The following is a 120,768-nucleotide window of genomic DNA, read 5'->3' as shown; positions in this document are numbered from 1 at the left end:
ATGGTCGCTGTGGGGTAAATTGATCACAGGGTTAGTGTTGCTTCTCTCAGTTGAAATATATAAGAGATGGAGTTTGTGGCTCTAATAGGTGGGTTTTGGTTGAGTAGACATTTTAGTAAGCTAACCTAATTGTCAAAATATAGCTACAAAAGTTGTCATCAAATCCTAGAGAGAGTCTGGGAGAAGAGAGTCTGGGAAGGAGGTAGCCTGAGTTGCCTCGCTGGGTCACTGCAAACATATTTTAAAGGTCCAATGAAATAAACCTATACTCGGTCACCTTTGCATCTAACCAGTAAACTTGTTTTGCAGATGTTGTAAGTGCCCAGCAAATGCTCTTCTAATTGTAGTTTTCTATTTGCTGGTTTAGATCCTATAAACTGAACAAGAAGACAGCTGAATTCCCTCATTTCTATGCTTCCTCTTTTACACACACACGCACCAAATGTTCTACAGTGCATGTAATGATTTTAACAATGAGAGGAAAAAACACCATCCTAGGTTTATAGGGAAAAGCTGTCTGGCACGTAGTAGACACTCAACAAATTTGGTTGAATTAAAATAAAATACATTTAAAAACAAACTGTAGAAGATCAAGCCTTGTTCCTTAACTTTAAAAAATCCTAGATAAAAAGACATGTACAAATATGTCTTGCAGAGTTATAGCAATGAAAACTTGAAGCAATTGAAATATGCAATATGAAATACATGATATATCCATGAGAAAATATTATGTAACCACTTAAATTTTATTTCTAACAAGTTTTAAGGCTATGGGGAAATGATTATGACATGTTACATTTATAAAATAAAGAATATACTACATGGTATTTCAGTATAAGTTCAGCCCCATAAGGACACATTGCTCAGCAAGAACAGGAACGGAATATACCAAAATGTTAATCACCTTTCAGGATAGTGAGACTATTAATTTTTTCCTTCTTTTCCATATTGCAGAATTTGTCTCAAATAATAAAGATTGTTTTTATAATTAGAAAAAAATTAAAAACTAGAAAAACATTTCTATGAAAATAATTTATTCATATAGCAGCTGAAAAATCAGTGAAATGTTTATGCATTTATGACCTAAACTAAACCCATCAGGTGCTTTTAAATATAATCTTATGAGAATCACATAATGGAGTTTCCATAAGCCCTACAGATAATTTATTCCAAAGTATAACAATAAAAAATGTCAAGTTTACCTTCAATTCTTTGATTTCAATTTGAATCCATTATGAATTAGTGACTTTGGAGGAATATATGTCCATTTATGTCATATTCTAACATCTCTTTTACTAAGCAACCCATTTCTTTCATCTTTTCCTCCTTGTGTTTTCTTATTTTCTTGTCTCTTGTTTGTTTTGTTTACTCTCTATTATCTCAAGTTCTTGCGGTGCTAATTCTCCCATTTATCGTGTCCTGGCCCTCGTGGTGTCTTGTTTCCTCATGAAGCCTATTTTTAATTGTGAGCACATCTTTAGCAAGGGGCCTGGAGTCATGAAAGTGTTGCTCAGAGAGATTTTGTGTTTGCTTCTGTCACAGCTCTCAGGGGTTCCTTCTATTCAAAACCTATTTTTATCTTAATATTTGGGTTCGGTATTCTCATGCCATGTGGGACAGGACAAATTCAGACCTTATACCTTTTTTTTTTAAACTTTTACAACCTTTTATAAACCTTTTTTTATCCATTCAGAAATAACCATTATTAGAATAATTTAATTTCTTGTCCTGCAAAAATGTATCTCTATACCTTATGCCTTTTATTATTAAATCCATATAATTTCTTTCCAAGTTAATTTGAAAACCTTTACGAGTCTTTGTTTTTAACTTATCTTCATTGTTGAAAGTATTAGAGATGTCCCCTTTCCCTCCCTCCCATTGAACCCTTTCTACCACTCCCCGCCCCCCCTTATCTCCCCTGAGACCTTGACCACATTATTGTCTGTGTCCATGCATACAAGTTCTTTGCAGGGGGTTTTCATTTCTCAAAGGAAATATACATCTTATGCACAAAGCGCCCAAGGCACAAACTTCCTTTAGGCCAAGGATGTGGTGTATCTGACGCTCTGGTCACAGAGGGCCAGTATTTCCAGGATTTTGTTCTTAAGCAGAGGTCTTGATTCAGCTACTTATCTGGTGTGAGCCCTCTGTCAAGGCCTTCGTCCTTGTACCATACGAAAATGCCAGCCCACAGTCACTCAGCACTTCTTTGACATCATCTCATACACATATTGCTCTAGTCTTGAGTTCCATCTTCTATTTTGGCACCTAGGTAGTATTTCCTGTCGGGGGCTGGAGGAGTTTTCCAGAAATCCTACTGTTTGGAGTGGGAACAGTTCTGCAGAACCCTTAGAGCTCTGAGGTGGGAAGAGTGGCCTCAGCTGGACTTTGAATCTTCAAAAGTTTTCTAGACAAGAGTGCCTCAGACTGTATTATTAGCTCACCTGGTGTGGTGCCATCTATGTTGAGGAGAGTCACAGAGATTAGTCATTAACAATAATTAGAGCATGAAAGGTTTTCATTTTTTCACCTTTGAAAATAAATCCAAGGCTCTCCCTATTCGATAACATGATCAAACTTCCTTCAATTCTTTACTGGTAGAACTGCTCTAAGAACAGCATTTCATGTGTGTCGAGGTGGGCAAAAGAGCTAGGAAGTTACTCTGGGCTGTATTCACCACCCTCCACACCAAACCATTATGTGAGTCTTAAAAAGTAAGCACCACGCTTTATAACGACAAACAGGAAACTAGATTTACTTTCTGTATCTTTTCCAAGATTTTTCTTCTGATTAATTCTTAAGTGCAGCTTCAGCCCAATAAGACATAATTTGTGAAGTATGTGCTGTGGTTGCCTAGTTACCCTAAGAGGGAAATGAATTAAGCTTCTTCCCTCACAAAAAGTCCAGTCCTGAACCTATGCAAAGAGCCCACGAAGGAAAACTGAAACCTACCTTAATGGGGCACCCTCACCTGTGCCTCTTCTCCATGCCAGTGGCCACGCCTGTGCCTGAGACCTCTGGCATTTGCACCCACATTCTCCCATTGGTGATGGAAACTGAAGTTAGAGAGGGGCTGGGTACAGATAAGCACAACCCACCGACTGATTGTTAGGTTCTGATTTTTATCTTCATCCCTAAAATGAGTTTTCCTCAATTATATGACACCTCAACAAGGAGCAATGATAAGAATCATCTTTTTAAACAACACACACACACACACACTTTGTTTCTTGCTGTGTAGGACATCACCAAGATTTTTGTAAGTTCTTTTTTAAAAATACATTTTTATTGATTTTTAGAGAGAGAGAAAGGGAGAGAGATGGAGAGGTAGAAACATCCATGAGAGAGGAAGTAACTGATTGGCTGCCTCCTGCACGGCCCCCACCTGGGATGGAGCCTGCAACCCAGGCATATGCCCTGACTGGGAATTGAACCAGCAGCCTCTTGGTTCCTGGGTCAACCGCTCAACCGCTGAGCCACACCAGCCAGAAAATAAGCTCTTTTTGTCACTTGTCACCTCAGTGCTTTCAGAGGGTCCCCTAAGGAAAGGAGAAGGAGTTATTATTCCTTTCACAACAGAAGCTGCCCAGTGCCAAAGGCCCTCAGGTGTCCATTGGCAAACCTTGGCATCCAGGCTAGCAGTGATCTGAAACCTTCAGTGATTCAAGCTCTCCCTTTGCAGCCAGAATCTTGATCCAGTGGTTCTCTTTAAAACTTCCTTCTCTTAGCTCAATAGGTGGGTCTAACCCTGTTATTCCAATTCCTCCCTGTCTCAACTCCACAGCTACTGAAATTCCCACAAGTATCACTGCCTTGTGATCATAAATCTTCCCTGTTATTTCAGAAATGAGTCTACATGTGCTATCACTTACGTTTATATTGACCATTGGCCAGAATCTTCTAAACTATAACAGATGAACCAGTGTGATTCATGCAGGAATGATAGGAATGAAATGGGAAAATATTCGAACATATAAAAGGCATCTGAATTTATTAGGTTGGTGTAGTTATAATGTAACTACTGATATATGGGGCTTTCCTCACAGACTGATATCAGCTTTATTGCATGTTAGCCCTTGTCATTTATTGCTTCCTATGACTATAAAAACTAAAAAAAAAGTGTCTTATGGCTTGACTGGATGACTTGAATTTGTGGCTTATTTGATCAGAAATATGTCCTCTAATGATGGCACTTCAATTTATGGTCACAGTTAGTTTGACAGTAAATTAAAAAAACATAATTAGAGCTCGGCTGGTGTGACTCAGTTGGTTGAGTATTCTCCAGTTCATGCACCAGGAAATCTCCAGTTCGATTCCCGGTCAGGGCACATGCCCAGGCTGTGGGCTTGATCCTCAGAGGGGACACGCAGGAGGCAGCCGATAGATGTTTCTCTCTCTCCCTCTCCCTTCCTTTCTCTGAAATCAATAACAAAAAATATATATTAAAAATATATCATTAGACACTGGCACTCTCCCAGAACCAAACTGGAAATACAACTGAAATACAGAAAACCACCCTGAGAAATCAACTGAAGACTAGCTGGAGAGAACCCTGATAACCAAGCATGGAAAATGGAGAACGCATAGAGGCTGTGTATTAAATCCCCAGGACTTATTCACATTATAATAGGAAGTTTATACCCTTTGACCTATATCTCCCCATGTACTCAGACCCTGACCGCCATCAATCTGTGTCTTTAAGAGCTGTGTTTTATGACACGTCTAATCCAGTACTACGGAGTAGTTCAGGGGATATATAACATGATGAAAAGATAAAGACTGTGCAGGAACCCCAGAGAGGAAGAGTTCCAAGAATCCCTTCTGTTTCCTTCCTTTAACAGCGGTTCTCAACCTGTGGGTCGCGACCCCTTTGGCGGTCAAACGACCCTTTCGCAGGGGTCGCCTAAGACCATCCTGCATATCAGATATTTATATCACGATTCATAACAGTAGCAACATTACAGTTATGAAGTAGCAACGAAAATAATTTTATGGTTGGGTCACAACATGAGGAACTGTATTTAAAGGGCCAGAAGGTTGAGAACCACAGGTTTAGAACAACACCAACCTCCTGCAAAAACATACCTAGGACAAGGGCCTTTCTTCTCTTTGGGCTGGTGTCAATGACAACTTTTATGAAGGATACTTCCTGCCCAACTTGTCATGCTCTCTTCTTTAGATTCCCAGGTGTCTGGCCAGCAGAAACACCTATAGAAATCCATATAGCACCTCTGAGGAGCACTCTGGTGGCCTGTGGAGGGTGGGGTAGAAACGAAAAGTGAGAAGACTCCTTAAACCTTCCCACTCAAGATGACATTTTTCAAAATGCATATGTAGCTTTCTTATCCCCACACTCCTGGTAGATTATTTACTGGCCAACTTCTTTTTCTTGTCTTTTCTTTTTTTCTAGGGTTTTGGGGAGTGGGCTCAGCGATCCTGCTTGTTATTCAATCTTACCCCCAAAGATAGATATCATTGTTTCATGTGTAATTTTGTCTTTTTAGTTAATGATAGCCACTTTCTGTCAGTAAATGTTTTTGCTTTTCTATTACTATTTTGAAAAGATATCTTTACCAGAACTTCTTTCCCCTTCAGTGAATAGCTTTCACTGAGCTCTTCTTCCCAGTCAAGGAAAAGGGTTAAGGAAACTTCTGGGTTACTTGTGGCCTTATGATTCTAACCACCAGCCTAAAGTTCACATCCATAGCCACATCACAAAATGCTATTTGTTGACTTACATTTTTGACAAATAGTGGAAACCTTTTCACATAACTCAGCGAACATTTTATATAGGAACACTTCGCTAGGTCCTTGTGAAATAAGTAGGCGAATAAGAAACAGTCCTGGCTATCCAAGGAAGATAAGACATGACACAGATAACTCACATGGACAAGTTCAGACGTCTCCTCTGACTCACCACTGGCAATGGACCAGGGCTTAGACAACGAAAAACTAAACCCAAGATTTAAATTATAAAAGTTCTTTCACCTTCCTGGACAATCAAAACTATGAGCTTCTCAGATTTTAGCTAACAATACAAAGGATCCTTACTGATTGTAAATGTGCTCCTCTAGCAGCATAATATTTTTTCTGTGTTTGTAATTACAGTGCTGTTTCTGTGACTGCGTTTTATTCTTGGGCACAGATGTGGAATTCTGCTTGTGTTCAATTGTAGAAGATAAGTGTATAACTTTCCCTCTTCCCGTTGGGGAAAAAAAAAATCAGGAAGGAACTTAAATACAAGTCTTTCCTCCAATTTTATATTCAAAAATGTCTCACAGGAAATGAACAAATAGTGAGTCTCAAATATGACATTGTGCTCCTATGTGCTGTTCCGGAAGTTGAGATTTTAAGGACAAATGTGAAACTTGGATTTTCACTTCCTGCAGAATATAAATGCCAAATTCTTTAGCCTAACATTCATGATCTCCAAAATCTCATCCCAACTCACTGCTGGCCTTATCTGTGTCCATCTTTATTCCATGTACCCAGTAAATAACCTACTTATAAATAACTGGAAAGGAGCAAAGGAAAGGCCAAATATTATAGTCATTTGTGCAGTTTTGCCTGGAGGCTGCAGTGTAACACTCCCTAGGTGGCCACCAATCTATTCCTTCGGGATCTCTGGGGGAAGGGACTGGACGAGGAAGAATAGAAACATTGCCCAGTAAAGTCAAGGTGACATAGGGAAGGTGACTTGTCTGTCAGTCACACCTGGGAACAGGTTATTGGCCAGAGTAGGCATGGCTACTGCAAGCTCAGGAAGACCTGAGATATTTAATCTCCTAAACAAAGAAGTTCGCACTCGTGCTTTCAGGACTCTTGGGGCTTTTGTTGCAGGAGGCCTGCTCTCTTGCGCCTCTGCATTCGCCCACATCGCTCATGGCCATGTGGATGCCACACAATGGACTGATGGGCTGCGACTAGCTTGATGCTGTACCGATCCGTTTCCAACATGGAACGAAAACTCTGGACACTGGCTTTTCTTTTAGCTCTGCTGAATCCCCAGCTGTACATCTTTCAGGGCCGGACTAAGGGAAATGGGGCATTAGAGACACAGGGATATAATTCGACGAAAATAAAGCGTTCTACTATATCTTATCCCAGTGGTTCTCAACCTTCCTAATGCCGTGACCCTTTAATACAGTTCCTCATGTTGTGGTGACCCCCAACCATAAAATTATTTTCGTTGCTACTTCATAACTGTAATTTTGCTACTGTTATGAATTGTAATGTAAATATCTGATATGCAGGATGTATTTTCATTGTTACAAATTGAACATAATTAAAGCATAGTGATTAATCACAAAAACAATATGTAATTATATATGTGTTTTCCGATGGTCTTAGGCGACCCCTGTGAAAGGGTCGTTCGACCCCCAAAGGGGTCGCGACCCCCAGGTTGAGAACCGCTGTCTTATTCCCGGAGGGTGCCTCCGGAAAAGCTTCTTCCAGTGGTACCCCAAGGACCCCACTCCCACCAGCAACGGAGAAAGACCATCCACGCTTTTCTCTGATAACACTGTGAACCATGTTGAATATTTTTATTTCCACACCACCGCTTCCCACCTTTGGAATGCCCAGCTATCTTCCCTCCCCACCTCCACCCCCACCCCCACCACCACCCCCAGTTCCACTGTCAGAAGTTTTTCAAGGCATCCATAAAGCAGCTGGCTCACCATTCCCCAAATTGGAATTTCCCCTTCTTTCTTGGGCTTTTATAATTTTCTCTGACTAAGGGTTAGTGCTTATATTTAGAACTAAAAACTAAACATTACTTAATACAATATCAAATAAAACTTGAACCTAGTTTGTTGAAAAAGGCAAGAAATTCCTCATAACCAAAGAAGTACACTCCTACCTTTAAATGCTTTCACTAACAAGAAAAAATAGATATAAATTCCAGCCAACATATAAAATTGTAAGAAGGATTTTTCTATGTATCTCTGCCTTGATATCCTGCTTCTCATTATGCCTATTAATGCCAATTTGGAGGGGTAGGAGTGGGGACTAATCAAAGAGGTTTCTGTAGACAAATGATAAAAGATGTCTCTGGCTATAGATAACTAGATATAATACTATTTTGGATAACTCTAGGATCTAGAATCTTAACCTCAAGAATAGAAAGTAAAAGGAAAATGTGTGATGAAGGATTGATTGTTCATATTTTCTGGGTTTGGGAGGCTTGTCGAAAACCTCAATTCAATTGTTAGTTATGAAATACTCGTGGGGATGTAAAGTATAGCATAGGGAATATAGTCAATAATACTGTAATAACTAGGTATGGTGCCAGGTAGGTACTGAAAATAGTGTAAAATATGATTGTCTAACCACTATGCTGATGGTGCAGTCACATGGCTTCTGAGGCAGGGGTCACGTGATGACTTCCTCACTCACAGATTAGACACTTGGACAAGGGTGGCTAGAACAGCTGGGTGCTGGCTGGGCCTGTTTCTCCACAGGACTGCTCCACGGGGCTAGCTTGGTGGCCTCACAGCATGGTGGCTCAGGGCTTCGAGAGTGAACCTTCTAAGAGACAAAAAGTAGAAGTGGCCAGCCTATGAAGACCTAGGCACTGAAACTGCTCCTGCCATGTATTCTGTTGATCAGGGCAGTCAGGGAACCTGCCCAGGCTGAAGGGAAGGGACACAGACTCTGCCTCTTGAATGACAAAGAATGAGGAGCCATCTTACATCTGCCCAGCTCAGCAGCTCCTCTGAGGCAGGGCTGGAGACCTCCAAGAGGCATAGAGCAGGGGCTGATATCTACAGATTTAAGAATAACCACCACTCTAGCAGAAGAGAACATCAATGAAATATTATCTGAATGAAGTCCATGTAGGCTCATAGATATAGTCCTTTATTAGCTTACTATTTCTTCAGTGCATTAAACAAAATAAGAAATTAAAAAATTGCTTTTCTCCACTGCCACTCCGCCCACCCTCCAAGCAGGAAATGTCTTTCTGTTGACATCTCCTGCTTCCAATTACTGACATCAGAGTTGGGTGTGTCCTTCCACCTTGGCTATGTAGGAATGTCAACTAAAGGTGATTGACCAAAATAGTAAAACACATCTTGCTGATGGCTCTAGAAAGAACTTTAACATATCATAATCTCTGATTTCTTCTTGGAAAGTTCTTTTGTATGTGTACTGTTGTCCTGTGGTATTACTTCCAACTCTTTCTGAAAAATTACTAGTTTCCCTTTTTTGTTTATTTTTAAGTGACAGATGGTTAGGAAATATCTTCTTCATTCTTATAATTATTTCCCTAGTTTTTCTCCATTAAAGAACAATTATCCTCATGCAAAATCTTTCTAAGTAGTTATTTTCTAGCTCCTGAAGAAAATAATCACAAGGAAGGCACTCATATACTTCACGGCTTTTCTTAGCATGAAACTCCTATTGAATGTAATTTGTTCCACAGTAACTAACATAGCCACTTACGTAAGTGCTTGGTAGTTAATTTTCTTCTTAAGTGGACCAAGTTTTCAGATAAAACATTCATCTGTTTTACAAAGGGTAGTTTTCCTGGATCCTATCCAATTGTACTTTAAAAGTAATTAGTTATGTGACCACTGTGCTTGAAGTATTTTCCAAGGCAAAACATTTTTTCCTCTGGCCTGGCTGGTGTGGCTCAGTGGTTGAGTGTCAACCCATGAACCAGGAGGTCACAGTTCAATTCCCAGTCAGGGGTACATACCCAGGGTGAGGGCTCAATCCTTAGTAGAAGGCGTGCAGGAGGCAGCTGATCAATGATTCTCATCATTAATATTTCTATCTCTCCCTCTCCCTCCCTCTCTCTCTGAAAGCAATGAAAAAATATATATATTAAAAAAATTTTTTCCTTTGGCTTAAATTCCCTCACATTTATACTGTGTTTAGTACTTTAAAAAATATGCAAATTATCTACTTTATGGAGAAGTAAAACCCCTTCTGGATTTATTTCTGGTTGCTAGCAATATTGAAAATCAATTTAATTTATACAAAAAAGCTTTAGATAGATTAAATAATTAAACATATAAATTAAGTCATAGCAAAGCAGCAGAAAACAGAAACAAGCAGTTATGACATCTTCAGAGGAATTATAATTTATTTAAACTTGGAAGCAGTAAATGAAATAACAAAGGACAAAATCAAGGGATTTGATGGTTTATAAATTGTAATATGAAAGGTGATTTTAACAAGCAACATTATTTACTGAAGGCCATTCATGATTAATTTAGAAGAAATTCTTGGCCTTTGGCATTGAATAATTTCCACATTTCACAAATAATCCCCAAAGCCAATGATATACAGAATTATGTTACTCTGTTGAGTCAAAATTTGAATTGTGCCCAGAGTGTGGTGGGCCTCACAGTCCCTCCCTGGAAAGTACCCCGTCTGACCCCAGCACCTGAATTTCAGGGTAGCCTTGTCCTTTCATCCCTTATGACGCACTCTGCAGAAGTCACGTGTCAATGGCATTTATACAAAGCAAGCATTCACTACCACTGTTTTTCTCAACTGTGGAGATGAAAAAGGTTTCACCCAGGATGCATTTCTGGAGAATGATATCATTGCTGGGAAATTTCATGGAATGGAGATAAAAGAAAGACAAATAAAAAGTTACTGAATTTCAAGAGATAGTCCCTGAATCGGTACTTTCTCTAATTGGCTTTAAGAGAATTGCAACTTTGAATATGAATGATAGTATTCAAGGGAATCAATGCTGCTGTTCAAAGAGAAGAAGAAAAGAAAAAATAAATAAAAGAAAGAGAGGGAGGGGAGGCGGAGGGAGCAGAGAACCCCGTCCCAGAGTTCTACAGGGTAACAGTCACAAGCAGTCAATGTGATTCCTGACAGGGAGTCCTCTTGAATCAAATGATCTCTGTGGGCAATATTAACCACATGCCAAGCTGGAAAATGCCCAGGATTCCAGGGGAACAGTGTCCACAGTTATATGCTCAGGAACAAAGAACCACGCCTGAATTCCCAGGCGCCGTCACACCTCCTTCCTGTTTCTCTGAGCTCCTCACACCCTCATCTACCCAGGTCTGGACCATGAAAGGTCCTCCCGACCTCCAGTCGTTCCACCACCAATCCTCGAAATCCCTTCCCCAGAGGCTGCTGTCTGAAATGCAGGTGTGGCCATGTCCCTCCCAGCTTTAAAATGCCCGCTGCTTTCAACTTTTTAAAAAAAACTGTGGCCAAGTCTGGCCGATGTTGGCTCAGTGGTTGAGCACTGACCTATAACAAGGAGGTCATGGTTCGATTCCTGGTCAGGGCACATGCCCGGGTTGTGAGCTCCATCGCCACTATGGGCATGCAGGAGGCAGCCCATCAATGATTCTCTCTCATCACGGATGTTTCTATCTCTCTCTACCTTCCTCTCTGAAATCAATTTTAAAAAATTGTTTTTTTAAAAGATTAGACCCAAGAGCTTATTTAATATTCAAACTCCGATGCCGAGCAGGCAGACTGTCACATAATCTGTATTGCTAACTATTTGCTGAGGGAGGGGAGGAGGACGAAAGTCTGGTGGGCAGGTGAGCAAGCAGGCACAAAGGAAAAGCATCTGACCAGGTTTCTCCTGTGCCCGGCTTGGCTCCCTGTGCCGCCGGTTCTCTGCATGGTCTAGAGAACCCTGAAGACCTGGCCACACGTGCTGCTGCACCAAGGTCCCACCTGAACCCCTGTCTCAAGTCTCAAAGCTGAAGTGGCTCAGTCCTCACAAAAGTCACCCCTACTTCCCGCTGCAGGGTTCAGAATGGGGGTCTAGACCCAGGGACTGCAAACCGGTGGTCCAGCACAACCCAGCAACATACCGAGCGGGTGTTGGATTACTGAGAAAACGCTCACTTATGAAACAGAACTCCATGCCGGCCAACATGGGACGGCCTTCCGATTTGTTAGCACGTTTCAACCCCTTTCAGATCCCCACTTTTCAAATGAGGAAAATGAGCCCCAGCCAAGATGCTAAACAAGTTTTTGTTGTTGTTGTTGTTCTCACCGAGGATATGTTTATTAATTTTAGAGAGAGAGAGAGAGGAAGGGAGGGAGAGGGAGTGAGAGGGAGAGCGAGAGAAACATCAATGTGCAAAAGATCAATCGGTTGCCTCCCCTATGCACTCCAACTGGGGATTGAACCCACAACCCAGGTCTGTGCTTTTCAGAAAGTTTGTTCTTATTTAAATTAACAGCATCAGTAAATGAGAATGTTCATCTCACAATATCCTCACCAACTTTAAATATTAGCTCTTAAAATTTTTTTAAAAATATATTTTATTGATTTTTTACAGAGAAGAAGGGAGAGAGATAGTCAGAAACATCGATGAGAGAGAAACATCGATCAGCTGCCTCCTGCACATCTCCTACTGGGGGTGTGCCCGCAACCCAGGTACATGCCCTTGACCGGAATCCAACCTGGGACCCCTCAGTCCGCAGGCCGACGCTCTATCCACTGAGCCAAACCGGTTTCGGCAGCTCTTAAAATTTTTGTTAATTTTATAGTGGAAAATTGTTTTGAGTATGGATTTATAAAAGATTGATTGTTGTGAAAATTATTGCTTATAATTTTTATTTTATGAAGCCAATTAGATTAAATATATAATATTAAGAGCTCTGTATAACTAAACTCTATATCATGCCTACATAGACTATTTTAAACCCAAGTAACAATGGCTTAAAAACAGTTTTGCCAAACTGCATTACATTAAATGGAATGGAAAGAATAAGAAAGTACCAGGTAAGGTCCAAGCGCCTCAAGTGAGACTTCTGTGGAAGAGACGAAGGCAGCATTTCTCTGAAATCTATTTGTTTCTTTCTTCCCTGCCCTGTTCCAAAATGGGAAGACAACATCGATATATCGGCACAATGCAAACGGTCCGACCCCACTCAGAACTTCTTCAGTATTCTACCTGGGTATATTTGAAAGCCACCACTGATTTGGAGAAATAGACAGCAAAGTCACAATTCACAGAACACTGGAGTTAGAAACCTACACACCTTCAGAGAAAGTTCACTTTCTAGTCCAGTTCCCTTCCTAAGACCCCCCATGCTGTTGTATATGCCCTTCCTGTCTCTTTGTACCTGAATATTTCTAAACAGATATTCATGCCTGTTAAATCTCTGGTCGGAATCGCAGGCCTAATATGGTGACCACACAGCCTGCTGAAGGAGAAGGGGATCACATCTGTGGAATGTGCAGGGTTTGGTGTGGGCATTCAGAGTTCACAGCCCTGGGAGGGTCCTCTGTCCCTCCCGAGAGGAGGCACCGCGGGCTGTGGAGTCAGTGTGTAAGGCTACCCCTGGCATCTCCAGATAACCACGTGAGAGAAGCCGGGGAGAAGGAGGAAGACTGCAGTGGGAATGTGAAGACTGCATTTCCCAAATATCAAGACACATGGGAACAAACGCAAAATTTTGGAATCTATTACAGCCTGTAAGTGCAATACGATGAGGTCATTATTGTTGCTCTCAGAAAATGAAACCCCTTCCTACTGAATGTCTTGTCTGTTACTTGTCAGGGATTAATGCTGTCATTGTTCGGGGCCCTGTGTTCAGAATGCATGACCATCGTGATAGCGGAGGCATGGAGTTCACTTTCTCCTGACAATCAAGGCCTTACACAACGGTGACGTTTCAAGCTTGCTCTCTCCCCGATGCAAAGCTTAGTTCCAGGAAAACTGGGTACTCAACATTCCCTCCCCACCTCCATGCCTTGCTAGTGCCCTCACGCCAGCTGAATGCCTCTCTTACCAACCTGTCTGGCAGTTCTGTCAATCGAGGATCACCTCAAACGCCACCTCTTCCATAACATTTCTCTCCTGTGAACTTTTTTTCTCTGCTCTGGCAAAGGTTCTTTGAAGGTAGAAGCTACACACCTTATACAATGTGGACAGAGACCTCAAGCGTGTTCCCTCCCTTCCCGAGTGTAAAGTTGTTGCAGGAAAGTGCAGCCCTGACAGGGACTACATTGGCCAACATGTCATACATCCAAGTTACATGTGCCCACGTGACTTGTTCTTAGCAGCTGAATGTAAGTGGAAGTGATGGGTGTCAACTCTGGTCTGGGTGTTTAAGAAGCATGCACTGCCTTCTTTACTCTTCCACTTCTTGAGGAAGAAGGATCTGCCAAGCAAAAGAGCATGGCAGGAACTCAAGCTGGAAGGAGCCCGCCCTGCCGTGTAGCTCAGAGGCTGAGCTTCAAACTATGAACCAGGAGGTCACGGTTTGATTTTCAGTCAGGGAACATGTCTGCGCTGCCGGCTCAATCCCCAGTGTGGGGCATGCAGGAGGCAGCCGATCAATGATTCTCTCTCATCACTGCTGTTTCTATCTCTCTCTCCCTCTTCCTTCCTTCTGAAATCAATATATATATGGAAGGAGCCCTATTCCTGGATCTCCAGATACAACAATGTTGCCTGCTGACCTAGAACAGCATCATTGAGCTGGTAAGTAGGCGTAAACTTAACTTCCACTGGGTTAAGCCACCGAAATCTAACTCTTCCAGAGTTAGAGCTATTTCCGCTTGGTATCCGTTAGTGTTTGGCTCATTCCATTTCACGTAGCAGGAGTTCAAAAGGTATTTGTTAAATTACATTGAAAATTCAGGGACAGACACAAAGAAATATAAATTAGGTTATACTTGAGAACATAGTTTGAGATATCTGATGACACCAAAATGCTCTTCCAACCCCATTTTCTTAAAAAAATGCCACCCTCAAGTCATTTGTTTTACTTAAGTACTTACACTTTGTAATCAGTTGTTACTTTGTGTTTGGCAAAGAGAAAATAAGATGTTTTGAGAACTGCTGGCCATTCTGGCTGAATGTGGGTGCCAAGTTTTCTTCTGGTAAAATGAGTCAGATGGCAAAACTGTGAGGAAAAAAAAATGACAAGATGAAAGATATTCATCTTTGATTGTCAGATATTTGGGTCAGATTTTCAAATAAGACATAAGCAGTGGATAGAGGCCCTTAGCCAATAGCACTTTTTATTCACATTCCAATTAGACTTTCATTGTAAAATGCTGGTATTATTTCTTAGGTTGAGCTGAGAGATATTTAGCTCCTCCCAAAATGTCATCAAGACAAAATAAGATTGGGTCATCATCCCTCCAAATCAAACTTCAGTCTGATTGGGTATTGCATTAGAACACCAGAATGAAGCTTAAGTATGAGAGGAAGGTGATAAGGTCACCAGAAAATTGGCCCACAGCTTTTCTTGAAATTACTGTCTCCGCTCCTCTCAGTGTGCTTCTTTTTCCTCCTCCTTCACCCATTTTATTTCTCCTGCATCTCAATAAGCAAGCATCCCCATGGAGCCCCATTCCTGACTCTGTTCAGCGATATTTTCTTATTATTTATCTTTATGTCTACATTGTTTGACTTACTTGCTTGGCCTACACTGTACCATCCGATTGTTCCCCATAAAGATGCTAATGAACGTATATACATTGTTTTTGATAAATTTTCCAAATATTTTTTGTTTTTTTCCTAAAACAAAAAGTTGAACCCATACTCTCTCATAGCAAATGGACTATGATTTAGACCCACTTTTGGGGGACCATTGGTGGCACATAAAAATAAGTTTATTGAGTCACAACCAACATTTCCAAAAAGTAAATAGAATAAATAAAGGTATATTAGAGGGCACTGCATTCAGTTTACTGATTACAGGGGTGGGCAAACTTTCTGACTCGAGGGCCACAATGGGTTCTTAAACTGGACCGGAGGGCCGGAACAAAAGCATGGATGGAGTGTTTGTGTGAACTAATATAAATTCAAAGTAAACATCATTACATAAAAGGGTACGGTCTTTTTTTTTTTTTTTTTTTTTAGTTTTATTCATTTCAAACGGGCTGGATCCCACGGGCCATAGTTTGCCCACGGCCTGATTAGCAGCTTTAAGTGCCCTCTATGCACCTCACAGAAAGTGCTGGTCTATACGCCAGCTGGTCAGTGGTGGAGGAAGTCTGCCTCCCTAAAACTGGAAACAACACACCTGCTCAGACAGGAGACAGCCCACTGTCCTAGCTCGAAAGTGGGGGAGTCCGGAGGAAAAATCACTGCAAGAAGGAACGTTAGAACTGCCAGCTGTGTATCTCTCTTTAAATCTTACTCTTTAAAATGTCTTAAATTTAAAACTTCTATTGCAGAAAGTCTGTGTTCTATTTGATCATTTCCAAGTCTATAAGGCAACCAAATGGGTTTACCTCTAATGAAAGTGGATACAGTTTCAGGTCCTTCCATAATTCGACTGCATCAGAAGTACCTGTAGCATCATTCGCAAATTTTTTAAAAATTACAGGTCACTCTAGTGTTCCAGAAATTTACATATACAGCAAAACGCACATTCACGCCTGCTGAAAACAAACAAACAAACAAACCTGTTTTAGCAGAAAGTTTCTCCATTCGGCTCTTTCTATTCAGGTTTTCTTTCTGCTTATTCAGTTCTGTAAATACAGGTTTATATTAGCCCCTCTGACTCTCCATATGCCCTTCTAAAAACATTTCCTATTAAGGAGCTTTCAATAGTTGATCTCTTGGACTACAAAGTGATACGACCCTGTGCAGGTGTGGGTTAATTTGCCTGCCAGTGGCATCACGACTAGATCAGGAATCAAGAAGGCCCCCTCGGATAAAGTGCAGGCGAACGATGTTTTGCTGTCATTGATTTTCTATCTTCCTCTCCCTTCCTCTCTCAATAAACACATACTAAAAAATAGAAGCGTGGTCTTCCTTGGCCACCTCACTGACCTCAGGCTGCTCCTGCTCTCAGAGAAGTCTGCACAAAAAAGGAGCCACAACCCTGGCCAGGGTGGTGCAGTTGGTTGGGTGTCATCTACTGCACCGGGAGGTTGCTGATTCAATTCCTGGTCAAGGTCATATGCCCAGGATGTTGGCTTGATCCCTGGTGGGGGGCATGCAGGAGGCAGCCGATCAATGTTGCGCTCTCACATTGGTTCTCTCTCTCTCTCTCAAGTCAATAAACTATTCTTTCAAAAGCGGGGAGGGGTGCACATACTAAACCTGATAAGCTCAGGGGAGGGGAGAATGGTGGGCCTTACAAACTCAGAGACCGAAGGTAACCATAAAGGATGGTCTGACCATAAAAAGTCCTAAGTAAAAGCAATTCATTGTGGGTAGTTACATCCGAGGCCTGTAGCTTCCTAGACAAAGGTCAAATTTTTTCCCCCTACAAAGGTCAATCTTTACCATAAGTGAGCCTGTCTACTGCCTTTTTGCATCTAAGATCTATACCTTTGAAATGTCAGTTTCTCCTTTCCAAGACCCTTCCGGGCAGGTGAGCTGTGCCAGAAAAGAACACAGACCCCCCTCATTGCTATCTTACTTCCTCCATACCATCTCGCTGTGCTATAAATGTCCATTATTAACTATCCCATACCCACCAATGTAAAAGAAGTGTCTCTCCATTTTACTTTTTTTATTGTTAATATATTTTATTGATTTTCTACAGACAGGAAGGGTGAGGGACAGAGAGTTAGAAACATCGATGAGAGAGCAACACCGATCAGCTGCCTCCTGCACACCCCTACCGGGGTCGTGCCTGTAACCAAGGTACATGCCCCTGACCGGAATCGAACCGGGACCCTTCAGTCCACAGGCCGATGCTCTATCCACTGAGCCAAGCTGGCCAGGGCTCCATTTTACTCTTTAAAAAATATGTATTTTTTGATTTCAGAGGGGGAGGGAGAGGGAGAGAGATAGAAATATCAATGATGAGAGAGAATCATTGATCGACTGCCTCCTGCATGCTCCCTCCCGGGGATTGAGCCTGCAACCTGGCATGTGCCCTGCCTGGCAATCGAATCCTGACCTCCTGGTTCATAGGTTGGTGCTAACCATTGAGAAACACTGGCCGGGCTCTCCGTTTTGCTCGTGTTCCAGTCCCAGAGATTCCCTGTTTCGCTTTCTTCTGCCTCCATTGTGGGCATTTGGACCCACTCTCCCCAGTTATTTCAAAATTTCAAGGAAAGCCGGATACCTTGATTTTTACCTGACATCTTCTACTCTTTAAAAGTTGACAATAAAACCAGCCAAACAAAACACAATTAGGGCCAAGTTGGTGTGGAACAAACAAAATATATCTTTAGGCCAAGGCTGTCAGAAGGCTGTCTGCCTGGCCCCTCGGTGCTGCGTCCTCCCTGGTATCACCTGCATAGGCATCCACTCCCATCATCTCGTCAGGAAAAGCCGGACTCCAAATGCCCTGTGTCATCTGAGGAGGGGCCCTGCTGTACGTACATGAGTTATTTTAGAACTAAAAGCTAGCATTTTTAATTGATAATTTACTGCTCTCTTTTTGATGATACCTTTCGGTCTGACTTAACACGAAACACACTTTTCTAGTTACACACAAATTAACATGCAGAGCGTGAAAAGGCAAATGGCTCTGAGACAGCGAAAGGCTTGGCCTCTGCGTCTTGGTCAAGCCTGCTTTGCTCCCATGGCCTTCAGCCTCACGGCTTCTGCTCAGTCTTGCATATAGGCAGGCTAATCATTAGAGGAATTCTGCTCATAGCGCGAGGAGATGCAGGAAGTATGTACTGGTTAGCAAAGATGTACAGGAACTTGCTCTGACTCACATCAGTTAGAACAATCTTCCTCAGACCCAGGGGCACCCAGATGTCTGCTATGGTCAGTCACCTCTTACCACTCCCATTTCTCTTTCCCATGACATAAAAGAAGCCTGAACTCTGTACTTTAAGATGAATTTGAGGTACCACTAGGGCTCCCATCTTCTTGGTAGGCACCTTGAGAATCAATAACCCTTTCCTTACTCCAAACCTTTGACATTTTGGGTTTTGGCCTTTTGAAGCATCGGGCACATGGACTTTGAACAGGTAACAACTCCATCCCTTTTCCTGGCAGCATCAAAAGATGAATAGTCAATAGCTTCTTGCCCAAATGGATAGCACACTTGTGGATTTTACTGACCCCCACCTTAATGAAACATGTACAAAAAATGAAAGTGACCACTAATTCTTCAGCATCGTTGACTCAAAGGCATCTACTATGTGGAATTTGAACTTAAAAATTCTTACAGTGCGGTGGGTGATAATTTGGTGTGATGGTACTGAATCTCAGCATTTGGGGAGGAGGAACAAACGTTCCTCTACCCTCAAGGCTCTTCTGGACGATAATTAAATGAGATGAGACAGATCGGCAAGAGAAAATAACCAAGTTTTAACACATACATATGTATGGGAAACCCACATACATGAGAGTCAGACACCCCACATGCAGAGACAGAAAGGGAACATGCGCATATAAGACAACCTGAGCTAGGGATGATGGAAGGTGCCTTGGGGGTTTCAAAGGGTCATTGTAGGAAGAGCAGAGGCTAAATAAACAGAACTTTGTCCTGCCCTATGGAGAGGTCGAAAGAAGTTATCTCTGCTCATCTCTTATTATAGGCAAAGCACCAAAGTTCTTCTAGGTGGTTAAAGAAAGGGAGGGGCAGAAGTTTATCGAACATTTGAAGTGAAAATTGCCCTTAGTGCCAAGTAATCTGTATTACCACTGAGGCCTATCTTGGAGTGACTGGTTCTGAACCCCCACACATTCATCAACAAATATTTATTCAGCACTTCTCTGAAGAGCACAGCTGTGACTGCAAACCCCACCAGAACCCAAGCCTGGAAACTTCTGTTGTGCTGCTGAGCGAGAGCACGGGCAGCAGCTGCCACGCAGCTGTGAGAGCCTGATGGCACCGGCAAAACAGTAAGTCCGAATGCGGCTGTTTATGCCGCACGGTCCCTCCGTGCAGTACTGGGCGGCTCTGTCCTTCCCTCCAGGTAGTGAGGTCTTATGAGAACTTAGACATTGAGAAGCTAGAGAACTTAAAGAAATGGTGAATAGTTATGCCAGGATGCGATATATGGTTACCCTTCTGTGGCACCCACTGAGCGTTATTCCTTAAGCTTCTTGAGTATCCTGAGGACAGTAACTCTTTGGCTGCACATTAGTGTCGGCAAGGGCAGTCGGCCTCACCCCTGGGGTTCCCTGGACTCACTCAGAAGACTTGGTAGTGATAATGCAGAAATGGGTACTTCAACAGTTCCAGTCCTGGGTTTGATTCCGCTTGCTCAAGGGTGCTGTCTGGATGGGTTCTCTCTTCTGCCTGCAAGCTTTTGCATTTTCTATTCCCTTGTTTGGATGGCCTTCCCCTCTCCGCCCTACTCTAACTCTAACCCTTCTGTGGCACCCACTAAGCGTTATTCCTTAAGCTTCTTGAGTATCCTGAGGACAGTAACTCTTTGGGTTTAAATCTCTAATCTTTCCAATGCCTCTCCCTTAGAGCCCTCTCCTTCCACTGCACTCAGAGGACCTGCCCTTGCCTGTTAGTGAGGCCAGGCCAGGCTACATGTGACAGTGAACAAACTCCAATCTCAGTGGCTGACCCCAGTGAAGGGTTATTTCTTGCTCCTGTCACAATCCAGTGACTCGGGGACCTGGGGCCTCCAGCTTGTGCACCTCTCGGGGAGGAGGGCCTTCAGGCAGGGGCATTATGGCCGCCATCCTCCTGGCCAGAACACAGGCCTGGGGCCTCCCCCAAATCTCCCCTTACAGAGATTGTTTCAACGGCTGCTCACAGCAAGCCCCTGAGGTAAATTCCAAGAGCCTGCGCATCCTACAGATGGGACACTGTGGCTGAGTGAGGTTAAGTAACCCCCCAGGGCACCAGCCTCCACGAGCCCAATCAGAACACAAACTCTGTGTTGTCCACTTGCTCATTTACCACCGCCACCTCCCAACTGTCCAATGACATGGGCATTACTCTTGTTTTTACAAAAGGCAAGAAAGTGATCTTTGCAGGATGTAAACTCATGTGCTATATGATTCAGTGGACCATGCTCCCAACCACTATCCTACACTGGTTTCCACTTTAAAATGGTTCATTAAGAAAATCCATAGTGTTTGTGTGTGTGTTTTTTTTTAAATATATTTTATTGATTCTTTACAGAGAGGAAGGGAGAGAGACAGAGAGCCAGAAACATCGATGAGAGAGAAACATCGATCAGCTGCCTCCTGCACATCTCCCACTGGGGATATGCCCGCAACCCAGGTACATGCCCCTGACCGGAATCGAACCTGGGACCCTTCAGTCCGCAGGCCGACGCTCTATCCACTGAGCCAAACCGGTTTCGGCATGTGTGTTTTTTTTAAAAAAAAGGTATTTTCATTAAAATGTTGCCCCTCATTTATTTTTCCTTTCTGTTTTGGTTGCTGACTGCTGTGGGCTGAATTATGTCCCCTGACACAGTACGTTGCACCATGAATGCAACCTCACTTAAAAATTGGGTCTTTGCGGATGGAATGAAGTAGAGAAAGAGTCATACTGGAGTAGGAGGGACCCTGAATCCACTGACTAGTGTCCTAATAAAGAGCGGGAGGTTGGAGATGCAGACACGCAGGTAGGAGACTGCCAGTGAGGATGGAGGCCGAGCTTGGGTTACAAGCTTGGCCATAAGCCAAGTCCAAGGACAGCCAGAGCTGGAAGAGGCGAGGAGGGATTCTTCCCTCGAATCTTTGCAGGCAGGATGGCCTTGCCTATGCCCTGACTTCAGACTCCTGGCTTCCACAACTGTGAGAATAGGTTTGTGTTTTATGGGCCACTCGGTTTGTGGTACTTTGCTGTGGCAGCCCCAGGCCACACATGCACTGACCTCATGGGCTGAGCAGCGATCAAGTCCTTCACAGCATCCTCTGACCAGAGGCAGGCCCCACAGCAAGCAGCCTGGGCTGTGGAGGAGTCAAGGAGAAGGCTGAGTAGAGGGACAATAGGGGCTCTTCCAGGGGGCGGGGGGATGACTACCAAGGCCGGTCCCTTAAAGACACTTTGGTCACCACAGACACCTGAGCAGTGAGTGAACAGATTGAAAAATATGGGTCCTGAGCCCTGGATGGGTGGCTCCATTTGTGGAGCAGTGTCCCGTGCACAAAAAAAGGTGGCAGGTTCGATTCCCAGTCAGGGCATATACTTAGGCTGCGAGTTTGATTCCCCGGTTGGGGCACGCATGGAAGGCAACTGACCATGTTTCTTTCTTTCTTTCTCTCTCTCTCTCTCTCTCTCTCTCTCTCTCTCTCTCTCTCTCTTCCTTCCCCTCTCTCTAAAAATCAATAACAACATATCCTCGGATGAGGATTAAAAGAAATAATTTTTAAAAAGAAAAATATGGGCACTGAAAGGCAGGGAGGTTACAAATTTTGTTGACAAGGAAAAAGCTAGAGCTGCAGACAACAATGAGGAATTAAGCAACAGCAAATATTTAGTAAATGCTTCCTGTACGCCTAGCACTGGTCTTAGCACCGAGCGGGTCACAGCCACCCTCCTGCTGACTTTGAGCCGGGCAGGGCCATGTGTGGATAAAGGAGGGGCCACCTACCAAACCTGACACGCTCAGGGGAGGCCTGCAGGGCAGCCCTACAAACCCAGAGCCCGAAGGTAAGCACAAGTGATGGTCTGAACATAAAGATTCCTCATAAACACGAGGCATGGCCGGGAGCCACGTCCCAGGCCCGGAGCCTCCTTGATGAAGGTCCATCTTCACCTTCAGTGCGCCTGCCTGTTGCCTTTTTGCATCTAAGATAACATCACGGCTGAAATGTCAGAGGAATCTCCTTTTCCAGACCCCTCAGAGCACAACTCACTGAACCAGAGCCTAAGACAGCCGTGGGCAAACTACAGCCCGCGGGCCGGATCCGGCCTGTTTGAAATGAATAAAACTAAAAAAAAAAAGACTGTACCCTTTTATGTAATGATGTTTACTTTGAATTTATATTAGTTCACACAAACACTCCATCCATGCTTTTGTTCCGGCCCTCCGGTCCAGTTTAAGAACCCATTGTGGCCCTCGAGTCAAAAAGTTTGCCCACGCCTGGCCTAAGATCACACAGAACCCCTCACTGTTATCTTGTCCCCTGAATACCGCCTGTCTGTGCTGTAAATGAACTATCCTGTACCCATCATTTTACTCTCTACCCAGTCCCAGATTCCCCGTTTTGCGTTCTCCTTCCTCTCTTAATCTACCACCAATGGATTTCATGTATCCCTTCTCCTTTTATTCTAATGTATAAAACAAACTGCCATTCTCTGGAGTGTTTTCTCAATCCATTGAGATTTTGCTTCCTGGCAACTGTCGTCAGTTCGGCTCAAATAAATTCATAAAACATCCTCTGCAGGTCTGAACACTTCATACGTTGACAGTGGTAAGATCCCTGTTTTGCAGATGACGAAAGCGAGGCACAGAATTCACTAGTTGCGGTCATACAGGCAGGAAAGGATGTAGACAGGGTGGGATCAGTCCTTTGACTCCCATTTACAGATAAGGAAACAGACAAAGTGAAGGAGTTGTAGTGACTTGCCCAGGGTTTTGTGATGAGGGACTAGCAGAAGTGGGGCTGAGGGTCAAGTTGTATAATCTCAAAGTCCCCATTCTTCCACTGCACCCCTGTGGCTGCTCAGAAGAGCACTGGGCTTGTGTGGAAGTGATAGTTTTTTGTTTCTTTAGTCCTCACCAGAGGACATACTTACTGCGTTTAGAGGGGAAGAGAGAGAAACATTGATGTGAGAGAAACATTGATCAATTGCCTTCCCATAGGTGTGGGATCAAACCTACAACTTAGGGATGTGCCCTGACTGGGAATCAAACCTACAAGCTGTCAGTGTATGGGATGACGCTCCAACCAACTGAGCCACACCAGCCACAGTGGAAATGGTACTTTTGAACATGCTGAAGCTGAAGTTGCAGGAAAGCTGGTAAGCAGGCAAGAGTGCAGGAAGAATAGGCCAGCTTTCTGAGGAGCTGCAGTAACCAGGGGAGCCGAGAGGCAGAGTGGAGGCGATGGAGAGGGGCGAGACCAGAGGCCGGTGCCCCAACACCCAGCACAAAAGCCCCCTCACTAAAGGGCCTCTTTAAGTCCAATGCCTCCGCGATGCCTATTATCTGGGACTCAGGCGTTGGCCAGAAGTAGCTGTGAGATATTATCTCAGTAGGGCCAGAGAGCAGCAGGAGTTGACATGAAGACTGTTTTGAGCTAAAGGCGCATTAGCCACAGGCTCAAGAAACTTCTCTCTTAAGTACTGAGTAGAACTTAAATTAGGAGTCGTGACTAATCTACACGGCACGAAAACATCTATGTACTAAGCATCTGTTCTTCTCATCATCCTGCAAGGATCCTTTGAGCACCCAACCTCATCCCTAACTCGAGGTGTCTCATACACCTCAGTCCCACTTTCTATCTCTGAACCTCTTGTGCATGTGGGGCCTCTGACTCTCTTGTGTGTGTAAGGTTCCCATACATATGTATTAAACTTGGTTATTTTCTCTTGCTGCTCTGTCTCATGTCTATGTGCTTATTAGACCAGCCAGGAGACCCTTGAGGGTAGGAAGGTTGTTCCTCTCTCACAAACCCAAAGGCAGTAAGCATGCACCACTCTTAAAACCCTGAATTTTGAGATAACACGGGACTCTTGGAGTTGTCTGGCAAAAAGAAGTCATTGAAGAACAGGTTGGGGACAAGCCTCTTCGGGACTGGGGAGGGGGCAGAACTCCCAGGCTGGGTGTGTGGAGGTGCTGGGGGGACGAGAAGGGGCTGCTTCTTCATTCTAGAACGAACAGGAAAGGTGCAGCCAGAGATCACGCTTCAATTTCACCAACTCAAGTCATCTGCTGTGTTAACTCAGGTTATCTGCTGACAGGGAGTATAGAGAGGAGACATTTGTCTTTCAAACACAGACCTGTCTCTTAGGATCAAAGTTGCTGTTTGGCAAATAGGATAGAAAGTTAGCCATCACCAAATTACATACAAGGACCTAACAGAATATTTGTATTCGTCTACATTACTTCCTAAAGACAAACAACAGAAAACACACTGGCCGTTAGAATTCACAGGCACTCAAGCCAGCTTAAGCAAGAAAGGGAAATGTATGATCAGGTTACACTGGTGTCCCTTAGGTCCTGGGAGCCCAGGGACAGGAGAGCCACCTGGAGCCTGGCCCCTCTGCCCCCGGCTGCTCTGTCCCATACTCAGCAGCACACGGAGGGACTCACACACAGTGCGACTTCCCACCCCCTGTGTTCAGAGACCAGTCCAGACGGAAGGAATCAGAATTGTCTTTCTTCTGCAGGGGACAAAAAAAGCAGCCCAAGCTGGCTTAAGCTAATTAGGGAATTTAATGGTTCAAATAACTAAAAATTCCCAGCCAGCTGGGTCCAGGTGGTTACAGGGCACGTAGGAGGCCGCTCCCCCCTCCACTAGCATCTGTGCCGGCTCCATTCGCTGCTGGTTCAGCCCTCTGGGGACAAGATGACCTACAGGAACGCTGGCTTCTCTCCTTCCCGGACACTCAGGGTGGATGGCGGGTAAGCCCCGCTTTGGTCACATTGCCCACTTCTGAGCCACCCAGGGCCAGATGCAAGGAAATGCTCCTTGGCCAGACCTGCGACATGTTACCTGGTCCTGGAGCCAGGGCTGAGGGCAGCCCCACCCAAACACATACAGGAAGAGCTAAGGCTGCATGAAGGTTACTGTTTGCTGGGCACCTTCGTAAGCACTGTAGATAAATTAACTCATCTTAAACCTCAGTTTACTATCTGCTTACTAATTTAGTCAGCACGTTATCCCCTCTTTATTTATTTAAATATATTTTTTCTGATTTCAGGAGGAAGGGAGAGGGAGAGAAACATCAATGATGAGAATCATTGATCGGCTGCCTCCTGCACGCCCCCTACTGGGGATTGAGCCTGCAACCCAAGCAAGGGTTCTTGATAGGAATTGAACCTGGGACCCTTTAGTCCAGTGGTTCTCAACCTTCTAGCCCTTTAAATACAGTTCCTCATGTTGTGACCCAACCATAAAATTATTTTCGTTGCTACTTCATAACTGTAATGTTGCTACTGTTATGAATCGTCATGTAAATATCTGATACACAGGATGGTCTTAGGCGACCCCTGTGAAAGGGTCATTTGACTGCCAAAGGGGTCGCGACCCACAGGTTGAGAACCACTGCTTTAGTCTGCAAGCTGACACTATCCACTGAGCAAAAACCAGCTTCGGTACATTATCCCCATTTTATAGATGGGGAAATGGAGGCACAGGTGAGTGTGTCTTACCCACAAGGCCTCACAGCTAGTGAGTTGCAGAGCTGGGATGTGACCTAGACTCTGGGGCCCCAGGCTGAGCTTTTGACCGTTAGCCGAAGGGAACTTCTACCAACACAATGAAAATCAATGTTGAACTAATAAAGATCATAACAACAACAGATGTCCAACAGCCACTCTGAATCCTTACTCTGCAGAGAAATTGATTTACCCAACCTGGGTTAGGTGCCCACTCCTGGCCAAGGGTGGGGTCACCTTGTACCAAGGTGGCTGCTTCCACTGTGACCTCAGACATGGACTGGTTCCAGAAGACAGGAGGGAGAGAATATGTGCCTTCTACCATTTTGCTCTGGTGAGGTGTCACGTGATTGGGGAAAGGTCCATTTAGTCTGGGAGATAAAAATAGAAAGCTGTCCACCAAAGGCTCTGGGTGCACTTTTTATATCCTACCCCCACCCTAAATCCTGCTCCCCATGCAGGGCTCCCCAATAGCCCGAGGTGCCCAGGGAAAACACTAGGATGGAGATGCCCATGCCCGTCCCCTTTTCAGGTGTCTGGGTCCAGGTGAGGAGCAGGGAAGAAGCCCCGTGCCCCTGCTAAAGGAAAAAGCACGTAATTTACAGTCTGGTATGTTATGGTTAAACTGTACTTGGCAATTACAGATAACACGAAGAGCGAGCCTACCTATGTTCACATCCCAGCAAGACTGTGAACTGTCTTCCGGCCTTAGAATCACAGTTGGATAAAGGTGGTCAGTAGTCTTGGGCTGATGCTGGCACTGGGGGCCCAGGTGTAGGGCAATCAGGAGTCATGATGAACGAGACCGAGCTCCAAAAATGAGTCTCCTTCACCGAGAAGCTAAACAAAGCCTCCCATCCTGAAAACTTCTACCTGGTTTTTGAAATTTCTTTCACATCTGTGTTCTGCCAGCTCCTGCTGAGTCATCCTGTAGTGGTGACTCCCAAACCTCAATGGTTACCTCGACAAAGGTTTACCTGTCTCTCATGGTTCACATATTTCACAGGTCAGCTCTGCAGCTGGGGGACCCAGGGTCAGGGAACACCCCAATCTCGGACATGCAGCTCTCCAGCACGGGGAGAAGGAGCAATGACTCAGCTTTGCTAGACACCTCATGTCCCTGCTCGGAGGTGAGAGGTGTCATTTCCACCCGCATTCCATTGGCCAAAGAAAGTCATATGGCCAAGCCTAACCTCAACAGGATGGGGAGATAGCCCTCCCTCAGGAGGGGACACCAAGGCCCCTGTAGGAGAAGGCGGACTGGGTGATTCAATAATAAAATCTATCACATACCCAACTTTTTTTGAGGATTAAAATTTTATTTTCAAGTATTCACAGGGAAGCACTGGCTATTCCTGGTTTATCTTGATAAAAACAGAGCTCCACTCAGTGTCTACACTGCTGTACAAGCTGCATATGCTTCTCAACATTCTTTTTGCTGCTTCCGGAGCCAACTGGTACAGGCAGTTAGAACATTTGTAGGACTCAGGACATTCTTGCCTATTATGGTTGAGAAAATGTAAATAACTTTCCAGATAAACTGCAAGTAAATACAATGAGGCAAATGTGCCATGTTTGTAGAATGCTGGAGAGGCTGGGAAGGTTTTGTCTTATAAAGTCCTATGATGATTTCAGTAGAAGCAATGGAGATGAGGAGAAGGATGGAGGAGGGAGGCCAGGGTCCCTGTGCCAGGCTTGGTGGGTGAGGGACCTGGGATCTAGGAAGGGTTTAGTAATTACCCAAAGGCAGCCCAACTAAAGTGTCAGAGGCAATATTAAAATGTGCAGTTTCTCTGGCTCCAAAGCACATACTTTATTCTTGTGCCCCAGGATGGCTCCCCAAAGGAAATGGACAAAATGAGGGGAAAATATGAAAAAGAGAGGTAAAAAAAAAAAAAAAAGTTGAGAGGGATACGCAGCACAGAGAGGTAGAGGAGGTAAGAGAAAGACAATACTAGGAGAGAAAAAGGAAAGAGAGAGAAGATCAACAAAGAAAAAAATGGTACCATTAAAAGCGAAGAAGAAAGTTGGAGGCCTGACACTCCCTGACCCCAGTCTTCATACAGTAATCCAGTGTGGTGTTAGTGAGAGGACAGACAGAAGGGAAGCCACACTGGGCGGGACTGGCTGCAAAATACACACCTGAGAAAGGCCTGTTATCCAATATTTACAAAGGACTCTTACAATTCAGTAATATGCAAACAATCAGACTTTAAAACGGTCCAAACCATTTGGTACGTGAAATGGTGCTTAACAGACACATGAAAAAGGTACCTGAAAAGGTGATCAACATCACTCATCACCAGGGAGATGCAAACCAAAATCACAACGAGCTGTCACCTCATACCTGTTGGAGAGGTTATTATAAAAAAGACAAGTGATCACAGTGTTGGTGACAGAGGGTGTGGAGAAAAGGGAATCTTTGTGCACTATTGGTAGAAATGTAAATTAGTACAACTACTATGGAAACCAGTACGGAGATACCTCAAACGATTAAAAATAATTATTTTTTTAATTGTGCCCCAGCATGGCTCCCAGGTGGCTCAGTTGGTTGGAGCATAACCCTGTATGCCGGTCAGGGCACATACCTAGATTTTGGGTTTGATCCCCAGTCAAGGTAGGTAAGAGAGGCAACTGATCAATGTTTCTCTCTTTCTTCTTCTCTCTCGCCCTTCCTCTCTCTCTCTAAAATCAATAAAAACATATCCTCAGATGAGGATTAAAAAATATTAATAATAGAATTACCGTAAGACCAGCAATCTCACTTCTAGGTATATATGAGAAGGAAATAAAATCACTCTCTCAAAGAGATATCTGCACCCCTATGTTCATTGCAGTATTATTTACAATAGCCAAGATACGGAAACAATCTAAGCTCCATCAACAGATGAATGGATGAAAATGTGGTGTGTGTGATACACACACACACACACACGCACATACACACCACACAGACAGTCAGCCATAAAAAAGGAGATCCGCCATTTATGACAACGTGGATGATCTTGAAGGCATTATGTTAAATGAAGTAAGTTAGACAGAGAATGTCAAATAGTGTGTGATCTCACTAATATGTGGAATCTAAAAAAAAACACACCCCAAAAATAAAAGATAAAACAGAAATAGAGAATAGATTAGTGGTTGCCAGAGGTGGAGGTTGGCAAGAATGAGTATAGGTACAAGCTTCCAGTTATAAGTTCTGGGGATGTAATGTATAGAATGGTGACTCTAGTTAACAATACTGTATTGAAACTTGCTATGAGTAGATTTTAAAAGTTCTCAGCCCAAGGAAAAAATTGTAACTGTGTGAGTGACAGATGTTAACTAAACTTATTATGGTAATAATTTTGCAACATATGCATATTTCAAATCACTATGTTGTACACCTTAAACTAATACAATGTTAGATGTCAATTACATATCAAATACTGGGAAAAATGCTCCATATCATATGTCATTAAGGAATTGCAAAGTAGCCCCAGCCGGTTTGGCTCAGTGGATGGAGCATCGGCCTGTGGACTGAAGGGTCCGGGGTTTGATTCTGGATAAGGGCACATGCCTGGGTTGCCGGCTGGATCCCCAGTAGGGGGCATGCAGGAAGCAGCCAATCAATGATTCTCTCTCATCATTGATGTTTCTATCTCTCTTTCCCTCTCCCTTCCTCTCTGAAATCAATAAAAATATATTAAAAAACAAAACAGGCCGAAACCGGTTTGGCTCAGTGGATAGAGCGTCGGCCTGCGGACTGAAAGGTCCTGGGTTGGATTCCGGTCAAGGGCATGTACCTGGGTTGCGGGCATATCCCCAGTAGGAGATGTGCAGGAGGCAGCTGATCGATGTTTCTCTCTCATCGATGTTTCTAACGCTCTATCTCTCTCCCTTCCTCTCTGTAAAAAATCAATAAAATATAAAAAAAAAAAAAACACAAAAAAAAACAAAACAAAAAAAAACCAGAAACAGCAATGAAATACCACTACAGGCCTAGTAAGGTGGCCAAAATCCCAAACACTGACACCACCAAATGCTGGTGAGGCTAAGGAGCAGTGGGAACTCTCATTCATTGCTGGTGGGAATGCAAAATGGTATGAGCACTTCGGGAAACAGTTTGGCAGTCTCTGAGAAAACTAAAAATACTCTTACTCTACGATCCAGCAATCATGCTCCTTGGTAGCTACCCAAAGGAGTCAAAAAACTTACGTGCACACAAAAACCTGTGCATGGATGTTTATAGCAGCTTTATTCACAATTGCCGAAACTTAGAAGCAACCAATATGCTCTTTATTTGGTAAGTGGATAAACCGTGGTACATCCACACAATGAAATGTCACTGAGCACTAAAAAGAAATGAGCTACTAAACAATGAAAAGGCATAGAAGAACCTTAAATGCATACTACTACATTCACGGGGCCAATCGGAAAAGGCTATGTATTATATGATTACAACTGTATGACATTCTGGAAAAGGCAAAACTATGAAGAGAGTAAAAAGGCCAGTGGTTGCCAGGAGTTATGGAGGAGGGAGAGATTAATAGGCAGAGCACGGAGGGCTTTTAGGGCAGTGAAACTACTGTGCATAACATAATGGTGGGTACATGTCATTACACAGCTGTCCAAATCCATCAAATGTACACCACCACGCAGGAACCCTAATGCCAACTGGTTTCTGCGCGTTAATGTGTCTGTTGGGTCCACCAATTGCAACAAATGTACCTCTCTGGTGGGGATGTTGATCATGGGAGGCTATGCACGTGTGGGGCAGGGGGTGTATGGGAAATCTCTGCACCGTCTCTCCAGTTTTTCTGTGAACTTAAAGCAGCTCTCAAAAAGACATCCCATAAAATATTAAAAATAAATTTAAAAGAACTCAGCAAAGCAAATAAATAAATAAATAAGGACCTTCACTAGAGACCTTCAAAGTTCACTTCAAGCCACCTTTGCGCCCCCAGGCCCAGCCTCCTGCTGGGCGGTTAAGGAAGCCAGGAGAGGCCTGGCGCGCCCCCTGCGGGATGGGAGAGGGGGTGCGTCCGGCCTCGCGGCGGCGCCTGAATCACCCGGAAAGCTCTTCAAAATACCCTTGCGGGGTCCCAGCGCACACCGCACACCGCTCACCGCACGCGGCAGGAGACCTTCCCGAGCTGAGTACCGGGGTGAAAAGCACTCGCGTTCATTCACTAACGTTCAGCGCGGGTGAGACTCCGGGAGAGGGGCGGCGGGTGGAGTGAGGGAACCGGGGGTCAGGGTCAAAGCAGAAAAGTAAAGGTGGAACCTGCCCCTCCCCCCCCCGTGTGGTCACACCCTGGGGTGCTCACTGCAGCCTCGGGTCTGCAGCCTCCGCCCTGTGGCGCCGCCTCCCCGCCCCCTGTTCTACAGCCCAGGCCGGGCGCCCAGGGCCGGCTACGCGTCTGCGCCTTGACCTTCCTCGGTGCCGCGTGCACGAGTGGGTGACCACGACCCTTCGGAGCGAACCTTCACACCTGCCCACGGCCACCTAGACAACTAAGACGAGCCAGCACCCAGATACACAAGAGGACGCGCGCGGAAGCGTGGAGCCAGCACGCGAGCGCAGCCAGGGCCACGCTGGGGGCTCCCTCTCACCGGCCGCCCGAGCGTCCCCAGCCCCGGTGCACCTCGCGCTCCGCCAGCGCTGCCCTCGGCGGGGGAGGCTGACTTGGTAGCCGAACGCCCTGGGGACCCGCTGGGGTGCGGGCCGACCACCCCGCAGGCAGCGCTTCCGGTCCCCCCTCCCGGCCCGCGCAGCGTGCGCGCCGTCCTCGCGCCCCTGCTCTCCCCGCCGGCAACCGCGACCGCGACCGCGGGGCACCTGCCCTGGCGCCTGGGAAACCGGAAACGCGCGTCGGGCCGGGCCGCCCTCCGCCGCCGCCGCCTGCACCGCCCCCTCCCGGCGTCCCCGCCCTCCGCCCGCCGGCCCGGCAGCCGCTGGGGGCGGGAGCGCAGCGCGCGCCGAGAGGGCCGCTCCGGGGGTGAGTAGCGGCCAGGCCCCGCTCGGGGGCGGCCTGACGCGCCTTCCAGGCAGCTCCCGGCACCCCGGGGTGGGTGGGCGTCCCGCTCGGCCGGGGGTCCCCGAGGGCGCTGTGGACCCCTCCGCCGCCTCCCATCTCCACCCCGATCCCGGGAGCTCCGGTGCCCGCGGGAAGGAAGCGCGCGCCTGTGGGCGCTGTAGAGGGGCGGGCGGCGGCGGGTTTGGGGGGCCCTGGGGAGGCCGCCTAGCCGGGACGCCCGAGTCTGTTCAGGACCTAGGGCCGCGCTCTCCCCGCGAGCGACTGGGAAGCCGCCAGGGTCTCACTGCCAGTCTCCGGAGTGGGGAGTGCGTGCACCGTCCGCCAAAAAGTAGGACCGTGGAGCCGTTCGCGGTCCCAGGGCAGGCGCGGTCCGTGGCTGTCACCAGTGAGCGCACCGCCTGGAGGGGTGGAGGCCAGACCAAAACAAAACGGCAGAAACACCCTGCCCACCTCGGCGGGTGCAGCTGCAGTCCACGCGGGCCGGGGCAGTGCAGAGAGCGCTACCTTCCCCCGGGCCCGATGCCGCCTCGCTCGCCCTCAAGCCCCCTCCCGAGTCCTGACAGCGAAGTGTGTAGGGCATCCTGCAGGAGTTGTGCGGTTCTGGGTGCTTTTGCCCAAAGACATCCTTTGGGATGAATTCAGAGCCACATCTCACGTCCCACGAGACTGGAAGAAGAACCATGTAAAAGGAATTCGACAAAAGCTTTCCACATCTCTGTTTATTCTTTTGAATCCATAAAACGACCTTAAAAAAAGCATTCGGGCCACCTAAGAGAGAATGCACTTCTGGCCAGAGCATGCAGGATTCTTTTGCCCAACAGGGGAAAGGAAGCAGAGAGCTGGCACAGCGGAAATGGCCCTGGTGCCCTATGAGGAGACCGCGGAAATGGGGTTGCAGAAATTCCACAAGCCTCTTGCCACCTTCTCCTTCGCCAACCACACCATCCAGATCCGCCAGGACTGGAGGCAACTGGGGGTCGCAGCCGTGGTTTGGGACGCGGTAAGCAAATCCTGGGGACGCGGGGGGGGGGGGGGCTCTGAAAACATCTGCAATTGATTATAAGACTGGTCTTTACTTAAAAAGAAATGAAAGAACAGCTTTGTTGAGATCTAACTCATGTACTGTACATGTCACCTACAGTGCATAATGAACTGGTTTTTTAAAGTAAATTCAGAGTGATGCAACCATCACCATGCTCAATTTTTAAATATTTTCATGACCCCATTCGCTCCAAAAATACTTCTACCCACTAGAATCACTTTCCTGATCATCTTCCCCAAAATAGATTGCATTTTAGGGGCAAGTAAAGGAACGTTAAGTTAAAATACTGCACAAAGGATATTGTAAAATGACAAAGCCCAAACTGAAGATCATGTGTGTTTTTTTAATATTTTTTTATTGCTTTCAGAGAGGAAGGGAGAGGGAGAGATAGAAACATCAATAATGAGAATCACTGATCGGCTGCCTCCTGCACGCCCCCTACTGGGGATCGAGCCCGCAACCCAGACATGTGCCCCTGACCAGAATGGAACCCGGGATCCTTCAGTCCTCAGGCCGATGCTCTCCTCCACTGAGCCAAACTGGCCAGGGCCATGTGTTTTTTTTAAGTTCTGGGTGGTTGTAATGGTCCCCAAATTATACTATAATTGCCTTTTTACTTCCTCTCCGAGCACTGTCCTCAGCTGCATGTGACAGTGACTTGCCCCCAGCATCTAGACAGGGGTGGGCAAACTTTTTGACTCGAGGGCCACAATGGGTTCTTAAACTGGACCGGAGGGCCGGAACAAAAGCATGGATGGAGTGTTTGTGTGAACTAATATAAATTCAAAGTAAACATCATTACATAAAAGGGTACGGTCTTTTTTTTCAATAGTTTTATTCATTTCAGACAGGCCGGATCCGGCCCGCGGGCCGTAGTTTGCCCACGGCTGATTCTAGCACCACACCTCGGACTAGGAGGCAGCTCATTTGATGTTGGATAACTGCGTGATATAGATACAATTTTACAGATTTTGCATTGTATTGAAGTGAGAGGCACATTTAGAAATAAAAATCAATATGTTCTAACCGAGTACTTTAAGGAACCTAGTCGAAGGTAACTGCATGAGAAGTATTCCTAGACCAAGTAGTAAAAATAGACAGTAGTGAGGAATGGGTGAGCCTCCTAAGTGCTCACTAGACCAATAGTAAGTGGCCATGAAAACAAACGATTTTAAAATCATGTTAACAGTGTTCAGTGCTTCTGTAGAATTGTATGCAAATGCTAAACCACACGCCAAGTATCCAGTGTGTCTGAAACTCACCTTTTGATGCCCAGTAATGCATGGTGAGGGCTCCTGCCAGGTGATGCCCAGAGGGAGGCATGCAGCTCCGGGAGCCTGGGTGCTGCTCTGCTTTTCCTTCTGGGAGATGTTGTGGCCTTGCCGACTTGAGCTTGGTTTAGAAACTGGACGTTCCCTTAAGCAGAATCCCAGAGACCATTCATGCCAGAGAGTCTTGGAAGCCTCGAGTGTAGGTAGTGACGCATAAGAATGAATCTTCCCAGATTCAGCAGGACCCTGTCTTGTGTGGGCCGTGTCGAGGACCGCTACCGTCCCCTTCAGGGCCTGGGGCAGCCGCTCTGCGGGACGCTGTGCTGTGCTTGCTCGAGGGGTCACCTCCCAGCAGCACCCGAGTTCCCGTGTGCGCGGATCGCCTGGGAGTTGACCCTTGCTGTGGGCAAGGGGTGCGATGTCTCCTGCCAGCGCAGAGCCTACCTGAAACTCCAGCACTTGCTGACTTCATCATAACCCCCTGTGTTTTGACGCAGGCCGTCGTCCTCTCCACGTACCTGGAGATGGGAGCCGTGGAGCTCAGGGGCCGCTCTGCTGTGGAGCTGGGTGCTGGGACGGGGCTGGTGGGCATCGTGGCTGCCCTGCTGGGTGAGTGTGATGCGCGAGCTTGAGCCCTTGTGAGTGGAGCTCATTGAGAGGTGCGTCTGCTGTTTTATTGATGTAAAACCCACTGTTTGTTTCCCCTGACATGATTCTTTTTCTCCCCGCTGTATTTCTTTATTAGGAGTTATGGGCTATCTGCTGGTGCTCTTACCTCCAATCCAACAAGGCTAAATTCTCTCTCTCTCTCTCTTAAAATATATTTTTTTTGATTTCAGAGAGGAAGGGAGAGAGAAATAGAAATACTAGTGATAAGAGAGAATCATTGATTGGCCACCTCCTGCATGCCCCACACTGGGGATCGAGCCCACAACCGCGGCATGTGCCCTGACCGGAAATTGAACAGTGACCTCTTGGTTCATAAGTTGACACTCAACCACTGAGCCATGCAAGCTGGGCGTCTCTCTCTCTCTCTCTCTCTCTCTCTCTCTCTCTCTCTCTCTCTCTCATCTTGTTATTTGCACTTCAGTCGTTGTACTGTTGATATTTGGCTCTGTTGACTAATTAGTTTGCTGACCACTGCCCAGCTGGTTTGGCTCCGTGGATAGAGTGTCGGCCTGTGGACTGAAGGGTCCCAGGTTCGATTCCGATCAAGGGCACATGCCCAGGTTGCAGGCTCGATCCCCAGTAGAGGGCCTGCAGGAAGCAGCCAATCAATGATTCATCACTGATGTTTCTATCTCTCTCCCTCTCCCTCCCTGTCTGAAATCAATAAAAAAATATATTCAAACAAACAAAAACTTCACTGGCTGGTATAGGGACACAGGGTGGCAAAGCGCCTAGGTTTAGAAGGATACTTGGTTTTGACACGTCTTTTAACTTCCACTAGCCGAGTGACCTTGGGCAAGTTGCTTAACTTCTAAACTGCAATTTCCCTGTAACACAGGGAAACCATCGCACTCATTGCACACTGATGACCAAATGGGATGTGTGTGGGACTCTGTTAGCTCGCTGATTGGCACAAAGTAAATGCTTATCAAGTGCGATTGGCTCTCTGAGTATTTTTGTTTCTGGTCTAGAAATCGGCACCGGTGGGGCGGGAACACCAGGATAAGGCTCCTCAAAGACTATCACCGAGCAAGTCGGGGAGTGCTGACTGGTGGGGGCCGGGTCTGAAGGTGGCTTGTGGAAGGTGTCTGGGGTGGTTTCACCCAGGGGCCAGCCACCAGCGTCCACCTGAATATTGTATTGGCCTCCTCACTGTATTGTGATCAATAATATACTCAGATATTATTTCCTATGCCGTTCTCACATCCCTGTGACTATTCTGTAACTACCAATTTGTGCTTAATCCCGTCACCTCTTTCGCCCAAAGCCTCTTCAAAACAGGACCGACCAGGCCCTGCGTGATCTGCCTCCCTTCCTGTTACTTTCGTGACCTCATCTCCTTCTGCTTTGCTCCTCATTCACTCATCCCAGCCGCTCTGGCCTCCGCCTTCCCTTCCCCTCCGGCCTCTGCCCTTGCTCTGTTGCCTGCCAGGAACATCCTTCCCCTGCGTGCCTGTGCCCGTGCCTTCGGCAGCTCCTTCCTTCAGGCCTTGCCTCAGTCTGCTCAAGGCCTTCCCCTCCCACCCTGCCTAAAATTTCACGCCCGCCTCCCTTACTGCCTGACATTACATGTCTCTTTCCTGATTTATTTTTTTCCTTGGTGCATATCTCTCACTGACATACTGGACGGATATTCTTTTTTTAAAGGCTGTTATTGTCTATTTCCTCACTTGAATGCAGGCTCTGGGAGGGTGAGGGTTTTTGTCTAGTGGCCACTCGAATGTTTGTGGAGTTGATAGATGTTCCAGGGAAATGGTCAGCTGTCATCAGGATCTTATTAAGAATCCTGGAACACCGCGTAGGTCAGTCAGAAGCAGCCTCGGAAATCCCCGAGACAGGCATTAGAGGAGGTCTGCTTCGAAGAACTATTGAAATGAACACCGAGATGATATGCAAATGACTAGATCGCCCCATATTGTGAGCACAGTGATCTGTGACTGTTAAGAAATCCAGAGCCCTAACCGGTTTGGCTCAGTGGATAGAGTGTCAGCCTGCGGACTGAAAGGTCCCGGGTTCCATTCCGATCAAGGGCATGTACCTTGGTTGCGGACACATCCCCAGTAGGAGCTGTGCAGGAGGCAGCCGATCAATGATTCTCTCTCATCATTGATGTTTCTATCTCTCTATCCCTCTACCTTCCTCTTTGAAATCAATCAATCTATATATATATAATCTCCAGAGATAAAGTTCTGAGTTGAACCGGGAAAGGCTGTCTGTGATTTTCAGGAGAGATGAAGGATCACCGACTCCCGCTCCCAGGCAGCACGCTGCCTAGCAATGGATAGACAAAGCGGTAGGTCCATGCTTGTAACATCTAACAACTGGAACATTCTCACAGCCTCACACTCAGGATTGTAAATGTCAGAATGAATTACATACTGTCCTAACCTAGTGTTGCAGCTCAAGATAAGACACCCCTGAAATGGTGCTTACCACAGCAGCTCCGGAATCCGGGGGGATTACCCGTGAAGATAATGAACTGAAGAAGGGGGCCAGTGGGAAATTTAGGAAAGAATGAAACAGAATTTCAAATTTCAGAATTGATAGGGCCAAAATTAAACAAGATTATACATGCTAAGTTGGTATTACAATGTAGACAAACAGGGTCGTTTCGGGGCTGAATTTACTTGGTGCTTCATTTTAAGGGTTCAGCCTCTCACATATATTGGTTCAAAAAATTGGTGGATCTTTTGTTCACAGTAAAAGCCCACAAGAAAGAGATGAGTAAAATATTGCCTCATTAATTTTATACACCGCATGTGGAAACCTAGCACTTAGAGGACATGCGCCCACATTTTAACCTACAGCACTTTAATACAACCTAGGAATTTCTTTTCAAATTGTAAGAGAATGATTACTTAGGAAGTTACAGAGGTAGTAGAAGTGAGCCAGCTGGGCTGTGTGGGCTCAGGAAACAAGTTACAGAGGCAGGAGAAGGGCCCTTGGAGCTTAGGAGAGAGAAAGGCTAAAGTAAAAGGCCTGGGGGTGGGGGTGGGGGGCAGGGAGAGGAGGAAGAGGAAGGCAGGGGTGTGCTTCTGAGAGCCAGAGAGTACACCACAATCTAGTAACTTCTAAGTTTACCGTTTTTCAATAATCACGCTTGCACACACACGCGTGCACACACGTAACAAATACATATAGGTTGGCTGCTTTGTAACAGCATAAGGAGAAGTAGGCTCGGATTTCTTCGTAGCCAATTAATCTCTTCCTTGATTCTTTTTAAAGCTTTAATCCCAGAAAGTAGCCCTTCCCTGTTTCTGGTATCTTGTCTTCTTCGTAATCATCTGCTCCCAGGTTTTTCATTGTTGGATTCCGTTTCACCCTGAAGCCTACTGACTCCAAGATTGAGACCCAATGAATGAAACGTAGAGGCAGGCGCCTCTGGAGGGAGGGCTAGCTCTGCCTGCAGAATTGAGAAGCCCCGCTTGTTGTCACTTGGGGCCCTGCGTTTTATAAGGTTCACTTCTACAGTCGGCCGTGCAGAAGGAGCCACTGGTCATTGTTCTAATCTGCAGCCACCCTGAAGGGCATGGTCTGCACATCAGGTGGAATATCTACAGACACCCACCCTGCCGTTGAACTTGACCCGAGACCTATGAGTTGTACTGACGCGCCCATTACTTTCTCTCTGTCCCACCTTCTAGGTGCTCAGGTGACTATCACGGATCGAAAAGTAGCATTAGAATTTCTTAAATCAAATGTTGAAGCCAACTTACCTCTGCATATTCAACCCAGAGCCGTGGTTAAGGAGCTGACTTGGGGACAGAATTTGGGGAGCTTTTCACCTGGAGAGTTTGACCTGATACTTGGAGCTGATATCATATATTTAGAAGAAACATTCACGGACCTTCTGCAGACTTTGGCGCATCTCTGTGGCAGCCACTCCGTGATTCTTTTAGCTTGCCGAATCCGCTACGAACGGGACAACAACTTCTTAGCCATGCTGGAGAGGCAATTTTCCGTGAGTAAGGTTCACTATGATCCTGAAAAAGATGTACATGTTTACAAAGCCCAGAAGAGAAACCAGAGGGAGGGCTTATAGTTGGCTGTAATTTACAGGAATGTTGTCATTAAATGTGTCAAGTAAGGTGTTAGCAGGGGGAATCTAACCATGTTTAATGAAATGGCTTACTGTACAAAAAGTCTAACCAAAGGTTCTCGAGGAACAAACTGCTGTGATTTTATAGTCATATTTCACTCACTCTGAAACTCAATTAACATTAAGAGGAAGGGTGAGCTTTGGTTCATGTTGTTTCTGTATCCCCTATGCTCCCTCCTGATAAGCAGTTTTCACTGATACCATGAAGGGCTGGCGTATTGGCATCTTCAAAGCAGTGAGCTTGTTTTGCTTTAGTGAGAGGCTAAGTCATGCAAATAACTTTAAACACATTCTGAGATATATGTTTAGCCCATTTTTTTCTAATTTTCTGAATATAAAACAAGTTTAACATACATTCCCTGAGCTGTTAATGCTTTCGAAACCTTTTGTCTGCCAGTTTCGGTCTTAAATAATTTTGGTGGTTTGAGATTGGGGTGCAAGTTTTCTACAGTCTCATAGCATGCTTTTTGGATTAATGTCAGATGTAGGTCTATGAACAAAGGAATCAGTAAAAAATAATGTTTTAGTTACTTTTGAAAGCATGTAAAATCTTGGACCTCCATGTGCTGTGACTAGGTTATCATCTTCATAAAGCAAAAGCCATAGCTTTTCCCTTCACCTTTCCCGTTTCTCAGATGTTTTTGTAGTTCTTTCTTAGGCTTTCCCTGCCTCCTCATAGTGCATAGGATGACAATGAAAGTTTTAAATCTCACCCCTGCATGAGAGTTTAGTCTCCAAGGACAGGTTCCTTACGTAGCGTACTTGTCATTGCTTGTTTGGATTCCCCGGAACACTGTACGCTTCCTGAGGGCCAGGAATGCTCTTTTATTTTGCCTCCCCAGTGTCTAGTAGTAAATTTGTTGAGTGAAAAAGATACATTCCATTTAGACGATATTGATCTTTGGGTTAAATGATTGCAATGTTGTTTCATGATTATCTTTGATAGACTTGATGAAAGAAGTCGCACACCCAGTATTGCCCTAGCTGGTTTGGCTCAGTGGATAGAACCTTGGCCTGTGGGTCCCAGGTTTGATTCCTAGTCAGGCACATGCCCAGAGTGTTGGCTCAATACCCAGTCGGAGGCATGCTGGAGGCAGCCGATCAGTGATTCTCATATTTGATGTTTCTCTCCCTCCCTCCCTTCCTCTTTAAAATCAATAAAAATATTTAAAAATAAAGGTGAATTAAAAGTTCTGAGCATTCTGTGGTGTATCAGTTCAACACAATTCTGATGGATGCCCAAGAAATAGAAATACCCATTGTTTGCCAAATCCATGAAATGCCAGTATTGTACATGAATGTGGTCTTTTACGCCCCCCCCCCCCCCCCCCCCCAGTGCCAGGGAGCACGATCGCGCTCCTCCTCTCGCCCAAAGTGGCGGGAGTGCTATCAAAGCTTTGAAATGGCGTCCAGTTCTAAGTCTGCTTTTATTAGTGATGATGATAAGTATGCCAATGTAGTAAAGGTTTCCTTAAGTTTTTGAATATATAACTTCATTTACTTGCGATTCATTTTTTCCCTAAACTGCTGTAAAATCAGCAAAAATGCCTTGGCCATTTTAGCATAGTTCCTAGGATATTGGTTGGCACTCAAAGGGTTAAAACAAGTAAAATAAGAGCCGTGCAGTGTCAGCACTAACGAAAGGCCAGTCACATTCAGGCATGCTATTAGAAATCATTGTAGTAATTGGAATTCAGCTCCTTTGCTTTAAAATTCCTAAACTTTGGCCTGCCCGGCATGGCTTAGTGATTGAGCATTGACCTATAAACCAGAAGGTGAGGGTTCAATTCCTGGTCGGGGCATATGCCCGGGTTGTGGGCGTGATCCCCAATGTGGGCATGTAGGAGGCAGCTGATCAGTGATTCTCATCACTGATGTTTCTCTCTCTCGCTTTCTGAAATCAGTAATATATACACATATATGTATCTATGTAGACACACACACACACACTTTGAATGATATATGTAAAATGATTTGGGGTGGAGAGCTTCAAGATGCCTAGATGCTCTACCAAGAAAGCATCGATTGGGTTGTTTTACATTTTCATAAAGCATTATAAGCCCTGGCCAGGTAGCTCAGTTCATTCATGTCCGTTGTCCCTGTTAACATCACCCTTTCACTCTCAAAAATGTCTGACTGTATAATAAATTATGTGGTGGCCACTCTTTGTAGAAGAAAAAAAAAAAAGTCAGATAATTCCTTTAATACAGTGGCAGGTGTAACAGGCTTCATAAACACATCGTGACAATTTAGAAGTACTTAGAATAAATGCAACTGCTGTTTTCAGAAATTGAATCAATAAATAGTATGAGTCTTTTATTCATATGCTTTAAGCAAGGAGCAGATTAAACACATTCCCTCCTTTCATATGATCACAGAACTTCAGAATTATAAGGGGACCTGAGAAGTTAGCAATTATTGTTCTTCCAATGCAAACATGCATTTTATGACATCAAAGATAGTTGGTCACACGTCTCCCATTGGTTGTCTCAATAGAGCAGTAACATCTCCGAATCTTCAAATAGGCACTGTTCAATCTTACTGAACAAAGACATCGTGTGGTAAAAATTAGAAAGACAGTAAAATTAACTGAAGATAAGTTCTTGTTGCTTGAATTAGTTTCCTGCTGCTCTGCAACACAAGCTTGTGATATATTCTAACGTAACTTTTGCTCATTTAACAAAAGTAACAAACATAAGTCCAAGAAAATATAGCTTAACACTACTAGCAAAAAACAAGATAGAGACCCCCCATCCCCAAAAAAGAGACTCTGAGTTTTTAAAAGCATGTTTTATGTGACTGCACATAAATGTGTGTAAAAGGGCAATGACAGTTTTTACCACAAAGATTACAGTAAGAAAAAGGACTTTATGACAATATTTCACAAATTCACAAGGATCACTTTAATATACAAAGCAATGCTACCATTCTGAACACAAAGCAGCTATGTACATAGTGTTAATAAAATGCTTTATAATTCAGTACATTTTATTTCTTTACAGATAAAGCACAAAAAGATTTAAGTAAAAAAATTAAAACAGGGATGTTTCTAGAATGTAGGAAATTGTATTAGAAATGTATTTTCCTCATTATAGTTCTTTAGTATTCAACTCCAATAGCAAGATCAGAGTTGAAAATCAATACCCTGTTTTGTGCTGATAATTTTTGGGGGAGGTATTTGTTACCCCAGTCCTCAAAGGAAAACCAAAAAAAGCAAACACTCTCTAGAAACTTCCCTGATTATTGTTTCTAAAAATTTTCAAGTGATACATCCAGGTTAGGATAATTCCTTTTTTGGGTGGGGATGATAACCAACATGTGGACAAATCAGTTAGGGACAACTTTACATTGGAAAACTGCTAACTAGCACTCTTCTTTGCCACCCCTAATCTATACTCACAGAAAAATGTTGACAAGTTATTTCCCACTTTTAATATAAATAATTTTATTACACACACAAATTGGAGTGGCACCTGGATAAAAATACGCCTATAAAGTATTTACCAATTCAGTTTTAAAAACGTAAGAAAATAAAACCTCCCAAACACAATGCTAGATCATTTCACTTGGCCAACTAATGTAAGATCGTATCTGCAGGGATTTTCTCCTGTCCTTACCAATTTTTCAACTACCTCAGATTTACTTTCACATCTCTGAAATGCTTCTCAGACAGAAGCTTGGAAATGCTATACTTCTGTAGGCAAGCATTAAATAATGCCTGTATAAAGTCAGTAACATTCGAATTTTCTACTGCTTGACCCTTTGCAGACATTTTCTGAAGACTGTTCCTTTTCCTTTTCCTTGCTGGTGAGAATTAAAAATGTATCGTTATACCAAGCTAGGACCTGCACCCACAGTACCAGAATGCAGACAGGTCAATATTTTCTCTGTGCTAAACAACTCTGCCTGTTTTATAATATCAATTTTGCTTCACAGGCTTTGTTCTATTACCGCCCCCCCCCCATTTTTATTTTTTTAAAAAATAAATTTCAAGCTAAAACACCTGAAATATAATCCCTCCATTCAAACGTTATCTGGTCCCTCTTGAAGTCTGCCCCTGAGGACACAGACAAAGGCTTTAGCTACATTCACTAATCAGTAAGAACTTACCGTGAGCCTGAGACAGATGGAACTGCAGCACCCTGTTTGATTTATTTTAAATTCTTCCATACTGACTCAGCTTCAGGATATGTTCAACCCCGCAGGGATTAGTGCCTCTCTTAGCCAATGATTCTAGAAAGTCAAGGAAACCAGTTCCTAGTACATACAGTGACTGTGCAGTCAACTTAAAAAAGTCAACACATCAACATTAAAAGTATTCAAGATGTATGAAGTCACTTCAAGTAAGCCACTCACAAGTTCTGGTTGTGCTTTGTACAACGGAGTGAGCAAATTTTATCCCACAGCTCTTCATCTAAAGCAGTGGTTCTCAACCTTCCTAATGCCGCGACCCTTTAATACAGTTCCTCATGTTGTGGTGACCCCCAATTTCATTGTTACAAATTGAACATAATTAAAGCATAGTGATTAATCACAAAAACAATATGTAATTATACATGTGTTTTCCGATGGTCTTAGGCGACCCCTGTGAATGGGTCGTTCGACCCCCAAAGGGGTCGCGACCCACAGGTTGAGAACCGCTGATCTAAAGGCTTACTAAGCACACTTCTTTCTCCCTCCTCATCTGAAAGCAGTCAAATTTAGGCAGCATCTCTTTGATGTTAACCAGGCCAATTTTAAGAGAAATAAATTTACTCAAATGATTACATGTGGTCTCCACTATGACAATAATTGCCTTGAAAATTCTTTTACCATTCTGGACAAATCCATGGATATCTTGACATCCTATAAATAGTATTAATGTTGGGGTGAGGATAAGACACTCATTTAAAATTGGAAATATTTATTCACTTGAGTTGCTTTTCTTTCTACCTTTATCCAAGATGAAACCGAATAAGGGTTCAGGCTGCATCTTCTAATTAATGGGGCTAGATCTAATTTACTGGTATTTTTCTTTTACAACTATAAGGCTAGACTGTAGGTGCTACAATATTTTAATCAATGAAAAGTTTTCATTTAAAAAAAGTCCCATTATTTGAAGAAAGGAGAAACACATAAAAAGTCAGTTGACAATTAATTGATGAGGGAATTTCTCAAGTTGATAATACCCAAACCGGGTAATTTTTAAAAGTGCAAGTTACACCAAACATTTACAAAGAACATAATGTAAATATAATCCAAACAAATATACAACTTTTGTATTAAATCAATGGGAAACAATATACCAACAGTCTTCAGGGCTACAAAGGCAATAAAATAAAGCCTCTTGAAAATAACTAAAAATGTATATAGTCACTTTCTAAAACACACTTTAATGAAAAAAATCTTTAAGATATAAACTTTATTTAATCCTGCAAAATGAAGCAGCCTTTTTTATCTTCAAAATAAAGAGACGAATTTATGCTGACTGTAGCTGATCACAGAATTTAAAACAATAAAAATGAAAAGAAGAAGTCTAGATTGAAGTCACTTCAAGTAAGTAAAAGCATTCTGGTTTAAACAAACTTGTTTCTTCCCAAGCCTTTGTATGATTCCACATGTCACCCAAATGGTCAAAATGATAGTAGGGATTAGGCCTGAGAGCCAGAGATAAACTTCAGCCGGATGACTTCTGATTGGACAGCCTGCCTGGCTGGCATTGTGCTTTCAGATACTAGCACTGCTACTGACCTTCCATCAAAACACACATCCTGACAAATCCCTGCTCAAATGAAAAGACCAAAACTCCTCCCCCAGGATGATTTCTGAAATAGGAGCGGTACCTCCTAGAAGCAATCTTTAAATGTTCTTACCACTGTTGTAGCTGCCAGAGACAAAGAGAAAAACCAAATACTCTGGGGTGGAGGGAGTTTTCAAGTGACTAGTAACATGTTTAAAAGTATCAAGCCAAAGAAAACGAACAATAATAATTAAAAATAAAAACACTTGGAAGAAAATTAGAAGACAAAAATCAATCATGAGTGCTGGAGTAATACAGTCCAAGAAACTACCAAAAGGTATGCAATAGAACACGCAAAAATGTAAAATTTCAATATACTATAATACTCGGCATTCCTGACTTAAGAGCTCTCAGAGCTTCAGATTATATACTGTATGTATATATATATATATATGTACACATATATCATACAAATGCCATTCCCCCCCAAGAATATCTAAAGAACACAGCACCCATGACAGTATTATGGTTGCCAATATGGTACTTGAGTTTGAAAAAAATGAACTTAAAATTACATCTGATATCAATTTTTTAATGTGAACACATTGGATCTAGCCCTTTCTAAACCACTTTTCAGTTAAACACTATCAAAGCTTGAAAATAAGAGTAATATCAAAAATAAACCCATCCACTTCATCTCTATTCATCTGTCCTATAGATAAAAGTGCCACATGGCCCTATGTTTGCAAAGTGATACCAAACTATTTTCTAGGCAAATCAGTAGCATATGTACAAATTCCTATGATAACATTTTCATTCCCTTTTGGCCAATATGAAGAGAAAAAAACAATTATTACTGGTAACATGGCCATTTATGTTCTTGGCTATATTTTTTTTCATTATGTCATTTTCTTAATAAAAATTCTCAAAGTTGCATGCATAAAAACTAACCTTTCCCCCAATTCTTGTTTAAAAAAAAAAAAGGTCTGCACAAAAGATGCCTAATTTCTATAAACTGAAATCTTCAAGTCTCTCCAAGGGTCTAAAACAGATTTAGCAACAGAATACATTTGTTATCTCACCATTTAAGTAACTTAACTTCAAACCAGTGCAATCATCCTCAAGGTATAAAGGACCTGCTCTTTATAACTTAAAAACCCAACCAGTTAATATGGAAGTGATTGCCTTGATTTATCAGGGACTAAGAGGACACCAAATTTCTTATTAAATAGAAAGCCCTAACTTTTGAAAAATGTGTGACTTTCATTTATAACTTGCTAAATACTAGGCAATTTTCATTTATAAAGCTTGACATTCAAGATGTTCACTTTGACTAATTACGAAAGAATTCTAGTTGGTGAACAAATTTGTGATTTTGCTTGGTTTCTGTTAAACCAGTTTTGAAAAATGACATCTCTATACTGGTATACAAATAATTTTTATACTATAACATTCCCCAATAGCTCAGCAGGATAAACATCAATCTTTACAGTTGTTTGAAAGCCTTGTTGAGCATCTGGTATATTGTCCAAATATACTACATCACTCAATTCTTAGAATGATGCTCCTTCATAAACTCTGTTCATCCTTGAAAAAAGGCAGTGGTTTGTTACAAACAGAAATATACCTTTTACAAATATTAATTAAAATTTTTTCTTTAAAAAAAATTGACCCAATAATTAACACCCATCTGCATATTTTAACACATTAACAAAGTAAACTTTAAAAAATAACCCATAACTAAACATAAAATATTAATTTTCTTGACTCTCTTCTAAAAGAAATAACCTTCTCAAATGAGAAATGATATCTAACATTATGTCAGTCTCCAATTTTTAAAATCCACCTTAGTTTTATTTTTCTTTTATTAGTTTTATTTTTCTATTAAAGAATAATTTTTAGATTTATCAGGCTTAGTGATAAAATGAGTAATTAACAAAAAGTATTGGAAACAATGTATGGTACATATAAGCACAGACTGTTCCAGTCAGGAGTTAAAACAGGTATCTCCCTTATTGAATGACGAAGACTATACTAGTATAGCACACTGGAAACTGAAAGCATAATTATCCTTTTTAGAAGAAGAAAAATACTTAGCAAGAATGATAATCTAAATGTTGTAGAGTACAGCAGTCATTCAAACATGTCTGAAGAAAATTACCTCCCTTGTCACATCTGATAGTGTACTTGTCAGAGCTATATTCTTACAACTTCATTAAAAAAATTCAGTAGAGATATTCCGTTAAAGTATGTTAATACGGGAAAGATTTAAAATAAGTATTTTCCTACAACACATTTTATAAACAAACATATCACTTTGCTTTACTTAACATTTTGAAGGCTTTCCTATTGGTGGTATAATGTAAGTGCAAATGGGAACAGTTTAATTAGAAATTGTTTTTAAGTAAATGAGTGACAATATAAATATTTTTGAAGGCGATGACAAAAACATTTATTTAAAAACCTTGCTATATAACTCAGAGGGCTGGTTTGAGTAGAGCATCTTTTTACTAAGAATTTAGTACTAACTAAAACAAAATTTGTACTTACATTTATTTCAATTTAATTTAAAATTAAAATACCATGCCTTTTCATTCAGTTGGTTACTTCTTTTAATGTATTCAAAAATGCTGAACACATACAGAACTAAATTAAGAAGCAACAACTGCCCTACGGAAGAGGTGTAGTTAATACAGAATGTTTTTAAGAATGAAGGACGTTTTCAGTATTGAAGAAATTGTACATAGAAAGCACTCCAAATTCATTCTTACTTTCTTCAACACCATTCTTTAGAGGGTATTTCTTTTAATGATTTTACATAATTCACAATGAAAATGTGGAAACGTCAATTTGGCAATCACTTCTTCATTGCACCTTACTTACTTTATGCATGTGGCCCACACATTACTTCAGCTCAAGAGGCTGGGGTAATTCTGTCCCTAAGGCAATCAAGGCGCTCAGCACAAACCTTGAAATCATTAAAAAAAATTTTCTTTTCCTCATTTCCCCCATCAATTTACAAGTCAATCAATTATTACTTCTTAAGGAGGATGAGGGATGAACTCCAGAAGTCTCTTCATGATTCCTGGTGCTGAAAACTTCTTGAAGGGAGAAGTGGAGGCAGGAGTTGGAACATTCACAGTTTAATGCAAAAGCACAAATGAATGAAATTCTGTAGTTGCTTTCAGGCAGTTTTGCGCATAGAAAAAAAGAAATGTTTAGAAAATAAAATGTTTATTTTGTCTTTCTGGTTGTGGCCAAGCCAGTTCTTTGTCCAATGTAACAGGTGAGATTTAAATCCCAAATTAATCTGATTTGTGGCAGTAAAGGTCCTTAAGTGCTTTTAGCTCCTCAATCAGTGTCTTGTTTTGGTTTTCAAGCACTGCCACTCTGTTTTCTAAACACTTCACATATTCTTTCTTCTTTCTACGACACTCTCGTGCTGCTTCCCTATAAGCAAAAAAGGAAATATTATGTAACATTTCTATATCACTTACTTTGGGTTGGAATACATTTCTTTTTAGAGAGTTAGCTCACATCATTTTAAATTTAGCATTTGAAAGACATACAGAATGAATTGGAAATTGCCTTATACAAACATTTAATTTTAATATACTACAGAAGTTTGATTCAAAAAACCCCAAATGTGAAAACTCCACAACCAAAAGGGCTTAACAATCACTTAAAAATTACCTTTTTAAAATGTTTATTAAAATGTTCTGCATCATACCTATAAAACTTGAAATTCTATCAATATCAGTAACTAAGAAATGATTAAGGCAAATTTTAGTGTGAAAAATCATCCTTTAAATCAGGGGTGGGGAACCTTTTTCTGTCATTCGCAGGCCATACAGAATTATCAACTTACAAATCAGCCTGCTCTATTTGGTCAAATAATTAACTCACCTCTAATGCCTTGGCAGGGCCAGACCAAATGATTTCATTGGCCTTATATGGCCCACAGGCTGGATATTCCCCATCCCTGCTTTGAATAGAAAGATCTCACAAACTCTCTATTTCAAGGCATTTTTAAAAATCTAACACAAGTCTCTTCAACAAATGATGTTGAGAAAACACACAAAAGAAGACAGTTGGACCCTTATCTTATACCATATACAAAATTTAAATAAAAATGGATTAAAGAGCTAAACACCAAGACATAAAACTTCTAGAAGAAAACAGTGGAAAAGCTTTAAGTCAACTGGTTTAGGCAGTGATTTCTTGGCTATGTCACCAAAAGCACAGGCAACAAAGTAAAAGTAAATATGAAAGCAAATATGAAAATGTGACATCAAACTTAAAAACCTCTGCACAGAACACAATGAACAGAGTAAAAGACCTACCTATAGAACAGGGGAATGTTTGCAAGTCATATATTTGATAAGGAGTTAATATTCAGAAAATACAAAGGACACCCACAACTCAACAACAAAATAACCTGATTAAAAAATGGGCAAAAGACTTGAATAAATATGTATCCAAAGATATACAAATGGCCAGCAAAAGCATATAAAAAATGCTCAATATCCATCTAATCATTACAGAAATGCAAATCAAAACTACAATGAGGAATACCCTTCACAGCCATTAGGACTACAAGAAAAAACAAAAACCCCAAAAGCAAATAAGATTTGATGGGGATGTGAAGAAACTTGAAAACTTGTGTACTGTTGGTAAGAAGGTAAGATAATGCTAAGAAGGTAAGATAATGCAGCCAGTATAGAAAACACTATGGCAAATCCTCAAAAAATTAAAAATAGAATTATCATATGGCTCAGCAATCCCACTTTGGGGAATATATCCAAAAGAATTTAGAGAAGAATACTGAAGAGATATTTGCACACCCATGTTCCTAGCAGCATTATTCACCATAGCCAAGAGATAGAAGGAAAACAACCCAAATATTGATTCACAGATGAACACATTTTTAAAATGTGGTGTATATATAAACAACGGAATATTATTCAGCCTTAGAAATGAAGGAAATCCTGTCACACACGACAACATGATGAATCCTGAGGACATTGTGCTAAGTAAAATAAGCAGTCACAGACAAATACTTCATGACTGCACTTCTATGAAGTATCTAGAGTAGTCAAACTCATAAAAACAGAAAGGAGAATGGGGACTGCCAAGGACTAGAGGAGGGGGAAATGAGGGAAGTTGTTTATTGTGAAGTATAACTTTTGCAAGATGAAAAAGTTCTGGAAGTCTGTTGCACAATAATGTGCATATACTTAACACTATTGAGCCTGTATACTTAAAAATGGTTAAGATGGCAAATTTTATATTTTACCACAATTAAAAATAAATTTTTTAAAAAATCTAACAGATTAAAAGTAATAAATATTTTTTAGCAAGCTATAAGTCACTAGCCTGTGAATATGTTATCTGACACGGTAAAGGGGAATTATAGTTGCACAGGATTAAGGTTGTTAATCAGCTGATCTTAAAATAGGGAAATTATCTTGGATTATTATCTGACTGGAGCCAATGTAATCAGAAAAGTCTCTAAAAGTGGGAGAGGCAGAAGATCCTATATAATAAAGAGGTAATATGCAAATTGACCATCACTCCAACACACAAGATGGCCACCCCCATGTGGACACAAGATGGCCAGCAGGGGAGGGCAGTTGGGAGGGACCAGGCCTGCAAGGGGGGGGGGGGGGACAGTTGTGGGCAATCAGGCCAGCAGGGGAGGACAGTTGGGGGCAACCAGGCCTGCAAGGGAGGACAGTTGGGGGGGAGACCAGGCCTTCAGGGGAGGGCAATTGGGAGGGACCAGGCCTGCAGGGGAGGGCAGTTGGGGGTGACCAGCCTGCAGGGGAGCAGTTAGGAGCAATTGGGCCGGCAGGGGAGCAGTTAGAGGTCGATCAGGCTGGCAGGGGAGTGGTTAGGGGGTGATCAGGCAGGCAGGCAGGCAGAAGCGTTTAGGGGCAATCAGGCAGGCAGGTGAGCGGTTGGGAATCAGCAGTCCTGGATTGTGAGAGGGATGTCTGACTGCCCGTTTAGGCCCGATCCCACTGGGTTTGGGCCTAAACGGGCAGTCGGACATCCCTCGAGGGGTCCCAGATTGGAGAGGGTGCAGGCTGGGTTGAGGGACAACCCTCCCCCCCAACCCTGCACAAATTTCATGCACCGGGCCTCTAGTATGACTATAAAAGAAAGACACAGAAAGATGCTACACTGATGACTTTGAAGACGGGGGAATAAGGACACATGTAATACCTTAATCAATAAAGAAAAGTAAAAAAAAAAATTCTATAAAAGAACCAAGTTGGAGGACTCACATTATCAAATTCAAAACTTACTAATAGTAATCCAGACAGCATGATATTGATGAAAGGGGAGACACAAACCAATGAAAAAAGCTAGATAGTCCAGAAATAGACTCACACAAATACAGTCAGTTAATTTTTGGCAAAAGTGCAATGACAACAGAGAAAGGATAGTCTGTAACAAATGGTGCTAGATAAATGGGTGTCCACATACAGAAAATGAAACTTGACACACCTCACACCTCATACAAAAGTTAACTCAAAAGGGATCATAGGCCTAAATGTAAAACAATTTCACACTTGCCCTGACCGGTTTGGCTCAGTGGATAGAGCGTCGGCCTACGGACTGAAAGGTCCCAGGTTCGATTCCAGTCAAGGGCATGTACCTTGGTTGTGGGCACATCCCCAGTGGGAGGTGTGCAGGAGGCAGCTGATCGATGTTTCTCTCTCATTGATGTTTCTAACTATCCCTCTCCCTTCCTCTCTGTAAAAAATCAATAAAATATATTTAAAAACAAAACAAAACAATTTCACACTTGATATAGAGCAACTGGATCTCATACATTGTTGGTGGGAATGCAAAATGGTACGGCCATTCTGGAAAAACAGTTTGGCTGTTTTCTTATAAAGTTAAATATATACTTACTATTCCACTCAGCCAGACCACTCCTAGATATGTACTCAAGTGAGTTGAAAGTTCATATAAAACGTGTACATAAGTATTTATAGTAACTTTATTCATAATCCTCCAAAGCTGGAAACAACTAATATGAACTTCAGGGTAAACCACAGTACATACATACAATGAAATATCAGAGATAAAACCAATTATTGATTCATGCAACACAGTTAATGGATCTTAAATGTATTTTGCTAAGTGAAAAAAGCCAGATCCAAAAGGCTACATACTGTGTGATTCCATTTATGTTAGATTCTGGAATATGCAGCCCTGGGTGGGCTGTGGGTTCCTGTTTTATAACAGAAAACTGAGGTTTAAAAGGTTAATATATCCTTCCAAAATCACAGTAAAAGGGATATAGGACTTGAATCCAGATCTTTGATGTTCAATCTCTGTGTTTCTTTCAATTTATTCACAGTGTTGATGATTCTTGGAGTGAACAGCAGAGGCATATTTTCACCAATTTATAACTTCTTATATCTTTATATACCTCATTTTCATTTTATTAATATTAAAGTCCTAAGGTACATATAAGCAAATAAAAGTATTTTGTTTTTTAATGACAAAATCATTTGCAGCTATGAATTTACTTTATGATAGGTAGCATTTTAATTGTTGATGACTAATTCTATTTTAAGATTTTGTCAATTACAAGGTATTCTTAGACAATCTATTCTCAAAGAATATTTCAGTATTAAACTATTACTATTTTGAGTAAAGGTAATAGTCATTAAGACACAGATTAGCCACAGTGGTCTGTGCATACTGCAGAATAGTAGTACCCGGCTGAGTGGCGGCTGCATTGGTCATGGTTAATGTTGGCAGGCCCTGTACCCCATCGGTACCATTGTTAGCCAGTTGTATTGCTCCTCCCTGGGTAATGGCAACTATATTACAAATGAATTTAACATTTAATTTTAATAACATACATGAAATTCTTGATCTTGAAATATACTACTCATGAAAATAAACCAATTTTTTAAAAAATATATTTTTATTGATTTTAGAGAGGAAGGGAGGGGAAAGGATAGCTAGAAACATCAATGAATGAGAGAGAATCATTGATCAGTTGCCTCCTGCACACCCCCTATTGGGGGTCGAGCCATAACCCAAACATGTGCCCTTGACCGGAATTGAACCCGGGACGCTTCAGTCCCCGGGCTGATGCTCTATCCACTGAGGCAAACCAGCTAGGGCAAAAACAAACAATTTTTAAATAAACTAGCCAGTTGATTAAAGCATAATGAATATATAGCAAATTGTGCACTACACCTTTCATGGGGAAACTGCATGAAAGAAAACTACTTTATGATCAAAGATTAATCCATAATACTGTTAGCCATTTTGTAAGTGCAGTTTATTAAATAAAGAAGTTTTAGCAAGATCCATCAATTCCACCAGAAAAAAATTCAGCACAAATATCCTATTGTCAACAGATATAAAAGACACACATCTAGAAGAATGTGAAGACATAGCAGACTTACAACAGTCTCAGTAAAATACAACATATGTACCTGTTCTTCATTAGACGAACCTCTCTCTTTCGTGCAGCTTCTTCAGCAGGCTGTGTAGGAAGCGCTGGAGAGGATGCCATAACAACTCCAGGGGCGATGGTGCTAGTGGGTGCTGTGCGAATCTGGTATGTTTGTACATCTCCAGAGGCCGCTGGAAAGAAAACCGGTGAATATGATGTATGACACTAAAGCACTGTGGCCTGGTAAAACTAGATATGCAATCATCAATCTAAACATACATTTTGGATTAAAAGGGGGAGGGGAGGGAGGAACAGATGATTCTGACTAAAATGGTGAAAGAATCAGCATTACTGAGAATTACTGAGAAATAATTCCCAAATTAATGTATTTATTAGTATAGACCCTTGGGGGAAAGAGGTCTTAACCTATGTCTGCTGGGTTTTTAATTTCTATTTCATTGGAATGCAGTTCTATTCTGTTGTTAACATGCTTACCAACCTTAAGTCTAAAAGGTAAGCAGGGCACAGCTTGGTTCATCTTCCTAGATAAAGTCCTCAATGTCTTCCTTTGATATTGGTAAATTCATATTAAAAAATTTCAAGTAGACTCTTGCCACGACATAAAAACGACCATGATTTTTCATCAAATGGCAAAATAGAAGAAAAAATAAAGCATTATGGTCAACTATTATAAATTTCTAATTGACACAAAACTAAGTATGAAAAAGTATACCAAATGATGACAATTATATCATCTGTAAACATTGTTTAATGTATTAGTTATTCTTCTAACTAAATGATCTATTACTTGTGAAAAGAAGTACAATCACTACTGGTCAAACTGCTTCTAAAAACAGCTTAATAATATGCCCTCCGAAGAATAAGGAACCTAACATTATCTGAGAGAATTTGAAGATCTTTATAAAATTATCCATATTTGTTAATATCAATTAAAATGTGTAGTTTGAGTGGAAAAGATTTATATACTAAACATTTTACCATCTTCAAACTGACGTTCAGAATTCAAATTCACTGACATCCTGCTTTACAATTTTTGAGTACCTGCATGTAAAGTGAAAAGGTGTTTTACTCCCATTAACAAGCAAAGTATTATCTTCTTCCAATATTATTTTTTAGTAATTAAGTAAATTATGACTCTCTCTAGTTGATGTTTTAGAATTATTCAAAAATTGTCTTCCATGATGAGGGGATGGGGCACAACTGTCATTACCTAACAGAGGCAAAACATATTATTAATAAAAACATTTTTAGAAACATTTTTATTTCCTCATTATGCAAATTTTCAATCTGGTATAAACCATATATTAAAATATTCAAATAGTTTAAAAGAAAAATGATCAACTCTTCTCCATAAAGATTCCTGAAACAAATTGGAAAAAACAAAACAAAATTAAATTAAACAGAAAAAAAGCTATTTCTATAATTCATCAAGGATTTAACTACTACTTTCCTACATAGACCAGCGGAGTTACATACTGGTATAAGCTTTTTCAGAATACAGTGCTTTTCATTAGAAATATAAAAAGGATGATCTTAGAAATGAGAATGTAAATTTCTTTTGAATAAAACAGCAGAGAAACAAAAATTTGAATCTCCAGTTTCTTATCAGTACAACTTTCTCATTTGACACATGAAAAAAAATGAGGCCCAGAGAAACTGAGTCTTATTCAAGGTCACATAGCAAATCTATGCAGAATCTAAGCTAGAATCTAGCTTTCCTAACTCACAATTTCATTGTCTTTCCATTTAACCTACCCTGTTTCTCCTATCCCCAAATTCTAGGTGTTAGAAATAGAAGTTGTATTTTTAAAACTGAAAATAGTTGTTTTTATGCCATGACATTGTGGTCTAATTAGAATAATGGAAGAGTTAGTGGAAAATTTATTTATAATGAAGAAAAAATTTACATTTACAGTATTTTACAGTATCATACTTACTTTTTCTGAGTTTTAAAATTTCAACCTTTCAAAGAATGTACCATACCTGTGAAATCTGAATTCACTTACCTTGAACAACAACTTGGTTGCTGGGCACTAAGATCTGCTGTCCATCAGTGGTCTGTGCATACTGCAGAATAGTAGTACCCGGCTGAGTGGCGGCTGCATTGGTCATGGTTAATGTTTGCAGGCCCTGTACCCCATCGGTACCATTGTTAGCCAGTTGTATTGCTCCTCCCTGGGTAATGGCAACTAAAATCCAATGAATTTTATTGTTACAAGTTTAATTAATACCATATAGGACTTTTACAACACACTAAATTCAAAGTAGAATAACTTGTGAGACATAAACTCGAAAAAATTATAACAGCAAATAACACTGGCAAGAAGGATTGGTACACTGAAGTACTTTTCTGCTTAGGAAACCCACAATCAATTTCTATAATATAAATGCACTCTCTGAACCACATTATAATTTATAATAATGTTTAATTTTTTAAAAAGTAGTTAAATGAGAAAATATTAAATTCCTTTTGAAGTTACTTGGTTTAGAGGAGGTACCATTTTGTGATCCATACTTCCTTTATTCTAGCACTAACTACCTAATATTCTAACTGTGCAGTATTTACTGTCTCACTAAATTTCTTGAGGGTAGGAAATACGGTTTTTCTTTTCTGCTTTCATATTTTTAGTACAATAATGGGCATGTAATAGGCACCCAAATGGTTGTCTTAATGTGTAATTAATAAAGTAGTTCAGTAGTATATTCTTTTCTCTAACTTGCTAGCAATGCACAACCATAACAAAAGTCCACTCAATGAAACAACATAATGTCCCATGGAACTTAACGATCACAGATTCTCTCATGGATTTTAAAATCAGAGCTTAAGATCATCATCTAGAGAAAAAACAAACAAACTTGACTGCTATTTCTAAGTTACTTACCCAAACATTCTCATATAGAATTTTTTTTTATTATTTACTAATTAACCACACATCATTCATCTGTTACAAAGTAATCACCTTTGGCTCATGCTACTAGATATTTCACTTTATTAAAAAAACTTGAGGCCTGATGCACGAAATTCGTGCAAGGGGCTCGACCCCTGCTGCCATGGCCGCGGCCACCTCTGCCTCAGCGGCTTCGTCCGGTCTAAGTAGCATATTATGCTTTTATTATTATAGATGAATTCACCTTTATGATAGAGTGCATAGATAAAGTTAATAAAAAGAAATAGATTATTTTATTTGGAAGAAGCAATCCTTTAGATGCCAGCATTGAGACAGATAGTTGGATCCTTTTCTAGACACTCTCCTTGTTTGAGTTCAAGTTTTCCAAAAAGTGACTAAAAGTTACAATATTACATATAAAATTGCATAACAAATTTTTAACTAAATAAGTCAACATGTCTGACTTAAGCACGTTACTTTTTGTGTGTTAGAAACGAATTAACTTGGGATTAACTGTCAGCTAGCTCTAGTAACTAATATACTGAGTCACCTGAATATGGAAATTGATTATTTACTGTTCAATCAAGAAATAATAAGTTAATGGCTTTCATCTGGTTTACAAATGATACCTGTAGAAATTAAGATACTGGCAAATACAGTCCATTCACTTTAGCTAATTCTGTAAGTTTTACTTATTTTTGACAATGATAAAAAAAAGGGATATGTAAGAACTATTCTGAGATTAATACTGCAAGATAACTTGAAAGAACCAGAAGGTTAGGAGAATCAAACCACAATTTTTCATATAGAGTTAATAAGCAGATTCTATTGTATTTAACACATACAGCTTTCATGGCTACCTACCAATGAACTCAAGGTGGGAGAAAGAAGTAGAAAACTAGACATCAGGAGATCTGGGGTCTAGTCCAACTTCCATCACTAAACTGTTACTTGAATCTGTTATCTCTTCTGTAAAAATAAAAATATCTGGTTCTAGCCACTAAGGTACAATTGTTGTAAAAAATCAAATGAGATAATGTATATGAAAGTACTCTGAAAACTGAAGTCTGATTCTACCAAACATGGTTTTTCTCAATATTTATTATATAATAATTATTTCTTGATTATTCCAAAAGGATTTTAGATAGCTTTCAATAAAACTAAGTTCATTAAAACAAGAAGAAGATAGAAGTCAAGTGACTGATGTGTCTCTAGGTGTATGTAATAACCTTACCAGAAAATCTAGATAGAAAGAATGTAATTAAACATAAACTTAGCTGAGATTCTCAGTAGCCAAAATAAACAGGAAAACATTATGGGTTATAGTTTTGCTCAATGAAACAAAAAATTCAAGTTCAAAATGATAGACACATGTTTTCTAACTAAAAATAGAATCTTTCAAACAAGACTTTATAAACAGAGACAGTGAATCAAGTATGAATAAAATTAGTAACCGTATTAATAAAAACCATAACCAATTTATGGAACAAAAATTGGTGCAGCCACTGAAAAGGGCAACTGGGAAGAATATGATTTGATTCAACAAGTCTACTCTCTGGATGCTACTTTACCGAGACATTACTACATATATAAGAATGTTCAGCCCTGACTGGTTTGGCTCAGTGGATAAAGCGTCAGCCTGCGGACTGAAAGGTCCCAGGTTCGATTCCAGTCAAGGGCATGTACCTTGGTTGTGGGCACATCCCCAGTGGGAGGTGTGTAGGAGGCAGCTGATCGATGTTTCTCTCTCATCGATGTTCCTAACTCTCTATCCCTCTCCCTTCCTCTCTGTAAAAAATCAATAAAATATATTTTTTAAAAAAAGAATGTTTATGGCCGAAACCGGTTTGGCTCAGTGGATAGAGCGTCGGCCTGCAGACTGAAGGGTCCCAGGTTCGATTCCGGTCAAGGGCATGTGCCTGGGTTGCGGGCACATCTCCAGTGGGAGATGTGCAGGAGGCGGCTGATCGATGTTTCTCTCCCATCGATGTTTCTAACTCTCTGTCTCTCTCTCCCTTCCTCTCTGTAAAAAATCAATAAAATATATTTAAAAAAAAAAAAAAAAAAAGAATGTTTATGTAGCATTATTCGAAACAATAGAGATGTTCTGTATGTTCATCAGTACGTGTGTGTGGGAGACTGTTTAAATGTTCTACTTATACAATAAAAAACGATATAGCTGTTAAAGACATAATACACAAACCCTATGTATATATTGTCTATATAAATAATGTGGGTCTCACTTGTATAAAAATACATGATAACATGTGTCTGTATAAATAGAAGGAAAAAGAATGAAAGAATATATACCAAATTCTTACTACTGGGAAGGGATGAAAAAGAATTTTACTTTTTATTAATACTACTAGAGGCCCGGTGCACGAAATTCGTGGCGGGGGGGGGGGGGGGGTGAGTGTGTGTCCCCTCAGCCCAGCCTGCACCCTCTCCAATCGGGGACCCCTTGGGGTATGTCCGACTGCAGGATCGGGCCTAAACCGGCAGTCGGACATCCCTCTTACAATCCTGGACCGCTGGCTTCTAATCGCTCACCTGCCTGTCTGGTCACCCCTAACTATCCTCTGCTACCAGCCAGGTCGCCTCCAACTACCCCCACCCCCACCCCCCCACACCAACCTGGTTGCCCCACACAGCCTGCTCCCTGCTGGCCTGGTTGTAGGCAGCCATCTTGTAAGGGTGTGAAGGTTAATTTGCATATTATTGCTTTATTATATAGGATGAACCTATACCACTTGAATTTTCACAACCATTAATTTGTTATACAGTGGGGCCTTGACTTACGAGTGTCCCGACTAACGACTTTTTTGAGATACCAGCTGTCTCTCGACCGATTTTTTGCATTGAGTTGATAGAGTAATTTGAGTTAATGAGCTCCTTAATAAGCTCCTTAACAAGCTCGGTCTCGGAACGAATTAAACTCGCAAGTCAAGGCCCCACTGTATAAGAAATATATAAATGTTGTATATGTATAAGGAGGCATTATATGGGTTCTTAATGACAATCAAGAACATAACATTAAATCAGTTCCATCAAGGCCATGTGTATACACTCAGAATAAGAGAGAAAGATAATGATTAAGATTTTAAAATCTCAAATTATTAACCTTTTAAAACTAGTACTCTCCTCAGTTGCTGGAGGAGAGCAGTTTGCCAAATTAAACATGGACTTTTCTGAACTTTGCTTTCCTATTTGAGATTCTGATCTGCCTCTTTCCTAAAGAGCATGCTTCCTAGTTCAAGTCAGATGCTCCACTAAGTGCATCACTGTCACTAATAGGAGCATGCTATCTCCCCGAGGCGTGCTCAAGCAGGAGAAAAATAAAGGTCATGTATCTATGTCTTACAATACACATCTTCAATAACACAAATTATCTGGTTATAAGGTTAAAAAATACACATGTACAAGTACTTAGATAGTACCTGTTTATCTCTGCCAACAAAGAACTTAAGGAGGAAAAAGATAACTGAATTCTATTAAATTTACAGAGTGGACAAGAAGCTTAGTAAAAAATGCCTTCCTTCTACTTACTATGAAAAGTTTCAGCTTTGAGAGAGCTAAAAAGTCTGCTACTTGCAAATTTGTTGTTAATCCAGCTGAAATGCAAACCAAGTTTGAGTTATAACTGGAAAACTATTAACTTGGGAGTCAAACTTTTATACATATTCCTGACATAGGCTTCCCCAGGGCATTAGAAAACTAATGCAGGAAAGGAGTTTCAAGGTGTACATTTACTTTATAATTAAGGAAGGGATGGGAGAAAACAATGGGCAGTACTGAAGTTAATGAACAAATCAAAAGGAAAATATCATGAATATGAGGCACTTTGGGAGACAAAAAGATATTAGGAAAAGAGAACGAAAAGTACCACTCACACAAATGCCTTTGATCAAACAAAAGCAGAACTCAAAAGTACTTTATAAAAGATTTAGGTGAAAGATAGGTATTATAACAGAAATGGAAACTTTGAATTTTGCTAAAGACATCTTTGCTTTCTATAAGCCAAAAAGGATATAATTCAGCAGTCCTTATGCTTTCATTATTATAATTCACAACACTACCTTCCATATTAAAAGGAATGATAGCCCCGCTGCGGTGGCTCAGTGGTTGAGCGCCAACCTATGAACCAGGTCACAGTTTGGTTCGATTCCATTCATGGAACAAGCCTAGGTTGTGGGCTCGATCCCCTGTAGGGGGGATGCAGGAGGCAGTTGATCAGTGAATCTCTCTCATCATTGATGTTTCTATCTCTCCCTCTTTCTTTCTCTCTGAAATCAATAAAAATATATTTTTTTAAAAAATTAAAAATCTGAAGTAGTGGTTCAAAAAACTTCTAAGACTCTCCATGCATCAGCATAAAACATAGGGCCATCTAAAGGGCTTACATACTTGAGCAATCCAAATTAAAAACCTGAAGAAAAGAAAATACTGCCATTACAGAACTGTGCATATTGAACAGTAAAGGAAATATAATAATAAGCGAGACTGAGAAAAGAGTTGGCATTTTTATAATTCCTTAAAGGAGAACGCAGACATTAGTTTTTTATCTCACTTGCCAAAACAGAAATATCTGTTACTCACTATACTGTCCACTGCTAGTTTGGTAAATCGGCGTTGGCACCGTTACAGTGGTGATGGCGGGTGCTGAAGTCTCCTCTTCAGACTTCTCTTCTTCAATTCTTGGCACTCCCGGTGCATCAGAAGATAAGTCATTCAAAATTTTCCTAGAAAAAGAGAATTATATTAATTAAAATAAAAGTGACATTTACTAGCTAAAAACAGTAATAGGAAAAGATCAGAAAACTGGGAAAAAGCTACTAGTGCATAGGACTAAAGTTTAAAATATAAAAATTTATAAGAATAAACTAAAAAAGGATCAGGGATTTATATGTCAAAATGAAACCATACCAGGACCAGATAAATACAGATGAATTTTTCTTTCTTTTTTTAAAATACATATTTTTTTAATTTCAGAGAGGAAGAGAGAGATAGAAACATCAATGATGAGAGAGAATCATGACGAGAATCATGGATCGGCTGCCTCCTGCATGCCCTACACTGGGGATTCAGCCCGCAACCTGGGCATGTGCCCTTAACTGGAATGGACCATTCAGTCCGCAGGCCGACGCTCTATTCACTGAACGAAACCATCTAGGGCCAGATGAATTTTTCTTAAACCTGAATGTAAACACTGTGATTAAAAAATCCAGTTGCAAGTAAAGAAGAGATTAATAAAAATAATTAATGAAATTAATTAAAAAATCATTTTGTGTGGCAAAGAATATAAAAAAATTAAGTCAAGAGATATCATCAGTACTAGGAGAAAATGTTTACATATATTACATACAAAAGGGCCAATATCCCTGATATATAAAGAACTCTTAAACATTGATGGGGGGGGGGGGGAGATCAAACCTGTGAGAAAACAGACACTCATACACTAATGTTGGGAGTATAAAATCAGAATAACTATTATGGAAGGAATTTGGTAACATCTAACAAAACTATGTTTACATAGCATTCTCCTAGGAATTTACCCTTAAGATATTCTTCCAACAGCATGAAAATATTAAGGGTATTCATGGTAGTACTGTTTGTAACAGCATATACTAGAAACAGTCTATATGCCCACACATAGGAGAATGGTTGAATAAATATGGTTCATCCCAATAATGGATACACATGGTACCTTTAGTATATGAAAATAAAATAGGAAAATATACATGTATCTCCTTGTCTGTTCAAGAAAAAAAGAAAAAGAGAGAGAGAGGGTAAACAGTTTGATGAGAATAGTATCTACTGAAGATGGTTGGGAAAAAAGTAAAAAAGTGTAGAAGAAATGAGTGAGCAGGGACACTTCTGAGTATATGTATACATTTTTGGTACAATTCTAACTTTCAGAATCATGCTAATGTTTCACATATTCAAAACGAAAGAAAATAATATCAACAAGGATGGGGAAAATTCTAAAAATGGAATATAAACAAAAACAAATGAATTTTCTCGTATTTCAAATTAATAACATAATGACAGAAGGGATGAAAAAACCTTAACCCAAGTAATTTTTGACATCTTAAATTTCCAACAAATCAGTCTGCACTAGTCACTTAGCTTTAACAGTCTACCCAAACTCTGCCCTTTTATGTTTTTTCTATCACATCTTCATAGTATGTTCATTGACAGATTTAAAATTATTGTTGTATGTATTTGTCTTTCAAATTATATAGGAAAAAAAGAGAAATTACAAGGCAAAACTATAATAATCCTGGCTTTTATATTTATCTATGAAATTACCTTTACTAGTATTGTATAAAATATTCTATTCTCTTTAATTTCCTTTCTCCAAATTTCCCCTCTGGAAATTCTATAAATGCTGACGCTCTAGCCACTGAAGAGTCAAACCAGTTAGGGTTGAACTTTATTAAACTCTAAAGTAAGCTTATGAAGATTTGCAGAATTAATTTTCCTGGAGATATTGAATATGAAACCAATATCTAAATATAAAAAAAATGGTTTGGTTCATCTTTGGAGGCAAAGCATGGACCAGGCAACTTCTCTAGCTGAATATTAAAACTACAATAAGGTGCCCCTAAAATTAGGGGATATTAGCAAAGCATCACCCTAAAATAACTATTAACAGTTATCTGCCAAGTACCATCGCACAAGAAAATGGTTGGCAAATGTGTTGCTAAGTAGATGAATAGTACAGTGTCAGAACTGGCATGTAACTAGAAAATACTATAACCTTATTAAGTGTATTTCAAACCTTTAAACAGAAAAGCAGTAGCCAGTATAATCTACAAAAACAGAAGCAGGAAAAAAAATATCAGTGTTTATCCAGCACTGTTCAGAGTAAGAAGTGCTCTCACTCTGCATGATAAGCTTCCAAGTTATTTTACTAAAGATGAAGAAAAGTAAGCTACTGGGTCCTGAGCTGAGCAGCTAATTGTTTTCCTGACATCTCTGATTTTAACTTCTTTGGACTATTAAATTCCATACCTGTAGGAAGGCCTCCTTGAAAGAATCTCTCTTCGTTTTTGGGAATCAGTTACACTATCCACTGACTCCTGTGAATCTTCACTTTCTGCAATAGTTGAAATCTGAAAATAAAGAACTTTATCTTGATAATCAAATTTCATTCCCATAAAATATTTATGAATTTTAAGAAAAAGTCAAATACAAAAGGACATACATAAACCATATACATGCTTCAGTAGATTAACAAAATCCCTTTTTATGAGAGACCTACACGGATCACTTTCCCCTCCCATTTACTTATTCTATAGAAGTCAGAGGACCTAAAAAATTTGTCAAAACCACACTTCTGTGATATCCAAATTCAGCTTAATCTCTTTCAGGACTTCTTGTAATCAATCCTGAATGCATCAATAGTCCCTGTCAGTTGTTTTCTTACAGTTGTTAGAAAAAATTTACCAAGTAAAATAAAATGTCTGACATGAAGGTAAGAAAAAAATGACTAAATATTTGGTCATATAAGTCTATACAGTGACTATACAAATACTTTCCTTAACTACTGTGAAAACACTTAAAAATATATTTATAAGGGTACAAATAAGATTGGTGATACCCCAACACATTCCAGATGGTGGTTTCTAGTAAGTTAGGAAAAAGCTCTGTTACATATAGATATGGTTCAAAATTGGTAATCTACAATTTTTAGTAAGCAAACACTCAAAGACCTGTGCATTTCTGGAAAGTATCCCTGAACTGAAAAGTAATAAAGTTGAATAAAGATTTTACATGAAATAATAATAAAAGGAGCAACTAGTATTTCTTACTATATGCCAAGTGCTCTGCTAAATATATATATTATGTTATTTAATACTCACTAAAATAGTAACATTAGGTGCTGGGTAAGTGTGATTATTATATATATTTTATAGACAGAAAAACTGAGGCACAAAGAAGTTAAGTAACTCACCCGAGCCACAAAGCTAGGAAGTAGTAGAGTCACTGTCAGTACTTGGCATCTCAGTTTTAGACATCCTTACGGGCAACAAAATCCTATTGGTTCCAATCTCAAACCAGTTTTTTCAGAAGCAGCAACCCAGACGTGTTTTTAGACCATTTTCAGACTAGAAGTTCATTCACCTAGGCAAGCTTTCTGTCAGATTTATACTGCCAAGTTTCCCTAGTCTGCTCCAACAGGAGCCTCTTACTCTCTCCTGAACTAGGTGTGCACGATGCTGCCAGAGTGAGATTTAGATGTAAACAGGGCAAAAGGGTCTATGTGGGTTAGCTCCCGGTCAAAATGTATGGCAATAACAATAAGAAAAAACATATTCAGAGGAACCAGAGAAATCCCAAAGGTACTATGTACATCAAGCATGTCAAAGTCAAAGGCTAACATGGGCCAAATAAACAAGGTTTAAGTTTATATGGGCCGCAAAAAAACAAAAGCTTCAATTTTCATAGAAATGTAGGTTTATTTCAATAGAGACATGCTGAATACAAAGGGCTGAAATAAATGAGTAATCATTAACATAAAATAATAGAACATTTTAATAAAAGTTAATATTTTTTCTTGAACATTAACTTACCACTGAATAACTACACAAATTAATAAACATAATGCAAATAAACCTATTTTTCTTGTTCTCTGGAAGCAAAATATTTCCTGTTGTGCACACCAAGCAAATCAGTCCAAGACTAACGACGTGGCAATTGGCTGCTAAAATATACGCTGCTGGTATTAGTGGAGAGAAATGATGCGCCTGCGTGTAAGGTGCATAAGGGAAATGAATGCAACACGATTATAGTAACCAGTCATTAGCGAACGTTGTAGTTCATTACTAATAATTATGTATAACAGGATATTGAAAAATTAAGTTATGAAATTTTTATTAAAACGTTTCTTAAATACCGTTATATTGGCGAGGCTGCAAAAATATTCGCTGTGGGCCGCAAACTTGACATGCTTGATGTACATGGTCTGAGCCTAAGAGTTAGAGTGCAGACACTCATTTTGACAGGGCTTTGTGATATGCACTCACTTTAAAATATAAGAATAGTCTTTAAGACCAAAAATATAACAGGAACATTTAAGGAATCCAGAAATGACAGATAAAAAGATGAGCAAGGCTGAATTTACTCTGTAATTCTCTGCAGAGTAGTAACACTACAGTTACTGTCAAAGGAGCACCTAGAACAATTTCTCACTAATCTGTAGCTGCCGTAACTAGCCACTCAGTGTAGTCTGCACAGCCTTTCTCACAGAGGTAGAGCAGATAAGGAGCTGTGAAAAGGCCTTACCAAGTGGTCAGATTTTCAAGGAATAAGAAGACAGAACTCATAGTGGACAGTATTTTGTATCAAAAGTGTTTACCTTCATTAAAATTTCTCAGAATCTTAGGTCCTCTATTATTCTTTTTGCCTTGTTTGACTCTCATCCTTACAACCTTCTTTTAAGGATATACAGTAACTTAGGCACACTCTCCCAGGTTGAAAACAACTTCAAAACATGTTACATAAACCACCCATGTGACAGTTTCAAAATGAAATAAATTAATGTTGCTTTTTGTATGCAGCCTTCAATTTTTTTAAACTCAGTGGATCTATTGCTCTTAGTAGGAGGGAAAAAACAACTCTTCCTCTGATCTAAAAGATTTTGTCAATTCAGACAAAAGGAATTAACTTTCCATATTGTAATTACTTAGAACTATGAGGCCAATTCCTATGGATTATCTACCCAAAATAAAAAAGCAACCCAACAAAAACAAAAACACACAGTGGACCCACATTTCTGAGACTAATAAAAATCATGTCAAAAAGTCCTTTTTATGCGCCCTGGCTGGTATAGCTCAGTTGTTTGGGCACTGTCCCATGAACCTCTAGGTTCAATTCCCAGTCAGGACACATGCCCAGGTTGTGGGACATGCAGGAAGCAGTCAATTGATGTTCCCCACTCACATAGATGTTTCTCTCTCTCTCCCTCTCCCTTCCCCTTTCTCTAAAAATAAATACAAATATTTTAAAAAATCCTTTTTATAAATAAAAATTAGTAATTATAGTTTAATATATTTAATAGTCTATTAAAATAACATAAAAAATTACATCCCAATTTTAAGTATCATAGACTACTTCATTCCAATGATAGACCACTTCCTCTGAGCCTCACCCTCTATCACCTCACTTATAAACCCCTTCTGGAGCTCCTTAAATAAGTCTTTAACCTTTGCTGCTTATAAGTCAATACATTTTCAAAAGCCAAACTATTACTTGTAGATGTAAAGTTTTAGATCTGTATTTCTCAACTCTCTTTTACTTTGTTAAAAACCGATACCTCCTATTTATATGGAGGGGAAAACTTCCTATTTTGATGTTTTTTTTTGAAATTTCAAAATAAAATATCAGTGAAAATCAAAGCACTGATAATATTAGATGCTTTCTCAAACTATATGTAGTTCCCTGGAAACTTAAGTACTTTTCCTGGGATAGTTCACACTCATGGCTTAGGCAGATTTTTACTCAGTGGATCAAGACGTTTAATAAAAATCTAGAACAATAACTTCTGAGCACTTCTGATCTGCAGATCTCCCTTATAAATAAGAAAAATTTACATAAGCATGTAATTTACATAAGCATATATTTCTTATTTGTAAATTATAAGTGTTATTTTACATATAAAACAGTATTTTAAAGAGAACAAGTATAAATATTAAAATGTATCTGTAAATTTCTTAAATCATTTCATTTTTAATAGTGAATAATTTGCTTTAATGTGCTTTGTCAAAAATCATTTAATACTTTAAAATAGTGACTCAAAAATATGATTATAAGTTGGGCTTTTGAAATATGATTTAAAATCTGCTATTGTTGAAAAAAAGAGACCTCTTGAGATGTAGATATAAATAGGTGAATTTTTGGCTGGGCTTACTTAATAAAACAATCTACCAGTTATACAAACTTTTGATGAGATTTATCTAGTATATTTTCATTTCCCTGGTTCTCAGTTACTATATGCTAATAAAAGGTATTATGGTTTCATATTTTAACCAATAAGTTCAATGCCTACTGAAACTCTAGAGGACTTCTAAAAAATTTGAAAAATTCTATTTCCAGGTTTTAAAAGTATATAGATTTGACATTTTTTAGGTGCCAAATTTACAGTTTTTGCAGAATATTTTTATTGTTTGCAGTTGTAAAAAAAGGTATGAAAATATTTCCAAACTTTTATTTTCAAAATGCTCTCACCACAACATAAGTTTCTTTCAAAAACTAGTTCCTCTCTCATGCATTAATATGTCACTTTCTCCCAGAAAGGATAAAAGAGATTTTCTTTCCAAAAATATATTAGGTAATATGTCCCTTACACATCCTTGCTTGCCATCACTAAAAATACCAGAATCTTCAGAACACGTATCTTATGTAAAAAACAAACAATTCATCCTTTCATTAGATAACTCTTACACACTTTGCTATATAACCACTAAACCTCTATGTTGCACAAAAGATTTTTGCTCCCATGACATTACACAGTATTGTAAAGATTCTATCAAAAATTCCATCTCCAAATACTCTCCCCCTTGCTCACTCTATTTGAGTTATATCTTCTCACTATTCCTCGCTATTCCATACTCTCACTTCTCAGCCTCTGGACTTCCTTTTATTATTGTACTAGAGGCCTGGTGCACGAAATTGGTGCATGGGTAGAGTCTGTAGGCCTGGCCAGCAATCAGGGCCGATCGGGGCCTTCCTTCTGGCTGCTGGCCAGGGCCTTCCTTCGTTCCACGGCGCCCCCCCACCCCCCACCCTTGTTGTGGTCAGTGCACGTTATAGGGAGTGATTAAACTCCTGGTCTCCCAGTCGCATTCCCGAGGGGACACTTTGCATATTAGCCTTTTATATACAGTATATAGATGGGCTAGCCTCCTTCACTGCCTTCTGCTTACCATGTTCCCTGACCACCCAACATAAAACCATGCTCCATCACTTTCACTTGCTTTAATCATCTTCCCAGTACTTATCCTCACCTGACATATTTTATTTTTTCATTGTTTCTCTTCGCTCAAATGTGATCTTCATGAGAATAGGGAAGTATTATTTGTTCACTGCTGTCTTTCAAAGCACCTAGAACAGTGACTGGCACATAACATCTGATCAATAAAAATTTGTTGAAGGAATGAATGTAATTTAAGGTAATCCATAAATCCTCTGACATGTTTAAATTACTGTATTAAAAACGCATCCAAAACCAACAAATAAAAAGTGAGGACGCCACTGTTAATTTCTATACATTTATGTCACTCACATAATATGTGAGACTTGACTCTTAACGTATACATAAGATAGAATTAGGGTACCAATGTCAAGTAATCAATGGAATATTACTACAGCTTAGTTTCTGATATTCTTAGATTAAAAAATATAAACAGAAGTCCTAATATGTTATTCTCACACCTGATAAATGTGTCTTGTGTATTTTGGAAATGCTGTTCTAGAATAATACTATTCTCCCATCTAGAAGTTCGAGAAACCCCTTCTCTCCTTTTGGAGATCACCTTTTTTGATGTAAACTACTTCCTAGTTATTAATACTAGTCACTGTTAACCAGCTGAAGTGACCATTAAAATGTAATAGATTTTCCATGGTTTAGGCCAGCCGTGGGCAAACTACGGCCCGCGGGCCAGATCCGGCCCGTTTGAAATGAATAAAACTAAAAAAAAAAAAAAAAGACCGTACCCTTTTATATAATGATGTTTACTTTAAATTTATATTAGTTCACACAAACACTCCATCCATGCTTTTGTTCCGGCCCTCCGGTCCAGTTTAAGAACCCATTGTGGCCCTTGAGTCAAAAAGTTTGCCCACCCCTGGTTTAGGCCCTTTTTAAAAAATACTGTTATTTATGTCTCTGTTTATAGAATTCAGGCTTTCAATTATAGGCATAACTCACCTTAATAGAAAAAATGTGTTCTTGGAAAGATGAACCCATTTCTAGAGTTAATGGCCCTATGAACCCCAGGTCCACATTATTATTATTGTTGTCACAAAGTAAAGATTAAAAATAAGAATAAACATGTATCACATATTATTACCAAAAACTGTAATCTTAACAAATTTTGTGGGTATAATTTTGGTAATTTTTTGGTGTTCTTTATAGAAAGACCTACTATTAAGTGAAACTGAAAAAGTAAAGATTAATGTGAGCTTTAGAATCTTTCCACTATTATCAAGAAGAAGATATGAATAGGGAATTAGTAATGGCATAGGATAAAGAATGTAAGGTAACATTAATGAAATAAAAATGGAGGCAAAGTGTAAGAGACTATAACCCATCCACTATGATGCCACAGAAATATCAAATTCTTCCATTTTTAACTGGGCAATACTGACTCCTACTTGGTAAAAAATTCCCTTTCAGGTATCTTTCAGTATGGAAATTCTTGCAATTTAATGATTTCACATGAAAACATCCTTTTTTCCCACGAAGTATTCAAGCAAGCCAAAAGCACAAGGACATAATGAAGCAGCTCAATACACAAAAGAATAATATGGCAGACAAGATCTAACAAGTCCTTTCAACGTTAACAGAATGCTCCCAAGACAAAGGAGACACTTCTCCCCTCTACAAATACCCATCAGTCTGGCTACCATGCCCAAGGAAAATGCAAGGCTCACCCACAGAAGACAACAAGGATGGTAATGAGGAATCAAAGCTACACCACACAATAAATGACTGAAGAAAAATAGAAAATTGTTTGGTTTGATCTTTTATTTTTTTAATAGGAAGTGGGTGTGAGATGGGAATAGGAAGCAGTCTAACAGAAAGGAGTTAAAACTTGCTTAACTGGGATCACCTGGTGAAAGGTATACCTGGTCTCTGTCTGCAAATCAATGGAAAAAATATCCTCAGTGAGGATTAAAAAAAAGAAAAGGCATACCTGGTTCATCACATGGAACAATATTTTAGCAATTATCCCTAATTAAAAATTATAAATTGGTTACCTCAGGAGATAATATGACCTTCCTTCCTTTGAAAGCAATGCTGGGCTACAATTTAGAGGAAGGAAGAAAAGACAGATAGGGAAATTAAGCCACAGACTAAGAGCTGGATAAGTAACAAGTTTGGCCTAGACTTAGAAGATCTCTAAGATTTTTATTCAAACCTGAATCCCATGTTTACAGAGAAGGACAAAGACATAAAGGAAAATTTCTCACCTTCCTTTCTAAAAATAGTTCTCTCCAAATCTAGGACCTAGGACTCACCTGAGTTCCGGAGAAAAGTCTTTTTAAGTCCTTACAGGAAGACTGTGAAGCAAAAATATGAAATGGGAGGCTGGGGTTATGGCCTACTTGAATGAACGTTCAAGTTTTTTTTTCTTCTTCAATAAGCTCACCGCAAAGATGTATACTGCTCTAGGTTTTCCCTACATTTGAGTAGTCACCTTCAGAGGTCTACGTGCCTCTAATTCCTTTGGATCCAACTCAAAGGAACAATCTCTCTAAAGAATGAGATAATGTGTAGTCTAATCCCTGACTCTTAAGGTGCCCTTTCTGAAATATCATTATTTCAAAGTTATATTCTGTAACTTAGAATGCTAAACATAGCTCATATTACAAATGCTTTATGTAATCTCTAAATTCAATAATATCTTAGGTACGGTTATTAGTTAATTTTTGGCAAGGGTTTATTTTTTTAGTTGCATATTTAGAAAATAGTTACAAAGATATTAGTTTTATTTCTTAAGTTTCCTTAATTGAGGTACATGAACCTTACAGTCTCTCCCAAACATTTTCATTTTATCCCATGTACTTATTAAAGATTTCCCCCAATCAATTCTCTTTCTTCTATAGCTTAAGAAAATCTTTTTCTTCTATGTCTGTTCTTGGGTATATGCATTCCTATAAAAGTGACTATACAGATGCAGCATATTCATTTATTGTAAAATAAAATAAACTCTGAACTACATAATGCCCCTATTTTCATAACTAATGAAAGAATAGAGATATGACTATAAACCACAGTTATAAAAATAGATGCAGAACTTTTTATACACATACCTGAACTGTCTGGACTTGTGGAGACTGAATAACTGATGGTTGGGCCGCCTGAATAACTCCATGGACTTGAACTGTCTGCCCATTGGGCAGCTGTACTAATGTTACGGTGGGAGCAGATGATGTTGCATGAGCTGCTGGCATAGATACCTATTGTGTTGAACATGGAAAAAAATTACCATCACAGATACCTTCTTGGGAGTACTTATGTTGAATATAAAGCAAAATTTAGCAGCAAAATGATGACCTTTTTGCTAGGTAAGTCTTTCATTGGTGTGAAAGAAACTAATGATTAAATTTAATATTCTTAAAAAATAAAAAGACTTCAAATACCTCCTCGTCCCCATTTTTCAACTCCTCCCAAATGACAAAAGTCAAAATACTATTTAATGTAATAACAAATTATATAACAGACTTCCTTTGAAAACTAAATACTACTTTATTTGTATGGAACTTTACATTTTCCCACCTGCTTTCATACCCAATTTCTCATTTTGCTCTTCAAAAATATCAAGCCTGGGTAATCAGGATTATATCCATTTTAGAAAGAGAAAAGCCAATCCCTCAAAGAGATTAAGTAATTTACTGAAAGTCAAGCAATATGCTAGACCTAAGCATAAAAGTCTTCTTAGTAACATGTATTAAATAAATCATGTTCTGAAATATAATTGCTCTCAAGTTTGGGCAAAACTTAGCTACTAAGTCTATAACAAATGCACATTTTATAATACACAGCATAGTTTTATCTTAAACTAATTAATAGTATGCCTTTCATTAATGAGAAAGTATTAATAGATATAATAAGGTAAAAATTTCTACCACCCCCCAAATAAATCACTAAACTGGTAATAGTTGATATTTTAAGGATTTATTTTCCTCTTGAAGGAATAAAGGAGCAGAGTTTAGAAAATATAAGAGAAACCATTTTTTCCTTGAGGCACAAAAGAAGGCACTATTAATGAGTCAATATGTAGGTACAAAGGGCTCTTATGCCATATGTCTATCAGATGGTGCTTAACTATTCCTATGCTAGCACAAATTTGGGGTAGGAATTTTATTTGCTCATTTGGTGAACAGTTACTGGGGACCTATATGCCAAGAACAATGTTAGATCTGAAACTACAAAAATGAGAAATATAGATTGGGGAATGTGTGTGAAGAAATGGGGAAAAGGACACAAATAAATATACTTCAGTGAAATAATGAGGTTTGCAAAGATAAAAATAAACACATTGAGGGTGATCCCATCCCACCAAGAGAGGAGGCTACCAGGGAAGAATATAAATTTGCAACAAAGAACACATGTTAGGCATGTTGCTATAAGCATAGAATTCCAGGCAGAAAGGCTAGCACTGGCAAAAGCAGAGAAACAGCATGGGGATGACAAGCAGTCAGTACTACTGGAGATGTGTTTTACTCTAAAATGTAGGAAGTGAGGAGATGAAATAATAGAGGCAGGCAGGAGCTGAATATGCTAGTCATGAAACTCTTATACATGTCATATTAAAGAACTTGCACTTTATCCTGAGGAGCTTGGGAAAGGCAATTGAAGGGTTTTGAACTCCTGATCATGGTGAGGTTTGCATTTTAGATAGATCTCTTTTGTGCAATGTGAAAAATATTTATGTCACAGGAAGAAAAAAGTGGAGGCTAGGAGACCAATTGAGAAAACCTAAATAGTAGTTAAAGTGAGATGATAAAGGCAGAAAGAAGGTACTAGATGTGGTAGGGATGGGAATGAGAAAAGCAATTTAATAAAAATTCAGGAGGCAGACCAGTAAGGGCTTTATAAATGATTGGTTGAAGGAGGTGAGAGGAATCAAAGATGATCCATATATTTCATCTTTGGGTAACAAATGGTAGACTCTGCTATCAACTGAACCAGAGAACACAAGAAGGAGAAACTTTTGGGTGGTGGGGGTGGTGGTGGAAGATGAAAGAATTGATCTGATATTTGACTGTGAAGCTTGTGGAGAAGATCTCTATTGAAGATAGAGGTTAAAACCATAAGCCTTCCATCTTTGGACAGTTAGAAGTCCTTCCTAATTAGTCATTTTTCTCTCTGGCCACTATAAATCTTGTTCAGTTTTACTTGGTTCTCAAAATGTGGTCCATGGACTACCCCTCCACTAGTTACATAGGGACCTGTTTATAAACGCTCATGGACCGAAAGACACATTTCCCTACACTGAACCCCAATCTTAAGTTATTCAGAATAATTCATATCAATTCCATATAAAAGCTCTTCTAATATTTGAATTATGTCCTCCTCTGACTATTCTTTAGGGCTAAGTAACTCAGTGAATAATTCCTTTTCTACCTTGACCATTCTACATGATGGCTCCTCTCATTATAAGTTTATAAAATACAGATACACAAAAATAAAATGAGACACTTATATTCCTACCACTCAGAGCTAATCACTTTTTATAATTTTGCTGTAGATGTAGGTGATTTTAAAGGTACATATATACACTCAATTTTTGTAATACATTATCATGGAATCTATCATATGAATCCACTATGAATACTTTTCCATTCCATTAACAGTCTTTTTTTTTAATGGTTGCATAATAAAGTATATAATTTATTCAATAAATTCCTTATTATTATATATATAGATATATATAGATATAATTGATTTCAGAGAGGAAAGGAAAGGGAAAGAAAGATAGAAACATCAATTCTGAGAATCACTGATTGGCTGCCTCCTGCATGCCCCCTACTGGGGATCAAGCCCACAACCCCAGGCATGTGCCCTTGACCTGAATTGAAACCGGAACCCTTCAGTCTACAGGCTGACGCTCTATCCACTAAGCCAAACCAGCTAGGGCCATATTTAGGTTTTCAAATTTGCCTATTTCAAGAAGCTACAATAATAATTACCCTTTTATCCAACTCTTCAGTTAAGTTCATAAAAATTTACATTCTCGCACTAACTGGTTTGGCTTAGTGGATAGAGTTTCGGCCTGCAGACTGAAAAGGGTCCCAAGTTTGATTCCGGTCAAGGGCATGTACCTTGGTTTCGGGCTCATCCCCAGTAGGGGGTGTGCAGGAGGCAGCTGATCAATGTTTCTTTCTCATCGATGTTTCTCTCTATCCCTCTCCCTTCCTCTCTGTAAAGAGTCAATAAAATATATTTTTTTAAAAATTTACATTCTCATAGTCAAAACCAACAATATTTTCATTTTCACTTAAAAAAATTTCTGCAAATTCCAAAAGTAAAATAAGATATCTCATTATTGTTTCAGATTTTCTTCCTTTATTAGTTAGGCTGAATATTTTTTCCTGTTCATTGATCTTGGATTTGACAATTTTATTCTATTTTTCTAGTATTAAAGACTGACAATAAGTACTGGCCAGAGTGGCTCAGTTGGTCTGGAGTCGTCCATGCACAGAAAGGTTGCTGGTTCGATTCCTGGTCAAGGCACACACCTAAGTTGTGGCTCAGTCTTTGGTAGGGGGTGTGCAGGAGGCAGCCGATCAATGTTTTGCTCTCACATCAATGTTTTTCTCCCTCTCCCTTCCGTTCTCTCTCAAAATCAATTAATATATATATATATATTAAAAAAAGACTAACAATGGAAACAAAAGCAGATATTGGAATGACAAAAGGAAATTATGTTGACAATGTATGATGTATGTGTTACAGACTTGGATGAGCAAGTGAAAACAACTGTAATTAGAGATAAAAAGAACAAAAAAGTATACAAATGGGAATTAGCTTTCCTAAAACTCAAACATCATGCTACCCTGTTTTCAAAAGTTTTAAGTGCTAGAGGACTGCGTAGTAAGAATGACATATGGAACATGTGTATAATAATTTTGCTCCTTCCTGAATCTCCAATTAAATTTCATGAAACTGATTTTGTTTTTACAGGCATAATCATGCAAGCATGAGAATGGAAAAGAATACGAAATTTGGAGGCTGGCCCTAGCGGGTCTGCCTCAGGGGTTGGAGCATCGGCCTGTGGACTGAAGGGTCACGGGTACATACCTCGTTTTCAGGCTGGATCCCCAGCCCGGTCAGATGGTGTGGGTTGGGTGGGGTGGGGCAACAAGTCGATGTGTCTCTCTCACATCAATGTTTCTCTCTCTGTCTCTCCCCTCCCTTCCACTATCTCTAAAAATCAATGGGAAAAAAATATCCTCAGGTGAGGATTAAAAAAAGAAGAAATTTGGAGGCTGGAAAGCAGATGGATGAATGGTATTACACTTAGAAAACCTCAAAAAGCCAACTCATAGGGTGGAGGCAGGGAAAGCATGATTTGCACCATAAAATCCTTAAGGGTCTGGGATCTAAGACACCCTGGAAGGTAGAGTGAAAGAATGAGGATAAGGAAGGCTGTTTCAGAAGCAACTGAAACCCCTCCTCACTCCCTGTGGAGAGAACGACTAAGGTATCCCATGCTGCAAGAGAAGTGGAGATTCCCTGGATGGAGACTGTCTCTAGACTTGACTGCCTAACACAGGGAATTGCTGAAGGTGGAGTACTAAACCTCAGTCTCCTCTGTATTCACCTAGGCCTTTACCGTACAAGCAGAGTACTAGTGAATACTAACACTCTTTCTCTGGGGAACCTGACCAATGCCAAGGGGCAGAAAAAAGACCTAAAATATACTGCCAGTCACCCTAAGTGAAGCTCACAACTCATTATAAGCCTCAAACATATCCACAGAGCTTCCAACACAGCTTTTTGGTTCCCTACTTTTAAACCTGAACAGATGACTACAAATCACATTCTAAAATGGAAGATGAAGAGCAGAACAAATGGAAGGGGGGAAAAGCTATAAAGGAAAATCTATGTACAGAGATGAAAACTTAAAATAAAACCTAATTAATATTCTGATATAAGAAAAAATATTGCCTTTGTGAAATATAAACAGGATGCTATTAAAACACAAATGGACTATTCAGAGAACAAAAGGAATTCTTAGAAACATGACACAGGAGAAATAAAAAAAATTTCAACAGATGGGTTAGAATGTAAATTTGAGGACATCTCTCAGAAAACAGAACAAAAAGACAAAGAGATATAAAACAGGAAAGAAGAGATGAGAAAATTAGAGAAACAATTCTATAGGTATAACATCTGTATCACAAGAATCCTAGGGAGAAAAGAGTAAAAACCATCAACCAAATAATTTAAAGAAATTGTGCAGAATTGAAAGCATGAGTTCCCACTACAAAAGGACCCACTGAATAAATAGGACAATGGATGAAAATTGTCCAAATCAAGGTCCTAGTAACCCAATAATGAAATAATGAAGCACTATGAACAGAGACGAGATTTTTTAAGATACCAGAGTTACAAAATAAGAGATGCATTTAGTCTCAAACAGCAACACTAGAAGTTACTTGTCTTTAAAATTTGAAAGAAAAATGATTTCTTTGCCAAGAATTCTTTACCCAAACTTGCTCAAGAAACCACTGGAAATCATGCTTTCCTATTTTAAGAACACAAACTTCTCAAGAAAGTCAGTAGGAGGAAGAAATTTCCAGAATGATGTACTATAGCAGACTTAGAGGTCATCAGGCCAGAAAAGATAGTGTGATGTGAGAGACATGTTGAGCGCTGTCACCATCAAAACCCCCCGTGGCATTGTATCTTCTTACTAGAGGGTCAAATGCTTGGATGAGCCCAGATTCTTATCTGTGCATGTTTTTCAACCATGTACTGATAAAGCCCTGGTTCTCCTGCTTTGTTCCTGCACCTGGCTCATCTGAATACATTTACTTCATCCTCATGTGTCTTCTATTCCTCAAGACTGGAGGTGGGCCTGAGTGACCTCAGGAGAAAACAGATCAGCCCAATTATATTCCTGCTGGAGGTCCAGTTTTTGGCCCACACTTTAACTCAGTGTGGTAACCCTCAATGGTTGGCCCTCTATTTCCTAAGATGCTATTCTTGCTCAGTGACTCCTCTAGGAGAGCTTTAAAACTCGTTGGGAAGCTGAGGTATGATATCCCAGAGCCTCTGCTAGGATTATTTTCTCCTGGGAGACTTCACATGAAACAGGCAATATCATACTCTTACCTAGCATATTTATTTTTGCTATTTGGTGTTTATATTAGCCATCTTTCTCATATACGTTCAAACAGTTGTTAATAAAATAAACTATTTAAGGAAAAATATTTAATAACAAAAAATAAGGATGAGAGAATATAACCTTAGAGATAGAATGTTTCAGACAAAGACAAAATGAAAGAGTCATGAATTATATTTAAAATATACAGGAAACAAAAACTATCATCCTTGAAATTTACTTGTGTGTCAATTTATTTACTTATCCTATATTTTTAGTTTAAGCACATATAAACTTAGCCTTTCAGATTCTCTGCATTCCTATGTCCCAGAATAAATTTGCATGATATGAAAAAAAAGCACTTATAAGGTTTTCTTCCTTTGTTTAAGAGACAATTAATCTGCCCACTAGTTAAAATGTAATTTTCTGAATCATGCTGCTACAGATAGGGTATCAGTTTAACAAATCACTTTTTTCTGATATGCAACTGAATTAATACTATCATTTCTAAAATTAGTCTAATACTAAAATAGGAATTTTGATATTCTAAGAATGTCTGTGTTCATTCTATGCATATCTCTGTAATAAAAACATATGCCTCTCGGACGAGAAGCAACTTGGAATCTCTCCATGTATTTAATACCTGGGCTAATGTGGCAATCTGTGGCTGGGCTTGAACGGTCATTTGCTGGTTTTCAGCTTCTGTTACAGCTGCATCTCCACTCTGCTGGTTCTCTGCTCCAGATTCCATGGTCATTTAGCCACCTACAATAACATGGAAGAGTGTTACAAGCACTACAGTGCTTTGTGCTTTTTGTGACTTTAAAGGCAAATTTCAAGTTAATAGGTATTACGTAGTGGATAGGTTAGCAAATACACTAAAAAAAGTCTAGTTACAATATAATGTAGCTTAATTATTATAAAACTTGTCCAAATTTGCTGAGTTGTAAATGTTTTAGTCCCTTCAAAAAAGAAAAACACTTTCTTTTTCCTTGCCATTTCTTCCCAATGAGAGATTACTCTACCTAGGCTATTTCTCTCTTCCATGAATCTCCCCTACTGACAAGGGGAGGGAGGGAGGGGGAGAGAGAGAGAGAGAGAGAGAGAGACAGAGAGAGAGAGAGAGAGCGCAAAGTTATAATTTTTCAAACTATACCAATCAGGAATGAAGAGAGCATAGAGAGAAGTGAGCTGATGATAAGGTATACTGGCTTCATGGTACCTCCTATAAGAGTATTCCCTCCTACTATATGGGGGGAAAAAACAGAAAAATTAGAAGCTACTTCCATGTGAAATTACTGGAGGTAGGGCAAAATCAGCCCAAGTTTCAAGAGCCAAAGTTGTGGGGTATCAAGATAGAAAGGTGGGATAATTAGTCACAGAGCCAAACTGGAGGCTCCAAACACATGAAAATATTAGTGTTCTGATTCCTCTCACTATGTATAGTATGCAACACCATACACACACGCACGCGCGCACACACACACACACAAACTTCTGAAATTTTAAATTGCAAAATTGTGGATAATTTTAATTAGGCTGATGTTTTTTTACTTTTGAGCCCTGCTGTGCTAAGGGCTTAGTATATTTGTTGGGTTATCAGAACTGGATGGCAGCAGCAGCTACCTAGAAATGAGAGAAATTTCTGATAACTGGGGAAGCCATCATGTGTAAAGGATTCACAATGAAAGGGATTACTTCTTATCTCTGGACTACTGTTATCATTCAGTGCCTAGCATATTACTTGTCAAAATGAATTTATTAATAGTTAAAATTACCTACAATGATTGTATAAATAACATAAAACCCAAAATGCTTTTCCAGACTTCATTACATTTATTTTGTAACTCTGAAATTGACCATCAACATTTCACTGTTCCTTATGTGTTTACTACATACCATCAGAATGTGTCACATACTAATACATTTTGCCATCATTTACAGGATTCTATAAAAAAAGCGTTTTACAAGTGACAGTTAAAAGTTAAAGTGGAAATATCTCTGGAAAGGAATAAAAGTAATTTAGAAATTCAGAATTCATAAAACAGATAAAAAAGAAAAAGGTCAACTGACTAAACTACATAATTACTTAAAACGTTTATATGGCAAAAGCCATCAAGACAAGTGCACAGGGAGAAAATATCTGCCACATATAATTAACACAGTAACCTCTAGAATACAGAGAAAGTACTAATCAATAAGAAATTCTTACTGAACTACTATTGACTAGTTCACAAAGATGTATGTATGTTCAAGGATATTCACTGTAGAAATTTTTTATAATAGCAAAGAACTGGAAACATCTATCATTAGGAGGACCTTTAAAGAAATTATAGCAGTAAAGACAAATAAAATCTATAATGTAATGACATAAAACTTTAACAGTGGGCCATGAACATATTATAAAATAGACCTCTTATTTATGTTTAAAACAAGAAAAAACATTGTTGTAAAGGTATATGCACGGAAAAAGGTATGGGAAGTTATATAATCAAGAGCTAATATGCTAATTTGACTGAACAGTAGAACAACTGTCAGGAAGACCTTCCGGGCGAAGCCAGAGCCAGGGCTGTGAGGGCCGGTGAGGCAGGCAGGGCTGAGAATTTCGTACATCGGGCCTCTAGTATACTGTAAGTGGTAGCTCTAAATAGAGGAAGATTTGGTAGACATGTATAGGATGCTGACTTTCACCTCTTTTTATATTATTTTTCTCTTCCCATGAGCAAAGATTCAGGAATACTTGTACAATGTTAAAAAAAAAATTAATAGCAAAAATCATGGATAACATTTTGAAACTATGAACCAAAAACTGTGCTTCAATAATAATTTTGAGATACCTGTTGACAAGATTTTTTAAAATCCCAGATACAGTTTACATGAAATTACTATTTTTGTTGAAATTTTGCCCAAACTGTTTACCCTATATTTCCAAAGAGTAAAATAATTCTTTTTTAAAGTTATCAAATAATTTTGATTATCATTTGTGATAGTTATTGACTTTTATACTTAATGATCTGTGCTCTTTTAAACTACAGTATTTAAGAAAAATATCAAAAGTAATAGAAAGCAACAGTAACAACAAAACAATTTATGTGCTTTAAATGTTGTGCATACTTTTGGTCTGGGAGAAAATGGAAGTGAAAGTAATAACAATATTACAATGATTCAATAATAATAGGTAAATGAGTCCATTTGAGATTAATACTAAGTCAAGCCAAATAAAAGCAGAAATCCACACTTTTCTCCATCTTCTCCAGTCATTTTAATGAAAACGAAGATAATAAAATTTATCATCACAATACTTCCTTTGTAGACAGTGTAAGCAACCATTTTTATTTATTTTAATAAATATATTTTTATTGATTTCAGAGAGAGGAAGGGAGAGGGAGAGATAGAAACATCAATGATGAGAGAGTATTATTGATCAACTGCCTCCTGCACGCCCGACACTGGAGATAGAGCCCACAACCTAAGCATGTGCCTTGACTGGGAATCGAACTGTGACCTCCTGGTTCATAGGTCCATGCTCAAGCACTGAGCAATGCCAGCCTGGCCGCAACCATGTTTAAAAGACTTTATCTCAATTCCCCCCTCCTTTTTTTTTTTTTTGCCTATACTATCATTCATTACAGTTTCACTCAACTTAATTTGATTAAAAGTAATACTATACAATAAAAGGCTAATATGCAAATTGTCCCCTCGAGAGTGCGACTGACCAGAAGTTCGACCGCTCGCTATGACTTGCACTGACCACCAGGGGGCGGCGCAGGAGGGAAGAAAGGCCCCGGGCCGGCAGCTGGGCTTGATCCCCAGTAGGGGGTGTGCAGGAGGCAACAGATCAATGATTCTCTCTCATCACTGATGTTTCTATCCCTCTCTCGCTCTCCCTTTCTTTCTCAGATATCAATAAAAAATGATACAAGACCAGAATATTATTCAACAAAATTATCTTTTACCTGGAGAGTCTCTATTACTCACTACACAGCTCTCGTTTTAACTGCTGTTATAGTTATTAAATAGTTTAATAGTCCCTTTTCTTAATTTTCAGAGAAGATAAGTTTTTTTCTATCTTAGAAGCCTTCAAGGAATTTATGAATAAGGCTGTATCACTTTACACAGTAAAGATAGTAGATAGTTGAGAGTTTAAAATGTAGTTTAGTTAAACATCCCAATAAACGTCAAACGAGCACTGCCATGACATTTAAAATAAGAGAATGTGCTCTGCAATATAGTACTGATTAATGTGTGTGTGTGGGGGGGGGGGGGGGGGAACGATAACTTTTCTGATAAGAAAAATGGTAGGAGCAAAGTTTTAATTTTTAAAATGCTTTTTATTGTTGATAGTATTACAGATATCTCCCATTTCCCCCTTTTTACTCTCCTCCTCCCAGCTCCTCCCCACTCCTCCCCCAGGCCTTCACTTCCCTATTGCCCGTGTCCAAGGGCTATGCATTATGTTCTTTGGTTATCTCTTCCCGTCCCTCAACCCCACATCAAGGTATGTCAGTCTGTTCCGCACCTCCATGCTTTGGGTCTTATTTTGTTGGTCAGTTCATTTTGTTCATTATTTTCCACAAATAAGTGAGGTTATGTGATATTTGTCTTTCTCAGATTGGCTTATTTCACTTGGCATAATACTTTCCAGGTCCATCCATGCTGTCCCGAAGGGTGAGATCCCTGTTTTTTTACAGCTGCATAATATTCTATAGTGTAAATGTCCCACAGCTTTTTTAACCCATTCATCTAACAATGGGCACTTGGGCTATTGCCAAATCTTAGCTATTGTGAATAATGCTACTATGAACATATGGTGCATATATTCTTTCTGATTGGTGTTTTAGGGTTTTTAGGATATATTCCCAGAAGTGGGATCGCTGGGTCAAATGGAAGTTCCATTTTTTATTTTTTGAGGAAACTCCATAGTTTTCCACAGTGGCTGCACCAACCTGTATTCTCACCAGCAGTGAACTTGTGTTCCCTTTCTCCACATCCTTGCCAGCACTTGTCTGTTGATTTTTGTATGATAGCCACTGTGACAGGTGTGAGGTGATACCTCATAAATCTCACTATGGTTTTGATTTGCATTTCTCTGATGATTAGGGACTTTGAGCATTTTTTTTTTCATATGTCACTTGGCTATTTGTTTGTTCTCTTTGGAGAAATGTCTATTCAGATCATCTGCCCATTTTGCAAAGGTTTAAATTGCGGTAGACCTTTAGAGAAATGACTGTGTCACTGGCTGGTGTCAGATTTTGTATAGAAGCAAAGAGAAAAGAAATCACAATACATAATGGTCAATCCAAAGTAATCAACAATTACTAGGGCAAAATGAGAATATGAGAATGATGTCTCTTAAGGTAAGTACTGGGTTCAGAATTTTTATAGTGCAATAGATTTTACTTCTATTTTATATAACAATATAACCTGAGGAAATTCACAAATAATCACTTTTCTAAAACCAACAATATCTTCAATTTGAACAGTTTACATATATTTGTATTTCAGTTTCATAACTGTTCAAGTTACTGAAGATAAAGAAATATACAAAATAAAATTGTAAAACACTTTTCCTTTGTGAACTTATATTCTAGTGTGAGGGAACAGGGGAGAGAAAGTAAATCAGATGGTGAGAAATGCTGTGTAAAAAATAAACCTGGAAAAGATGTTTGAGGGATTTTTCAATATTATAAAAGCTGAGCAGTGAAACTTTCATTGATTTAAAGTAGCATTTCAATTCTATACAGAACTATACAAGTCAGGGACAAATTCCTAGCAGCACTAGTTTCATCTCTATCTGCCTCTACCAAGTTAACTAAAGCTAATCAATTAAGAAAGCAAGCCTGTTTCATCAGTTTTGTTAATAATCATTGAGCAAAAGGAAAGAATGCTACAGATCACCTCATTCTTTTTCCTAAAACATTTTGACCTTTAATAAATGTCCCAGTCTTACAATCCTAAACATTCTAGTTCAATTTATGAAACGTAGACCCATCTCCCCGACAACCTAGTCTACTTTTTAATCCTTTTAAATTTATGACCAAATCAATCCAGCCTAAGGGAGGTAAGTGTTCAAAGAAATGAACTGTTGTGCATTTTTGACTCTGAAGAAATAATGCAGCCATAACTAGCAAAACATATAAATGCTGACTTAAAAAATGTAAATAACTTCAATTATAAATGAGAGAAAAATCTACCCCTGCACCCTACACCAAATACATTCCTCCTGAACTCTTAACAATCCAAAAGTCCAAGGATTTAAGGAAATCATATAAGCGTTAGTTTAAAATCTCCAGGGTAACCACAGCAAAAGGCACATTTGGGCACACGACTTTAAAACTTAAATAACTATTCTGTCATACTCAAATGCAGTACCAAAAATATTTTTGCAGAAGTACCAGGTGTACCGGTTAATAATGTGGATTTTTTTCAATAGATGAAGTTACACATATGTTGATATATATGATTTGATATGTATGCTATTTTGTTGTATTGACAGTAAGCTTCAAAACTCCCTATGTCAAATTTTCTGAAGGTGTTAACATCATATACATTTTTATCGAATTTTGTGCCAAAAAGAGAGCATTTGCAGGAAGTGTTAATTCATTATTTTATTTTGAAGAAAAGTGCTGCTGAGAGTTATCGTATACTTCGGGAAGCTTATGGTGACATGCTCCATCTCAAGATACTTGTGAGCGCTGGTTTAAACGGTTTAAAGTGATGACTTCAATGTGAAAGACAAAGAATGTCCAGGTCAACCAAAAAAGTTTGAAGACCAACAATTACAGGCATTATTGGATGAAGATGCGTGCCAAACTCAAAAACAGCTTGCAGAAAGATTAAACATTGCTCAACAAACATTTCTGATCATTTACAAGCAATGGGAAAGATTTTAAAGGAAGAAAAATGGGTGCCGCATCAACTGAATGGAAGACAAATGGAAAACCGAAAAGTCATCAGGAAAATGTTGCTTCAATGGCATGAAAGAAAATCTTTTTTTGCATTGAACTGTGACTGGTGATGAAAAGTGGATTTATTTTGAGAATCCCAAATGCACAAAATCATGGGTTGATCCAGGTCAACCATCAACATCAACTGCAAGGCCAAATCGCTTTGGAAAGAAGACAATGCTCTGCATTTGGTGGGATCAGGAAGGTGTGGTGTATTATGAAACCATTAATACTGATTGCTACAGACAACAAATAATCAATTTGAACCACGCTTTGATGGTGAAACGACCAGAATGTTCCAGAAGACATGGCAAAGTAATTTTGCTTCATGATAACACACCATCACACACTTCAAAACCAGTTAAAGACACGTTAAAAGATCTTACCTGTGATAAGAGATCAACTAAAGGACTTGTATGCATGCATATAAGCATAACCAATGGACATAAGACACTGGGGGATAGGGGAGGCTAGGGGACTGTCTAGGGCGGGGAGATAAAATGGACACATATGTAATACCTTTTGTAATACTTTAAGCAATAAAAAAAAAGAGAATATTTAATTTTATCACTTATCATAATGTGAATCTTGAATCTTTTATATTAAACTTTTTCCTTTGAAAATGAAAAAAAAAAGATCTTACCTGTGAAGTATTAATCCACCTGCTGTATTCACCAGACCTTGCTCCTTCAGATTATCACTTGTTCCGATCGATGGCACACACACTTTCTAAGCAGCACTTCAAAATGTACGAAGAAGTGAAAAATTGGGTCTCTGAATGGTTTGCCTCAAAACAAGAAAAGTTCTACTGGGACAGTATCCACAAATTACCTGAAAGATGGGGGAAATGTGTAGCTAGTGATGGACATTATTTTGAATAAAGCACTTTTGATGTTTCTCTTGAAATTATCGTGTTTTCTTTGATTACAAAATCGAATTATTAACCGGTACACCTGGTATACCTAGAAACATCTATGAGCAACACGTAATACTCTCTACAATTATTTGGTACTTATTATTTAGTTTTTAGGATATCATAACTGTTTGAAAGCCTTGCTAACACATTCTTAACACCTTCAACATGTCTGTATTAATTTTCTAAAGTGTTAAGATTTACTAAAGAAAGTGTTAAAACTTTGAGGTTCTAAACAACAGACTTCAGCTTTCCAATAATCAATAACTATGTTGCACTGCCTTTTTCCCTTTATCTTTTTCCTTGTACAATTTTTCTTTTGGTTGTTAACCTTAAATACTTATCATTTATCTTTATCACTAGAGGCCCAGTGCATGGATTCATGCACTGGGGGGAGGAGGGTTCCCTCAGACCGGCCTGCGCCCTCTCTCAGTCCGGGACCTCTCAGCAGATGTCCACCTGCCTGCAGCGGAGGTGAGAGAGGCTCCTGCCACTGCTGCTGCGCTCACCACCCATGAACCCAGCTTCTGGCTGAGCGGTGCTCCCCCTATGGGAGAGCACTGACCATCAGGGGGCAGCTCCTGCGCTGAGTATCTGCCCCCTGATGGTCAGTGCGCGTCATAGCGATGAGTTGTTCTGCCATTCGGTCAATTTGCATATTAGGGTTTCATTATATAGGAGGATATGTCCAATCCAGCATAATGAGATTTATGCAATCAATACTGGAAATTTAATAATGCTCCAGGTTTCTGATGCCAAAAATAGTCTTCTGGTATGAAATACAAGTTATCTTCACTGAAATCAGTTATACCGCATATTCAAATGTATGTATATAATGTACACACACACCTCAATACACATATCAACTTCAACTATAAAAATTTTATTAGATTATACTGATTACACCTTAACAAAATGAGGTTATATACGTTTGTAGAAAACCAGTAAAAGAACAGGCAATATAATAAAATAAATTTGTTGTCTATCAAGCTAAGTATTCTGACACAATTTTCTCTGTGCTCTTACCAAGGTCTTTCTCCTTTAATTGAAGAACAAACCCATACCTCAGTCTCTAGATATTAGAGCAAGCATGTCAAACTCAAAGGCTAACATGGGCCAAATAAACAAGGTTTAAGTTTATATGAGCCACAAAAAAAAAACAAAAGGTTTAATGTTTGTAGAAACGTAGGTTTATTTCGATAGAGACATGTTGAATACCAAAGGCTGAAATAATCATTAACATAAAATAATAGAACATTTTAATAAAAATTAATATATTTTCTTGAACATTAACTTACCAGACACTGAATAACTGCACAAATTAATAAGCATAATGCAAATAAGCCTATTTTTCTTGTTCTCCGGGAGCAAAATATTTTCTGTTGCGCACACCAAGCAAGTCAGTACAAGACTAATGATGTGACAATTGGCTGTTAAAATATTCGCTGCTAGTACTGGTGGAGAGAAATGGTGCGCTGGCGAGTAAGGGAAATGAATTGCAACACGATTATAGTAATCAGTCATTAGCGAACATTGTAGTTCGTTATTAATAATTATGTGTAACAGGATATTATAAAAATTAAGTTATGAAATTTTTATTAAAATGTTTCTTACATACCATTATATTGGCTGGGCCGCAAAAATATTTGTTGTGGGCTGCGATTTTGACATGCTTGTATTAGAGGAAGGCAAGGAAAGTTACATATGAAATTAATTCTCTATTACTTAAATTGATAAGATTTAATCATTTATAAAGCAAATAAAATCTGAAAATGTGTTTATGTCTTTTTATAAATTCTTTGTATTAATAGAAAATACCTGTACCAAAGCTACCAAAAAGAAGGCAGAGTACAGCAAAGGTGAATCTTTTCAATGTTATTTAATAAAATTAATTACCTATATACATTTACTGAATTGAACTCAGAAAAACTGCTTTAAGTTCAATGTTTATATTTTCTAATTTATTGCTATATTGTGAATACCAGATTTGAACACTATTTTTAATAAACTAAGTTATTTTAAAATATATAGCATGCACTATAGAAAAGATACCGTCCCCTCAAAGGAAGTACTTAATAGAAGTGAATTAGAAAAATGTTATTTGATTTATAGAAATGTACTGCATGATTTATGACAGCTATCCTAGAATATGTAGCTAATTAATTAATCTATAGAACCTTTCAATAAGAAAACTTTAGTACTTTCTTAAAACAAAGTTGTTATTTTTTAAGTATTGGCAAAATGTATATGCTTTGTTTTCCTGCAGGTAAGACTACTGCAACCATGACTATGTATTATTTTAGATAACTTTTATTCCATTTCTCCCCATTCTCCTTTCTTTCCAAACACCCAACTGAAACTATGTTTCCAGATTTTTACACCATAAGCCTTTCAAAGAAGTGATCCTATATAAACTTCCACATATGAAGTTCTACTAAATGGATTTTTGGAGCTGAACTGTTTTCCAAGGAAACATACACCTCCTACATACAGTTACTTTTAGAAAAGCAATTTTTGTGTTGACTAAAAGATGAAACTGTCTTCAACTTTTAAATTCTGCTTCATAAACTACCTTAATGCCGAAAATGTAAAGACCCACAGAAGTGTGACCTATTCCATTTACTCAACAAAACCAGAGGGACTTTGTGAAAATCACGATTCAAATGGAAATCAATGTCCAAGTGCTTTTGAACAGTAAGTTTATAAAATCAACAATTTATTATTTTAATAGTTCTGTTTTAAACTAAATTTGAAATGCTATTCTTGGCAAATTATTTATAAATTAGACATGGAAGATTGAAAATTCAGTTTTCCTTAAATAAGTCAGCATATTACAGTAGGAGTCGTCAGACAGGAATTTTGGTTTTGGCTCTGACTTTAAAGAACTAGAGATGTTAAGAGATTTGTAAGGAATTTACAATACTGTTCAGGGCTATACCACATAACCTCCAATATTACAAAAAGTTAAGAATTCTTTGCATTTGGCAATGGAACTGCATGGTCTAGTAAGCAACATGCTAATCATTTTAACTATGTCTTTCTTACTAGAAAAAGCCCAAGCATTCATGGAACCAAGGATATATTGGGACTATACTTAAAAATTAGCCATGGTTAACATATAAAGACTAGAGGCCCGGTGCATGAAATTCGTGCACTCAGGGGGGACAGGGGAACACCCTCAGCCCAGCCTGCATCCTATCACAGTTCAGGAACCCTCGGGGGATGTCTGTCTGATGGCTTAGGCCCGCCCCCCATGGGACATTCTTAGTGCTGCTGTGGAGGCGAAAGAGGCTCCCGCCACAGTTGCTGTGCTCGGTGAGCCTGGCTTCTGGCTGAGCAGCGCTCCCCCTGTGGGAGTGCAATGACCACCAGGGGGCAACTCCTGTGTTGAGTGTCTGCCCCCTGGTGGTCCTGAGCATCATAGTGACCAGTCATTCCACTGTTGAGCTGAAACTGGCTCTCCAAAATCCCCCGGGGTCCCGGTTTGCAAGAGGACACAGGCCAGGTCGAGGGACCCCCACCGGTGCACAATCGGAGTTGGGGATGAACTGCGGGACGGCTCCAGGGCATGTCTGGCCAGTCTCGCTCAGTCCCAATTGTCTGGACCCCAGCAGCAAGCTAACCTACCAGTCGGAGTGTCTACCCCCTGGTGGTCAGTGCACCTCATAGCAAGCAGTTGAAAGGTCTTAGCATATCATTAGCATATTATGCTTTGATTGATTGAATGGCTGACCAGATGACTGGACACTTAGCATATTAGCCTGGTAGTGATTTCTGGTAAGGTCATTTTGATTAATACAATCTCATGTTATTTCTCATGTCTCAGAGATGGGACAGGATGAGTTAATAAAGCATCAATAAAAATTCAAAGTAAGACAAATTTTTAAGCACTGGAAAAAATCCAACTTCTTTGGCTTAAAAAAATAAATCTGTAATTTCAGTACATTTTAATAATATGAAATATATTTCCACTTCCTTTAATCTGTGCAACTCTAAAAGGGGCACTGTTTTTAATCCATTTAAATTTGTGACCCTGCAAGAGGGAATCGTTCAACAAATACATGTTCTGTGCCTATCACATATGTGAGTGTTCTGCTAAAAACTATGGGAACTAAAAAGAAGCAGACAAGAACCTTTCTCTCACTGAGCTTACAAGCTAACAATGGGTAAAATATAGGGTGGAACAAAAGTAGGTTTACAGTTTGCAGCATGGAAAAACAGTTTATTCTGGTATTATTTTATTTTTATTTTTTTGTTAATCTTCACCCAAAGATATTTTTCCATCAAGCCTGCAACCGAGGTATGTTCCCTTGACCAGAATCGAACCCACAACCCTTCAGTCCAGGGGCCGGTGCTCTAACCACTGAGCAAAACAAGCTAGGTCAGCAATAAATTATTAAAATTCTCCAGGGCTCAATTTAACCATATGTAAAAACAAAAGAGTTATGGGTACTACTCTCTTCAGGGTAAAAGTTTGTAAAGTATGAATTCCCCAAATACAGTAGAATTTATGAGTCATACACTACACCCACACAAGTGTCATAATAAATTCTCTCATAACAAATAATTCTCAAAACATAGTACTTAAAATGTTTCACTTAAAGTTGTCATTTCTTGATTTTTGTTTCTGATGAAAAGAAACATCATCAGTTACCCCAACTAAGGGATCTGGACACAGAATAAATGGAAGTCCAGAGGAGACATGGTATAAGTCCAAATATGCATTAGTGGCTTTAGTTATTTTTCATCAAATAATGGTGTCCTGTTTGTCTGGGCTTTCAGGGATATTTAGAAAATGTTGTAATTAAATAAGAATTTATGATGTCCAAGACAGGGACACCAAAAGCACAAGCAACAAAAGGAAAAATATATGAACTGGAAATCATCAACATTAAAAACTCTTGTGCCTCAAAGGGCATCATTAAGAAAGTGAAGACCTGACCAGTGTGGCTCACTGGTCAGAGCATTGGCCTGTGCACCAAAGGGTCCTGGTTTCAATTCCTGGTCAAGGGCATGTACCTGGGTTGCACGGCCTGGTCGGGGCACATGAGGGAAGCAACCAATAGATCTCTCTCTCTCACATTGATGTTCCTCTCTCCCAATCCTCCACTCTCTAAAAATCAATGGAAAACATATCCATTGAGGATCAAGAAACAAACAAAAAAATAAATAAAATGAAAAGAGTGACCAATCAATACAGCGTGACCCTAATCAGGACCCTAACTCCATTAGTCCTCTATATCATCCATCACATGGAAGCCACCAGGAAGCCAGGTGTTTGAGCATGAGCTCACCTGCGACTCTAGGTGTGGCACCATTTCTTTAATTGATAACCTTTACTTCCTCTGCTGGGAAAAAAAAGCAAGACAATCCACAGAATGAAAGCAGATTTTGTAAATCATATATCTTGTTTCTAGAATAGTAAGAACTACAACTCAATAAGAAGACAACTAACTCAATTTAAAAATGGACAAAGGATCTGAATAGACATTTCTTCAAAGATATATAAATGGCCAATAAGTACAAGAAAAGATTCTAGACATCATTAGTGATCAGAGAAATCCAAACTACAGAGATACCACTTCTTACCCACCAAGAAGGCTATAATGAAAAAGAACAAGTGTTGGTGTGGATGTGACCCTCATAGCCAGTGGGAATGTAAAAAGGTACAGTAGCTTTGGCAAAGTGTGACAGTTCCTCAAATGGTTAAACAGTCACCATATAATTCAATAACAACTCCTAAGTATATATTCAGGAGAAATGAAAACATATGCAATAAATGAATATTTATGGCAGTTTTATTAATAGCCCAAAAGTCCAAATGTCCACGAATTTATTGATAAAATATGTATCCATAAAATGGAATATTTAGCAATATAAAGAAATGAAGTACTAATACATCCAACTTGGATGAACTTTGAAAGCATTATGCTACGTGAAAAAGGTTATCACAATGAAAAACTTACTGTGTAAGTCCATTTATATGCAATGTCCAGAATAGGTAAATCTATAGACAGAAAATAGATTTAGTGGTTGCCTGGTGCTGGGGGGTATGAAGAGATTGAGGGGTGAAGGCTATGAGATGCTAGGTTTCTTTTGAGAGTAATGAAAATATCCTAAAACTGACTGTGGTGGTAGATGCACAACTTTTTGAACATGCTAAAAACCAATATACTGTACATTTGAAATTGGTGGATTGTATGTGAATATGTCAATAAAACTACTGAAAACTATGATGTCCAATGTTTACACTGCAACATAATCTACCATGAAGGAGAGTGAATTAGGAGTCAGGAAATCTATGTTGTAGCCCAATTTATCATGTCATTCCTGTTTATATTGTTCCTTCTCTTATATGAAATTTAAAGCTTCCTGCCTCACACTCAGAGTTCCTCATAATGTGAGATTATAGTTAATGTAATACTTCCTTCAACAACTTGTGAGCACATTAGGTTTATTCTACTTCCATGTCTTCATTTTTGTTGTCCATGCCATAGCTTAGAATACACACCCTTTTATCTCTATTTATCCAAGTTCTTCAGTATTGTTTAAATTCTTTCTCACAAAACTTTCCCTCACTAAACTGTTTCTCTTTTAAGCTCCTATAGCCCTTCAACACAACAGTGAAAACTGATATTCTGCCCTGAATAAATCATTTCCACTACACCGTGAGTTCCTTGAAGTTGGGAGCCATATAATCAGGCTTTAGTATTTATAGCAACTAGAGCAGTAGTTCTCAACCTTCTGGCCCTTTAAATACAGTTCCTCATGTTGTGACCCAACCAGAAAATTATTTTCGTTGCTACTTCATAACTGTAATGTTGCTACTGTTATGAATTGTAATGTAAATATCTGATATGCAGGATGGTCTTAGGCGACCCATCTGAAAGGGTCGTTTGACTGCCAAAGGGGTCGCGACCCACAGGTTGAGAACCGCTGAACTAGAGCAATCCTTCATTTAATATCTATAAAAATACTTAACTGAATAAATTTTCATGTGATTATCTCACTACAAAAAGTTTTTAAATAAATGTTCATTGAATAAAGGACTAGATTGATAAATTGGCAATAAGTAAAACCAACATACTACTATTACTGGTCAGAGCAAACAATAAAGCTGCTGATATTATATAAAAAGAAATACCCCTTTAAGGATACAAAGTGAGAACAAGCAATAATTTTTGATTGTGATAAAAACAAACAAGATACTTCTCAGTCTCCTACTGCCAATCACTTATACAAACAGAGATAACGGCCCTAAAGATAATGTTTATTCAGCTTTGGCTAAACTACAAACATTTTTAGCTATATCTAATATTGTCATATAGTTGTAACTGAAAACTCACATGCATATAACTAGCTCATTCGGAATACACTTAAAATTAAAGAAATAAATCTTAGTTTTAGAGAAGATTCATTAATATTTGGGAAAGGCATTTTCTATTACTATTGGCGTAAGTCAACTTTCAGGCTCACTCTCCACTCCTATCCAGGTCACTACTTAGCTATTTTAACTTCTGCGAAATTCTCTCTTCTCCAACCAAATGTCAGTCTTCACTTCTTTCCTTTTGGGAAAACACACACACACACACCCTTAACATCAATCTCTTACACTCCAAATCTTTGCCCCTTGTTTTAGATTCCTCATAGATCCTAGATAAATCCAGCAGCAGGAAGAAAACTCTTATGTGCTTTTCATCTTGGTTCAGGCAGCTCATCTCATTTGTGGTAAACTCCTTTATTACCTTACCTCAACCCTGAGAAAAGCAACTCAAGCATTTAAAAGTTTTTCAAGGAGTACTACTGTGGTGTGTTTTTTTTTTTTTCTTTTGAAGCTGAGATTCATGTAACTAGCCTCAAGCACAGATTAAACATATAAAGGTAATTTTTCATCACTGGAGAACTGTCTTCTCCTTCTCTGTTAGGATAAACACCAGAATATGAATGATTAATCTTGTCCCCTCTTCCTTTTGGTAACCTAGTAGACAAGTGAACAAAACTCTGGGTAAATTATAACACATCTTTCCAAGGCCATGTCTGGCAGATCTCAAAGAATGCAAAACAAAGTAAACAGGACACGAGACATGAGTTATTTGTCCTGTACATATATATATAAGGGGAGAAAAGCATTCTGAATAAGAAAAATAAATGGCTAGTCTTATCTAAGTTTCCAATTTCTCAGAAACCTACATTTATAGATATGATAGTGTAGAGTAAGTTTAAAACCATACTTTCTTAAGACTTCAGAAAGTTGACCAGAGCAACCTCTATATAATGACTGATTTAGCATATACATTAAATGGCAGAGGAAAACAGCCATTTTCTCCTTATCCATTTGTTACTTTAATTCATTACCTTTACCTCCTTCCCAAAAGGCAATTCAACAACTCCATATTGTGAGAAATTATTTAATTCCCTGGCAGCACACAGATATATATTCCAGAAGAAAAATGTTTTGCCTTTAAAAACTTTAATTATCCCCCCAAATCTTTAAAAGTGCTTTGTAAATGTTTCAGATAAAAACAGCACATATTAGCCCTAGGCAGTTTGGCTCAGTGAATAGAGCTTCCACCTCCCTATCTTTTTGGAAGATAGGGAGCTTATCTATGTCCCTCCTACTAGATTATTAGTTATCTTTTTCTTTCTAACTTTAATCAACTAAAAAAATGTATAGCATATGTATTTTAAAGATAAACAAACAGCATTTAACTGCTTAGAAGAGCCAAAAAATATATAGAGAGATGCTGAAACTTAATTTTGTGCTCTACTTGAAGTACTACTTGGTCTAATTGGTTGATCAAAGACTTCTGGGGGTGAGGTGGTATCATCTTAGCAGTAAAATCTCAGTATAGAACAGGGGTGGGCAACCCCTGGCACGCGTGCCAAACATGGCATGCCAGTAACTTTTGCTGGCACACGAAACCCTCTCTTAGAATCTTCCATTTACAATTTTTTTCTTATTATTGACTTCTTTATTTTTCAGATAAATTCAGTGTAGGTGCATCTTAGATAAATAAATAATTTTACATAACAAGTTATCTTAAAGACCATAGACATGGATTGACGAGAGAGGGGAAGAGCAATTTCTATGCCTCTGCCTTAACTTTCCCTGCCTTCCTAGATCCGACCAGTGTTTTGGTTTCATCCACATACGCTTGTGAATCTTTGTTCTCAGTGATGAATTTTGTTAAGTCTCATAATAGGAGTAGCCTGACGGATGAAAGTAGTAGCTCGTGCATATCTCTGAAGGTCACGAAATATAAACCTGATGTAAAATCTCTGTCATCAGTGATGCAGCAGCAAAAGTCCCACTGATAATATCAAACGTAGTCATAAAGTTTTCTGTCGGACTATCAGCGTACATGTATACATTAAAAAATAAACCGGTTTGGCTCAGTGGATAGAGCGTCGGCCTGCGGACTGAAGGGTCCCAGGTTCGATTCCGGTCAAGGGCATGTAACCTTGGTTGAGGGCACATCCCCAGTGGGGGGTGTGCAGGAGGCAGCTGATCAATGTTTCTCACTCCTCGATGTTTCTGACTCTCTCCCCCTCTTCCTTCCTCTCTGTAAAAAAATCAATAAAATATATATTTTTTAAAATGTATTTTTCATCATCATATACTGTGTTTTTGTTGCTCGAATGAATTTTATTATTTCTTCAAGGTTCTTCACATATGTACACCTTAAGAGATATCAAGTAGGCGTAACACGTTCTCAAAAAATTAGGGTTGGCACACAGAATAATTTTGAGTTAGAGATTTTGCTGGTTTTGGCACGCACTCACAAAAAGGTTGCCCAACCCTGGTATAGAATCATATAGGTGAAACTATTTACTTAGGCATCTATAACAATAAAAGCATAATATGCTAATTAGACTGGACGTCCTTCCAAACGACCTTCTGGATGAAGGCAGGGCTGTGAGGGAAGCCCGGGTCCCGGGTGCCAGAGGGAAGCCAGTGCTGGCAGCCGGGGGAAGGAAGCCTACTCTTGCACAAACTTTGTGCATCGGGCCTCTAGTCAAATATAAATCTGACAATTACACTAAAAAATTTAGAAAATCATCAAAGAATAAGTTAATGACTATGCAAAAAATAAATACAGGAAGAAAGCTAGTATTCTCATCTGCATTACTGGGTCATAATATCCCAAGAAAATAGTCTGCTTAAAAAAAAGGATTGCCCAGCTGAGCCGGCTGGTGTGGCTCAGCAATTGAGCACTGACCCAGGAACCAAGAGGTCACAGGTTCCATTCCCTGTAAGGGCACATGCCTGGATTTCGGCTCCATTCCCAGTAGGGGGTGTGCAAAAGGCAGTCGATCAATGTTTCTCTCTCGTTGATGTTTCTTTCTATCCATCTCTCTCCTTAAAAACAAAACAAAAAAAATCAATAAAAACTTTTTTTTTTTTTTTTTAAAGAACTGAACTACATGAGATGTTCTTTCTCATTTAGAGAGAAAGCTATTGAGAATATTTTGGCTGAAATAGCAATAGCAGGTAGGATAAAGAGCCTCAACAAGAGTTAAATTCAGACTAAATTCATTTTCATAGTTAACTCTTGCACACCTTACATGCCTTTTCATGCACAAAAAGCTAACAAGGTAATGAGGAAGTTCAAATGACAATTTCCTCTCAGAAACTGTTATTTATCAGTCAAATGAATTCTCTTTCATTTAAAGAAATAAAGGCATGATGATAGATTACTTTAAAGTGTCAGGTAAGATCTAAAAATAAAATCAGCTCACTCACTAGTTAATAAATACGGGTACATTCATATGATGAAATGCCTCATTGTTAAAAAACAAAAATGAAGCTCTTTTTGCTAAGCAGTATTGAGTGGATTAAAGCAAGATATATGATGGTGTATATAGTAGACTATCATTTGTATAAAAGGAGGGGAGAGTATATACGTATTTGCTTGTGTATGAATGTATATCTCTGAATGAATAATTGGCAATACTCGGACGACTTGGTGGGGGTGACACACACACAGACTTTTCCTATAAATTTTGTTTTGAATTATGAATTATCTGAATGACACTAAAAAATAAAACTGAAAATATAAAACTGTAGTATTCCTCTTTTTCATTATTTCACCAAGTATGATCTCTCCTTCCTTTGATATTCTGCCTTATTAGTCACCACGTCCTCAAAGTTCCTTTAGAGTAGCAACAAGACAGTGTAATTCATCTTTGGATTTGCTGCAGCTTCTACTCCATAGTAATATTAATAATGACTAATTTAAAAATAAAAAATATTTGTTGGGCACTTGTGTAATTTAATATGTACTAACTTATTTAAACAGTTTACATGTATTAATTTATTTAATTCTCACATTTCTATGAGGTGGATATTGTACCTTTATGACCAAGCAAACTGAGGTATGGAGAAGGAACCTGCTCCATGTCCCACAGCTAGGAAGTTAAAATAAGGCTTAAAAATGAGTATCTATCATTGAGTCCCTAAGGAAGTACTTCATCTCATGACCCTGTTAAAAAGGTGGTATTATTCTAATTTAACAAATAAGAAAACTGAGGCTGAGGAAGATTAAAAAATTCCCGGTAAGCCACAAACTTCCTTGAGGGTAGGCACATGACAATAGTGTCAGCAGGGATTCTAACACCTAATGCTCTTTCCACTAACTACATTCTGTCAGTGAATGCTAACTAAATACCTGAATTACCACAAACTGCTGTCTCAAGTGATACTGCAGATGAAATGAGTTCACACAAAAGAAAAAGAAAATCCTTGCCCTGACTGGTTTGGCTCAGTGGCTAGAGCAGCCGTGGGCAAACTACGGCCCGCGGGCCGGATCCGGCCCGTTTGAAATGAATAAAACTATTGAAAAAAAAGACCGTACCCTTTTAAGTAATGTTTACTTTGAATTTATATTAGTTCACACAAACGCCTCATCCATGCTTTTGTTCCGGCCCTCCGGTCCAGTTTAAGAACCCATTGTGGCCCTCCAGTCAAAAAGTTTGCGCACCCCTGGGCTAGAGCGTCGGCCTGCGGACTGAAGGGTCCCAGGTTTGATTGCGGACAAGGGCATGTACCTTGGTTGCGGGCACATCCTCAGTAGGGGGTGTGCAGGAGGCAGCTGAATTGATGTTTCTCATCAATGTTACTGACTCTCCATCCCTCTCCCTTTCTCTGTAAAAAAAAATCAATAAAATATATTTAAAAAAAAGAGAGAAAAGAAAATCCTTGCCTTTTTTCTATTCCCTGTCTACTATATCCTTACATTCAGATTTGAGCTCTTAACTATTCAATTAAAATGCCATCACTGTGACACTGTACGTCAAGAAAGATATGCTTATAAGACTGTGTTACAGGCAAACAAGTGCATATAACTGAATCTAGTAAGGTATTTATGGAATAAATGAAATTATAAATTTCAGTGATACATTGTAAGCATTAAGTTGCAAGAACATTTTTTCTACTGTAGAAGAGGAAAAATATTTTTAAATTGACATGAAGTGGGGAATACATACATGTGGGACAAAAGTAGGTTGTTATTCATATGGAAAATGATATAATAATTAATACAATAATTAATAAATTGTAATACAAGAATAAACTCTTTCTTGTACTAACAACTGTAAACCTATTTTTGCCCCACCCTGTACTTGGTTTTTAATATAACCATATTATATTCCAAAACAACAAAACACAATGTCTTAGAATGTGACAAAATAAAGCTACTTCTCTACGAAGAAAAGTTCCTATTTGTCAGATCTAATCAAGAATATAAATTTTAGAAAGCAGAAAAGGGAAGTGCCGTTTTATAGATCAGGTTTCTAAGTTTCCTTAGGCTCTTGCATGAAAAAAAAAGTCATTCAAAAGGGGTGCCAGCTTTACGTCCCAGAAGTGCCTTTTAACATTTTTCAGTCAATTCGTGTCAAAGATTCATTCATTTTCTGAATACATGGTCCGTTAATAAATTAATCACAGATTTAACTGTGATTTTTTTACTGATCTGTGAGAGGGGGGAGAAGTGTAATTTTTAATACCATGCTCCATGTGAATGTTCACATATTAATGAATATAAAAGAAGTTTGAAAAGTTTCACTTGGAATTGCTAAGAATTAACAGATTATGAATTTATAAATAAAGTTTAAATTTTCACAGAGGAAGAGTTGTCCTATATTCTCTGTAGGAGAAAAATGTTCCTCAACTGATGCTGGGTTTCAGAAAATCTTTCTTAAGGAAAAACAGTAATCTATAACATCATCAATACTATAATTTCCTCAGTGTTTGTCAATAAAATCATCTTCTCAGTCCTTATGGAAAAACTCTTTATTGCATTTTCTTAATTTTTTCAACAATGACAAATTGCTAATGTGTGTTTAAGACTTGCAATACAGCAAAGTAGGTTTTGAAAAAGTGACCTGGCAACAGGAAAATAAGAGGGATTCTATTACCAATCAGTATTAATTCCTCACAAGAAACCTTGTAAATTAACTAGTTCTAGTGAAATGTGGCAGACCAAGTGTTTCTAAAACAAATAACTCGTTCATCTTTTGCAACACCTAAAAACAACCGGGGTTTTTTTTTTTTGTTTTTTTTTACTTTTAAATCAGGAAATAAGCAGTGAGTGTAAAAGATTTCAATAGCTGGCAACCAAAAGTATCTCTTATACTAAACCTTTAGGAGGTGGAACTGATGTAAGCTAAGGCCGGAATGAAATTCTAACTCCTAAAAGAGGGCATGACACACTTAAATAGGTCATACTGCAGGTCCGCTAAACATCATCTTTTTCATCTTGAATGTGTCAATGACTTTTCTGCCATGCCTTTTCCTAACAAAGAAAAAAATAAGCCTTGTGGCTGAAATCGTCAGTCTCCGGTCGGGGTTACCCACCGCAGTCGGGAGACAAATAGTGGATATTTTTTAAAAATGCCTATTTTTAGAATTAGTATTAATCAATATGTTCGCGTTTAGACAGAAATATGTGGGGAGACATGGTGGCGGGAGGCGGGGTGGAGCGACCCAGAGGGCCCAAACGCGTTGGCATGGTTGGCAAGAAAAAAACCCACACACATAAAAAGTGATGTCAAGCCAAAGTACATGGACCAAAAACGAGGTGTTTCACCATGCTACATCTCAAGCCATCACCTTATCGAAAAGGGTTAAAAGCGAAACTGTTTTCAAACGCCAGCTTCCCTTTTACAAGATCCCAACTGTTTCAAACTTATTAGAAATGTGTGTTTTTTCTTAGCAACCCCTTCCTCCCAAAAAGAATGCATTTCCATGACTACTGCCTTAGGGGGGGAAAAAAAGTAAAAAAAAAAAAAGAGGCGAAGGGAAAAGAGTCAAAACTACCTAAAAATGCTCAAGCCCTCCTCGCTCCCCGGAGCAGAAAGGCCAGGGTCCCCGCCATGGTGTGGAGCGAGCGGGGGGAAAGGGCACGAACAAAATACAGGACGAGGAGAAGCCGTGGGTTCCGAACTTTATTGCACGAAGAGAGCGGCGAAGAGCGGGTCCGCCGCCGCCGCGCTGCTCCGCGGGCAGGGCAGGCACCGGGGCCGCCGGGAAGGCGGGCACCTTCACCTCCGCTGCCCTCCGCGGCCGCCGGCCTCCGCCGCCACCCCCCGCGGGCGCTCGGCGGCGCAGCCGGGAGGACGGCCGGGCCGGGGGCGAGGCGGGCGGCGCGGGGGGCAGCGGCGCCAGCCCAGATCGGGCCGGGCGGGCGGCCTCCCCCGGGGCGGCTCCCGGCTCCCGGCTCCCGGTTCCCGGCTCCGCGCCCGGCCCGATGGTGGCGGTGGCGGCGGCGGCGGGAACGCGGGCGCCAGCTCGCTGCGGCCGGCCGCCCGCCCGCACGCCGCCGGGTCCCCGGCTGCCACCCCGCCCGCAGCCCGCCGCCCCCCGCCATGAGCGCCGCCGCTGGCTGCAGGCAGAGTCGCTGCCGCCCGGCCGCCGCTGGCTCCAGTCCGCCGCCATTATTCTTTGTTCGCTGCGAGCGGCGGCGAGGTTGTGGGGCTCGGGCGGAGGCTCCATCTTTGCCGCGGCCCCTCCTGCGAGGGGAAGGCCCGGAGCGCGGGTGTCCGGCGCCTCCCCGTCCCCCCTCGGTCCCCCCGGCTCTCTCGGGCTCCTGCCTCCTCCTCCTGCTCCTCTTACCGGTGGTACAAGCTCCTCCGTCACTGCTTTCGTTCGCGGCCCGGATCTCGCTGGAGTTTTATTCTCTCCCCCACGTAACACACCGCGTCAAACTACACCTCCGCCGCGTCACTCACCAACACTCCGCTTCTCCCAGCCGCCCGGGCCACAGGCAGCAGCAGCCGCCGCGGACTGAGGAGCCGCAGCCAGGGAGCCAGCCAGCGCCGCCCAGTGCCGAGTGCGCAGCGGCCGCGCACGGAAACAGCCGAGTCCGCCCGGAGGAGCTCGAGCGGCCCCGCCCCCCCGCGCTGGAGGCGGAACTTGCCGAAGCTCTTCGGTTTCCTTCGGGCGAGGCGCAGGGGTTCTCCCGGGAGAGGGAAGGCGAAGGTGGGCTGGGACCCGCGGTTGGGGGGAGGAGTGATCTGAGCCCCTTCGCCGCGTTTTGGCGGCTAAAACCCGGCGGCGGCGGAAACCTGAAGGAGGAAGTGGGGCTTGTGTGTGGCCGGCTGGGGAAATCCAGGGGGGTGTGGGCGACTGCATGGAAACTCCCGCGCGGGTCGGGCCCTGCGGCGGTAAGCGGCGGGCTCTAGGGCGGCTGCGGGCGGCCTCGGCCCGGGAACTTTCAAACGCTGCGGGGACGCGGGAGACGCGCCGCTGGGTCTGGACCGCAGCCGAGTGCGGGAGGAAGGCAGCTGCGAACGCCCCCAAGGCCCCGGGCAGGGCCGGGCTGGGACGCGGTGCCGCCCCGGCGTGGCTCGGGAGCCCCCGCGGGGAGGGTTTTCCGTCTCCCCGGGCCGGCCGGGCAGCCCGGCTCCGAGAACCAGCTGAGAAAGCGGGCGGCCGCCGGCCGGACTGTTCTGTTTCGGGGCTGGGACCTGTGGCACCTCGCGGGGTTCAGCCCGGCCGCGTGCTCAGCCTGGGTCATCCAGGGCCTCTGAGCAATGACCTGCCCTGACCCAGATTGCTCTTCCACAATTTTTCGAAATGTCTTCTCCTTTCCCCTCCCCTACCTGCCCGCCTTTTTTTTTTTTTTTTTTTTTTTCTGGCACCTTCCAGCGTCGCTCTCTTTTCGCAGCCGGTGTTCTACAGCCGCGGTTTGCACCCACTGCACCCTTTCCTTCACCGCCCCTCCCACTCTAAACCCGCCAGCGTGACTTCCGTTGCCTGAGCTACTGAAATTGCGCTTTCAGAGGTCACCCACGGCCGCGATATTGATTTCTCGTTCTCCTTTGTATTGAACTCTGCAGTCCTCTTTCATAATCGCCTTTCTGCCCTTTGAGAAGCAGACCTTGTCTTAGGAAGCAGACCGAGTTGGTACAAGTCTGAGCTCCGCCCCTTACTGGCTTCCTGTAAGAAACAGTTGCCCTTGTTGGTTCTCTTGAGCGATCACCTGCTGCTTTCTCAAGGACTTGGGCCAAAGAATAGCCACCTTTCCTTCTGTTATTCAACCTTTGCTAGTCTACCGGCTTCCCCGCCTAGTATATCAACGTGCCGGCCTGGCTGAGTGGTTGAGCATTGACCTATGAACCAGGAGGTCATGGGTTTGATTCCTGGTCAAGGCACATGCCCTGGTTGTGGGCTCCATCCCCAGTGGGGGACATGTTGGAGGCAGCCAATGGATGATTCTCTCTCATCACTGGTGTTTCTGTGTGTGTCTCTCTCCCTCTCTGAAATCAGTAAAAATACATTTAAAAAATAAATCAATAAACATGCTTACGTCTCTCATTTCTTTAAAAAGATATATGCATGACCATGTACACAGACAATGGGATGGTGAGAGCTTTGGGGGGCAGGGGCAGGAGGAGGCTGGAAGAGATTAATGGGGGGTGGGGAAGGGAGGACCTATGTAATAGTTTCAACAATGAAGATTTTTTTTTAATAAATAAGATTTCTCTCCTTAAATCCCTCTCCAACGGGTGATTCCAATGGTCTCTTACCCTGTGGACATGCTCTCATGTCCCACTACTCAACCCTTTACTGTCTAGCTTCTATTCCAATCATTCACTGGAAGCAGCTCTCATCTGTCACAGACAGCTTCAGTCATCCTGTTACAAGACTTGATTCTAGCGTTTGGCACTACTGACCGCACCTTCAACCAAATATGCTCTTCCCTCGGCTTCTCCTCCTTTATCCAACTCTCAAATCGGAGTCCTCTTCCTGAGTCCCACCCTATGTACTCTCTTGGGTGACCTCATCCTCTTCCAGGAGCCTCACATACCCTCTGCCAAAGACTGTCCATCCCGTAATGCAAATCTAGACCTTGCTCTTGAACTCTAGATTCATAGTTCTAACTGCCATTGCTACAGTTTCATTTGGATGAATGGGGCATGTCAAACTCCACCTGTATCTTACAGTCCCTCCAAAACCTTCCTCCCTTAGCCCTGGGATCAGTAAAGGGCACCCTGTTCATCTGCTGAGTTCAAGCCAGAAACCTAGCATGTCTCTGGCACACATCAGAATCAACTAGACCCCTGTGCCTTGAAAAATGGGATTGTGGCCACTTTTCCACGCCCTGCTCCAGCCTAGCCACCTTCCTCTCTTGCTTGAAGTGCTGCACATAACTACCATCCAGGTCCTACAAAACTGCTCTCTCACTCCAATTCAGTTGCCATACTGCAGCCCCAGTCATTTTAAAAATACAAATCTGACCAAGTCACTACCCTGCTTGAATTCCTTCAGTGGATTCCCTTTTCGTAATGAACACAGTCTAAGCTCCTTATCATGGAGACCAGGCCCTCCACCATCTGGGCTTGTCATTCACTCCAGCCATATTAACCTTTTTTTTATTAGTCTTTTTTTCTCTTTTTTTTTCTTTTCTGGGCTCTTTTCTCTCTCTCTTTTTTTTTTTCTACTGTAGGCTCTCACCTCAAGTTATTGGCACACACCATTCCCCTCCCCTGGAATTCTGTCACCCACTCCTCCTACCTAATTGCAATAACATTTTCTGATATATCATATTGTAATTATTTGTTTAATGCCCATGTAAGGTCTTGTGCAGGTGGGGACCATGTCTGTCTTATTTACCTCCAGCCTTTCCCTTCCTTCCCTAGCACCAGCACAATGTCTAGAATGCAGTGGTACTCATTCAATATTTAATGAAGAAATAATGAATATGTGTGTGGTCCCAGGATAAGTTCCTTAATATTTTTGGAATCAAATCCTGGCTCATCCACTTACTAGCTATGTGAGTTTGGGCAAATGGTTCATTCTCGTGCCTCGATTTTCCCATCTGTAATGTAAAGATGATTATAGCACCTACATCATAGGTGATCATTATTGTGATAATTAAATTCATTCATGGAAAGCATACTTGACACAATGTTTGGCACATACTAAGTATTCATCAAAATGTTGCCTATTACTAGCTTTTACATGCATATCTCATTCTTGTGTCAAATACATTTCAAGATTGAGTTTATCACTTCCCTGTTCTTATGCTGGCCCTCCACATGATACCAAAATCTTGGAATGATTTACTCATAGCCTATATTTATCACCCACCAAATGTGGTAATTTTTTATTTTAAAATGTCCTCATAGCCTTCCTTTCTACTCCCACTGACCTTTCTTAGGCCCCATCTCTTCACGTCTTAGTTACTTTGCTAACTTCCTAGGAGCTTTCTGACTGCAGACCCACTTCCCGCACTCACCTGTGCCCCGCCTGTCAGACCAGGGGCCTCAGGTATGAAGTCACGTGTTCCCCTTGACTTCTCTCCTGCTTCAGTGTTCACTTCACTTTGTCCGTTCACTCATTCATTTAATCATCCAGGCGTTCAAGTGCAATTGATCTTATTAAACCTTTTGGATATACTTCAGATTTGAAACCCAGGCCCCCAGTTTCATATATTCTACTCTAGCATCTCCGTAAACCATAGAAGTGAACTAGAAATGTCAAACTTTTAGCATCTGCTTTTTGTCTCCGGGACTTAGAAATTACCTTAGTTTTTGACTCCGTTTTTCAATTGAAAAATATGGTCAATATTGGGCAGATGAAAGTAGAGAAGAGCACGTGGGTATAACTTGACACAGTATAAGAGTAAGTGCCTGAGAGAGGTCCAGAAACGGCGGAGGTCTCATGAGATGATTATAACAGGCTTCAAGGAGAAAGTGACATTTGAGAACTTTCCTCTAACCATGGCTTCCTTTTCCTGTTATGTTTCTCTCTTGCTTCCACTGTTGAACCTAATGTTCACTCTCGCTACAATCTCACGTTCCACAAGCCCTGCCTACCCTGGTGCATCACCTCTCATGACTCAGTTTGCTCCGGTCTAGCGCCAAGGCCATGGTGACCTTTCTCTTTAATTCTGAAAATATCTGTTGAGCGCCTGCTTTGTGCCATGTACGCGCAGAAACTGGGCATCACTGCTATCAATGCTATCAATGCTCGTGAAATAATCTTGTGATTTGAATTGTACTTTCCAAATAGTTTTCCGAAGGAGAAGAGGGGGGCACCGATCTGTTACAACTATTCCTGACCTGTTTACCAGTGACGGTTCCCACGTAGGTTAATATATTTGCTTCTTAAAGTTAATCTTCAACAATAAGAACAACAACAAAACCCATTTTTACTTCCACTTCCTCTTCTAGCTACTGTCCCATTAATTTTTGCTCTCTTTACAGTAAGGATCTTGGAAAGAGTGCTCTGTTTACTGCCCCAACTCCTATTCTTTCATGTTCTAACTAGCTCCTGTCCCCAGCATTCCGCCAGAACTCTCCATGTTACTTAATCCAATGGCCTGAACGCAGTCTTCATCTCACTTGACCTGTGAGCAGCATTTGACATAGGTGATCACTCCCTCCTCCCTGTAAGACCTCCTTCACTTCTTACATTTGTTTCTTCTGTGATATAGGACACTTCACTCTCCCAGTCTTTGTCCTATACTCCTGTCACTGTTCTCAATCCCCTTTGCTCACTGACCTCTTAATATTGCATGTCCCTGGATTCCTGGACCTGTTCTGTACTCTCTCCCTTAGTGACCTCATTCAGGCAATGGCATTCAGTCAAGGGCATTAGATCTGATAACTATGCTCACAAGTCTCTAGCCTCAGATCCACACTTGTACATCCAAGTACCTCAGCATCTCTACTTGGGTGTTGAATAGACCTCTCCATTTTATTATGTCCAAAGCTAGACTCCTAATTGCCCTCCCCCTCAAAAACCTTCTCTACCTACAGCCTTGTCTATCTCAGTTTATGGGAACTTCATCATTCCCACTGCAGAGGCCAACTCAGCAACTCTTTTACTCCCCACACCCAATCTGTCGTCAAATCCTGTACTTCCCTTCTCCACTGACACCACCTTGGTTCCAGCCACTGTCGCCTTCGACTAGGTACAGTGATGGTGAACCTTTTGAGCTCGGCGTGTCAGCATTTTGAAAAACCCTAACTTAACTCTGGTGCCGTGTCACATATAGAAATTTTTTGATATTTGCAACCATAGTAAAACAAAGATTTATATTTTTGATATTTGTTTTATATATTTAAATGCCATTTAACAAAGAAAAATCAACCCAAAAAATGAGTTCACGTGTCACCTCTGACACGCGTGTCCTAGGTTCGCCATCACTGGACTAGGATGTTATATCAGCCACCCTTAACCTTCATTCTGTTCTCAGTACAGCAGTTAGCGTGATCCTTTCAACATGTAAAGCCAACCACCCCATGATTCTGTTCAAAACCTCTAGCAGCTCCCTATCTCACTTAGAAAAAGCCACAATTCTTACGTTAGGCCCACAAGACCCCATCTCCTCTCTGATCGCCGGTCATTTGGTTAGCTTAAACAGATCTTGCAAGTGTTCAAGTAACCTTTATTTTACTTAATGCCACATTCACATAACTTATATGACAGTGTATGGTTATAATTGTTTCATTTTATTATTATTTGTTGTTGTTAATCTCTTTTTCTGCCTATTTTATAAACTAAACTTTATCATAGGTATTTGTATATAGGAAAAAAAACAGTACACAGGGGGTTTGGTACTCTCTGTGGTTTGAGGCCTCCACCAGGGGTCTTGGCTTGCATCCCTGTGGAGAATGGGGACTGGCGTAACCTGAAAGAGATGAGGACCTCTTTGAAGCTTTCAGATCTCCCCACATCCCAGAGAATTGAAGAACTGATCAGCAAGAGTCTGGTTGCTTTTAATTTCTATTATGATGGTGACCAAATGGTAAACTGCAGTCTCATCTTTCTTGTGACGGAAAGCAATGCCATGTAAACACAGCCGGCCTCTTCTCCCGCTAGAAATTTCAAAAAGGCCAGTGGTTGGCAGTAACTCCAGTAGCAGGATCCAGTGCAGATTTACTGAGCGCTTGCTTCGTGCCAAGTACTGTCCTAAACATTTCTGATGCGTTAACGAATTCAAGCCTCATAATAACTCAAGGAGGAAAATAGTACTTTCAGCAGCATTTTATAGGGGAGCGGGCTGAAGCACAGTGGGTGAAGAAATGTGGCAGGCAGTCGGGCTCCAGAGCCTACATTCTTAGCCATGGTGCTCCCCTGCCTGGTTGTGGAATATAAAGGAGTGAGGGGGGAGGGCTTTGCATTGAAAAGAAAGCAAAGTAATTATAATTCCACCCACGTAACTCTGCCATGCTGAAAGCGCCATAGTAATCCAAGTACTGTTTCCTGACATCAGCCTTACTACCATTGCCATGCAGGACACAGGAATCAGGCTAAGTCGCTTCCAAGATAACTTTCCACTCTCCCCAGGCAAAGGAGCAGGCTCCTTGAAACACTGCCCAAACCACTCCCCTTCACCTTTGCTTCCCTAGCTCCTACTCTTTAGCTGAGCTCTGAAGGTATGGCATTGCTTCTGAGCGCCTTACCTAAATCCCTTTCCCCCCTTTCCCCTCCCCAGGTCCCTAACAATACCCTAGTCTGGTTTAGGTACTTGAACTCATGTTTTTGTTCCATCAAAGTGCCTATCACAACTTACTGCTATTTGTTTAGTGTCTAGTTCTCCACTAGATTGTAATCTTTGCGAGGGCACAGTTCAGTACAGTTGTTTCGAGTGAATAAAAGTTGTATTTCTCTAGAATATCTCCAATTAGCCATGCATTAAGGTGATTTTTCTTGTATCCAGGCTAGTCCATCTTTCTAGAAATGGAAAAGGTAATTTGCCTTTAATCTGCCTTCCAGTTGTTGGGTTTTCATGTTATCACCGACTACGCCCTGATGCTGGCTTCCGATCAGTGCCTCTCTTGGCTTCAGATTCAGCAACATTCAGTTGCTATGTGATATGTTTCCCAAGGGTCTTTTATCTGTATCTGCTCCTTTAAAGTGAGATAACTTCTTGGGGTTTCAGTTTCCTCAGCCGTACAACCAAGATGCCCGATTGACTGTGGAAGATCAAGCTATAAGTCTGAGAATTGAGGTTTGAATTTAGAACTTCTGAGTCTAAATTTAGCTTTCTTTAATATATATATATATATATATATATATATATATATATATATATATATACCTTTTCTGTTCCCATCTCTGATCTTGTCTACTAGTTCATGGCTATCACACATATTACTGAGTAGTAATCATATTCCATAGATGCATTATATGCACCTCCTTCAAAAACCTTTTCTCTTGTTCCTTTGTTCTGTTTTTCACTTTTATTCATTTTCTTTCCATTTCTATCTTGCCATTTTTTATCCCAAATAGTGGCACTCAGGGCTTTTGAAAACATTTTTGGGGCCTACCCTAATCCTGTGTATGGATTGAAGGCTTTGGTAATATTTGTTTATTTCTATCATTCCTACACTATCGTTATATTTGTTTCAGAAATAGATATACAAGTCCCAGGGAGCCCTAGCTGGTTTTGCTCAGTGGTTAGAGCATTGGCCTGCAGACTGAAGCGTCTCAGGTTCATTTCTGGTCAAGGGCACAAACCTGGGTTGCAGGCTCATCCCTGACCCCAGTCCCCGGTTGTAGCATGTGCAGGAGGCAACCAATCGATGTATCTCTCTGTCTCTCTTCCTCCCTTCCACTCTCTAAAAATCAATGGGAAAAAATATCCTTGGGTGAGGATTAACAACAACAACAACAAAGAAGTCCCAGGGATTGGAACCAGCAGCATACTATTTGGGCTTCTGGTTACGCAAGGTGATTGAACACATGCTTTTTGCTTTGCTCACTCCTGACACCTCACAGTAAAGGAATAAGACAAGTATAAACCCTTTTGGTAGATAGAGTGTGGTTCCCCCATAGATACTCCTGTCCTAATTCCTGGAACCTGCAAATACGTTATTTTACTTGGTAAAAGGGACTCTGCAGATATAACTAAGATAAGGGTTTTGAGATAGTAGATTATCCTGGATCATTTGGGTGGGCTCAATGTCCTCACAAAAATTCTTGTAAGGGAAAGAGGGAGGCAGGGAAGAGGGGAATTGGAAGATGCTTCACTGTTGGCTTTGAATACAGAACATGAGGTCATGAGCCAAGGGATGCAGACAGCCTGGAGCTCAAAAAGGCAAAGAAACAGTTTCTCCCCTGGGGTGGCCGCAAGTATTGCAACAGCTTGATTTTAGCCCACTGGACGGATTTTGAACTTCAAACCTCCAAAACTGTAAGATAATATAAATTGGTGTTGTCGTAAGCCATGAGGTTTGTGGTAATTTGTTGCAGTGGCAACAAGATTCTAGTTCAGCCCGTTATGGACCAAAATAGGACAGGAGATAAAATAGTTGAGAGAATTCAATGCATGTTTAGAAGATAGGATGGATGGAGGAAAGGCAACTTGACTTGGCAGGAGGGGGAAGCTGATACCTAAGTGCCTGCAGGAGGGATACCACTAAGAAGGAAGTCAATTTCCCCTTTAGAAACGCAGAGCAGTTCGGGAATGAAAGGCCATGCCTCTCCATTCTCTTTAAAAATCAATGAATATCCTCTGTTGAAGATTTTTAAAATGGTCCTTGCCACAGATAGTTTTAGAAGCACTGATTTGGGATATAAAGGCAAGGCTTTGGGCTGAATATATTTGGGGAATTTTGTGCTAGAACAATCAGCAAATGACCAATGCTCCGTTTTCCTCCACAATTGTATTTTGAGAATTTTATATAGAAAGAACAGAAGCATACTGAAGCCAGCATTCCCCATGTTCACAACATTCTCCTCGCCCTCCATTTTGCCCTCCCAATAAAATACCTGGAAAGAACCCAAAGAAAATATTGGCATTTTCCAAGAAGCCATGGGAAAACAGCGTTACTAACCCTGGGAAAAGGGGAGACATTTGACTTTGTAAGGTTAACAAGCTTTCATTCCTGCAGCCCTGTCCAAATTCTTATTTTATTTTATTTTATTTTTTTTGACTGCACTACTCTTAGGCGAGTGTTGCTAGTCAAATATCTAAGGCATCAGAAACAATAACATAAAATGATAGGAATTCTCATGCCTTTTAAACTGTCTTGTTAGGGTCTTACTCCTTTTCCTTCAGGCTTTACGCCCATGCTGTCCTGTACTTATTCAAAGGAAACAAAACATTTACGCTGAATGTCTTTGGGGCTTAAAAACTGATGCTTTACTGTGATAAAGTAGAAGACAGTTTGTCAGTGAAGGTATTTCAGAAGGACCCCAGCACAGTTCTTCCCCAGAAGAGTGACGTTTCTTTCAATGTCTGAGTAAAAAGGAGGAAGTCGTCATAACTGTCAGTCCTAAGGCTGAGGTTCAGGTGCATCTAAAAAAATAGTGTTTTTATTGATATTTTAGAAAGAGAGCATGGGGGGGGGGGGAGGGAGAGAGAGAGAGAGAGGGAGAGAGAGAGAGAGAGAAACATCAGATTGGCTGCCTCCTGTACAACCCCTTTTGGGGACTGAACCTGCAACCGGGAATGTGCCCTGACTGGGAACCGAACCAGTGACTTTTTGGTGCATGCACCGGCCAGAACTCACATGCATCTTGATTAAACGTTTCTGGTCTCTGTCTAGTTGTTCAGTCATGTGTGTTGTCTTGGTGATCCTGGAAACAACACAGCTGACTCATGCCCTTCTTGTTACCGCAGGGCACAGCGGTTCAAACCACGTCCCAGGAAGCGTCCCCCGTTTCTGCAGCATGACAGGCTCTCCACACCTGGGTAGCGTCTGAGGTAGGAGTCACTGTAGCTCCTACAACTAACACATTTACATGACTAACATCCAAAGGTGGCGTGGGAGTAAGGACCCCGTCTGTTTTCAAAAGCTCCTTCCACTGCCGAAACCGGTTTGGCTCAGTGGATAGAGCGTCGGCCTGTGGACTGAAGGGTCCCGGGTTCGATTCCGGTCAAGGGCATATACCTGGGTTGTGGGCATATCCCAAGTAGGGGATGTGCAGGAGGCAGCTGATCGATGTTTCTCTCTCATCGATGTTTCTAACTCTCCATCTCTCTCCCTTCCTCTCTGTAAAAAATCAATAAAATATATTAAAAAAAAAAAAAAAAAAGCTCCTTCCACCCAGACTTTTATCCCCTCCGCGTCCTCCTCCTTCTCCACGGAATTTAGAAAGAGGTGACTCGTTTGGGTGATGGGGAAGGAGAGAAGAAATCTGTTCGTCTGTACCATCCCTCGTCAGCACGTGAGAATAAGAACCCAATGTCATGATTGCCAGTGGCCCTTTTCTGTGTAGACTTTTCTAGCAAGAGCGCGAGCCCTGTCAGCTAAATTCCTGCAGCCGAGTATTTGACATACTTTTTAAAAAAGGGACCTGTCAGAAATGACAGTGATTTCTTACAGGTTTCCGTGTGCTGCGTTGGCTACAGTGTTGCTTCTTCCAGGAAACATTTCCTCGCCAGCAGAACTTAGAGGGCACACACATGTCCACGCCACCCCCGCCCCAGCAAATTTTATAGCATTAGGGTCTTGCGTCTGTAGATCAGGAAAAAACCGCCTCTGAGATCCTTATAGGATAAGAGGTCCCTTCGTCCGCATAGCCTCCGCCTGTGAGTGAGGGTTATAGGCAGCAGCGACAAGGAATCCAGTTTGCTGGGATTTGGTTTGCTCACAGCCCTGGCTCTTAGCAGGGTGGCTTTTTACTCCAGGTTCACACAGTCTCTCTAGACTCATCTTTTTGCAGGACTGAGTACAACCTTTTTCCCTCCTATCCCCCTACTCCCCAGTACAGTTACCCTGTATAGATTCCTGCAATGAATCCGTAAATGTTATTGTCCAACACGTCCCTGTGTGATACTCGGTAAATGTCACTGTCTACTATCTGGTCTATGGCACAGTGCTAAATGGTTTTTGTAATTGTGGTTTTGAGTGGAACCGGAGAATGCTTTTGTAATTGTGTGTCAGAGTTTCTTGTCCTTTTTCCAGGAAGCCAGAACGGAATCATTTCTAGGGCTTATAGCAGTGATGGCGAACCTTTTGAGCTGGGCGTGTCAGCATTTTGAAAAACCCTAACTTAACTCTGGTGCCGTGTCACATATAGAACTTTTTGATATTTGCAACCATAGTAAAACAAAGACTTAGATTTTTGATATTTATTTTATATATTTAAATACCATTTAACAAAGAAAAATCAACCAAAAAACTGAGTTCGCGTGTCACCTCTGACACACGTGTCATAGGTTCGCCATCATTGGCTTATAGTCTATCGTCTTTAGTCCGGTAGCATATGCCCTTGTGGCCTATGAGTGGCAAGGTATGAAAAGGCTGTAATCAAAACACTCCCTTGCTGCAGCTCAAGAATGCTTACTAGAGCTGCCCCGAAGCCAAAGGGGTTTTAAAAAAACATCCTCTCTTTCTTCATTAGGGCTTGCCCTACGCAGTCGGTTCCCTGTCGGAGCTTGCTGCCCCCACAGGCAGAGCACCCGTTGCGTGTTATGAAACATATCGCCCATTCATGTATTTGTCCAGCCCATTAGACTCCAAATGCCTCAAGGCCAGGGATAAAGTTTTACTCATCCCTTTAGCTCAGCACCTCCTTCTATGCCTGTTTATTGACCTGAACAGAGGGACCCAAACAAAACCGAAAACACGGAACAGAAAAGACTGGAGGGAGAGAGGGCAGCCTGGCTTGTAGCAGGCATGGACGACCCATGCTAAGGATTTCCTTCTTAAAATTCTTACAGGCGAGGAGTTACTCAATAAGAGGCTAATCGTTTCTTTCCAGGGGAAAGAAAAATAGCAAAGTGCAAAAAGTTTGGGGGGCATGCAGAAGACACATGAGTTTTCTTTGCTGTTTTGAGCTTTCTCTAGAAAAAGGCGGGGGGTGGCACGTGGGAACTATGTCATAGGATTGTTATGGGGATGAAATGGAAAGTTTCATATATGTGACTTAGCACTGTCCCTGGCTGATGGTAATTAGTAAGTATTTATTATTTTTATCGTATTTCATTACATCCAATTAAGAGATACTTTTGTGTCACTAAGAAAAAATGTCCTATTAAACTATTACACAATAATTTCTTATCATCAAAATTATTTTTTTTAACTTTATTTTTTATCCTCACCCAAGGATATTTTTCCTTTTTTTTTAGAGCAGAAGAGAGAGGGAAAGACAGAAATATCGATGTGAGAGAAACACATCGATTGGTTGCTTCCTGCACGAGCCCCAACCAGGGCCTGGGCCGGGGAGGAGCCTGCAACTGAGGTACGTGCGTGCCCTTGACCGGAATCGAACCCAAACCCGGGACCTTTCGGTCCTCAGGCCTACACTCTATCCACTGAGCCAAACTAGCTAGGGCCAAAATTATTTTTTATTTATTGAAAAACTTTTAGACTTATTTAGATGGCTTTTTAAAATCACTGAGTCTGGTTCTTCAGAATCACTTTTTGATTTTTCCCCCTCATAATGTTGCCTGTGATATCAATTGCGAGAAATGAGAAATGCAGCACTTTTAAAATGTCTTCTGCTAAATCCCAGACTTTCTTTCAAACCGCCAACACCCACTCTCCTCATGCTCGTCCCTTCTCCCCAGGAGGTGCCGGCAGAATGTTTTCAGACAACAGCCACATCCATATTCTTCTCTGAATTCCTGCTCCACACACCCTGACCTGCTCTTTCCAGGGCCGTTGCCTCGTTAGGTTACGTCATGACAAGGCCACTGCAGCCGTTAGGTCATGACAAGGCCACTGCAGCCGTTAGGTCATGACAAGTCCACTGCAGCCGTTAGGTCATGACAAGGCCACTGCAGCCGTTAGGACATGACAAGGCCACTGCAGCCGTTAGGTCATGACAAGGCCACTGCAGCCGTTAGGTCATGACAAGGCCACTGCAGCCGTTAGGACATGACAAGGCCACTGCAGCCGTTAGGACATGACAAGTCCACTTCAGCCGTTAGGACATGACAAGTCCACTTCAGCCGTTAGGACATGACAAGGCCACTGCAGCCGTTAGGACATGACAAGTCCACTGCAGCCGTTAGGACATGACAAGGCCACTGCAGCCGTTAGGTCATGACAAGGCCACTGCAGGCGTTAGGACATGACAAGGCCACTGCAGCCGTTAGGTCATGGCAAGGCCACTGCAGCCGTTAGGACATGACAAGTCCACTGCAGCCGTTAGGACATGACAAGTCCACTGCAGCCGTTAGGTCATGACAAGTCCACTGCAGCCGTTAGGACATGACAAGGCCACTGCAGCCGTTAGGTCATGACAAGGCCACTGCAGCCGTTAGGACATGGCAAGTCCACTGCAGCCGTTAGGTCATGACAAGGCCACTGCAGCCGTTAGGTCATGACAAGGCCACTGCAGCCGTTAGGACATGACAAGTCCACTGCAGCCGTTAGGTCATGACAAGGCCACTGCAGCCGTTAGGTCATGACAAGGCCACTGCAGCCGTTAGGACATGACAAGTCCACTGCAGCCGTTAGGACATGACAAGTCCACTGCAGCCGTTAGGTCATGACAAGTCCACTGCAGCCGTTAGGTCATGACAAGGCCACTGCAGCCGTTAGGACATGACAAGTCCACTGCAGCCGTTAGGACATGACAAGTCCACTGCAGCCGTTAGGTCATGACAAGGCCACTGCAGCCGTTAGGTCATGACAAGGCCACTGCAGCCGTTAGGACATGACAAGGCCACTGCAGCCGTTAGGTCATGACAAGGCCACTGCAGCCGTTAGGTCATGACAAGGCCACTGCAGCCGTTAGGACATGACAAGGCCACTGCAGCCGTTAGGTCATGACAAGGCCACTGCAGCCGTTAGGTCATGACAAGGCCACTGCAGCCGTTAGGTCATGACAAGGCCACTGCAGCCGTTAGGACATGACAAGTCCACTGCAGCCGTTAGGTCATGACAAGGCCACTGCAGCCGTTAGGACATGACAAGTCCACTGCAGCCGTTAGGTCATGACAAGTCCACTGCAGCCGTTAGGACATGACAAGGCCACTGCAGCCGTTAGGACATGACAAGTCCACTGCAGCCGTTAGGTCATGACAAGGCCACTGCAGCCGTTAGGACATGACAAGTCCACTGCAGCCGTTAGGTCATGACAAGTCCACTGCAGCCGTTAGGTCATGACAAGGCCACTGCAGCCGTTAGGTCATGACAAGGCCACTGCAGCCGTTAGGACATGACAAGGCCACTGCAGCCGTTAGGTCATGACAAGGCCACTGCAGCCGTTAGGTCATGACAAGGCCACTGCAGCCGTTAGGACATGACAAGGCCACTGCAGCCGTTAGGTCATGACAAGGCCACTGCAGCCGTTTCTCAGGGCAGCATCCCTGGAGCCGTTCTTGGCTCCCCTCTGTCTGTTCCACCCACATCCCTTCCGTAAGATTGCGACTCCGCAATCTGGCTCCATCTGCCCTCCTCAACTGCTACTTCTCTAGCCTGAGGCCTCCTCAAACCTCACCTATAATTACCTCCTGACAGGTTTTTCTGCTTCTGTCTTGGCCCCCCTACAATCCTATTCTCAACATAGTGGCCCCAGTGAATCTTGCAAAAATAAGTCTCCTCTGTTCAAAACCCAGCATGGCTCCCTCGGAGTAGAAGGCAGCGCCTTTGTGCTGGCCCCTCCTCCGCCCTCTGGAGCGTTCTGCTCCCACTCACTGGCTTCCAGGCCTGCTCCTCCTGCCTGAGGGTCTTTGGTCTTCCCTCTGCCCGAAAGCCTCCTCCTTCGGGATTTATAGAGGTAACTCTCTCACCTCTTTCAAGTCTTTGCTCACATCTCATGTTCTCACTGAAACCTACCTTGGCCATCCTAATTAATACAGCCACCTGAACCCCCTTTTGTACCCCAGTTCATTCAATCCTCCTTAATCCACTCCATGTTTTCTTTTTTCCATAGCACTTATCAGTATAACTACTATAGAATGTACTTATTTATTATAGTTTATTATCTGTTTTTCCTCACAAGGGTAGGCATTTTTTTTTAAATCCTCACCTGAGGATATATTTATATTGAATTTTTAGAGAGAGAGGAAGCGGGGGGACGGGAGGTGAGAGAAAGAGAGAGAGAGACATCAATCAGATGCCTCCCGTACCTGCCCCAACCAGGGGTCGAACCCACAACCAAGGTATGTATCCTGACTGGGAGTCAAACCCATGACTTTTCGTGTATGGGACAACGCACCAACCAACTGAGCCATGTGGCCAGGGCAGGCAGGAACCGTGGATTTGTTCACTGAAATTCCCAAGTGCCTAAGCAGTGCTTCATTAGCACTCACTCAGTGCTTGTTGAATTGTACTCAGTTGTGACAAATCGTATGACTGATGTCAGCACAGGTGCATGGGAGTGTATAAGAATGGCCTCCACTGAGCAGATTAAGACTTTGTGAAGGAGCTTTCGGGGTCGAACGACCCTTTCACATGGGTCACCTAAGACCATTGGAAAACACATATGTAATTACATATTGTTTTTGTGATTAATCACTATGCTTTAATTATGTTCAATTTGTAACAATGAAAATACATCCTGCATATCAGATATTTACATGACGATTCATAACAGTAGCAAAATTACAGTTATGAAGTAGCAACGAAAATAATTTTATGGTTGGGTCACAACATGAGGAACTGTATTTAAAGGGCCAGAAGGTTGAGAACCACTGGTCTAATGCTTCAACTGAACTTTTTTTTTTTTTCTGTAAAAAGCTTTATTGTTTCATTTGGTCCGATGCATGGGAGAGGGCTTCAGGGTGGTTAAAAGAATGGCTAGGGGTTTCGGGAAGAGGCTCAGGTAAAGGCCAGACTCCAGGGGATGCAGAGGGGCCCTCAAAGGCCTCTGGGCTCCACAGGCTCCTAGTCCTGCTTGGGGGTGAGCCTCTGGAAGGGATACTCACCCAGCCCAGCCTGGGGGCCAGCAGCCTGTGGAGGGTGTCTCCCATCTTCTTGATGAGTTTCACCTCCTCACCCCGGAAGTGGTTCTCCAGGAAGTCACGGAGCTGAGGGTCTGCGCGGTAGAACCGGGGCAGGCAGCTCCGAAAGGGCCTGGGTCAGGCTCCTCTCCAAGGCCAGGGCGGCCTCCATGGTGTCCTGCGTTTTGCCCACTCACCTTGCGGAGGCTGCAGCACGTCCTGGAGAGAATGCGGCCACGGAGCTGGTTTTGCATCTTTAAGAGACGCTCAGCGCCCTCCCGCTTCTTCTCTGCCAACTCGCGGAAGAAGCAGCCCAGGCCCTCGAGAGCCACATCTTCACGGTCGAAATAGAAGCCCAGGGAGAGGTAGGTGTGCGAGGCCCGCAGATGCAGGCTGGCCAGGCGGATGACCGCAGCCTCCACGTCGGTGGGCTAATTCTGAGGCATTTGGGAGCTCATGGTTGTTCAGCAATAAGGAGTGAAGCTGGAAAAAAAAAACCCCGGTGTGTTGGCTGGTCCCGGAGGTGGTTCTGAAGGTGGTGACTGGATAAGACGCAGGAAAGTGGCTGGAGGCTGGAAGAAGGGGCGTCCCTGGTCTGTTCCATCCCAACACTGTTGAAGCAAGAGACAGATATGGGACTGCCAAGGGCACTGAACTGTTTTTTTTAAAAAACATAAATTTTTTATATTTGGAATTAGCAGCTAGACTCAGTTTAGATGATCCCAGTTTTGTTGGCAATATCCGAAGCACCATAGTCAGGGGCCAGTCGAACATATGCCTTCTTCTCTCCATCAGGCCTGATCAGGGTGTTGACCTTGGCCATGTCAATGTCAGAGGGCTTCTTCACAGCCTGTTTGACCTGGTGCCTGTTGGGCCCTGACATGCACAATGAACACAGGGTATTGTCTTCTGTCTTCTTCATGGCCGACTCAGTAGTCAAGCTTGTTTCTCCCGGGATTGCTCTTCTGAGGATATTTAGGCCTTCAGAGCCACAGTGTCTTTGGCCATCGGAAGGTGGGTGACGTGGGTGTCTTTTTTCTTGAAAGTTGTGGACACCATTCAGCACTGCCTTCTTTGTCATCAAAGCCTTTGCTTTGGCTTCAGTTTGGGGAGGGCCAAGGGTTCCTGTCATCGCTTTCAGCACCATCTATATATATAAAATCCTAAGCAACCATTTGACCATCCAACCGTCCAACCGTCCAACCAGTAGCTATGATGCGCACTGTTCACCAGGGGGCAGACGCTCAGACAGGCATTGAAACATGGAACAGACTGATGAATCTCAGAGGGAAGAGGGGAGGGCGGGAAGAGATTAACAAAAGATCTTATACACATACTAGAGGCCCAGTGAACGTATTTGTGCACTGGTGGGGTCCCTCGACCTGGCCTATGCCATCTCACAATCCGGGACCTCTCGGGGGATGTTGGATAGCCAGTTTTGGCCCAATCCCTGCAGGCCTGGCTGAGGGACCCCACGGGTGCACAAATCTGTGCATCGGGCCTCTAGTCTTCCTATAAAAGAGGTCAGCTGAATTTTTAAGGGTAAGTAGTGAGGCAGCTGAAGGAACCATAGGGTATTGTTTCAGGTAGCTTATTAGATTGAACCTGATTGCTGTTCAGGGTGTGGAAGTCAAACCCCATAGGAAATACAATGCAAAAAATTTTTCATGGCTTATTTATGTCCAGGTGTACCACGTTATCAGTGAGCGCTCATAACATACCGCAATCAGACCGCATGGGCCAGGAATGTCAGCTTGACCAGCCCAGGGGCCACATCTTTGTCAACATAGTGGTCAGTAAGGAAAATGTTCAGGCCTGTTCGCCAAAATAGTGGCTAAGGAAGTTTACAGTATGTATCTTTTAAAAAAAATATATATATATTTTATTGATTTTTTACAGAGAGGAAGGGAGAGGAATAGAGAGTTAGAAACATCGATGAGAGAGAAACATCGATCAGCTGCCTCCTGCACGTCCCCTACCAGGGATGTGCCTGCAACCAAGGTACATGCCCTTGACCGGAATCAAACCTGGGACCATTCAGTCCGCAGGCTGACGCTCTATCCACTGAGTCAAACATACTGGTTAGGGCTACAGTATGTATCTTTAGAAAGGAATGCAGTGACATAGAGATCTTTCTCCTTCGAGGTGTTCTTTCAGTTTGGACCAGGGATTACCCTCAGAGATAGAGCCTTAGCTATTTTGGTACCTGGGACAAGACACAAATCCACTCTTGAATCAGCTATGTCATTTATGATGTGTGATTTATGTGTTCTTAACAACATGTGCCATCTGGTGGCTTCATATTTAAATAACTGTTCTTGGTAATTAGATGTCAAGCTTAGTTGTTTATAGCTGTTGGAGGAATGTATGTGCTGTCAATATATAAATATAACACATTTTAGAGTTGTGTACTCTAAAATGTTTGCCTGTGCCCTTTAAATTTCAGTAGGCAGATACACTGCACTATCTGCCTTCCCAGTTTTGACTCTTTTCATAGAATCCCCTAAGCCCGTGGTCGGCAAACTGCGGCTCACGAGCCACATGCAGCTCTTTGGCCCCTTGAGTGTGGCTCTTTCACAAAATACCACGGGCGGGCGCACACGTACTGTGCGATTGAAACTTCGTGGTCCATGCGCAGAAGTCGGTTTTCGGCCTGGGCGAGTCTATTTTGAAGAAGTGCTGTTGATATTTGGCTCTGTTGACTAATGAGTTTGCCGACCACTGCTCTAAGCTCAGTCTCTAGATGGCACAGTAACCGATACACATTATTTTTTTCTTTTTTTTTTTATTGCTTAAAGTATTACAAAGGGTATTACATATGTCCTTTCCTCCCCCCCCCCCCCACCCTTGACAGTCCCCTAGCCTCCCCTATCCCCCAGTGTCTTATGTCCACTGGTTATGCTTATATGCATGCATACAAGTCCTTTGGTTGATCTCTTACCCCCCTCCCTCCTGCTCCCCCACCCTCCTCGGCCTTCCCGCTGCAGTTTGACAATCTGTTTGAGGCAGCTCTGCCTCTAACAATATCTATTATTGTTCAAAAGTTTATACTGGTCTCTATTATCCATGAATGAGTGAGATCATGTGGTATTTTTCCTTCATTGACTGGCTTATTTCACTTAGCATAATGCTCTCCAGTTCCATCCATGCTGTTGCAAATGGTAAGAGTTCCTTCCTTTTTAGAGCAGCATAGTATTCCATCGTGTAGATGTACCACAGTTTTCTAATCCATTCATCTACTGATGAGCACTTAGGCTGTTTCCAGATCTTAGCTATGGTGAATTGTGCTGCTATGAACATAGGGGTGCATATATCCTTTCTGATTGGTGTTTCTGGTTTCTTGGGATATATTCCTAGAAGTGGGATCACAGGGTCAAATGGGAGTTCCATTTTCAGTTTTTTGAGGAAACTCCATACTGTCTTCCATAGTGACCAATACACATTATTTAAATGACTGAATCAAATGAATTTTGATATAGGAATAAAACGAACTCCAAGCTTCAGGACTTGGGGAAACTGAACTTTGTATACTCTTTTATGTCTGTAAAAAAGGGCTCATCATAGTATCTATCTTAGTCTTTATGAGAATATATGTAATAGAAGTTAATATATGTAAGTCTTTGGCATATTTCTTTTATTAATAGACTTTATTTTTCAGAAAAGTATTAGATTTACAGGAAAAGTGAGCAGGTGGTACAGAGAACATATACTACTTGTATCTTCTCCCTTTACCCCCACCCCGTGCCCAGTTCAAGTAATGAACCAATATTGACTTATTACTGTTAACTCAAGTCTGTAGTTTACTCGGGTTTCCTTAGTTTCAACTTTATGTCCTTTTCTGTTCTAGGATCCCATCCAGGATACTATGCTATATTTAGTATCTTGTCTTCTGAGGCTCCCTTGGCTGTGGTAGTTTCCAAGACTTCCCTGTTTTTGATGACCTTGGCAGTTTTGAGGAGTACTGGTCAGGTATATTATAAGATGCCCCTCAATTGGAATTTGTACTTGGCGCATGTTAAGGCATATAACACTATTGGTTATTATTATTATTGCTTCATATTCAGATTAAAAAAGGGAGGGGTATTTTTGCTGCATGTTCAATATTTAAAAGAAAGGTTTATTTTGAGGCTTGGTCAAGTTATCAGGGCTGAAAGACTGTCTGGACAAAATTTTGTTTGCTCACATTTCTCTTTCCATCTGTCCATTCAATTCAGTAAATACTCACCAAGTCTGTACTGTGAGGGCACAAGTATGTTGGAT

General features: G+C 41.0%; 3 protein-coding genes and 1 pseudogene across 10 annotated transcripts; 1 reads left to right on the top strand and 3 right to left on the bottom strand.

Moving 5' to 3' along the window:
- Positions 1 to 32,073: 32,073 nt before the first annotated feature.
- METTL21A (methyltransferase 21A, HSPA lysine) lies at positions 32,074 to 49,592 on the top strand. 2 transcript variants are annotated; one of them, XM_081095185.1, is made up of 5 exons: positions 32,074 to 32,109; positions 32,970 to 33,148; positions 34,959 to 35,070; positions 38,775 to 39,091; positions 49,493 to 49,592. In XM_081095185.1, exons 2-5 carry the CDS (start codon positions 33,002 to 33,004, stop codon positions 49,514 to 49,516), a joined length of 600 nt encoding a protein of 199 aa, XP_080951311.1. In that variant the 5' UTR covers positions 32,074 to 32,109; positions 32,970 to 33,001; the 3' UTR covers positions 49,517 to 49,592. The 2 variants fall into 2 exon arrangements, with proteins under 2 accessions (XP_080951311.1, XP_080951310.1); XM_081095184.1 differs by lacking the exon at positions 49,493 to 49,592 and having other exon boundaries at positions 38,775 to 40,423.
- CREB1 (cAMP responsive element binding protein 1) lies at positions 46,830 to 100,574 on the bottom strand. 6 transcript variants are annotated; one of them, XM_081095177.1, is made up of 10 exons: positions 100,323 to 100,454; positions 84,941 to 85,128; positions 77,994 to 78,115; positions 71,328 to 71,474; positions 70,533 to 70,574; positions 63,303 to 63,403; positions 60,885 to 61,027; positions 55,407 to 55,589; positions 53,420 to 53,570; positions 46,830 to 48,398 (listed from the first exon to the last, which is right to left on the bottom strand). In XM_081095177.1, the coding sequence occupies exons 3-10, from the start codon at positions 78,105 to 78,107 to the stop codon at positions 48,254 to 48,256; spliced, it is 1,026 nt and encodes a 341-aa protein (XP_080951303.1). In that variant the 5' UTR covers positions 78,108 to 78,115; positions 84,941 to 85,128; positions 100,323 to 100,454; the 3' UTR covers positions 46,830 to 48,253. The 6 variants fall into 6 exon arrangements, with proteins under 6 accessions (XP_080951303.1, XP_080951304.1, XP_080951306.1 ...); XM_081095178.1 differs by lacking the exon at positions 84,941 to 85,128 and having other exon boundaries at positions 100,323 to 100,456; XM_081095180.1 differs by lacking the exon at positions 70,533 to 70,574.
- Positions 100,575 to 116,452: 15,878 nt separating this feature from the next.
- LOC308522611 (ferritin light chain-like) lies at positions 116,453 to 116,966 on the bottom strand (annotated as a pseudogene). Its single transcript has one exon. The product of its transcript is annotated as a ferritin light chain-like (transcript).
- A 254-nt stretch (positions 116,967 to 117,220) lies between these two features.
- On the bottom strand, positions 117,221 to 117,640 carry LOC308522527 (large ribosomal subunit protein uL23-like; the record flags this gene model as incomplete). The annotated part of the gene is made up of 1 exon (XM_081095992.1): positions 117,221 to 117,640. One exon carries the CDS (start codon positions 117,638 to 117,640, stop codon positions 117,221 to 117,223), a length of 420 nt encoding a protein of 139 aa, XP_080952118.1.
- Between the last annotated feature and the right edge of the window lie 3,128 nt (positions 117,641 to 120,768).

This window comes from Myotis nattereri, assembly GCF_964212035.1.
Source record: "Myotis nattereri genome assembly, chromosome: 7".
NCBI lineage: Eukaryota > Metazoa > Chordata > Mammalia > Chiroptera > Vespertilionidae > Myotis > Myotis nattereri.
Note: the sequence above shows the minus strand (reverse complement) of the source record. Positions and strands in the feature narration are given on the sequence as shown.

What these genes read in the sequence shown, in the direction of transcription:
- METTL21A (XM_081095184.1), top strand. Translation starts at nt 33,002, where the DNA reads ATGGCCCTGGTGCCCTATGAGGAGACCGCGGAAATGGGGTTGCAGAAA. An exon ending in CAGCCGTGGTTTGGGACGCG is followed by an intron (nt 33,149 to 34,958) that starts GTAAGCAAATCC and finishes GTTTTGACGCAG; the next exon opens with GCCGTCGTCCTCTCCACGTA. An exon ending in CATCGTGGCTGCCCTGCTGG is followed by an intron (nt 35,071 to 38,774) that starts GTGAGTGTGATG and finishes CCCACCTTCTAG; the next exon opens with GTGCTCAGGTGACTATCACG.
- CREB1 (XM_081095178.1), bottom strand. Translation starts at nt 78,107, where the DNA reads ATGACCATGGAATCTGGAGCAGAGAACCAGCAGAGTGGAGATGCAGCT. An exon ending in TCAAGGAGGCCTTCCTACAG is followed by an intron (nt 61,028 to 63,302) that starts GTATGGAATTTA and finishes CTCTTTTTCTAG; the next exon opens with GAAAATTTTGAATGACTTAT. An exon ending in CAACCAAGTTGTTGTTCAAG is followed by an intron (nt 53,571 to 55,406) that starts GTAAGTGAATTC and finishes TTTTCTTTCCAG; the next exon opens with CGGCCTCTGGAGATGTACAA.